At 39.7% G+C, this 131,191-nt stretch overlaps 5 protein-coding genes and 1 pseudogene across 18 annotated transcripts; 2 read left to right on the plus strand and 4 right to left on the minus strand.

The window, feature by feature from the left end:
- Positions 1-9,062: 9,062 nt before the first annotated feature.
- LOC129724554 (uncharacterized) lies at positions 9,063-12,409 on the minus strand. Its single transcript, XM_055679542.1, has 2 exons — positions 11,848-12,409; positions 9,063-9,859 (listed from the first exon to the last, which is right to left on the minus strand). The coding sequence occupies exon 2, from the start codon at positions 9,777-9,779 to the stop codon at positions 9,141-9,143; it is 639 nt and encodes a 212-aa protein (XP_055535517.1). The 5' UTR covers positions 9,780-9,859; positions 11,848-12,409; the 3' UTR covers positions 9,063-9,140.
- A 1,234-nt stretch (positions 12,410-13,643) lies between these two features.
- On the plus strand, positions 13,644-14,616 carry LOC129725110 (brachyurin-like). Its single transcript, XM_055680565.1, has one exon. It carries the CDS (start codon positions 13,671-13,673, stop codon positions 14,553-14,555), a length of 885 nt encoding a protein of 294 aa, XP_055536540.1. The 5' UTR covers positions 13,644-13,670; the 3' UTR covers positions 14,556-14,616.
- A 1,487-nt stretch (positions 14,617-16,103) lies between these two features.
- Positions 16,104-17,222, plus strand: LOC129725109 (brachyurin-like). Its single transcript, XM_055680564.1, has 2 exons — positions 16,104-16,874; positions 16,943-17,222. Exons 1-2 carry the CDS (start codon positions 16,134-16,136, stop codon positions 17,114-17,116), a joined length of 915 nt encoding a protein of 304 aa, XP_055536539.1. The 5' UTR covers positions 16,104-16,133; the 3' UTR covers positions 17,117-17,222.
- Positions 17,223-24,548: 7,326 nt separating this feature from the next.
- On the minus strand, positions 24,549-95,576 carry LOC129726208 (hippocampus abundant transcript 1 protein). Of its 13 annotated transcripts, none has more exons than XM_055682967.1 (13): positions 68,579-69,177; positions 48,741-49,301; positions 48,214-48,669; positions 47,332-48,152; positions 46,517-46,612; positions 29,606-29,796; positions 29,393-29,534; positions 29,136-29,327; positions 28,855-29,063; positions 28,703-28,789; positions 28,544-28,641; positions 28,096-28,476; positions 24,549-26,375 (listed from the first exon to the last, which is right to left on the minus strand). In XM_055682967.1, exons 3-13 carry the CDS (start codon positions 48,269-48,271, stop codon positions 26,281-26,283), a joined length of 2,370 nt encoding a protein of 789 aa, XP_055538942.1. In that variant the 5' UTR covers positions 48,272-48,669; positions 48,741-49,301; positions 68,579-69,177; the 3' UTR covers positions 24,549-26,280. The 13 variants fall into 13 exon arrangements, with proteins under 13 accessions (XP_055538942.1, XP_055538948.1, XP_055538947.1 ...); XM_055682973.1 differs by adding an exon at positions 27,804-27,865 and having other exon boundaries at positions 28,108-28,476; positions 48,214-49,301; XM_055682972.1 differs by adding an exon at positions 27,804-27,865 and having other exon boundaries at positions 48,214-49,301.
- LOC129726267 (U4 spliceosomal RNA) lies at positions 34,190-34,272 on the minus strand (annotated as a pseudogene).
- Positions 95,577-97,507: 1,931 nt separating the features above from the next.
- LOC129722683 (zinc finger protein ZFP2-like) lies at positions 97,508-99,745 on the minus strand. 2 transcript variants are annotated; one of them, XM_055676341.1, is made up of 2 exons: positions 99,461-99,745; positions 97,508-99,382 (listed from the first exon to the last, which is right to left on the minus strand). In XM_055676341.1, exons 1-2 carry the CDS (start codon positions 99,593-99,595, stop codon positions 97,817-97,819), a joined length of 1,701 nt encoding a protein of 566 aa, XP_055532316.1. In that variant the 5' UTR covers positions 99,596-99,745; the 3' UTR covers positions 97,508-97,816. The 2 variants fall into 2 exon arrangements, with proteins under 2 accessions (XP_055532316.1, XP_055532317.1); XM_055676342.1 differs by having other exon boundaries at positions 97,508-99,375; positions 99,461-99,600.
- Between the last annotated feature and the right edge of the window lie 31,446 nt (positions 99,746-131,191).

A 131,191-nucleotide genomic window follows, 5' to 3' on the forward strand; every position in this document is an offset into this window, starting at 1 on the left:
TTCTCGGTAAACCTTCCGGTAAAATAATAAAATCTTCGGGTTTCGACAGTGTATAACCTATGCGTTAAAAAATGGACTTTCTGGTCTGGCAGTGATATCATGAAAAAAAGATAGTTGCAGGTATTTTACATTTTTGCGACTAGCTTAGTTTCGGGATCCAAAACGTAGTACATTCCGGAGTCATTTTCCATTCGGCAAGCCCCGCCTCAAAATAATAATAGAGTTCTATGGATTCTATTATTATTTTCAGACTTTCAATCCATTTGATACATCTGTATCAAAAAAATTGACCCGTATTTAATGATTATATTATGTTTTATTTATTATACAGAGGATAGACGAAACGAGAAGAAAGCCATGTATAGATGAATAAATGAATAAATTTTAGTATATACATATGAACCAAAATATAACTTTTTTTCTAGCTGGAACGTGCTAGTCATAATTAGTTACGGTTATAATCAATAAAAATATCCAGAGACATTTACTCAAAAGCTAGGAAAATCGAAAAATATAATAGCACAAAAAAGCGTTTTGCAGTAAAACACCCAATAGTTGTGTAGCAAACATGAGCACCTCTACCACAACACAATCAAAGTAATCGTTTGTGCATCATTTTCGCTATCCGGTAACGAATTAAAAATTCTTATTAGAAATCCCGAAAAGAACTTGGTGTCGTGGTCGTTTTCGCAAACACATCGTACGACCAACCACTATACTGCCGGTACCCGCATAACTGTCCCATACTGATTTTGGTCACTTTTGAGTTTTCATCGGGAATCGACTTAACTGTTATCATATTTTCTGGTAAAAAACTAAAATTGATACTTTTGTATGGAAAAACATGGAAAAAATACCAAGTTGTTTTTGTCCCATATTGAAAGTACCCGCACTACAGTCCAACTGCATAGTGGTGCAAACTGCAAACATATAATTTTGCTCCAGATTAGTGTATATCGGATAATTTTAGGCATATAGAAGTATGTCATTTAATTAACTAGACTAGTGTTGTTTTTCTGTAGTACAATCTACGTTGCCAATGATACTGCCGGTTGCTGGTTGAATTTATATGTGATGGGACAAAATATGCGAGTACTTTCGAAATGTACCCGCATATTTTGTTCCATTTTGTATTTTTTTTTTTTTTTCAAGTTATAAAACGTAAAACCAGTTCCATCCATGGTTTTTTGTTCTCAACGATAAACTTGTGCTGCCATGAAACTGTTATGGTCGTTGGTTCTGGATGTAATTGCTGGAAATCCGAAAATTCACGGATAATGTTAAATCGCCGTTTTCTCAACATGTTGTTTTTCATTATGGGACAGTTATCCGGGTACCGGCAGTATACAATGCTAAAGAAAAGGCAGGAATACTTAGCAACTTTTGTCTCTCGCTCTCCCTGCTTCCACTCGTTCACCGTGTGGAACTAAAATCAAGCGTTCTTCACATGCATTATCAGCGAACTAACTCGTGCTATCCTGCTCACAGTTCAAGCATATCGCTATATGTCGTCATTTGTAATGTTCGTTTTTAATGATTTTTCACTACACGATGCACTTTAACTCAATAACTTTTATTACTTCCGTATACAACGCGCACAAGTTCGCCGTTTTTTAGAACTTGTATACTTTATAATAATGGAAAACACCAATAATTTGAAAATAAACTTGGAGCAAGCAGGACTGCGTGCTTATTGGCCCTCGTTAGCTCCTGCTTTTCAAACATGTGCCTAAAATAAACATGATTGATTGCAATCGGTTGATAACTTGGTCCGTTATTTAAAACAATGTGAAATCACGTTATAAAAGCAAAGCTTATTAAAATGGACTTTTTTTGAATGGTGATAAAAAAATAACTGACAGTTAATTGAGTTTGATAAATGTTAGTGTTTGGGAACAACTTCAAAGGTTCCCGGGGTTGGTTCTGTTTCCTTAGAGTGGACTGTATCCGAAAACCGTAAACGTGAACAATTTCTCCTGGCGGCAATTTCACTTTATTACTGCTAGAAGCACCGTTGCACAGTGGCGGGTCTCCGAACAAAAGTCGGACAAAACCCAAAATGTTCATTTAAAAAGCAGAAAAATCCATATTAGGTTGATTTTTTTATGAAAAATTCAATTTTGGTATCAAAAATTCAAAAAGTTGGAAAAATATCTCCCTAAAGGGCAATTAAAATTTTCTTATGGCTAAAATTACGTCGTAGTGTTTTAATGTATATCATTACTCATTTATATTCCCATCTTTTGTTATGTTTGAGGATTCATTTGTCATCAGCGAAACTGAGAATAGTATATATAATATAAAATATTTAATAATAATGAATTATTTCAAAATTATAATTTAAAATTTTATTTATAAATATAATTTAAATAAGTACGGTGTCAGTATAGTTAGTTTCTGGCGAGGCGAATATAGGAAACCAGTATAAACTGTCAAAATGTGAACTAGCCGATTGTGTGCCAAATTTCGCAGTTGGAAAACTGGGATCATGTAGTATTGAAATAGATATCATTTTTGGCTCAATTAATACATCGCATCAATTTAGAAAACAAAATGTTAAATACGTTAAACTAAAATAAGTGAGTAGAAAACAAAGAAATATTCATTCGTATAAAATCAATGTTGTGTGTAATTAGCTGTCTTAAAAAAATCCACTGCCATTAATTAACTGTTCTGTCTTTTTTTTCACGCTATACTATTTTAAGAGAAATGTGCATTCTAAACAAACTATACAGTATATTATATGTTGGTATATGCAAAATGGTCCCATTTTAATAGATTTAAAAAACTTGAGTCTAAAGCAGGTATTTGACGGAGCAAATATTTGCTATTTTTGGTACGAATTTTATTTGCGCAAAATAAAATCCGTACCAAAAATAGCAAATATTTGCTTCGTGTAATACCCGCTTAAGTAAAAATTTGTCGTTTAACATGGTCAAAAGGGGTTATGCCAGTTTTATGTGTTTTCATACTAGTAAAAATACAGTGTCTATATACGTTAGTGCATAATTCGTGACGTGTCACCATCGTATTATAGTAATCAGGGATACCAGATATGCAAATTTATCTGAAAATGAAGATTTTTATAGTCCGTGTGCAGACTTTTATTGATTTGTCGATATTTGCTGTTTTTTCAGAGAGCAGATTTCATATTGAATTTAAATTTAATATTGAACATTGAAATTAAATTTTATAATAAATTTTCGGAGAAGAATTAAATGGAAATATTACCTATTCTCAATATTTGAAAAGTAGGAGGGTGGTATTCAAGACACGACCGCATGACGTTGACTACCGTATTCTTATATAAAAAAAAAAAATATTCCATTGAAGCAAATAGTAGAGGGAATTGCAACGCTTCTTTAACAAAACTTCTGTAACAAATTTTCGAGGCACCAAAAGGTACCAGTTGCCGATTATTCTCGTTTACTGGTTAGTCCGTCCAGAATTCCAGCCATTTTAGAATTTTGCCGTAGCCATTTATTACTAACAGCCACCAGCATAACGGGTGAAACCGGCACGAGATGACCGGTACTATTTTGTCTTTCCTCCTTTCAGCTGCTATCACCTAGCGCTGTCCTGAAATTAACATCAACACAAACATGCATTTTTGCAAGGTTTTTTCCGCTAGCAGCAGCATTTTGTAAAACAGAAAATTCAACTAACCGCTTCTATTATAAAACTGCGAGGCACCAAAAGGTACCAGTTGCCGATTATTCTCGTTAACTGGTTTCCGTCCAGAATTCCAGCCATTTTAGTATTTTGCAGTAGCTATTTATTACTAACAGCCACCAGCATCACGGGTGAAACCGGCACGAGATGACCGGTACTATTTTGTTTTTCCTCCTTTTAGCTGCTAACACCGAGCGTCCGTATGTATCCGGTACGGTTCAATAATGAAACTGATGGGGTGAAATGTTCGAACGATACGTTTTATACCAAGGCTTCGTCAGATAATTAGAAAGAAGGTGGGGCTACATAGATGATGGAATGGTAGAGACAAATGTTTCTTGAAAGCTGCGCCGGCCGCTGTCGTAATATTAACACCAACACAAACATGCATTTTTGCAAGGTTTTTTCCGCTAGCAGCAGCATTTGGTAAAACAGAAAATTCAATGAGCCGCTTCTGTACCAAAATTTCGAGGCACCAAAAGGTGCCAGTTGCCGATTATAGTTTCCTGGTTAGTCCGTCCAGAATTCCAGCCATTTAAGTGTTTTGCAGTAGCCATTTACTACTAAAGCCACCAGCATAACGGGTGAAACCGGCACGAGATGACCGGTACTATTTTGTATTTCCTCCTTTCAGCTGCTATCACCTAGCGTCCGCATGTCACTGGTGCGGTTTTGGAATCAGAATTATGGGGCGCCGGCCGCTGTCGTAAAATTAACACCAACAAAAAAATGCATATTTGCAAGGTTTTTTCCGCTAGCAGCAGCATAAACATCGGAAACAGAAAGTGACAACAACAATAACAACAAAGTCAGATCGATTGTATCCGTTAGTGTCGACTGTGCTTGGGAAGAGAGGTAGTGATTGGCTGCGCGGTATGATTTAGACAATCGATATTAATTACCAATTTTCCAATAGTGTATCTCAAACAATAGTTTGTTTTTGTTACATAAATTTAACCGTAAAAGAATTTCTGATCGATTGATGCCAAAACCTCGAAAACCTGATTATAGATGACTGCAAAATAAGCGCTCAAAACCTGACCACTTTTCTCTGGTTTTCCCTGGTTGAATTACTAGATTTTCAAATTCAGGGGCCTAACTTCGATATAGACGTTAGTCAACGTCAAAACAGGTAACATCGATCAGCTCAACAGCATCAAACAGCGAATTCAAAGAGAATTTTTTGCCAAACTTGCTCTACATGTCGACGAACCGCACGCTGGCTTCGGAAATAGCAATAACAGTGTCACAGCAATACGTTTTTTTCAATGCAGAATTTTTTTTTGGAGATAACAGGAGTCGATTTAACCCTCTAGTGCCCAAACATTTATAAACATTTTTCAAGTTCTTATTGAATCTTTTTAGAAGTTCAACTGAAGACCGTCTAGAGGCGGCACTGGGCACTAGAGGGTTTAATTTAATCCAGCGATTTTAGACGCTGCTAGCAACGATTTCGAGTGGCGAAAGAATTGATGCATCAAAATTTAAGTCCAACGCTTCCGTTCATTATTACGTAAAATTGTATGGATGTTCAACAACTGTGCACAAATTACTAATTCAAGGAGGTGAAATAATCGTTTAATCTTCGAGCCCCATTGGCAAACTTTCGGAAGGAGCCTAAGAAAGCATGAATAAAGCAATCCGGAAAACACGAGAAAATAAATGCCCGGAAAGGATCTCGTGAGAGAACTATCGGTGACATGTTTCATGAGCTGCTAATTGCGTCAGATCCGGTAGTTCCGAGTTTTAGACTCAACAACAAATCGAAAAGCACTTTCACATAAGAGGTGGAAGGTTCATTAATTTTCAGTCATGATGATACTGACGATGATGAGTAAAATGTAGAAACCTCATGCATTGATTTGAAAAATGAATATTCATGTAAATTTAATATAATTATATGTGTTCTTTTACCTTGTTTTCACATCTGAACGTAAGGTGATGATGTTCTTCAAGAACAATTGAATGAAACTACTAACTACTTCTGTAAAACAACGTAACTTTCACAAATCACCATGCGCCTTCATTCAAACTATTTTATTCTCAATTAAAATTTTTGTTCAGCGGGGCAGAAAAGGGCAAAATGGGACCTTAATATTCGAAAGGTAGAGAAAATTTCCTATGAAATGCATACTATGCGACCTGTGGCAACCGATAGGTTAGATCGTACAGCATGCATTTGCGCAAAAAAAAAGTTTTTTTTCAGACCACTCAATAGGTATTTCAAACATTTTACAAAAGTTTTTTTTTTTTTTTTTTTATTCTCGCTTATTTTCCGTCGGTCTAGTTCCTCCACTGTTGTGGCCAATCACCGACGCCCAGGGAGGCGACTCCACACCCAGGACCCTAACTCACGACCCGTTTATTAACGGACCGGCGCCAACGGCTTTACTTCCTCATGCGATGGAAGGCGTGATCCCAGAGATTTTTCGCCTCAGAAAATCTCCCGGTGTCGGCTAGGATTGAATCTAGACCAGTTGGGTTGGTTGTGAGTGGATCACGCCACCTCACAACCATCGACACCTATGTCGGCGGTGGGATTCGAACCCAGGCGTCGAGCGTGGTTGGCGGAGACGTTACCAACCACACTAGGCCCCCGCTCATTTTACAAAAGTTATGATGAATTATATAACAACATTCAACACGAAATACAAATCAGATTATTTATCTTCAAAATGCAACCTATCGCATTGAATTCGAATAAGAATTAGGTGAGTATTTACTAGTTAAAGTAAACCCCAATATGTGCTTTCTGAGCGAAAAACCTAAATTAATCCACCTAGCGGTCAGACTCAGCCTTTCTCATTCAAACTTATTATTTGTAAAAATAGATTTACATGAATGTTTAAATCCAATAAATGTTTATCCACTCTTTGGGTTCTAAAATATTGATGTTGTAATTAAAGTATAAAATATGAAATTTGACGTAATGTTAATGTAAACTTAAGAAATAGCGAAATAAAAGCAATGACTCTTAGTTTCGAACAATTTAATCACGAGCGATGCCGGGAACGTTCAGATAGTACGATACCACATTTAAATCATGTTGAGGCCATATATATTGATCGAAGCAGGTAAAGTGTTGAATAGTCTTTGAATTTCTTTTCTTTCTAAAACTTTTAAACAGCATATCAAATTGTTATGAAGTTTGTTATTTGTAAGTTTGAGAGATGACTCATTTGTATGACACTAGTTATGTTCAAATAAGTCGTGTAATACTTGAGATAATAGACTTTCGTTGTTTTACAAATTAAAACATAACGCTTGCTTAAGTTTGATTACAGTCAAATGAAAAGGTAACGTATGGGGCAGCCAAACTTTGAAACCACGTGTTCAATCATAATTCATCAGTTAACCCTTAACTAGCCCGTTCATCTGATATCAATATTGTTCAAATCAGTTGTGTAGTTTCTAAGATAATGAAGTTTCGTGATTTTCACATTTCGATACATTACAGACGAAGTTACAGTCCGATTACTGCAAAATTCAATAGGGTGTTATGAGGTAGGTAGACCTTTTATTTGATACTAATTCTGTGGAAATCGGGTCAACCACCTCTGAGAAATATGAGTGAGTCCAAGTAAGTTGTCTTGAAATATGTTTCTTTTCATAGCTGGATTTCACATTTTTAAACATAACAGGCAAAGTAATAATCCGTTTGTAAAATAAAATCATTACGGTCTTATGGGACAACAAGACCTTTCATATGACACTAATTTTATAAAAATCGGGCCAGCCATCTCTGAGAAACATGAGTGAGATTAAATAGTCTCCAGGACACGTTTCTTTCCATAACTTCTGAACCACATGTCCAATATTCATAAAATTCAAAAGTTAAGGGTTTTTAAGGTAGCCCGTTCATTTGAAACAAATTAATCAAATCAGATGTGTGGTTTCTGAGATATTGATGTTTCGTGATTTTTACACTTTGATACATAACCTCTAAACTAGAAATCAGATTACAATAAAATTCAATAGGGTCTTATAAGGCAACTAGACCTTTCATTTGCAATCAATTTCATTGAAATCTGTTCGGTCAGACCATCTCTGAGAATAGTGAGTGCGAAAAAAGGTGCACATACACAACATATACACCTATACATGCTTAGATGCAGAAAATGCTCGATTCGTCTAACTGAGTCGCGTAGTATATGACATTCGGCCATTTGGATCACTTTTCTACCTTTTAATTAGCCAGTGATCGTTAGGAGGAAGTCAATATGTTTACTTTCATTATGTGATTTCACATTTTCATGAACAACGGACAAAGTTACAATCCGATTGCAATGAAATTCAATAGCAACCTATGGGGCAACTAGACCTTTCATTTGGTACTAATTTTGTGAAAATCGGTTCAGCCATCTCTGAGAAAAATGAGTGAGTTTAAACAACCTCAGGATAACTTTTCTTTACATAACTTTTGAACCATATGTTCAATCATTACGAAATTCAAAAGTTAAGGGTTCTGGAGACAGCCCGATCATTTGAAAAATTTTTTTTTAAATCGGTTGTGTGGTTTCTGAGATATTGATGTTTCGTGATTTTTACATTTTGATACATAACCTCTAAACTAAAAATCCGATTACAATGAAATTCAATAGCAACCTATGGCGCAACTAGACCTTTCATTTGAAATTAATTTTATGAAAATCGGACCAGCCATCTCTAAGAAAGTGAGTGAGAAAAAAAAGTTGCACATACATACACACACACACACACACACACACACACACACACACACACACACACACACACACACACACACACACATACACACATACATACATACATACATACAGAAAATGCTCAGTTCGTCGAAAGGGGTCGAGTGGTATATGACATTCGGCCATTAGGACCACTTTTATACCTTTGGTTTTTTCAGTGATTGCTATACCTTTCTAGGAGAAAGGCAAAAATCATTGAAATAACATGACTTAACAACGTTTAAAGTGCTCTCCAAAATTCAAATTTAATCCAATTGTCTTAATATTTGGAAAACACGTTTTTCAATACAGTAGAACTTTAAAAAAATATAAAATATCAATAATTAGAACTTGAGTTTTGTCCGGCTTCCGGCCACTGTGCGCTGCTTCTCTTGGGGTTTTCGTTACCAAATGAATACCACTTTACTGTTCGGAAACTACAACTTTATTTTTAACACAATCTTCTCATTAGCAAACAACTTTTATTCTTATTCCTTTAACTAAATTATATCTATTTCTATTAATTCAAACTTTGGATATTCAACATCCTAGCTGTTTCCTGGCGCAAGTATTAATTTGTAATGGCTCCTTTCTCCGTCGTCTCGTTGGTTTTGTTCTGCAGCAGACAACACCGGCTCCAAAGACTCCGCTCCTCCTCAGGTAAAACATCGCGAAACTCGGCCGCTGTTAGCTTTCGGATATTGACCTCGATGATGCACTGGTGATGATGACAACTCTGCCGTGTGTGTGTTGTTGATTGTCACCTCACGGCCCTCCCGTGCAGTAAATGTTGTTAAATACCGACAGGGGTGTGTGGAACATTTGCCACGGTAGACGAAAACATGCGTGTAGGCATGTTGTTTTTTTAATTCTTTCGTTAGTTTTCGCGACAATATTGTTGGAGTAGATCTTGCGCTTCAGGCTTGGCCAAAAATCCTCGATGGGACGCAACTTGGGGACGTTTGGTGGGTTCGCCAACTTCGGTACCACATCGGTATTCAGCTGCTCCACCCCCTCCAACGATCGCTTCGAGTAGTGGGCCGACGCCAAATCCGGCCAAAACACCGCGTCTTCGGTCTTCTGGTGTTTCTTGATGAACGACGCAACTTCCGGCAGGCACTTCGTACTATAAATTTCCCCGCTCACGCTAGTCCGGAGCGAAAGAAGAGCAAACTTTGACATCCCTTTCTCGCTGATTGTCAGCCACAGTAGCATTTTCTTGAGGAACTTGGTGTGTGGAATAAACTTCACCTCGGTGCCCACTTCCTTCGTGGGGGAGGTAAAATACGAAGTGCCTTGCCAGTGGTTACCATGCAAGGTGAGACAGGTCTCGGTGTTCATCATCACCACCACGTCGTGATTTGCCGGGCAAACCATCTTATTCAGGCGCTGCCGCTGCGTCATTGCCTGCAGCTCCGAGACTAGTAGACGAGGCTGCTGCTTCCTGACATGTATGTCCAGGGGCGGACGAAGGGTAATTTGAGCTGCTTGCGAAAAATTGATTGGGTGCCCCCGCACTGTGGTCCAGAAATGAAAAAAGGTGGTCAAAAGTCATTTTCTTGTAAACGTTACATTTCAGAGCAATACTGTCTTCAGGAGGTTTTTGAGTAAAAATAGATCATTCTTTGGACATTAACAGATCCGTGATTTATCCCCCTACAAGTGAGATAATAGGAGCATTTTCTCTAAAAATCTATATTTTCTATCGTCGTCTTTGGCAAAGTTTTTCAAAATAACACAACAGAAAACTTTGCTGAAGACACTAGGTAGCTATTTCTCAATCTTACTGAGCTATCTGATTATGTTCAATGATGTTTTAAAAAAAAAGTTTTTGCCGTTAAAATTCATATTTTAACCTACTATACCTCTGATATTCTCACTGAACTTTTAAAACAACATCAGACCTTTATTTTTTATATGTTACAGCAGACTTTAATTAATGATATTTAGGTTTCTATCAATATTTCCTGCCAAAAAATTTACTTTTGACAAGTAATTTTCGATTTTTTGCCGTTACCCAACACATCCCACGGCAAGATTACCACCAATTGAATTGTCCATGTGCTCTGCACACACGGCAGTTAAAATTTCTTGCAGAAATTTGCAGAAACTTATAAAATCATGGAACAAAACAACTTTCACGTAAGTTCATTTATGTCTTGTTGATCAATAGCGGATCTTTGTTGCGAAAAACATAGCAAGCTTTGCATTTTTACATTTTGATGCATCTTTTGAAGTATAATCAATGCATGTAAACAATAACTAATTATTATTGTTGCCTACTTAAGATGAATGATATGAACGGTGCACCTATTCGGAAGTATTTGAGCTGAAATTTAAATTTTCAAAAACCACGTGTTTACATGCATCGAGTATACTGCAAAAGATGCATCAAAAGGTAAAAATTCAAAGTTTTTGTTCCATGATTTTACAAGTTTCTGCAAATTTCTGCAAAAAATTTTAACTGCCGTGCGTGCAGAGCACATGGACAATTCAATTGGTGGTAATCTTGTCGTGGGATGTGTTGGGAAACGGCAGAAAATCGAAAATTACTTGTCAAAAGTAAATTTTTTGGCAGGAAATATTGATAGAAACCTAAATATCATAAATTAAAGTCTGCTGTAACATATAAAAAATAATGGTCTGATGTTGTTTCAAAAGTTCAGTGAGAATATCAGAGGTATAGTAGGTTAAAATATGAATGTTAACGGCAAAAACTTTATTTTTAAAACATCATTGAACATAATCAGATAGCTCAGTAAGATTGAGAAATAGCTACCTAGTGTCTTCAGCAAAATTTTTTGTAATATTATTTTGGAAAACTTTGCCAAAGACGACGATAAAAAATATTGATTTTTAGAGAAAATGCTCCTTTTATCTCGCTTGTAGGGGGATTAATCACGGATTTGTTAATGTCCAAAGAAGGATCTTTTTTTACTCGAAAACTTTCCCGAAGACAGTATTGCTCTAAAATGTAACGTTTACGAGAAAATGATTTTTGACCACCTTTTTTCATTTCTGGACCACAGTGCCCCGTGCTCATCATTGTTTAGTTTATGTTATGAGCATTTTAAAAGAAGTAGGCACTGACATGCAGTCCTTGAGTCGATAACCTGCCGAACAATCAAATTATCATTATCATTCGAGTTTTATTTTCCCAAATTTTTCGCTCATTGATTTGGCGTCCTTCGATGATTGACGAGCAGGCGACCGCCTGCTTCGCCTTCGCGTTAATCCGCCCATGTGTATGTCCATGTTCGCCAGGCACTTTTTCACTATTTGGTCGATTACACCGACCTCCCGGCCAAGCGCACGCAGTGATGTAACCTCTTTTTCCTCGGTCTTCTTCTTCAGCATCTTTTGGAGCTTCTTGTCGCTCAGGGTCGCCGGCCGTCCGGAACCGGCCTTTCTTTCAATGCTCTGAGTATTGTTCAATAGTGCTAAGATGTTGTAAATGCCGAAACGGGCGTACCTGGTGTCCATAAACTGCCGCACGATGTCCCTTTTCGACGCTACGGGGTACCGTTCTTTGAACGCGCACACTTCTGAAAAAAGTAGTTTCACTGTTTTCGCCATCACGGTTAGAGTTCGACTAAAAGAACTGTCAAATTTTTTCTGCTGACTCATGGGTTAATGTGATTGATGCTGCATGCGTAGTTTTGTCAGTGCGTGTAAAGGTAAAGGTAAAATCGTCAAATTTTGTCCATTTTTCCAACGCAAACCTTGACAACAAATGGCCTGGAAGGTAGTGGAAGACCAGTCGAAGTAATTGGAAAAATAGGGCTTTGTTCTTCTTGCCTAAATCATAGTTGAAGTCCTGTGGTTTGGCTTTTAATCGAGATGCACGCCAGAACAAATGTTTGAAGAAAATTTTTATTCCATTTCTTCACAAATACCATGCCACAGGTTTGTGTTTTGGACAATGAAACATCATTACATTAGCACAATAAACGCATACGTTGTTGAACAACCATCCGACCCCATTTGTACCCAATATACGCAACCCACACAGTAAGAAAGCTTTATATCGAATCCCTGGCTCCGTCGGTTATGATAGAAAATACCATAAGGCGACATCCATAAATTACGTAACACAAAAACCCTATTTTTGAACCCCTACCCCCCATATGTAACGAAACGTAACGCCAACACCTACCCTCCCATAAAAATTACGTAACGCTGTAGAAAGATTTTCTTGATAAAGATGCTCGTTTTTGGAAAATCCCTCCAGAGATTTTTTGTTTAATGCTAATGAAGGGATCTCCAATAAATCGGTTTATCTCTAAATACATATATATTTTTTGAACAGCAGTAAAAAAATCCAAAATTTCAGTTATCACATTCTAATTCCAGTAATTATAATTAGTTTTCAGTAATTATAATTAGTCAAAAATGTTATTTCATTGGGTATCACATGAACCTTCAAGAAGTACCTGATTGGAACATTATTTTCAAACAGTCAAAAACGATAACCGGCACAAAAAAGTATCACTTTTTTGAAACAATGAAAATCGTAACTGCATATTTAATTAAAATATGAGATAAATCATTTGAATCAAACAAACTCACTCTTTCAGAATCGTTCGCCTAATCGACTTGTACTCAAAGAATGAAATATACATATTGATCACATATCTTTATTTACTTATGATTGTTACTGGAGACTCACAAATAATTTTGAACGAGGTGTATTTTCCTAAATAAGCTTAACTTTTCAAATATAAATCCAAACTACCTTGAAAAAGGATGCATTTAGAGAGATAACCACTAACAGTTTTTTTAATTTGAAAAGACTATCTTAATCAGTTCACATCATGAGAATTCATTTTCAAGACGTTGAAATTGAAATTCGATTGCACTTTTTACTAGTTTTGTTATAACTTCAAGTTTCAATGAAATATCAAATGAAAATATTCAACTACTCTTTTTTAATTAAGATTTTGTGTTTATTTAGTTTTTTAACGTAAATCGGAGACAATTGAAATGGAATAAACAGTTCATTTGACATGGATTTGCTCACCAAGCTCAAAGGGGAAATTCCTAGCTCTGGTACATTCTGATACGTTGAAGGCAATAATGGCGAACTCAAGATTGTTGATTCATTTATACTGCAATCCAGATAATTTAACTGTTTAGATTAAAAGCTGTTTGATATACCGTTTTGAAGATTAGCGAATCTGATGCACACACAAAAAATTCACAGTAGTAAAGATAAATCACGTGGACTGGCATAACGAGGTAAAATAATGGTGAGTATAAAAGCACGGCAAAGGATAACCAGGTAATGCATTCAGGATGAAGAGTCTAGTGCTTCTGTTCGCTATTCTGGCCGCGGTCAGCGCTGAGTGGATCGACATTGATTGGTCCCAGGTGAAACCGATCGAGGAGTTCGATCACTACTGGGCTCGTCTACCCCGGGAGCTGCAATTCCTTCGCAAGTTGACGCCAACCCGTAGAGTCACCAATGGACAGCAGGCCACACCGGGTCAGTTCCCGTATCAAATCGCCCTGCTTAGTACTTTCTCCGGTGGTACCGGTTTGTGCGGAGGAACTGTTTTGACAACAACTTTCATCCTGACCGCTGCTCATTGTGTCCAGAATGCTCAAGGAGGAACCGCTATTATGGGTGCTCATAACCGAAATACTGTTGAAGCATCACAACAAAGAATCGCTTTCTCATCCGGAGGCATCAGGATCCATGCTGGATATACTCCAACCAACATTAGAAACGATATCGCCGTAGTACAGTTGAACAGTGCCATGACTTTCACTGATCGTGTCCAGCCGGCTCGTATTCCCGCTGCAGGTGACGGTCGTAGTTTCGCTGGTTTGACCGGAACGGTTTCCGGATTTGGACGTACCTCCGATGCCAGCCAGGCCACTTCCCCTGTGGTTATGTTCGCGAGCAACCCGATCATGACTCATGCGGATTGTTTGGCAAGTTGGGGCAACAACGCGAATCTGATTCAGGCGCAGAACATTTGCATGTCCGGTGCTGGTGGACGTTCGGCCTGCAACGGTGACTCTGGTGGTCCGCTGACCGTTCAAGATGGTGGCACCCTGCAAGTCGGTATCGTATCGTTCGGATCGGCCGCTGGCTGCTCCATCGGAATGCCATCGGTGTACGTTCGCGTGACCGAATTCCGCCAATGGATCGTGGACAATTCGAACTTTTCGTAAGGTAGCTCGCTATTAGTTGTAACATGTTGAAAATGCAATAAATTCGTTTCAATTTTGTTAACATTTCGTTTTTGATAGTCTTTTGTGAACTAGTTCCAAATGTATGTAAGAAAGTCACTCGACTGGATCGCAGTCAAGGTCTTGAAAAAACGAAATCCTTTGAACTGTTTATTATATTATTATAACAAAAATTATCTGTATGCTGATTGCTCGAAATAATGTTTTTTGGCCCTTGGTTCAGTATGAGTGCAATTTATAATGCAGTTGTACTATTCTGTGGTGTCGCAGAGACATTTTCTCTCGAAAGGGCAGTGAAAATTGCTGACATTTGAATTGAGTTTTGAGCTTTATTTGGTTTTATATTTGCGATGGCATAGAGTCATACATTTTATGCCGAATTATTTTTCACTAAAGCACGACTTTTACATTTTTGAAACAGTTTTCTCAAAGCATGTCTTCTAAGTAGCCAGATGAATTTCTTGATTGAAACAAATTAAGTAACGAAGAAGAACATGTTTTAACTAATGATATGTGAAAATTTTTTTGGTATTCAATTTTGTCAAAAGAGTGTATAACTAGCCTAATCTTTTCTCTTCGCAGAAATTTTTTAGTCCTATCGTTTTTTTCGTTCGAATCATCTTTTCTATGAGAGTCTCAAAAAAACGTAATTTCATTTAAAAAACGTAAAAAAAACAATTTTGAATAACATTTTCTTCTTAAACCCTTCCCACCCAACCCGTGGCTTGTCAGCCATCTGTTCCGGGTTTGAAGTCTAGTCTTTCTTGGGTAAGTATTCGAGGAAACTTATTCAGGAAAGATTGATCTTGTGACTGACAAACAATGGTTTTGTATGGCAAAATCGCACCCCGGCTTACGGTATATATTTTTTTTCACGCATTTTCGAAAATTCTCAAATGATATAAAAAATCAGCTGGATTAAACAAAATGTGTTAAGACATAACCTTAGTAAACTAGTATAATTCAAATTTCGACTGAACACGAATATGTTTTATATTGAAACTTTATACAGTAACGTTAACACAACTTTTAACGGTAACGTTTAATTTCGCACAATATTGATGTGGTTCCGCACCATCCAACATTTGCGTACAAAATTATCATCATGAGAGGCAATTAGTAGCTTTTCCTACTAATTTTAAACTTATCTTAGAAGTGCTTGTTGTAGAAATTTTCATATACGCAGAAATCGGACTGATTTGACGTAAGCAACACATTGCTATCAGTAGCGATAGAACGGTTTTCTGGAATTTCCGAATCACCCAAAATACATCAGCAAATTAACTGTACGCAAAACCAGCGTCATACTGCCTACCATCGGCAGCAATCAGCAATATTCCGGTTTAGCGAGAAACACCAAACGTAAGATTGCGAAGAAATACCCATAAATTGTCCACGTTCAATAGCAGCATCTAGATTGGGTGACTTATCTTTGCAAAAAAAACTTAATTCGTTTACTGTTATCGTTCACCTGAAAAGCCAGATAAGCTTCCTCATAAAACCAACCTAAAATCAACCCTCCAATCGTAGTTTGTCAGATTCAAACGATCGAGCCGGAGAATGAAGGTGACCGCTGTACTACTGCTCGCGCTGGTTGCCCTTGTGGCATCAGACGATATTGACTGGAGCAAAGTGCGACCGATCTCGCGCATGCCACGCTACTGGCGACGCATTCCGAAACAACTGATCCGTCAAATGGTCAGCGATTTGGAGGATTTCCCGAGACACAGACCGGACGGAAGAATAGTTGGTGGATACGAAGCCACTCCCGGCCAGTTTCCATACCAGGCTGTGTTGATTTCCCAGTTTCCCGAGGGTGGCGCACTGTGTGGAGGTTCTATCCTCAGTGCGAACTTCATTCTAACTGCTGCCCATTGTGTCGATCAAGCGAGCGGAGGTACTGCCATTCTGGGCGCCCAAGATCGTACGAATGCTGATGAAGTGGGACAGGTACGAATTCCGTTCGATCAATCAGGAATCTACTACCACGAGGACTGGACTCCGGAATTGATTCGTAACGATATTGCAACGGTTCGTCTGCAAAGTCCAGTTACGTTCACTGATCGCATTCAACCCGTTACGTTGCCAACCTGGAGTGATGTAGAGAACGATTTCGCCGGTATCACCGGAACAGTATCGGGATTCGGACGCTTCTCGGATGATATAGCCCAAGCTTCGGATATTCTGCGGTATGTCACCAATCCGATCCAAACCAATACGGCGTGCAACATTCGATTCCTGGGATTGATTCAGCCGGAGAACATTTGCCTGGCCGGCGATAATGGACGGGGTGCTTGCAGCGTAAGTTGTTACCGTCAATTCTTTTTCCGCAAATGATAGCGTGGTAATGTTTGTTGTTTTCTTTGTAGGGTGATTCCGGTGGTCCTCTAACGATTTCGCGTGGTGGCGATACCGTGCAAGTCGGTGTCGTTTCGTTCGGTCTGGCACTGGGATGCGAACGCAACTGGCCGTCCGCGTTTGCCCGTACCACCTCGTTCCTGCAGTGGATTCAGGCCCGCTCGGATGTGATCATTCAAGCTTAGATATGTTGAGCTGGCGGCTATAAGACAGTTTTTTAATGACGAATGATCAAAAGTTTTAGATTGTAAATTGACATTAATAAACCAGTACGATTTGTTATGAGTTAAATTTGATGTTATATGGAAGGTCGTTTTAGACCTGCAGAATTTCAAAAATTTTCAAACACTATCGCCTAAATATATGCACATTTTGCGATGAGACTAAAGTTACTGAAATGTCATTTCAAACTGCATCACTATTAAACTTGAAGACTAGAGACTTTATGAGAAAAACATAGTCAAAATTCATTGAAATTAATCCTTTTACTTAGGTACTAATTTTACTTTCCTGGTGACAAAATCAAATCGACCTGCTACCAAGGTCTATCAAGGGCTTCTGGCTCTTCATCGTCTGATTGCTCAGGATTGTTTTCTTCATTGTGTAATAGCATTCAACAGTATCGAGGGTTGTTGTTTTTCAGCCCAGGTAGTGGTGGAGTTTCTATTGGTAACAGAGGAATTTCTTGGACTTCTTCATGTTCAGCAGGTGGATCTCCAGAAACAAGAGCTTCAAGGATATTTGCATCAGCTACGTTAGGTTCACTCAGTAAAACAAACATTGTGCCATGTCAAAAAAATTCGTTAGGTTTACGTCCAAATTCGTCGTGGAAAACAGTAAGTGGTGCAAGGTTGCACCATTCGAACGGATTAGTTGTCAAGCTTTGTCTAGTAGTATATTGTAGTTGACCTTTCCTATGCGTTCGATTGGTGGTTTCAGAAGCGCCGATATAGTTCGCATTGGTCTTCTCTGACCATTTCGCGTGGTGACTGACCATCGAGATCTGGTGTTGCCAGGAATGTTTCCAGAGCTTATTCTTTCTTAAAGTTTCTCTTGGCAGTGTCCACAAAGCGTTCAGCCAAACCGTTGGACTGATATAACGGATCCCCAAAAACTTGCAGAACTTTTTAAAGCTGTAATTTATGAACTGCGATCGGTTTTTTTCCCTGGTAGAAGACTGAACCACTGCGACAATTTTTTGATCTATTGTGGTATGCTTCAACTTACTCTTAGTGCGTACGAGCGGGTACATCACTATCCGGCGAGTTGATGTTCTTACTACATCCCACATTATCCCAGTTGGGCAACGCACTTCGTATGAAGTTTATTACCTCACCGGAACTTTGCCTCCAAATATTCGGCATTCGCAGAGTAGATGTTCTGGAGTTTCGCTTTCGATGCCACACAGGTGACATTTATCATCATCAAGTTTGCCTATCTTCTTGAGATGATACTTACTCGGACAGTGCCCTGTAATAAGACCTGTGAATGTCCTCAGGTCTTTCTTATTTAACCTGAGCAGTACGATGCTCTTCTCGCGATTTGACTCTATGAATCTTTTCGATTGTCGTAATCCGCTTATGACCTTGTCTGGCTAGTAAGTCGGCCATTTCGTTTCCTTCGATTCCACAATGACCAGGAACCCAGTATAAGTTAACCTGGTTTTTCATAGCTAACTTTCGGAGCGCCAGAATGCATTCCCACACTAGTTTAGAGTAGCAGAAAGGAGAATTCAGGGCTTTAAGTGCTGCCTGACTGTCACAGAAAATGCAAATATTTGCGTGTCGATAATTTATTTTCAGACACGTATTCGTGCATTCTATTATCGCGTATATTTTCGCCTGGAATACTGTTGGCCAGTGTCCCATGGGAAAAAAATTATTAATTCATGGTCCTGTGAATCCCGCACCCGCGGAACCATTCATTTTACAACCGTCTGTGTAGAAACAAAGTGAACCGTCCCGAATTTTGGGTCCACCTTGTTGCCAACTTTCTCGTTCTATCACTAATATTTTGTAAGAAATTTCCCTTCTTTTTATTAGATTATTTATTTGGAAATCTTTCAGTATTCTCAGGTGTCCTGTTGGATCTCCTTCTTTTAGGTTGTACTGTCGATTTAGCCTTAGAGCACTTTTTTCGCTTCTAGTTGAACCACCTAATGTAGTGGAAGAAGGTGAAGTATTGCATCTAGGGCTTTTTATGGAGTGCTTCTCATAGCTCCACAAATCGATGCACAGGTCAATCTTTGGATTTTACTTAGCTTAGCTTGAGTGGATGTTTCAGTGGTTTTGGGCCACCAAACTAACGAGGTGTAGGTTATTCTGGGACATGGGGTAAAATGTATCATGCTGGGTTAGGGACCCCAGTTTTTTACAATGGCTCTGCTACATACCCATAGGGCGTTCGTGGCCTTGGTAATTGTTTGTTCGATTTGAGTGTTCCAGCTTAGTTTCTGGTCAAGTATGATTCCCAAATATTTGACTTCAGTGGAAAGCTTTTATCGGTGTCTTCCAAACGCAATTTAGGATTAATGTATTTCCTTTTTCGAGTGAAAGGAACAATAGTTGTTTTGGATGGATTTAAACTCATCCCCTCTCGTTTGCACCGTTGAGCTGCGAGATTAAGTGCAGTTTGCATTCTATGTATTAGAAATAACGCAGTCGTGCTTTCCCCTAACTGAAATCACTACGTCGTCTGCAAAACCTATCACTTCGAAACCGTTTTCCGAGAGGTTTCGAAGAAGATCGTCTTCGATTAATGATCATAACAGGGAAGATAATATCCACCCTTGAGGGCATCCTTTTATAGTTTTTCTTGTTAGGGACGTGCCACCGAGTTTAGCCGTTATTTCGCGACTTATTAGCATGGCATGAATCCACTTCATTGTGTTCCTGTCTATGCCATGCTTTTCCATGGCTATTTTCATTGAGTTCTGAAACGCATTATCAAATGCTCCCTTCATATCAAGAGAGGCTGATAGGGAAATTTCCTTGGCATGGATGAATTTTTCGATTTTTCCCACTAACATATGTAGCGCGTCAGTGGTTGATACGTTGTTCTTGTAAGCAAATTGAAATTTGCTTAATGGATTGGATTTTATATATGGGTCATTCCATGTCAAGTGTCCGAGAAAATGCGTCGACCATCTCCGATTTCGACCAAAATTTGTGAGTCGATGTATTTTGGGCCGGAACTTGTAAGTACAAAGTGTTGTACCGATCGGTGGACCCCTCGGCCAATAGGACTGCCTCCACTTTTTGCGAATTTAGCAAAACACCTTTTTTATTTTGTGAATATCTCGGGACCCTGAAGAGCTACAGGTGATATTGACATATCATTTTGAAGGGTTTTAGACGTAGAATCGAACTACGTCATCAACTTTTTTCTGCAGTGTTGCCAATATTGCATTTTTTTCGATTCAAACTTAATTTGCAATATCCTCAAAATACCCCTCTTCGATTTTGATTTTGACCACGCCAATGTGTTTAGCAGACGATTTTACATAGGAATCACTTATCATCAAAAAACAAAACTTAGCGTTCCAGAGATACGGGAGTTTATAGTACTTCAGCTTAACTTTAAGGAAAAGTATTGACATCATGATTCCATTTGCCCCTTTTTAACCTATACGTTCTTGAAATTATCGAAAAAATAAGCTAAAATATGATATAACTTTATAAGAAAAAGTCCTGGAGATATAAGGTATTGACAAAAATGTATGTTTTGTGTGCCCTAACAATTCCTCCGAACAACATTTTCGTGTAAAATGCAACTAACAAAAGTTAAATACATAAAACTTAATTTTAAGTAAGTCCCATGTAATACACTTTGGTGCTTATTACGGTGAAATATATTTCACTCTCACGCTCACTTCACTTTTTTAGACCTATTCCCGATTCCACCTCAAGTGAGGTGACAAAAATCACCTCCGTTGAGTGAGATTGACAGTGAAGTGAAATTGAGAATAGGACAAGTGAAATGAGATTAGTTCCCAACTCGAAAATCTCTAAGTCCCAGAAAGTCGTTTTTTTCGTTTTTTTTAGATAACACCAGATCTTGACGTGTTCTGCATTTCTAAGACATGCGGCATCAAAAAAAATGTTTTTTTCGGAATCGGAAATTTCCTGAACTAGTTTGCTTTTTTTTCATCGGGCAAAAAAATGGAAATTTGACCGCTTTAAGGCACGGATCAAATTCTGATTCGTTTCGTTACTGAGGAATAAGTCCAATATTTATCATTAGATCACAAATCAATCAATTTAAGACTTATGACATCTTCGTGGAATCATTTCACCGTTCAAAAAGGTCGTGAAATAATTCCACGCGAAACGTCGCTTTTAACGTTCTCACTTCACTGATATTACACTCATAATAACCCAGATACCGCGGCAGATGTCACTTTGCGACGTTTTTCTCACTTACGTGAGTCCCGTAATAGGATTTTGTTCATTTCACTCTGATTTCACCGTGAAGTGACTCCCGTAATAAGCACCTTTATAACTTTGTATCGAAAAAAGATAGGATTTTCATTTGTTCAACAAAGTTTCATATTTTTGAATTTTCTACAACTTTGCTAAATTCTTCTATCTCTTAACACAAAAAAGTAAATTTTTTTATTTTTAGTATAGTAACTTTTTCATACTTTTTGACAATTTGCGATTATGCGGGTCATTCATACAAACAATTGTTGCGAAGACACTTTTAAGCTAGGATGAAGGTAAAAGGCGCTATGGAATTAAGTTCCACTTTTTGCCTTATTGGACCACTGCACAGTGGGGCGACTTCATACAAAGGCTGGCCAAGCAAAAAAGTGACGATAAATGCGTCAAAAACTTGGTATTTACATAATTTTGGGGCGCTGAACACGAATTTGGCATCCATTTTTTGTTTGGGGCCGTCCATAAAGCACGAAATCCAACTTTTAATATTTTTTGGCACATTTTTCCTTTTTCATAGTTTTGTATGATCTTTGACCACAAGTAGTGTCACCGGGCGTCCTCCCCATTGAAAAAATTTTGCCTAAATATATATATATAAAAATATATATATATATATATATATATATATATATATATATATATATATATATATATATATATATATATATATATATATATATATATATATATATATATATATATATATATATATATATATATATATATTTTTTTTTTTTTTTTTTTTTTTTTTTTTTCAATAAACTAAAACAATATACGTAATTCAAACTAATTACAAATTGAAAAAATCATCATCTTTCGCTGTGATTGCTGAAATCTCCTGTTGAATTGTTTTCAGAAAATTTGAAATTCATTATACTTATCAGCGGGAAAAATATCTTTCGCTGCAATTTTCATTTCTTCTAGCGATTTTCGATGTTTCATTGTTTCATATATATGTTATCTTTCTAATCTGGGGTGGCATTGCGCAGCTCGATTCGAACGATTTTCGCTATTTTCGAGTAGGTCACATACTGCCAGTTATGCTTTAAGCTTAAAAGAACCCGCAAAGTCGAAAAAAATACAAAAAACCAAACATAGCGCCCCCAGCGATCATTTAGTTTTGTTCGAGTTGCTCGAAACGAAATGCGCAATGTCACCCCTGGTTTCTATGGTTGAAAAAGGACATTAAAATACATGTATAAAACCATGAAGTTGAAGGTTCCATAATAAAATTTAACGAATTTATGAATTTGAAAACCAGCCACTGGAATCACACAACGTCCTGAATGAATACGAAAAGATGCGGAGGGCGACGAATATTCTTTGTTTTTTTTTCTCAAACAGCAATATGTGTGCTTTACTTTTGTATGCAAACAAGTGCGAGACAAAAGCAATCTTCAAACGGGCTTTTGTTAGCCGTGGTATGATGGTATGAATTTGCTGCTAGTATTTGACACTTTAATCAGTTTAGCGAATTTCATGATCATAAATTGGAAAAGGCTGAATGTTTTCAATATTGTTTTAAATTTGCAGAAAGAGATAAAGTTTGACACAATTAAAATTTAATAAAGATTTGTTTACTGTTTTCTACTTTCTATTTTATAACTTTTAATTGATAAATTTTGTGATTTTTGCCCAAATTTATATTTTATCCTTACGGATTGAGTACGATATCATAAATTTTCATTAATGGGGTATCATGGTTCTGAATATAATTAATCCTGGATGAAGCTTCAACTTAAAAATAAAAAAATAAAAAATCTACTATCGCTTTTTTCGATAGAATGACAATTTGCGCAGTTTTGCGCTACAGCAGACAGTATGCATTTGAAAGCTTACGTTTTTACCAAAATTGAATGTAGTCACAACCGTGGCAAACTGCAGCAACTAAACTTTTAAGCTACTTTTCTACAAAAAATCACGTTTTTTTATTTTTTTTTTTATTGTCAGGCCTACTATGACCAAATTTTACAATATCTATTGAAAGGGGTTTGTTTTGCACAATATTTACAACAACTTTTCCTTTGATGTCAAAAAAATCCAAGCTATCATTAAAACTACAGAGCGTTTCAAAGTAATGTACTTTTTAAAAAAAAAAGACAAAAAACGTCAGTTTGCCAAGCTTTGAAAAGTCATAAAAAATTCGGATTTAATGATATTACGCCAAAATTTTGGATTTAGATACTTGAATATTATAGCAATAAAGGAAAAATATTATGAAACAGCTAACGAATTTTTTTTTTCGGCTGATGGCCAGCGATTCCCCACTGTGCACTGTGCGCTGCTTTGCTGCTCAATGGTCGTGGTGTCTTCCATTAGGTTTACAAAGCGTTGATACTGGTCAAATAGTGACTGGAGAGTGATCGTTCGGGTTTTCGTTCTTGAGCATGGAAAGTAGTCTTGGTCGGACATCCGCATATTTTGTGGCTTTCAATCCGCTAACGAAAATGAGGCATTTAAAAAGGTTGACGTTGTGCCGTACATACACATGAACCGCTTCCGGAACGTTGACGATTGATGCTCAAAGATTTTATTGAAAATTCTGACTTTGTCTTCAAACTTCATGTCCTCGGGAAGCTTTGGCAGAGTGTAGTTGATATAGCGGCTGGAGTAGACGTACATTCGCCAAATCATTCAGCTGGCCTGTTTCGTGTTCGAAGAGGTCCTGTTAACGATTAAACCAACGCAGCGTCCTAACGTAACTCAGTTATTTTCGCCGAAGAAAAACTTGGTGGTGTTCGATGAGAGGGACTCCAAAATCTGCTGAGGCTGCTGCTGCTGTGCCGCCATCTGCTGTAAGAGTTAAGTCATCTTGAAAATCAAGTCTTGAATTCTAGGCTGCGGCTGTTGATCAACTCTCTCTCTGGACTCTGGATTTCTACTAATAAACACCTATTTCTATTCGAGGCTGAAAAAAGAATAATCAAATTTTTCACTCTGCTGTCAAGGACAACTTTTCACCGATGGCCTTAATGGAACAGTTGGTCATGCTTATTTTAGTTTGATGAGAATGAAACTTAAACAGATTTTCATTGAACAGTCAGGTGTTGAGTTACAAACTCATGCTTCTCGTCCCGATTTCATTTTTTAGGTTCTATTGCGCGCAAATTACGTTTACATTTTCAAGACAAAGATCAAGAATCAAGTGATATTCCTCAAATTTTCACCAAAGAATGTGTTACAATTTAGCTCATTTCTTTATTTCCACCTCTCGCTCTCACACCGCAGTGTTGACTCACAATCTGTGCCGCTCTATTATAGTCATACTGTTTTTTGAAATGAACTCCAAACAAATTATTGATCGCGCTTTCGCGTTAACTGAATTGTATCAGCCATCAATTTATAAACGCATTACGCGCTGTAATTAGTTGTAACTGCTAACTTACCATATAACTTATACTGGGATTTCATTGTTTTATTCTCACTTTTTTACAGTGTATTCTTCTTTCTCTCCTCTAGTTTTTCATTAGGTAATTATTATCTTCAATACATCTCTATTTTTTGTTTTGTTTTGTTTCACCTGTGTTTTTGTTAGTTCCCCAGAAACACGCGTACCAATGCACCAGTGACCATGTTCTTCTCAACATACTCTTCAATTTTACCAATAGTGTAACACCTTTCTAAAATCTGTCTAACAGCTTTCCACTCCGACGTTATCATAAGGTTGCTCGTTTAAATGATAAAATAAATCCGGTTTGTAAAATAGTTGACCTATGCTGATGCTTGCATTATTTTGCTTAAAGTTAATAGGTTTGTATTGTTTTTTGTTCTGCTCTTTGCGGTCAGCTTTTATACCAATCATATCCTGTCTGGGTGTGGTGTAACAATTAAAACTATCGTTCAGGCAAAGTTGAACCGGCTTCCAAATCGATCCTCGATGTTCTCAAATAGGGCATCAGCTTTCAATTGTGATTATAAATTATTAGTTTTATTAGATCATTGTTTGCTACGTAACTATTTTTAAATCTTTGGACTATCTTTTCACCTGTCTTATCACTCATACCGCACGCAGACATCATCCACATTCGCATGACAATCACCTTCCGCATAATATTCGGTGAGGAGTAGGTAGCTAAGGGAACAAAACTAAAGAAAATTTAAACCCGGGGCAGTACTGAAGAAAAAGTCGGTAATTGGTTGTACTGATTTTTTCCGCGCATATCTTGAACAACTATCTCGTACTTGTTTTGGTCTTAGGTGCACATCTTAAAATCCTTACATTTCTACTATCACTCATTGATTATAGTAGTTATAGTAACGAGTCATCCTTTTGTAATTTTTCGTAACGTATTGCAGTAGGTGTCTAAAAAATCTTTAAACCTTAAATGTTCACCAAATACCAAAAACCGATAGCCGCATCAACACGAAAAAATCTCGCTGACTAGATTAATGGCATTGTTGGACTTTCTAAAATAAACCACGAAAAAAAACTAACAAACAATCTTCTATCGTTGCCAATTGGGTAATTATTATCGTTGCGTCTACGCGAACGCGATGAAAATGCTAATCACTTCAAGTATTTCAAGCCTTATTTAAAGCTAATTTTTGTCTCGTTATTTTTTAATATTGTTTTATTTTGTTTACCACGATTGCCGCTCAAAGTGAACAATTTTGATGCGGAACAAATGCCTCGAAAAGGAGTGCAAGGAAAAAGGGGTTTCCTTTAGAAAAACGGTTACCGGGGCTGCGGGAATTTCATTTAAAACTTTATAGCAGCATCTATTGGTTTAAAAAAAATAGAAGGTATGTATACTGTGTGTGTCACCTATGATTTAGTTTAGCTTTTTTTTTTTTTGTTCCACTCTCTTCCTCTTCTGTCTTTCTCTCTCTCATGCACAAGCTTTAACATAGGAAAGTGTTTCACAATGTGATCAATCGATGGGGATGCTATTCAACTGATACAGAGCAAACTATAGCTGAGCTGAGTCCTGGTGCATGAGCGGCGACAGCGGTCCCGCTACTTTGTGGCCCCTCTCGTACTCGTAATCCACATCAACGGATAGTCCTGTAAGCAGAAAATTCGAGATGGTTTTATACCACACTGTTTTTATTTTCGTTTTTAAAAATTTCTCTTTCTCAATGTCTTGTTACTGTTAATGTCTGTGTTACTTTCAAAGGATTTTATTTCAACGCACTCTGAGAACTACTACTGTAAGAAGATTATGTGGACAACTACCAGTTTATAACAAAAGAGCATGCTTATGAAAAACTAAAATCCCAATTCGAGTTAAAATTTATTTCTTCTATCATAATCATACTTCGGCAGACAGGAAATGTTATTTCGATGTTATAATGAAAATTCGATTTTTTCCTTATGATTTTTTTTGCGATTCACAAACGGCAAACAAATGTTCCGTTGTCTCTTTTTCATTTTGTCGTCTACGAGGGTTCTCCTTTAGTAAGAGCTTCTCTCCAAAGCCTGGTATAAAAGGTATCAAACAGACATTTTAGCTTCAAAAGAGAAGGGAAGTCTCGTCCATCGACCTCAAAATAACGGTTGGTTAGCTGACGACATGCCTGTATGACGGTGCTGCCAACACAGACGGGAGATCCAGAATCTAGCACTGTGAAAGATGATCTACAATCACCACGCGTTGGTCCGTCTGCTATGTAGGGCTGATTTCCAGTAAATTATCCTCTTGCAACAGTGATCGAATAGACAAAGGAGACTAAATTTCTGCATGTTAACTTTCATACATGACTACTGAGAGATATACTTGCGATATGTGTCTCGTTGTTATTCGATGTTTTGGTTTTTCAATTTGCACTCCTACGTTCTACGGCAACGTAACTCATCGTCAAAACCATTTAATGAGTTCTAGAAGACTGGTTATTATGCGGTCGCTCAAAAGGGAGATAAAATTCTTGTCCAACGTTCAACGTTTTTTGTCACCAGATTTTTCGTCAGGCCACGATACAGCACAATATCTCGTTTTGAATTTTCCTTTCAAAACCGCTCCTTTCTGAATGTACATTATCGAAAGTTCTGCCAATTTTGTATCGATTACAGCTTCAAGTTCTGTTTAAAAAGAAGCACCGTTATCAAGTTTATTTCCGGATCAGCTCTCTTTACTTGTCGATGACCAGATGTTTTCAAAATACACCTTGGATTTCATACAACTCACGACTCAGCCAATTTGCGGGCGGAGTTTATGTCCGTTTATGTGTCGTTGCAAGATGGATTCGATATAATCGATGGACGCCATGATATAAACCTGACAACTAATGTCTACGGTGATTCTCTACTTGTTCAATCTAAACTTAATTGAGTGAATGTTGATAATTTTTGCACATAAAATAAAAATAAATTTCTTGGGGAAAACTAATGCACTATTTAACATAGAAAATGAGAAACACTCAAGTTAGCAGCACACCTACGCAAGCGGGAGTCGTTAGTAGCGAAAGTAATAATATTTGTCGAATATATTCTTACAGTCAAGCACGATCAGTCGCCAATTAGCACATTAAACTTATCATTGCTCCTATAGTCTGACTCTGCAATTAAAAACGGGAGAGAAACAAACGAAAGATCAAAAAACGCTACGCTAATGCATGGCACAGAGCAAATCAAGTAGCAAAACTCCCTAAATACTATAAAACTGATGATCAAACAAAACACCACAATGAAATGAACGAACATACAATCGTAGTTTCCACTGATGCACACAAAAATAGACATCAAACAAAACATACAAAAATAAATGTAACAAAACTGGAATAACTACTTTTTTTCTCACCCGAAGGCCGGCGGATGCTGTCACTGGGCGCTTCCGGGATGAAGGCTGCAACAGCGATCGCACAAATCACCATCAGCGCCCCGAACACAAAGGGTGGGCCGGGCATCAGCTGCGAGTATTCGTCCTCGATGATATGATGACTGCCGCCAACACCGTGCAGTGTTTCATTTCGCACAAATTTGCCCCCATCTATCAAGCTGCCAATACCGCTGGTGCCCACACCGCCACCCGTATGACCGTTTAAACTGCCGATACCACTGTGGTCGTCATTCAAATCCACATGAAACACATAGAAAATGACACCGAACATGGCCGGCCCAAGGCCGTTGCACAGGCCACGCATTCCCGTTACCATACCCTGAACTACACCTGTAAACAATAGAATATCGAACAAGTTAAAGGCTGCGAACAGCAAATGGGCGTATAACATCCCTACCTTGTTGGTCTGGGTTGGAGTGTATCGATACGAATGCGCTAATAGCTGGATAAGTAATTGACGCAAGTGACGCTAGGATTCCGGCAGCCCACATCATCCTGAAACGTAAGCAATTGAAGAATTAATCTTCGACATCAAGCAAACCCAACGCATACTAACCACGTCTGGCTGCCAAATCCATACCACAGCAGTTGCAGCATTTCAAACAATAATCCTATTATTATAGTACGTTTAGCACCAAGTGCCCTAGAATAAAAAAAAGGAAAATAATGTAATCATACAAACACCATCAATAACAGCTGGAAACTCACTTCATTAGATCCCCTAAAATGACCTGCGCCAGTATGCTCAGTATACCGACCACAGCGATAAAGATAGAAACATCTATCGAGCTGAAGTGCATCTTTAGCTTCAGGTAGACGAAGATGCACGAATACTGTCCAGCTTCCGGCAAGTAGGATAGTAATACTGTCACGCACTGCATCAGGATAGTGTGGTCAAGGCCAACTTTCCGCAATGCCTGCAATTACATAAACAACCAATTCGTTATTAAAGTAGGACTAAGAATAACCCTTTCGAGTAGCTAACACACCGCAAACGGGTCCGCCTGTTCCCAGCTGATTGGTGCACCCCAGGAACTGGGTCGCACCTTCTCCGGTAAGCTTTCTGGTACTGCCACTAGTATAAAAAATACATCTAGAACTGCGATCGCAGTCGCTAAAGCTACGATAAGAGGTTCTGAATATTTATCATTCAGGTAGGCGCCGAGGGCAGGGGAAATGACCTGTGAAGAATTAAACAGAATTGTTAACTAAAATGTTTACTTTTTATTGAGGCGTATGGCATTACCAAACTAGCAGCAAAGGTAGCCGACACTAAGCCGTACGCACGTGAGCGATCCTCCAGGGTCGTCACATCGGCGACATACGCAAACACCACCGAGAAGGTGACAGCGAACACTCCGCTGATTGAGATCATGGCAAAAAACCACCTGTATGAGAAAAGTAAAACTCGCGGTTAACTTTGGACAGTGATCGAATCCAAATAGAAGGCGCAACTTACCAAGAGTTAATTGACATCAGCGGGATCGGTGCGCAGGTGAAGAACACTGTTATCAGCAGGAAAAACTTTCGGCCCCACACATCGGACAGTGCACCGATGAGCGGGGCGCTGAGAAATGAAAGAATACCCTTGATACCCATCACCAGGCCGTTCATCAGGAATGTGTGATCGGGGAAGGTCTGGTTCAGTACCTGTTGGAATATAGGAAGAAAGAATCCATAAAATGTTTGAAAAATATTTATTTATTTGGGCTGAACAACATTGTCCGCTGGTTTGACATATTTCCTCAGCTTTGCCTTGGTCAAAGCCCAAAAAGTTTCAATAGGGCGAATTTCAGGTCAGTTTGGAGGATTTATCTCCTTCGGGACACATGTGACATTATTTGTTTTATACCACCCTAGTGCATCCTTAGAGTAATGGCAGAAAGCAAGATCGGGCCAAAAGATTGGAGGATTGTTATGCTGCTTAACCATGGGTAACAACCTTTTCTGCAAAAAAAAATGCGGTCCTGGCAGAGTCTTATAGTCCAGTTTTATGTAGGTTTCGTCATCCATGATAACACACCACATTTTTTTGGTCAGAAGTTTGTCATAAAGCTTCCGAGCTCTCGGTTTCACAGATTCAGCTTGTTTTGGATTTCGTTTTGGCTACTTCTGGTTGGCAAATGGCTGGACACGTGTAACTTGAGACCCTAATGTGGCCATTCACCTCTGTCCAGCAACTCCTATCCCAACCTCCACGTGGTGCCGACCGGAATACGAGTAACCTTAGCGGAGATCGGGTAACCAACCCCGGTGGAAACTATGGTCGTATGCTGACTGGGAAGGAGGTCGTACGCGGCTTTATCCCCATAGGGGCGGCGTACAACAGCGTCTGACCCGGATCGGACGGCTGAATTATGGAATGCTGTATCCCGCCAGCTACACCTAAGATGGCAGCCCCATCAGCAGGATGTAGGTATCGCGACCCTGGTAAGGTAGCATACCGAAACCTTTCATCAACCACGAACAACGATTTTAGAAATACGGAACGGATCAATCGGCAAAGACCTAGGCTACGAACACGGAAAAAGATTAAGGTAAACGATTGGAAATTGGGTACTTGGAACGTCCGATCTCTCAATGAACCGGCGCGGGCTGGCTTGCTTGCTCGAGAACTACAGCGGCAGGGAGTCGAAATCGCAGCGATTCAGGAGGTTCGGTGGCCAAATTCCGGAAAAAGGGAATTCCGTGCAGTAGACCCTATTGCATGCACTTCTTTCAAGTACCACATCTACTACAGTGGCGACAAAGCAGCGGAACGGGGCGTCGGTGTCGTAGTGCTGGGAAATCAGAAAACAAGAGTCATCCGGTGGAGGCCCGTAGATGACCGTATATGCGTGTTGAGGATTAAGGGCAAATTCTTCAACTACAGTTTAATCAACACCTACTCACCGACAAACGACAAATCCGATGAAGTCAAAGATGAGTTCTATGACAAGCTTGAGCGGATCTATGACGAGTGCCCAAAACACGACGTAAAAGTCGTCATCGGAGACGCAAACGCACAGGTTGGGAGGGAGGAATTCTTCCGTCCGGTCATTGGAAGGCATAGCCTCCACTCGTCAACCAATGAAAACGGCCTGAGGCTGATAAACTTTGCCGCGGCCAGAGGAATGGCCATATGTAGCTCTTATTTTCCACGTTTGAATATTCGGAAACACACCTGGAGGCATCCAAATGGAGAAGCCTGCTCCCAGATCGATCACGTACTGATTGACGGTCGGCACTTTTCGGATGATACTGATGTTAGGTCTTTTCGGGGACCAAACATTGACTCTGACCATTATCTCGTCGTTTGTAAGATCCGCGCACGGTTGTCAAACGTGCTGAAATCTCGCACAGAGAGGACGACGCGTTTCAACATTCAGCGGTTGAAAGCTGATGGCGTGGCAGCAGAATACGCCAGAGAGCTGGATCAACGGATCGCAGAACAGCAGGAGGAAGGAGTGGAAGACATAAATGGACTGTGGAGCAGTATTCACGGCGCCATCGAAACGACTGCGAGAGAGGTGGTAGGTACGACGCGTGGAAGACAGCGTAGTACAGCGACAGCTGGTTCGATGCCGAGTGCCAGAGAGCGACAGATGAGAAGAACCGTGCCAGGAGCCGCATGCTCACTGCGGCTACGCGTCAGAACAGAGAGAGGTACAGGGTGGCAAGAGCTGCTGAAAATAGAACCCACCGTCGGAAGGAGCGCGAGTACGAGGAGCAGGTGCTCGCCAGCGCAGAGGACAGCTATGCTCAAAACGACGTGCGGAGATTCTATAGAACTGTCAACAGAGTCAGAAGCAGGAATATCCCGGTGCCGGTCATGTGTAATGACAAGGACGGCAACCTGCTAACTGATAAACCGACGGTTGCAGTCAGGTAGAATGAGCATTTTCAGGCGCTATTGAACGGTGAGGTGCCGGATGAGCAGAGCAGGAACAGGATGACGATTATGAGTGACGAACAAGCTGTGGAGCCACCAACACAGGAGGAGGTGAAAAAGGCGATTAGTGAGCTGAAAAACGGCAAGGCCGCTGGGAAGGACAGTATCCCGGCCGAACTTCTAAAAGCGGGAAGCGAGCGGCTGTACTATGCGGTCCACCAGATAATACTAAGAATCTGGGCGGACGAACAAATGCCGAACGACTGGTTGGAAGGCTTCATATGCCCTATCTATAAGAAGGGCCATCGATTGGATTGTGGCAACTATCGAGGGATAACGTTGCTCAACTCCGCATATAAAGTGCTCTCCCGTATCCTGTTCTTCAGATTGAGACCGCTAGCGGAATCTTTTGTTGGCTAATACCAGGCTGGTTTCCGACAAGGGCGTTCCACGACGGATCAAATTTTCACTCTGCGACAGATCCTCGATAAGTTCCGGGAGTACAACTTATCGACTCACCATCTTTTTGTGGACTTCAGGGCGGCATACGACTCAGTGAAAAGAAACGAGCTGTGGCAGATCATGCTGGAACACGGTTTCCCTGCGAAACTAATAAAGCTGAGTCGTATGACACTGGAGGGATCAAAATCGTGCGTGCGGATAGCTGGCGAGACATCAGCCGCGTTCGTAACGTTGGATGGACTGAAGCAGGGGGATGCGCTCTCCAACCTACTGTTTAACATCGCTCTTGAGGGTGCAGTACGAAGAGCAAACGTTGAAAGAAACGGTACGATCATCACAAAATCTCACATGCTTCTTGGCTTTGCGGACGACGTCGATATCATCGGTATCAACCGTAAGGCCGTGGAGGAGGCCTTCGTACCTTTTAAGAGAGAAGCAGCGAGATTGGGATTTGTCATTAACTCTGCCAAAACGAAGTACATGGTAGCTGGCAGAGAGCGTGGGAGTCCCCGTGGTGTTGGTGCTGAGGTGGAGATAGATGGGGAACGATTTGAAGTGGTTGACGAATTCGTTTATCTTGGTACGCTTGTGACATGTGACAACGATATGAGCCGTGAAGTGAAACAACGAGTTGCAGCTGCGAACAGGGCTTTCTACGGACTGCGTAACCAGCTAAGGTCCCGTAGTTTGCAAACTCGCACAAAACTAGCGCTGTATAGGACGCTGATACTCCCGGTAGCCCTTTACGGACATGAAGCATGGACGCTGAAGGAAGTTGATCGACGAGTGCTCGGAGTTTTTGAGCGTAAAATTCTGCGATCGATACTTGGCGGTAAACTGGAAGACGGAGTGTGGCGCAGACGCATAAATCACGAGTTGTACCAGGTATACAAACATGCTGATATAGTGAAGGTAATACAGCGGGGCTGTCTGCAGTGGGCTGGACATGTAGCCAGGATGCCTGACGAGAGAGCCGCCAAAACTATCTTCAGTAGAGAACCAGGAAGAGGCCGTCGACTCCGTGGTAGGCCTCGCACGCGGTGGATGTGCGCGGTGGAAGAAGATGCACGATCTGCTGGTGTACGGGGAGACTGGAGAACGGCTGCTCAAGACAGAAGAAGATGGACATCTCTAATTCGTTCGGCCCTGGACCGCTGAGCGGTCCGTTAGCCAAAAAAGTAAAGTAAAGTAAGTTTGGCTACTTCTGCTTCCGACGGGTCTGCAGACCCATTCTTCCCTTGGCACGCATAACGTTACTCGCCGAGGTTCCAAGCTTCCTCGCCACATCTCGTACTGATACTGAAGGATGCCGCTTGTAGTATTCCTTAACCTTTTTCTCCATTGTGGGATCAACAGGCCCGGGTTTTCTACCGCGTCTTGGGGCATCAGTAAATGTGCACTCTTCACAATACTTCCGCAATGCGGTTTGAACTGCTCCGACACTTATACCTTTTTCTCTGGCTAATTTTCTTATAGAAAGACCACTCACGGTGCCCCATTTGTGCACAATTCGCTTTCTTTGCTCGGGAGAAAGACCACGCATTTTCAAAATTTCGCACTAAATGTTAGAAAAAATGACAGCATCTGTTTCTTTTCGATGTAAACAACAGGACGCAGCAAACGTTTGGTTGAATACTGCACGTTATTTGAAATGATGGTTGATCGTAAGTGTATTTATAATTATTGGAACGGTCTATACATCGTATTTTATCATATTTCATTAGCTTTCAACTAGCAATAATCGCACCTCGGTTGTACCTCATTGGTTACAATATCGTCACTTGCGCAAAGCTCCTGAAACATTCAAGTACAGGTCGGACTCGATTATCCGGAGACTCGATTATCCAGAATTTTATTTTTTTTCCGTAATTTGCCTTCACCATCCCTTCTGGCATATGGGTCATTCCATGTCAATTGTCCGAGGAAATGCATCGACCATCTCCGATTTCGACCAAAATTTGTGAGTCAATGCATTCTGGGCAGAAACTTATAAATACAAAGTGTTGTACTGATTGGTGGACCCCTCGGCGACCGCTTTTTGCGATTTTAGCAAAACACCTTTTTTAATTTGTGAATATCTCTGGACCCTGAAGAGCTATAGGTGATATTGACATATCATTTTAAAGGGTTTTAGATGTAGAATCGAACTACGTAGTCAATTTCTTCTGCAGTGTTGCCAACATTGCATTTTTTTTCTATTTAAATCTTATTTTGCAATTTCCTCGAATTGCCTTCGATTTTGATTTTGACTACGCCAATGTGTTTAGCAGACGATTTTACATAAGAATCACTTATCAACAAAAAACAAAATGTAGCGTTCCAGAGATACAGCATTTTCAAAATTGCAAGATTTTGAAATTTCTCTACACACGAAAGCGCTTCTACATAAATTGCCGCTAACTTAATGGTATCCAAGCAGGCGTTTGTGTAATCGAAAAGATGCTCTGTTTCTAGAATCATCTTCGCGAAAGGTTACAGAGACGTGTTGGTTACACTTTTTGTATTAAAATTCAAACTGTTTTTTGTTAAATGTACCTACACCTTTGTCTATCATTCGAATTTTGAAACCAACTTGTGGCATTGTTAATAACATGAAAAAAATGCTGATTTCAAATTTCATTTCATAATTTTGCATGTTTACATTCAAGACCACATGTTGTTTTCAAACAAATCTCCGAACGCATCCAAAATATTTTATGATAACCGAATATCTTCATCGAAGTAGACGTGTGCGTTGCGAATAGACGTCATTTTTCGAGTCCGCGTTTTTTTTTAGAGGAATTTAACTCGGATAAAATATTACTTAACTGGCATCGTTTTCCCGATTCATCCTGCATTTGTCCTGAATCCTGATTTGTGTTATAACCCGCGCTCAGGGCCTTTGATTTCCTGTGCTGCTGTTCATCACTACTTGCTGCTGTTTGGCTGTGTTGCTGCGTGTGGCTGTGATCTGGTGATTGTGCTGTCGAAGACAACTCGAGCATAGTTGGGAAAACGCTAAGAAAGAGGTACGTGCTTTTTGTCGGACCTATTGCGCTTACCTAAGCGCAATGGATGTAGATCCCTTACCCCCCGATCCTCCGTCCCCAAACCCCATCGACCCTGTCCCTCCTGATCAATCCTCTTCTGACCCTGTTCCAGTCACCCCACGCCCCAGGCTTTATCCAGGCGGAGCGGCGGGCAGCCGGTTTTTTGTGTACTTTAGGCCAAAAGCAGGGCCGAAGTCGAAATCGTTGAATATTTTGCAGATTTCAAAAGACCTGACGTCACGTTTCAAGGCCGTGACTGAAATTTTAAAGGTCAGACCAAACAAGCTCCGTGTTGTGGTCAATGACCGGAAACAGGCCAACGATATAGCCTGCTCCGAGCTCTTTACTCGAGAGTACCGCGTATATGTACCCGCTCGCGACGTGGAGATCGACGGCGTCGTGACCGATTCGGGTCTGTCGGTTAAGTGTATACTGGAAAGCGGAATCGGTTGCTTTAGGAACGCCGCATGCCCCGATGTATAGATCATTGATTGTAAGCAACTGTGGTCAGTGTCGCTCGTCGACGGCAAAAAAGTGTACACCCCGTCAGACTCGTTTCGGGTTACGTTCGCCGGGTCTGCACTGCCCAGTCACGTGTCGATCCACCGGGTGCGTCTACCTGTGCGCCTGTATGTTCCCCGCGTAATGAATTGCACTAATTGTAAGCAGTTAGGCCACACTGCGGCCTACTGCTGCAATAAGGCACGGTGCGGCAAGTGAGGAGAGACCCATGCTGTGGCTACCTGCAGAGTAAATGCTGAAAAATGTATTCACTGCGGGGAAAATCAGCATGAGCTCTCCATATGCGCGGTGTACATGCAGCGCAGGGATAAAATCAAGCGGTCACTCAAGGAGCGTTCGAAGCGTTCTTACGCAGACATGCTTAAAAAGACCGCGACCACCTCTCCCTTTACTTCAAACCCCTTTGATCTCTTGTCCTCTGATGAAACCGATTCGGACGATTCACTAGCGGAAACATCCTATGTAAAACCTGGGGAGTCTAGAAAGAGGAAAAATCTTTCTTCTCCTAAGCTTCCCAGCAAAGGTCCTAGGATTTCTCAAAGTGAAATGAAAAATACAATCACTACAAAAAGTGTTAAGGAAAAACCGAAGCAAATTCCTCCTGGGCTCGGAAATTTAAAGTCTCAGAAGAAGTTCCCAGCACTTCCAGGAACATCTAAAACCCCAGTTGTTCCTTTTGCACATCCAGTTGATAAATCAAATAATGGATTGGTGAAATTTTCAGATATTGTGGACTGGATTTTTGAAAACTTCAATATACCTGATCCAATTAAAATTCTTTTAAAGCGTTCCTCCCAACAGTTAGATCATTTCTGAAGCAGTTGACTGCCCAATGGCCCCTCCTTGCAGCGATCGTATCCTTCGATGGCTAATTCATCTGCTAATTTGAAGGATTCTATCTCTGTTTTACAGTGGAATTGCAGAAGTATTTTACCAAAAATCGATTCATTCAAAGTTTTGATAAATAAAAACAAATGCGATGCATTTTCCCTTTGCGAAACTCGGCTTACTTCGAATACTGATCTTAACTTCCATGATTTTAATATAATTCGCCGAGACACCTCATATGGAGGAGTACTTCTAGGGATTAGGAAGTGCTATTCTTTCTATCGTACTAACCTCCCCTCGATTCCAGGTATCGAAGTCGTCGCATGTCAAATGACAATACAAGGTAAAGAGCTTTGTATTGCCTCAATATATATTCCCCTCAGAGCACAGGTTGGGCAACGGCTGCTCTTTGATTTAATAGAACTTCTCCCCTCGCCACGTTTGATTTTGGGAGATTTTTACTCTCATGGCGTGGCTTGAGGTTCCCCTTACAATGATAACCGCTCCTCTTTGATCTATAACCTTTGCGATGACTTCGACATGACAATTTTAAACAACGGTGAAATGACACGTGTCCCGAAACCTCCAGCGCGCCCAAGCGCTTTGGATCTATCTTTATGTTCGACGTCGCTACGGTTGGATTGCATATGGAAGGTAATCCTCGATCCCCACGGTAGCGACCATTTGCCAATTCTAATTTCAATTACTAACAGGTCAACTCGCACGCGACCAATTGATATTCAGTATGACCTCACACGGAATATCGATTGGAAGTTATACGAGGAAAAGGTTTCAGAAGCTGTCGAGTCGATTCAACATCATTCACCACTTGAAGAATACAACCTCCTCGCGGGCTTGATTCTCGACGCCGCGTTACAAGCCCAAACGAAAAAATATCCAGGCGTAACAATCGAAGAACGGCCTCCTACTCCGTGGTGGGACAAAGAGTGCTCCGATGTCTACACGCAAAGCTCCGACGCGTTTTTGGCCTTCCAGAAGGGAGGTATACCTGGCGACTATATACGGTATTTGGAGCTGGATACCAAGCTTAAAAGCTTGGCTAAAGCAAATAAACGCGGATATTGGCGTCGGTTCGTGAACGAGACGTCGAGGGAGACATCGATGAGCACTCTTTGGAACACAGCCCGAAGAATGCGAAATCGTATAACGGTCAACGAAAGCGAGGAGTCTTCAAGTCGGTGGATATTTGATTTTGCCAGGAAAGTATGTCCGGACTCTGTTCCTGAGCAAAATATTGTTCGCGATGCGTCTCCGGGCCACGACGCGATAGAATCACCTTTTACGATGGCAGAATTTTCAGTTGCCCTCCTGTCCTGTAACAATAACGCGCCTGGGTTAAATAGAATCAAATTCAACTTGTTGAAGAATCTACCCGGCAATGCCAAGAGGCGCTTGTTGAACTTGTTCAATAAGTTCCTGGAGCAAAACATTGTACCGCAGGATTGGAGGCAAGTGAAGGTGATCGCCATCCAAAAACCGGGAAAACCAGCTTCTGATCACAACTCTTATAGGCCGATTGCAATGCTATCCTGTATCCGGAAATTGATGGAAAAAATGATACTCCGTCGTTTAGACCACTGGGTCGAATCAAATGGTCTACTATCAGATACTCAATTTGGCTTCCGCCGTGCCAAAGGGACGAATGATTGTCTTGCGTTGCTTTCAACAGATATTCAGCTGGCGTATGCTCGCAAAGAACAAATGGCGTCTGCGTTCTTGGACATTAAGGGGGCTTTTGATTCCGTTTCAATTGACATTCTTTCGGGTAAACTTCACCGACAAGGTTTTCTCCAATTTTAAACAATTTTTTGCACAATTTGTTGTCCGAAAAGCACATGCATTTTACGCATGGCGATTTGGCAACTTTTCGAATTAGCTACATGGGTCTTCCCCAGGGCTCGTGTTTAAGCCCCCTTCTTTACAATTTTTATGTAAATGACATCGACGAATGCCTGGCAAATTCATGCACGATAAGACAACTTGCAGACGACAGCGTGGTTTTTGTTACAAGAGCCAAAGCTGCCGATTTGCAAGGATCATTGCAAGATACCTTGGACAATTTGTCTGCTTGGGCTTTACAGCTAGGTATCGAATTCTCTCCGGAGAAGACTGAGATAGTAGTTTTCTCTAGGAAGCATGAACCTGCTCAGCTTCAAACACAATTAATGGGTAAAACGATTTCTCAGGTTTTGGTACACAAATATCTTGGTGTCTGGTTCGACTCTAAAGGCACATGGGGTTGTCACATTAGGTATCTGATGAAAAAATGCCAACAAAGAGTTAATTTTCTTCGTACAATAACCGGATCATGGTGGGGAGCACACCCGGGAGACCTTATAAGGCTTTATCAAACAACGATATTGTCTGTAATTGAGTACGGGTGCTTCCGCTCCACAGCAAACACACATTTGATCAAACTGGAGCGAATACAATATCGTTGTTTGCGTATCGCCTTAGGTTGCATGCAATCGACCCATACGATGAGTTTGGAGGTCTTAGCTGGTGTTCTACCATTGAAAAACCGCTTCTGGAGTCTGTCTTCTCGTATTCTTATCAAATGTGAGGTCTTGAACCGTCCTGTGATTAAAAATTTTGAAAGGTTAATCGAACTTAATTCTCAAACCCGTTTTATGACATTGTATTTCAATCACATGTCACAAAATATTAACCCTTCTTCGAATATTCCAAATCGTGTCAACTTATCAAATACTTCTGATTCTACTGTGTTTTTCGATACATCCATGATAGAAGAAACTCGTGGAATCCCGGATCATTTACGCGTGCAGCAGATCCCTAAAATATTTTCCAATAAATATCGAAACATCAACTGCGACAATATGTTCTACACTGACGGATCACTTCTCGATGGGTCCACTGGCTTCGGTATCTTCAATAACAATTTAGCCGTCTCCCATAAATCGATAATCCTGCTTCTGTTTACGTCGCAGATTTAGCTGCAATTCAGTACACCCTAGGGATTATCGAAAAAATGCCCACGGACCATTATTTCATCTTTACGGACAATCTCAGTTCCATTGAGGCTCTCCGATCGATGAAAGATGTTAAGCACTCTCCGTATTTCCTGGGGAAAATACGGGACCATCTGAATGCTTTATCCGAAAATCGTTTCAGATTACCTTAGCGTGGGTCCCTTCTCACTGCTCGATACCGGGCAATGAGAAAGCGGACTCCTTGGCTAAGGTGGGCGCAGCAAACGGCGAAATTTATGAAAGACCAATTGTCAGAATACGATCATCAGTTGGCAAAATTCTTGGACCAAGGGGGAACTGGGAAGGTGGTTACATTCCATTATCCCCAAGGTATCGACGAACCCGTGGTTCAAGCGACTGGATGTAGGTCGAGACTTCATTTGCATGATGTCTCGGCTTACGTCCAATCACTATGGATTTGACGCGCATCTCCGTCGTATTCGGGGAAGGTGATATCTGTGCCGGTGGTGAAGGTTATCACGACATAGAGCATGTGGTTTGGTCTTGCCCTGAACACCGTGGCGCAAGGTCTAAATTAATAGCTTCCCTGCAGGCCGAGGGTAGACAGCCGGCTGTTCCTGTTCGTGATATCTTGGCGAGCCTTGACCTTCTCTACATGTCCTCCATATACATTTTCCTGAAATCCATCCATGCACCAGTCTAGCCCCACTCCTTTCCGCCTACATCCAACTTAACCGCAAGTACACGTTTGGACCCCCGATCCAGAACCAGCAACTAGACCCCGCACGATACTAGCAACTAGAGGCCCGAGGAAGTCCATTTTCCAGTACGTTTCTTGATTTAGCAGAAAATAACAAATAAGCTGCTCATTGTTTTTGGCTGTTTGAAGAACATCATGACGCCCCAACAACAAATCACCAATTTTAAAACGCGTTTTAGTTTTAAACTTAGATTTAATTTCAACTCGTAGTCGAGGATAAAAAATTTGTCTTTAGTTTTTAAGATGCCGTGCCGTTCAAATAAACGTTGATTGAAAAAAAAACCGAATATCTTAATTTGCTCATAACATAGCACATCATAAAGCAAGTAAGCCTATCATTACATTCGTCTGCCTATGTTCTTCTTCTTCTTCTTACGCAGAATTAGAGCGGAGGTGGTTTTTTTCTGTTTATTTGACACAGGCTTTACAGCCAACTGTTTAGTGTACAGGACAATTGTGAGGTTAGTGTTATGATCCTACTGATAATAACAGTCTTCTCCCGACCCGGAACTCGAACATGCAACGAATAGCAGTTTTGTGACGAAATTTGGAGAGAGGGAGCGTAACCTTTAACCTTTCGTAACGCGGAGTACACCACAATATATATAACTAATGGTAGCAGTGGTTATAAGGCTCCTACAGGAAAAAAAACCTTTCGCAAAGATGATTCTAGAAAAGGATTTTTTGAGTTACATCATTAACAGATGTTCCTCTAAGTAACATCTTTTCGATTACACAAACGCCTGCTTGGATACCATTAAGATTGCGGCAATTTATGTAGAAGCGCTTTCGTGTGTAGAGAAATTCCAAAATCTTGCAATTTTGAAAATGCTGTATCTCTGGAACGCTACATTTTGTTTTTTATTGATAAGTGATTCTTATGTAAAATCGTCTGCTAAACACATTGGCGTAGTCAAAATCAAAATCGAAGGCAATTCGAGGAAATTGCAAAATAAGTTTTAAATAGAAAAAATGCCATGTTGGCAACACTGCAGAAAAAAATTGACTACGTAGTTCGATTTTACATCTAAAACCCTTCAAAATGATATGTCAATATCACCTGTAGCTCTTCAGGGTCCCGAGATATTCGCAAATAAAAAAGGTGTTTTGCTAAAATCGCAAAAAGTGGAGGCAGTTGCACTATTATTGGCCGAGGGGTCCACCAATCAGTACAACACTTTGTATTTATAAGTTTCGGCCAAAATACATCAACTCACAAATTTTGGTCGAAATCGGAGATGGTCGATGCATTAGCAATTATTACTGAGGTAATGGCCGTTTCCCCGAAACGCTTTTTTTTTTGCAGAGGCTTGCCGCCATCCTGATAGAGACTCAGCGGGTCAACTGAATTAAAAAAACTCATATTATTTCATTAGTTTAGAAGTGTGCCGTGTCCTTGAACGATCGCTTTTATGAGTATTTTGTTTTCAGTGCAAACGGGAACGTTTTTCTCAAAAAATGCACGTTTTGAGCGCTAAAACTTGCATTAAAAATTTTTTGCGGCAAAATGTAACTGTATGTTTCAAAAAGCGATCGTTCAAGGACCGGCGAATTGATTAAGGAAAATTTTCAAAAAGAGATGAAGGAAATCGGTTCAGTAGTTTTCTCGCAATCAGGAGCACGGCAAAGTCATTTTTCGAAAAACACTATTCCGAGATAATCGCGTTTAAAATTTCAAGTTTAGCTTATGCGGCCGTAGCGAGGCGTGTTGCAAATCGCTCTTACTTTCTCCCTATTGCTCAGATCTTTATGAAAATTTGTAAAATTGTTTTAAGATGTTGTAGTTCAAGATAATGTAATAAATTTTTTTTCGATTTTTTGAAAATTAAAAAGGTATATAACCTCTCAAAGCTTGATCCATTTAATACTTGGTCGCACAAAAAGAGACATATCTTCGTCAAAAAAACACATAGAAAAAATCTTGAGATATCCTTTTGCAGGAAATTTATTTACCTTTAGAACTGTCAACTCGATCAGCCGTTTTTTACACCAACTATGTAAATCAGCTGGTTCTGCCACGTTTCATGAACTTGCTCTTGATTATCACCCAATATTTTTCAATTGGACGGTAATGTGATTGAATGAACGGCAAAATCCGCTTCTGGAGGCACTGTTCCTTGTACACCTGGCCAATCATGGTTGATTCGCTGATGAAAACCTTGATTTTTTTGCCACAGCTGCAGATCCCTTGCCACCATCACCTTCCGAGCGAACTTGTCAACAAACCCGATATTTTTTTTGTGTATTAGGCACCTGAACACGGATTCAAACCGCTTGGCGACATCACTTTTGGGCTTGGACTTATAAAATTTTTGTCCTGGGAGCTGCACGAAATACATTTTAGGTGGTAGAAGAAAATGTCGGATCCAGTTGATAGTTCCACTGTGCAGAAGATGATGGGCGGTATAAAATAAAAAATGCGTGAATTCATCCGAAACTCAGTCGAATAATTTTTTCTGTACTTTCCCTTTGAAGGTCAATAAATTGGTGCAAAATGATATCTCAAGAGTTTTTCTACATGCTTTTTTGACGAAGATATGTCTTATTTCGTGCGACCAAATATTAAATAAATCAAGCTTTATCCGGCTGACCGAGCGAGATTTCATTCAACGCCGCTCTTGCTGCGAGTCCAATGACGACTTCGGCTGAAATCAATAACCAGCTTTTCCACAACCAGTAGAACCAATTAGGTCATCATACAAAAAAAACCTGAATTAATCCACCTAGTGGTGTAGAAACCTTTGTTATACTAACTATTACTTTATAATAATGAATGAAATGAATTTTAAAGATAGTTTTCAGAGAGTTAACCAAAGAAGATCATTGAGTTAAAGCTTGACGTGGTTTTCGCAAATAATATGAATGTTATCACTGGAGTACATGAGTCTCATTTTTTCGATCACAAACCAATTTTTAAATGCCAGTAGAAGCAATTAATTTTTTTTTTAAATAATCGAACATGGGGAAGAAGTGATAGATTACAATGATGCTGATTTCACACTAGAACAGCAAACATGTATGTTAGTTTGATGCTGTTCTACTTATTCGCTTTATTTTCAGAAATCGTAGGACCTAGATTTATGAATCAGCATCAAGTTTTATTAAGAATTTAAGCAAACTTCTACAAACCTGCTCTCGGAATATAGATTAGAATTATACAGGAAAAAATATAGCTATTGATGACAGTTGTCAATTTAATTCTATCTCAAATGCATTATCTGAAAATGAAGGTTCTTCACAATCTTTGAGAATTTTGGAATACCAGAGTATAAGCGAGATCATTATTATTTTCGAAGGCCTAGGCTGTATGAAAAAATCCGAAATAAAGTCTTTTTAAATCTTGCTGCGATAACGAGAAGTGGAATAACCTGGATACTCTGTTTGCACTTAGTCTTAAATTAATGAATGATACAATATGCAATATTTATATCTTACATGAGCATATTGTATCATTCATAGAGATAAGTGACTTTTCACCTGCGCACACTAGCAAACGTGTATAGCCATGTAGAGTTGCTTCAACACTTTTTCCTTATTTGCCGATTACGTTCACCAGCTACTTCAGATTCCTGGTCACAAATTTAAAACATAAAATAACATAAGTGTTCACCTGGAAAATTTTCCAGCTGTTCAAAATTTAGCATTTTAAACAAAACAGCGATACATTTGTGTTTTTCTTAACGGGTGGCACTAACACATTCGTCCGTAAATAGGTCTATACATCTTTGGTAAAGCTTTTCAAAATATCTGCATCGCTAATTGTTTTACATTTGCACACTGTGGGGTCAAATTTTACTATAATGGCTTGGCTCCCGAAAGCTATAAATGTTTCTTACTCTTCGCAGATCTAGGTTCAAAGTTCAATTTAGTATATATTTCACAAGAAGTGAGGACGAAAGCGAGAAAAGGAGCTAAGTAAATAAGCATTACAGTTTCTTCTGAAATCTGGTTCAAATTTTCAAGAAAAAGCTAAAGTGTAATTTAAGACACACTACGAAAAGTGTAAAAATTATGAAAAGTTGTCGATGATTGTTGATTTCCTTTGAGAAATAAATAGCAATACGAAAAAAAGAAAGAGCAGTGAGAAAGAAAAATTCTCCAGAAAGTAAAATATCCCATGTCTAAAATATACTTTGGTCATAACTCTACAGTTCAAGCAATCAATAAAAGATCGCACTCAGCATGATTTTCAAAGAGCTCTGGGGCTTCCATTTGAGCATGCGAACATCAAAATCGGAATAAGCGTTCTGAAAAGAGTGTTTTTTTTTTGTTATTTTTCTTTTTTGGGTCGATTCTGATATACTACACATATAAACAACATATTTACACATACATACGTACAGGCACACATACACAAACATACAGATATTGTTCAATTCGTCGATCTGAGTGAATGTATACAATACATGGCTCTCCGTGCCATTAGTTTTGCCTCAAAAGTTAAATGTCTCATATAAAAAATACTCTTTGATCAATATTTTAAAATCTAAGCCACTAATCGAAAATCCACTTGGTAGCATTCTGGGGGACCACAGTAGCTTTCGTTTGCGTATAAGATCATCAAAATCGGATATTGCGTTCTATAAGAAAGGTGCGTTAGTATTTTGCGGCACATACATACAGACAACATACATACACACACACACACACACATATACACACACACATACACACGAACAGACATTGCTCAGTTCGTCGAGCTGAGTCAGATGGTATATACGATTCGGCCCTCCGGATCATGGATCTATTTTGCGTTTTCGACCGATTTTATAACCTTTGTTTAGTATAACAAAGGTAAAAATGACAAAGTTTCTTCACGTTGATTTCCTCGGTTGATGACATAAAGAAGCACGATTTTTCTGTAGTAAAGCCTAATTTCTGTTTTTTCCCCAGTGCTGGTATGGAATTCCCGTCTTTTTCTCGCTTTTTCCGTTTTTCCGGTAGAGTGGCCACTCTGTAGAAACATTATTCTTATTCTTTTTTAATTGTTTAATTGCGAAGAGTGAATGTTTTTGAGTTATCCTCCAAATTCGATTATTCTTTGGCTGCATTTCGATTCTGAGAAATTGTTATAAATAAATAGTTTTCGGAGTTCGTCTGACATTTTTGCATATTGCTCGTAAGCAAATTTTATTTTGTAATATTCTTATCCGATTGTAACTGCCTGTCTAGTCGTAAAGGTCTCGAGGAGTTTCAATGGTATTTTTAGTATTACGAGCAAGATTTTCCGGTTTTACCATACGTTAAAGAGTGCTATTAATTGCATAACATAGGCCTTTTCCTTTTCCGCGCATTGAATTGAAGTTGCAAACAAGGTTGCATATTCAATTTTGGAGTGACAATTCAATTCAAATGGCCGCGTGCCGATAACTCGTTCCACAAGTACAATTTTGAAATATGATGTACGACAAACTTGCAGTCCATGAGTAACGCTACAAGTTTGTCGAAGGAAGCAGTGCTCTAACTCTTGCGCCTTAAGTGTGAGAGCCAATATTCAGTGGGATATTCAGCCAATATTAGCATATAAAAATATTCACCGCGAATATTGGCTGGATATTGCACTGAATATGGGCTCTCACACTTCAGGTATAAGAGTTACAGCATTGCACTATTCGACAAACTTGTAGTACTACTTAGGGACTACAAGTTTGTCATACATTATTTCTCAAAATTGTACTTGTGGAGCGAGCTATAGGCACGCGGCGAAAAAGCACCTTAAAATTGAATATGCAACCTTGGTTGCAAATAGAACTTTAACGTATTGCGTATTCCCCGAGTTAATTTATTGCTTGGAAATCTAATAACTACAAATTTGCATTTCTCTTAAACGAGTAATTTCGCTGGATGACATGGTATTGTTCAACAGACCCAACATTAAAAAGTTAATTAAAATATACAACATCTCAAAATATATAACTATACTTACATTTATCACGGGCATCGTCAGCAGACCCCACGCGAAAAACTCCAAAAATATCACAACTAAGGCATGGTACACACTGGGCTCTCCAATTCCAGAACTCTGAGAAAAAATAAAGACAAATCAATATAGTTACGATTATAACTGTTATCGAACGCATTATTCAGGGAAAAAAAGAAACAAGCATCGCCAGTTTTCAGAATTCACCCAGTAATCCCATAATAATTATAATAATTTCCCATGCCAATGGTCGAGGCACGCTTCAACAAGCTCGTGCGCACGGGAAATTCACACGTCCCGAAATGCAAACCAAATTCGCCTCGGCTCGGTTACAGAGCTTACAACTGAAAATTAGCATTCTTCCGCCATGTGCGTCATTCAGAACCAACATGAAAATTTAAAGTACGAAAATTAACTGCATGCCAACCGCCAAAGTTTAAAACCACCGGAAATTGGTCACATTTTCGCCACCACACAAAGCGAGTGGTTTTCATAATTAGCCTAATTGGATTGTAGCGCGTGATCGAATCAGTTGTAACCCGGTCCAGTTCTAGATACAAATCTAAAGCGAGGACCTTGCGAGAAAGTTTCGCTCTCTGATTACAGTTGACCCAACCCAGCACCCAGCTCGTGTTAGATTAATTAGCCATTGTTGCTGCGGTAGAGAAGACATGAAAGCTAGCGTGTGTATGACCTTCGTGATGCAGATGAAACTAAAAGGACAAAGTTGGCTTCAACCTTCGAACTTTGCAAGTATAAGGTGTAATTAGAGTGAAAATGTTCATGGTGTGATAAGGTTTAAAATACACATTATTATTAACCTTGCAGTGATTGAAGATCACCCTGAGAAAGTAGACCAGATTCTGATTCTGCTTCAGTTGTACCACCGTCACACTCGGTAGTCCACTGCAATTGCTTATGTTTGAAGGCGTTGTAGTCACTTTACTATGCTGCTGTGTCTGTGCGGTCCCACTGACATCTAGAACATTATTAGTACTGTTTTCGTTGCTATCACTAACAGGATTATCAACAATATTAACACTAGCATCATGATTGCTGCTTGTTATGTCCAGAACGTTCAACTGAGATTTGTTAGATGTTACGGTTGCTGTAGTGGCAGCCGAGTTGATCGATGTCAGCATCGATTCATCATCTTCCTCTTCCTCCTCAGCGCCAGTATCGATTTCGATATCGCAACAATCGGATGATTCTTCTCGCCGTCTTGCAGCTTGCCGCTGCATTCGGTAAACTTTTCGATGTGTGCCAAGCTCCAGATCATCTTCGCTACCTCTACTGCCAGCACCAATCATCGGCGAGGTTTCCGCGGGAATATCACAACAACTACTGCTACGACTATTATTAATGCTTAGATAATTGCTAATCTCGTCCGGGTCGGCACCACGTGCGAGTCGTGGCACGGAGCTACAGCTTCCGGCTTCACTGTCAATCGAACATCCGGCCGTCACATTGCTGTCGCTGCTGCACCCCAATGCGACGCTCGAGGCTTGATTGTACGATAAGGAACATTTACTACGACTACTACTACAGTCACTATCGATTGCTAGGCATTCATTTCTGGTAACCACGTTGCTTCTATCACAGATCTCGTCATCACATGCACTGCTGCCCCGATCCACAGCTCCTGTGTAAAAAGACACAGTTGGAATGAAAAAAAAAATTTCAAAAAATCCAATCAAACGTACCTTTCGGGCGCTGGATTCTCTCATCCCCGGACGGTTGACGTTGCAGATTGTGCTCCATTTCGATACCGTTCAGGGTTCACCTATTTCTGCACACCTACTTCTTGGGCCATGAATGCCTAGCTCTAAAAGCATCAGCTTCTAGCGGCGTCTTTGCATTTCGCAACCTCAATAATGACAGCTGTCTAACGGAACTCATTGAAGCGAATAGCTGGAAACGTGGCCGATCTGTACGGAATATTATCGCCCTACACTCTTGTATGCCAACCAGTTGCACAGGCTGGCGATATATGCTCTATTAAATTGTGGCAGAATATCTAAATATAGAAAATATCTCCGCGTAATTTTCCAATAAAGAGTGCTTCGCTTGTTGGTTTTAATGTATTCCACTTTCACTCCATTCCGTCGCGAATATCAGTCAGGACGGCCCTTCAATTCGACTACTGCACTCGGTTGATACTGTGCGGCATGCGTATACAGACAATTTATATGCAAATATTGCACTGTCGCCTAATGCATTATGAACTTACAACAAAAAAGCATCCTGGGTCCTCAACGTCAGCAAACATGTGATTTACTGTGTTTTGCATTACGACTGTTCCATTGTCGTTATCATTATTTATGTAGCTCGGTTGGCGTGCTGCAAGACTACTCCAACGGGGAACATGCAGATTGCGCACGTTTTGATTGTCCGTCCAGACCTTGGCCAAGAATTATGCTGCCATACTGTCGTCTAGAAGCTTTCAATTTATTCAACCTTTTTGCTTTTAAGATTGAAACGGCTCAGAATGTAGAAAAAGAATCTATCCAATATTTGTTCTGTTGTTTATTCGGCTGCAAAAATAGTTGTCTGTGATTGCTACATTTGTGATTGGATGGCTTTCTGGTTTGTTTGTTTTTAGTAAAAAATTGTCGATCCGCTGGCTTCTAGAGGTATTAACCAACGGCAAATAATATTTCTTCTTGTGTTTTCTGTACGTTTCACTCAGGCACTAAACATTGATTATAAAGGTTTCGTTGAACAGTCTTTATGCATTGCTTCTTTAAATTAGCTAGATTAAGGAACGAAACACTCACTCACTATTTGGTCTCTAAAATAATATTTGTACTTTAATGTGTAACATCAATAATGCCAGAAATGGAAGTGAAGCAATGGGTATCGTAGTGCTGATGAAACCACGAAAAGTCGTAACTCGTAACCGTCTTGAATACTGCGTTTTATTTTACAACAAAATAAGTTCACACCCCAGGCCATAAAGAACGAATCCCCGCTGAGTCTGAAATCAGAACAATCGCGCTTATCAGTTTCGTTTTGCGTCAACAGCCTTGACCTACATTTTTCTTTACCCCTCTTGGGCTGAGGCTAGTTTTAGTAAAACACGATGTGCAATGGTCCTTCGACTCTGCGATTGCTTTCTTGAATGGACACACAAAGAGTGCTATTTCTAGGCAACCTTCCCCAGCTTGGATGATGCTGCCACTCTGGTTAGGATCGATAGCCTTCCTCCTCCTTTTCATTGTCAATGTTTTTCACCACTGCTGAGTGGGAAATCCCTTATACTGACGATGAGGCCAATAATAAATATTACGTTGTTTGGTGTTGAACACATCCGCAAGTTAAGTCAAAAACATTAAATTGAATATCATTTCGTTGGAAAACTTTTAACATCAAAGTTCTCTATCATTGCATCATTAGCAATAGCGAGCAATTTCGCTACTCAAACATGCGTTCTACAGGTTGAAAATCAAGGAATCGCTAATCTTCCAGTAATGTTGCAGGCTGTTTTTCTGATGAATTTCGTTCTTTCAGTTAGTTGTTGTCACTTGAATACAGGCAACATGCATGAAAACAAAATCATGATTGAAGATTTTTTGGAATCCATGGTATCGCTGTTGAAAGTCTAGTATAAACAAAATTGTGAGGGGGAGATTTGGCGGTGAAAACCACATCCGAAAAAAATAAAATGAAAAACTTTCAATATTGCTCTTATTGTGCATAGTCATATCATAATTTAACTATATTTTTTTGTTGTAAATACATCAATTTTACATCGAACTACTATTGTTCAGAACAGTAAAAAACACTGTTTTCCATTTTTACCAAAAAAAAAGGAAGTGTAAACAGCATTTTTTCGAGCCTTTTTTCCATGAATTTAGAAGTCACTGATAATGTTTTTCATGGTAGAATTATTTTCGATGGGGATTCTACAACAAAAACCGTTGTTCAAACATGGTAATGACAAAAACCGTTTGCAAGCTTACAGTAAAAATACCATGTTTTTTTTATGGTTACAATGAAAACCATTCCCTGCCGGTTCACCGTTCTCACCATAAAGTACATAGTTCTTTTTTCGGGAAGATGAATAATTGAGCAGTTTGCACGTTTAGGAAATTTTTAAACTTAAACTAGCTATTTAGCTTGCGCTCCATATAAAGTATTGTAACTCAGAAACTTCTGGTTGTATTGAACTTCAGGAACTCCTAGTCGACATCATAATATAATTTCCTGATTTTTCAGGTTGTTCCAGAAGGTCAAGGTTTTTAGTACGTCATTTTCTCACTCAGAATCCTCAATGCATTAGTTTTTTAAAATTATTTTGTGATATATTTTCACAATATTTCAGTTGTATTAGGAATGAAAAATGTTACAAAATTCCATTCCAAATAAAACAACATGAGAAATTTGGAAAAGCAATCGCAAAGATTAATGATTTAGGTACCTAATTAAAATGCTTTTTGCCTTGTTTTCACAGGATTTTTGTTATCATTTTACAGGGACGACGCGTCCATAAGTGCAACCTGTGCGTTGCACATGGGGGCGACAGACTAATTGAAAGCTGGATGTTTCAATAGCAACAAGGAGAATAAATTGGGGTTTTCGCGGACATTATTGTCATTACTTTCTCAAACAATGATTTTCTAAATTTGTAATTAAACAGGTTGGTTTCAAAGCCACGAGTGGCCCCTGTCATTTAAAGAGGTTTGTCGTAAAATGACTATTTAGAATCAAGATTGTGAATTGATTATCCATCCATGAATATGAGAAATTCTGTCTAGGTATCAGAGTATTAAAAACTTTTTTCACAAGAAAATCTCATATAACCCAATAAATTTAAATACTTTTTTATTGCTGAAAATAGTAACATATTTCATGGCCTTTCTGTTAGTCTCAAGGTACGAAGAATGAATATGAGATAATACGAACACTAACCGTGGGCTAAGAGAGCTGTGGAGAATAATGTAGCCCTTTTTATTTTCTCCATGTTTTTTTTAAGAGATGGTAAAAACTTTTGATAAAAATCAATACAAATCTTCACGCATGGAGTCTTTTAGATTAAATTTACACTTTTGAATCACTTCATCAATTTTCGTTTCAAGATTAGCTTCAAGTCTCTTCGCTAAGTAGAAAAAAAATTATGATGCTTTAGTCGGAATGTGGAAAGTAGTAAAAAAGACCTTAGTGTATTTACGATGAGATGCAGCCTGACCCTCCCAGTTGGTCTCGAGGTACCATGCTGGCCTAGCAAGCCAGTCGTCGTAGGTTCGAGTCTCGGCTCGGGAGACTGTTAGTGTCAGTAGGATCATAGCGCTAGCCCCGCAATGGTCCTGTACACTTTAACAGTTGGCTGCGAAGTCTGTGTATAATGTGCGCTGCAAACCTTTACTGTCATGAAAGGATTTCAGTTAAAATTTGAACCTTTGTATTCCAACTTTCAACGAACGAGCTGAGAATGAAAGAGACTTTCAGCTCCAATCAGTTGACAGTGATAGCAGCATTTCTGTGATTTCGCACAAGCTGTGCTGCTTGAGCGATGTTTATGCGGTTTAGAATGTAGATGCTGATAAAGTTCATCGACTTCATGTAATGAATTGGCTCAAATCAAACAATTTCGATATCAAATCAGACATTTCATTTCATTCAATGACCGGACTTTCATGGAAAATTGACACCGCTGACGCTGAAGGTCGTTTCAACTTGAGACAGTGAAAATGTGGTTTTTGTCATTTTGGTTTGCAGTGTCGAAAATTTGCAGTACTGGTAAGGAGTCTCAGAATAAATCCACTTTACATCACATCGGTACATGATATTTGTAGGAAATTTTCCTGGGAAAAACTCTTCTGTAGACCGCTAAGCGCTACGATGCTTGTAGAAAAAGTTATTCACCCAAAACTAATTGAACGGCTCACTATTGAATTTTTCCAGCAATACTGCTAAAGCATACTGCTATTGCAAACTTACCTAAGGATGAGAAATAATTTCGCGTGGAATTAAGCTCGAAAGTGTAATTTCTGCTCATGGTATTCTCGGAGAAGCCTCCAAGATAAAGTTTCACGATATCATTTCTCATCACATGGTTGAATTTGCAACAGCAGCATGATGCAGCAGTATTGCTAGAAAAATTCAATGGTGAGCCGTTCGTCAGATATTCAATCAGTTTGAGGGAAATAACTTCTTCTACAAACATCGTAGCGCCTTACGGTCTTCCGAAGAGTTTTTTCCGGGTAAATTTCCTACAAATATCATGTATTGATATATTTTTAGGAGGCAACTGGACATCTCTAGAGAATAAGTTTTGAAAAGGGATTTTTTTATATAAAATCGTATGGAAACTTTAACAATCTGGCGCAAAAATATACTTCCACCGATCGATCTGAAAAGTTCCACAGTTGTTATAGGACCCATAAGAAAAATGAAAAATGCATGGGAGCGAAAAAATAACACCATCGCTTTTTTCCCATAACACTAATTAACACAGTTTCGTGAATTTTGTGCATCTTATTGTAAATAGCACTCAAAAGTAATTGTTTCCGTTTGTTTTTATGAGTAATAAACATAGCCATATGACGATCTACTTATTATTGAGTTAGCGATTAGCGAAAGTTTTACTAATATGAATTTAGCGTTTAGCGATTATCGATCACTGTAGCGGAGCTTCCCTAGTGACGTAGTTCTAGGTCAAAATGTGCATTCATGAAGATTGGTAATCTTAATAAATTAAAAACCCGAAGCCGCCCTGTTTTCATAAAATATCCATTTGTAGGATTTTTATTTGAAAGCAATCTTACATTTTTAAGCCTTTCTAAAAGATTATTAAAAAAATAAATGTGAACTAGGTAAATTTTGTAATAGGGTATTTCAGGGGCATGTATATTGTTCTTTCTTTTAATAAGAAATGTCAAAAAATACATATTCCACTGACTTTTTAGACAAACCCTGCCATTAAGAAATCATGACACAGGGGACAAACCCTCCCATTAAGAAATCATGACACAGGGGTGTCAGGTCATTTTCCAAATGTCTTCACACTTCATAAAAATGTCTTTAGACATAAGAAATCTGTAAACATGGTCCCCATTGAAAGTTAGCAAAAATCCTAGTGGAAATATTAATAAATCGGATGCGGGTAATCAACCGACTAATAGGCTTCCACTTCTTTACACGAGCTCTAATGTCATTTTGTGCCCTACCAGGGTTATATTTTCCAGCAGCAGAAGTGTCACTCTGTGCACTACTTGCCAGTTAGTAAAAATTTTAAAAAACTATTTTTTCAATTTAAAAATCAAAGAAAAATCGTAGAGATTCGAGAAAAAATACGTAGTGCCTTCTGAAAGGGGGGTCATCGATTAGTATAAAAAAAGCAGGTATTTTTTCAAATTAAACCCCCTATGCTCTATGCTCAATCCGGAACGAAATGAAGGAAAAGAGGAATAAATTGGTCACGGCAAACCTAGCTGTGCATTCGTTGTTTTGCTTTCGTCTCGATTAGACGCAAATTGTTCAGCTCTGCTTGATTCGCAAAATAACAATACACGAGTTATCGTACGGGTGTTTTTTTTTGTCGATTAGTTCTTGTGCTGTGCGATAACAATAGCCTGAGTATATCGGCAGAAACATCTTCTGCACACTGGTAGGGGCAGGCTACCCCGCCAGTGATCTGATACGCAGCTGATCAGCAAGAATAATTCTCCTGATCAGCAAGAATAATTCTCCCGCACCGCTGTTACCCCGCTAGCAGCACGGACCACCATACGATCGAGCAAGTGGAAGTCAACTACAAGTGGCATCTACAAGGCCACTGTGTCACAACGCGAAGCTGGATCGTCATTGTTTGTTCTGCGGAGACACTCGATTGCTCCTACTATCAGCCGTGAGGTCGTGACTTAAGCAGGTATTACACGAAGCAAATATTTGCTATTTTTGGTACGGATTATAATTTGTGCAAATAAAAATCGTATCAAAAATAGCAAATATTCGCTTCGTCTAATACCTGCTTTAGACGTTCGGTGAAGTATTAACTTTAGAATTTTTATCATTATTGATATTATTACTATCAATATTATTATTATTATAATTATTATTATTATTATTGTTATTATTATTATTATTATCATTATTATTAGTATTATTTCTATTGTTATTATTATTAGTATTACTGTCTTTTTTTATTTGATATTGAAGTTGTTGCCATTCAAACGAATATGAATGGAAAAGACCTTTGCCTTGTTTCGTTATATATTCCCCCATCCGCGCGGATTGAACAGAAGCAACTCCTTCATATAGCAGAATTGCTTCCCGCACCTTTTTTGATTTTGGGAGATTTTAACTCTCACTGTTCGCTATGGGGGTCGCTGTACGACAACAACCGATCTTCTTTAATCTGTAACTTGATCGACGACTTCAATATGACACTTTTGAATACTGGGGAAGCGACACGTGTACCTAATCCCCCAGCACGTGAAAGCGTGCTTGACCTATCCCTCTGCTCAACATCACTAGCGTTAGATTGCCAGTGGAAAGTAAACAACGATCCCCACGGTAGTGATCATCTTCCAATCGTTATATCAATTGGTAATGGTTCAACTCCCCCGAACCCAATCAATATTTCCTACGACCTTACACGTAATATTGATTGGAAGCGTTATGAGTCTTTTATAGCGGAATCTATCAATACTCACGAGACACTTCCTCCGGAGGAAGAATACGCGTTCTTAGCTGGCTTGATAATCGACGCCGCGACTCAAGCTCAGACGAAACCGATACCCGGGGTAACGATTAGACAGCGCCCTCCCAACAAATGGTGGGACAAAGAGTGCTCTGAGCTGTACGCGCGAAGGTCCTCGGCGTATAAGGACTACCGGAAGTACGGCACTGTCAACTTACTTCGAAAGTACGAGGCACTGGGTAGGCAGATGAAGAGCTTAGTAAAGGCGAAAAAACGCGGGTACTGGCGGCGGTTCGTAAACGCGTTGACGAGGGAAACAGCGATGAGCACTCTTTGGGATACCGCCAGGCGCATGCGGAACCGTGACGTTTCGAAAGAGAGTGAGGAGTATTCAGATCGCTGGATACTCGATTTTGCCAAAAAGGTCTGTCCGGACTCTGTACCGGAACAGAAAACCTTTCGCGACGCGTTTAAAGTAACTACGGAAGAGCCTCCATTTTCGATGTTGGAATTTTCAATGGCTCTCCTGTCGTGCAACAATAAGGCTCCAGGGTTAGATAGAATAAAATTCAACCTGTTGAAGAATCTACCCGACTCTGCAAAAAGACGCTTGTTGAATTTGTTCAACAAGTTTCTTGAGCTAAATATTGTTCCGCATGACTGGAGGGAGGTAAAAGTCATTGCTATTCGGAAACCCGGGAAACCTGCCTCTGATCACAATTCATATAGGCCGATTGCGATGCTCTCTTGCCTCCGGAAATTAATGGAGAAAATGATCCTCTTACGGTTAGACAAATGGGTCGAAACAAACGGTTTACTTTCAGATACTCAATTTGGCTTTCGCCGGGGCAAAGGGACGAACGATTGCCTAGCGTTGCTTTCTACTGAAATTCAACTCGCATTTGCTCGAAAAGAGCAAATGGTTTCTGCGTTCTTGGATATTAAGGGGGCTTTTGATTCTGTCTCTGTAGAAGTTTTAAGCGCGAAACTTCATTCGCAGAGACATTCACCAAATTTGAATAACTTTTTGCTCAATTTGTTGTCAGAAAAGCATATGTATTTCTCACATGGCGATTCGACAACTTCCCGAGTTAGTTACATGGGCCTTCCCCAGGGCTCATGTTTAAGTCCTCTCTTATATAATTCTTACGTCAATGACATCGATGAATGTCTTGCAAATTCATGCACGCTAAGGCAACTTGCAGACGATAGCGTTGTATCCATTTCTGGTAGCGAGGCTAGCGATCTGCAAGGACCATTGCAAGGTACCTTAGACAATTTGTCTGAATGGGCTCTTAAGCTGGGTATCGAATTCTCTCCGGAGAAAACTGAGTTGGTCGTTTTTTTCTAGGAAGCATAACCCAGCTCAGCTGCAGCTCCTACTAACGGGTAAAACGATCACTCAGGTTTAGTCGCTAAATATCTCGGGGTCTGGTTCGACTCTAAATGCACCTGGGCTTGTCATATTAGGTATCTGACACGAAAATGCCAACAGAGGATTGATTTTCTTCGTACGATTACCGGAACCTGGTGGGGTGCTCACCCAGGAGACCTTCTAAGGTTATACCAAACAACAATACTGTCAGTTCTTGAATACGGTTGTTTCTGCTTTCGCTCCGCTGCGAACACGCATATTTTGAAACTAGAAAGAATACAATATCGTTGTTTGCGTATTGCCTTGGGTTGCATGCAGTCGACCCATACGATGAGTCTTGAAGTGCTAGCAGGTATTCTTCCGTTGAAACATCGTTTTTGGAATCTCTCCTACCGGTTACTGATTCGATGTACGGTCATGAACACATTAGTAATTGAAAATTTCGAGAGGTTGGTCGACCTTCAATCCCAAACCAGATTTATGACTTTATATTTTGACTACATGGCTCAAGATATTAACCCTTCTTCATACGTTCCCTTCAATTTCGCACCTTTAGATACTTCTAACAATGCTATATTCTTCGACACCATCATGAAAGAAGCCATTACTGGTATCCCGGATCAATTGCGCCCACAAGAGATTTTCCACGAAAATTTTACCGCCTCCTACAAACTCGATGCTCCTGCTTCCGTGTACGTCGCAGAACTTGCTGCTATTCAGTACTCTCTTGGGATCATCGAAACCCTGCCCATAGACCACTACTTCATCTTCACAGACAGTCTCAGTGCCATTGAGGCTCTGCGATCGATGAAGACTGTGAAGCACACCCCGTATTTCCTGGGGAAAATACGGCGGTTTTTAAGTGCTTTAACAGATAAAAATTACCGGGTTACCTTAGCGTGGGTCCCTTCTCATTGTTCCATTCCGGGCAATGAAAAAGCTGACGCTTTAGCTAAGGTGGGTGCTATTGATGGCGATATTTATGTAAGACCAATTGCTTATGATGAATTTTATAGCATTTTGCGTCAGAGAACACTCAACAGTTGGCAATCATCTTGGAACTCTAATGAACTGGGACGGTGGCTACATTCCATTTTTCCTAAGGTATCGACGAAAGCATGGTTCAAGGGGTTGGATGTAGGTCGGGACTTCATTCGCGTGATGTCCAGACTTATGTCCAATCACTATACGTTAAACACGCATCTCTTTCGTATAGGGCTTGTAGACAGTAATCACTGCGTTTGTGGCGATGGCTACCATGACATCGAACATGTTGTTTGGTCGTGTGCCGAATTCTATGATGTTAGGTCCGAGCTTATAGATTCCCTTCGGGCCCGAGGAAAACAACCGAACGTTCCCGTTAAAGACATTCTGGGAAGCGGTGATCTGCAGTACATGACACAGCTATACTGCTTTCTGAAAAATGCTGACATTAAAATTTAAAATTTTCATTGTCTATTTGTCAGATTAAGGATACAAATATACTATGCTGAAGACACGGAAACGAAGAGCCCGCATCTATGCTGACACAAATATTTTGAACCCACAACAAACAAGAATACAATTGCTCTACCAGTTGAAAAACAAAATTCCAAAATAGTTTTAAGTCAAAATTGTATCTCCCTTCCTCTCACCTTAAATCCCCACTAGCTCGTAGTCGGCCGCGAGAATAAAAAAAAGGCCTCCCTCTTTTCCTTGCTAACGTAGAATTAATACGAATTGTACTTGGCTCAGTAAAACAGAAAATGTATCGTGCCGTGTCAAATAAACTAATTTAAACTAAAAAAAACTAAAAAAAGCCTAGCTGTGCACTTTAACAAACCAATATGATGCTTGGGGGGCATTTTAATTGTATTCTAAAGGAGTGTGATTCAAAAGGACTACTTTTTAATCTAATAAACCTAAAAATTTAGTTGAAATGTTTTCTTTTAAAGATGTAATAAAAATAATGAAAACATACTTTTACAGAAATCAGTCGACTTCACGATTAGATAGGTTCTATATATCCAAAACTATTGTGAAAGACGTATCTAGCTGCAAAACTTTGGCAATGAGCTTGTCAGGCCACCAGTGTGTGTTATCAACTTTTCAAATAAGGTAGGAGCCAAATCGGTCCACATTACTTGTTGTAATTTTAAGATACTCGTCCGAAACATTAAAAATGTCGAAAATTATAAAAACATCGAACATATCAAAAATGTTGTTAACTTTTTATGAGGATATCAATTTACAATTTCTCATCAATAAAGCGTGAGAATTGGTACTAATGAGTCGGTTAATTTGAAGCTTGAGAATCAGTATTTATAGAGGAGAATCACCTCATAATACCAAGCTTTAAGAAGAAATATCTTCAAAACTTTATTTGCAGAACATGCAATCCGTTGTGAGCGTCCAAAAATTTGCAAGTCGACCGTATTTTCTGAACATGGTATTTTAGAATTTTTTCAGAAAAGCTACAAAATTTCAAGTTACATATTGTGTAACTTCAGCACATCCAATGTTTCACTTAAGGCTACGACTCTACTTTTAGAAAATATTGTTGAGCAACACAAGCATAAACAATGAATGAATGTATTTTTTGAATAATATTTTAGTATTTTTGTATCAATCAAAGATATTTCTAGTTTCTGGAGTAAACCCAAAATGACAAATACTATTCAATAGAGATATTTTTCGAACCGGGATGATACCTAGTGGATTTCTAGTTTCTGGAAAACCGGCTCAAATGAATAAATTTGAGTAGTCCGAGAATTCTAATTCGGATGCCTGGACGTCATAAATCAACTTCAAAAGCCATTGAAAATCCACGATGGTAACATCAGATTTTTACAAAAGAGCTGAAAAGGGCCATTACAATTCAGTAGCGATATTTGCGGAATATTCGAAAGATTAACAAAGAAATAGCCATACTTTATTTACAGTTAAATATTTTTCATTGAAACTAATTATTCCGTACCTTTTGAAATTTGCTACAAATTCTAAATGAACATAAAGGATGGAAACCATTCATTTCACTGGTAATCCTCAAAATATCGATCTCACAGCCGCGATTATTACATAGTGCCAACAGACTCACCAGATGTAAGTTTCACAGTGAGCTTCAGTGTTTTTCCGCTGCATTCCAACGCCCGTACGTGCCTCGATAGCTAGCCATTCAATCCGACTAGTTATATACATAGTTGCGACATTCTAGCACAACAACACTACTGTATCAGTTCAGCACGGAAATCAACGACAAAAGGAATCGGTACACGTGCACCCCGTCGGGTGCAAGTGCACCGAAAGTGAGAGTGTTTGGTGTTTTTACTCTGGCTCTCTGAATTTGTTCTAGGAAATCCATACCGACTGAAGGCATGCGCAGATTTCCCTGTTTTCGCGCCTAACCTCTGTCGGTTAACATCGGTTCCATACAGAACTTTACCCATTAAACAAACCATTAGTTTTAATGGTATCGATTTCATTAAATTCGGATTTTTTTACCTGTATTTAACGCGTGAATGTATTTTGTTTTAAACAATTTTTCAATAAAACTAACATGTTTACTCAACAAAAAGAAAAATATCCGGAAGCTAACCAGCCCACAGACTTGCCCACTAATGACAGGAGTAAATTGCCTTTGGCATGCAAACAAGCCGGCTTTCGTGACCGGGCGAACCGACACGACGACGTCCGCATTGCTGGATAGAACAGCACTAGACGGCTATCAACCGAAAATCAGGTGCCAGGTGAAAATCACAGCTGCTGGCTTTACCACGCCATAAAGCAGACCTGGTTTGGCTAGTGTAGCTGCAAATCCTGCATGTTTTAGTGACTTGATGGGAAAAAATCACCATACTATAATATTCTGCTGCCGCAGTATGACGACATGTTCTGTGCAGCCCAGCTGCTGCCACTCGGGTGGTTAACCGGGTGAAACAATCGATCCTCATTACCGAGGAAAAACCAGGTCTTACCCTTTATTGGTCCGCCAGTGAAAATGAAAATTGCGCTTGTGTGTGGAAAAAGCTTCGATTTCAGACAAGTTGCGTGATTCACGACAGCAGGTTTTAACCGCTTTACAGAATTTTTTTTTAAATAACTGCATTTCGTTATGCTCGAATTGCGAATGCTTGATGTCACCTCGATTCACCTCGAAGCAGCAACGTTTCAAAACAGTGATATATTACATGCTTGAATGCGGAAATGATTTATTCATCAGCCATTTTCTCTAGTGTATTCAGCCTTTCTGCATGTTGCAGCATGATGGCATCGTACCGACCGCCGCGAAACGCATCTCTCGGTGAACTGTTGACGACCGAGAGGGGTGGTAACATAAACAGAAAGTTTATGTGGGCGACCTGCTTTGGGTGTGCCGAGTTTGCCACTCCTACCGGCTAGGGACATGGCTTGGGGTTGGATGGAGTTTTTGTTCATCAAGATTTTAATCAGCAATGCTACATGTTTGCTAGCTTTTTTAATGTGTGCCAAGCAAAGTTTTTTTCTTGATTTGACCGTCTAGTCTTCGCAGAAAGTGTTAATGAATTTGAGCATTAAATTTCCTCGGCTACTTTTCATAGTTTTTCGATGACTTTTGGGTTTTTATTTTAAAATGTTGCTTTTTACTGATATCTTTCTGCAAAGGAAAACAATACAATATGTTAAGGAAAATGCACACAATCACAAATGGTTGTGGAAGCATTCTAATAACTTTTTAGAAGAAAAAAAGTCACTACTACACATGAATGGTGGGCTCAAACCACAGTTTCAATTTACGTAGCCCTACGTGAGTGATGCGTGTCTCAAGTATAATCTCTCTTTTTCATAATTATCATCTGATAATTGGCAATCCTTTCTATCATTTAACGAATTCTATGAATCATTACGAACTCTATGAATTTTTGCACCATTGCGGCTTGCACACCATAAATCAAATTAGAAGTGATCTTCTGTGGAAAAGCTGCTAACTACTTAACTAGGGTGGGACAAAAAATAAATGTTAGCTCCCATGCACTTTTCGTGATCCTTATGGGTCCCATAAAAACTGTGTAACTTTTCAGTTCGATCGGTAGAACGCCCGATTTTTAAAGTTTCCATACAATTTTATATGGAAAAATCCACTTTTTCAAAACTTATTCTCTATAAATGTCCAGTTGCCTCCTAAAAATATATTGATACATGATATTTGTAGGAAATTTTCCTGGAAAAAAATTCTTCTGAAGACCGTAAGGCGCTACAATGCTTGTAGAAACAGCTATTCACCCCAAACTGATTGAATGTCTGGCGAACGGCTCACCATTGAATTTTTCCCGCAACACTGCTGCAGCATGCTGCTATTGCAAACTTGCTTAAGTATGAGAAATAATTTCGCGTGGAAATAATTTTCAAAGTGTGATTTTTGCTAATAGTATCTTCGGGGAAGCCTCCAAGATAAATTTAAGCGATATCATTTCTCATCACATGGTTGAATTTGCAACAGCAGCATGCTGTAGCAGTATTGCTAGTAAAATTCAATGGTGAGCCGTTCGTCAGATATTCAATCAGTCAGTGGTTAATATCTTTTTTCACAAGCAAAATAGCGCCTTGCGGTCTTCAGAAGGGTTTTTCCCAGGAAAATTTGCTATAAATATCATGTATTGATATATTTTTAGGAGCAAACTGGACATTTCTATAGAAAAAGTTTTGAAAAGGTGGTTTTTCCCATATAAAATCGTATGGAAGCTTTAAAAATCGGGCGCAAGTCGGGCGTTTCACCGATCGATCTGAAAAGTTACACAGTTGTTATAGGACCCATAAGGAACACGAAAAGTGCATGGGAGCGAAAAAATAACACTATCGCTTTTTGCTATATAACCGTGTCCCAGTCTACTACTTCACCCCTCTTTTTTAGTGCAAATATATCAACCCATCCTTGAGAAAATGAAACCCATAATTTAGTAGCTTTAATTTAAACGGATAAGCTGGTGGAAGAATGCGGGCATAGTTTGGAATGACGCCAAGAGCCGAAAATGCAAATCCAACTACTGCGCGACTGCTGTTGCTGTCATTCTGATTTTCTCAGTAAAAAGTTTTTCCGGCAGTATGTAACCTCTCGTGGATTAGCCAGGGACCAGATGCCCGCAAACACACAGATTTCCGATTATAAAATTAATTAGATATAAGTTGAACAAAAAAACCGATTTTTCTGGCAGCAATCCGGAGTAAAAATCATTGGGGAAATTTTTAAATGCCAGCCTACAGGAAATGCTTAAAATAGGTAAAATAACTGCATCAATCAACTAGAATCGATACGTAAATTGATGACATCATAGGCCGAAAAAATGTCACCTCAAGAAACGAAATTATGCCCAAGTAGTCAACACGGCAGTTGTTAGGTCTGAAGAAGTACTGCAATGCACAACATTCATTGTGCGGTAAATATATTACCAATAAGCCACAATAGCGACATTCTGGCATATTATTCAAATGTACGACTGCGAAAAGAACATTAGCGACAGCACGCGACCCCTGCGCTCTGGTGCCATCACGAAATAAGAAATAAGTTTGTTATTGAAGTTTGGAGGCAAGGTTAGTCCCGCCGATCTGACAAGGCACAGGCCAACCATCCTGTGTAGGACACCACCACACAAATTCAGCTGGTTCTGCAATAAAAACAAAACATAACATTTTTAGGGTCATTTGTGTTTTGCCTCCACGTGCTGAACCAACTCAATCGATTCCATTCTTTATACACTGCGGATTTGAATGACGCTATGTATACTAATCGGTGCAAAAGAAAATACGGCATTCGTTAGCAGTCAGTTTCTTTCTGACAAAGCATTGTCCACCTGAACCCGTGTTCCATTCTTGAATGAGGCGCCTTGGGTTCGCGACGCAATTCACAATCAATTTATCTGACGATATTGCATATCGCTTATACAGCGATTTTACAGTTAAGGGATTCTTTCTGTCAGTTTACCATATAAAGAATTTTGTCTTGGATTTTAAAAATAGAAATGAATTACGATCGGCATGTGGCTAAAAATATACATCATCGATTAAGTTGAATACCAAAAAACAAAAGGATATATATGAAGCCCTAAATACCGGAAATGACACCTTTTTAAGATTAACTTTGTCTATGAGATAAATTTTAAATTCATTTTCCACTACGAATCAAATGTGCTAATAGTATATATTTTACTTACAACCTCATATACGAAATGCAAATGGATTTGAGTATAGGCTCTTGACAGTGGAAACAAAGCATCTTGCTACCGTATGGATTAATATTTTATAATGATCTGCGTAAAATTTAATTTAAAATTTCAAATAATTCCAAAATATATCATTTTAAACTTGCTGTACCTTGATTTTTACTTTTATTTGTAAAACAGCAATTTTGAACACTTTTACAAAACATGATTTTCACTTCTAGAATATCAAGATCGTTATTTGTCTTAACCCTAGAAAGATATTCTGCGTAAATTTGACTCCTCCTTTTCCTTTTAGAGAAATTGTCCTCTTCTTTTTGCAAATAGTGCGAATCTGTTCTCGTTTTTCAAAAAAACTGAATTCTGATATTGGTTATGTATCGTATGTGGCGAAAAAGTTTTCAAAACCAAATTCCCTGATTTTCCCTGAAATAGGTATAACATTGGTTTCCCTGATATTTTTCAGCATTCGGCAAAAGTGCAACGTAGATTATTAACGCGACTTTAAAATCCCAGTGAAAAACGTATTCAATCGAATATGAAATTGAAGCGTACAGGTCCCGAATAAGCCTTTTGTGCAAAAAAAAAAATCCGTTTTGCGCTAGATAGTCGTTTGAAAAATAATCGCGTCTCAGTTAAAAATTTTTCCCTGAATATTTTTCAGTTTTCTCTGATATTTCCTGATTCCCCTGATCGAAAAATCAATTCCCTGACACTCCCTGATTTTCCAAGTTTTCGACACCCTGCTTGAAGTACACCCGATGTTGCTTTATGTTTTATGCAGCAAAACATATTTCTTTTTTTTAATTCGAATAGTCTTGGAATGATCGCAATTATAGCAATTCTCCCGCAGTTCGTATTTTTGACGGTATATACGAGAACGCACAGTGGTACGTTAGCTCTAAATCGTGAACTTTTTTCATTCACTCTCCAAAACCTGGTTTTACTTACATACTATTTTCAGAAGAAAAAAAGCCTCAGAGAATGGCGATAAGTTTCAGTTCAAAATTCCAAATTTAAAGTTGTAGATAATGTTGTCACAAAAAGTTAAAAAGACTACTCCTAAAAATATTTTTTTTTAAACATCTTAAAAGCTATAGCATTTAGGCAACAATGTTCAACATGTATTTTCTCATACTCGAAGCACACAACTTCATAGAAGACACAATAAAGATATCTTCTATAAAGAACGAGTTACTGACAAAACATATAGAAAACTGGCAACCGAATTATTATCATAATCACTCTACGAAATTGATTGAAACATTTGTCCCTTCCAGTATCTTCATTGCCGGTGACACCCCAACAGCCCTAAATACGTTAGCCATATGGACGGTTGCCATACGTACGATAGCCATAAGCGACGTTAGCCATAATCTTATTTTCGTATGTGGATGTTAGCCATAATATACGATAGCCATAACATACGATAGCCATAATTTATGAATACCATAAATTTTTCATAATAAAAAAAATCCTACATTATTTCACCGTTCAATATACGATTGTCAAAAGTATTCATAGTCTTAAGACAAGTGAATAAGTTTTTTGTATGTATTAAGCATGTGTTATTGTTTTTTTTTTTAAATGTTTCACTTAGTATTCCTCTACGATAATCACGATATAACAATATGAAAATAACTACAATTGGTAAACAAATGCAATGTTTAACAATTCAAAATGATATGAGAGGATATGACAAGAAATATAGTATATAAGTTCTTTAAGAAATGAATATTACCAGCACAAAATACATTTAATACTGAAAACCCAGTTTATTTACAGTAAACGAATATTTTTTCTTTGGACATGAATCAATTAATCTAGCTGTGTTTTGTTCAATTGGTAATTCGGTTCAATGAAGGCAATTTTGGTCACGAATTGCTTTCAAACACGATTATTTCTTGATAATGTTTTTGTCCAGATGACGAAGAAATATATCTTCAAAACGTTGGCCCAGAAAAAAATAAGCGTGTTTGAAAGCAATCCGTGACCAAAATTGCCATCATTGAACCGAATTAATTGACTATTCCATTTAACCTAATTGTAGTTTTGCAAATTTTCGACAAACCCAGAGCTTGTTTTTTTGTAAGTCGTGTACACCGATCCATTTTTGATGAACTTATCAATCAAGTTATACTGCTGGATGAATTAATATAGGTTTTTAGTCAGGTGGAAGAAACATCCAGAGTCCTGTGAACTAAATGTTCAATAAATAAATAAATGTGCAATAGCTTTAATGGCTTTAATGAGAGCTTTGAGAGCCTTAGGCCACATCTTCGATATTTAACCTGTACTAAACTGCTGATTTTGATGTCATCCCAAGTTTCAAAGCGACCACTCACTTGAAACTAAGAACCTTTCATTAGTAGTAGATCGTACTCGTTTGACAATCCAATTTTTAAACCAATTTTTAAAACTACTGGTACAATGTTGTTTAAACTGACGTCTTTGAGGAAAACATGCTAGCCCAACAAACAACACCGCTATAAGCTATGTGGAGCAGAGCACTGGTCATTCGTCGTTTATCAGCTCAGCGAAACATTTTCTATGGGTGTGCAACTTGAGAAAAACTGCAATGCTGTCGTCGATGGTCATTAACTGTTTATCTCGGGTTCGCCACAGAAGGCAGAATCACGAAAGGCAGAAGCACGAAAGGCAGAATCATGAAAGGCAGAACTCTATGACCGTACACACAAGGCAGAATATTTCAAAAGGCAGAATTTCGAAGGGCACGAACGGCAGAATCACTGATAGCAGAACCTGACTCACGATAGCCAAGTGCGTGATGGCAAATTGGTGCGAATCTTGGTCACGGTACCAAAGCTGCTACTCTACATTTATTATTTGATATTATTTGGTAACCAGACATAATAACTGGTCACACAGCAATGATCAGTTTTGATGGGAGGTGCAATTCAAGCCTTATTATTAAATCCGAAACGCGCAAACTGGTTTGGCTCAGGTCCTCAAGACTCTCATGGCATCGCGGAGAGTAATCTTTCGATGTTAGGCAAGTTTAGTATAAGTAATAATATATATAAGTTTAGTATAAGTTAATCCAAAGTAAAAATCAATCGTTTGGTTCAGGACAATAAGATATTCTGTTCTATTAATAATGCATATTTTTAATATATTTACTGTTATTATCAAAAAATAGGCAATTTTCGTGAATTCGGAAAGAAGGAACAAAATTACATTAATAATTGTAGAACGATACGAGTCAGGGTCGTTACGTTTCACTTAAACATGTAGCAAAATTATTATAAAAAAATTATTGTCATGCTCTTTAATGAATTTTCATTTTAGAAGCACTAAAAACTCATTTTGTGTGTTTCGTTACCATTTTATATCATCTTTCAAGTTTATATTTACTTACGTGCCATTATTTATAATCGGGTCTTATACAACAAATCTCGTTCATCATACCAATTTTTTTACGGTGTCTTTTTTCGGAAGGACAAAATTATTAGCTGCATTTCGCCAATAGCTTTAAATAAATATTAGTTGGCGATTTTGTTTGGCCGTTTGAATTTTCGAAATTTGCATATTTTTTTCAACATAGTTTATTTCTGATTCTAAATAGTTCTATCACTGCTTATTTCGACTGATTTTCTGAACTAAAGATTCTAGTTTAATGATTGAAACATCGAAGGACACGTTACGTCTTTTGGCATCCGTCTCCCGTAACAGTGATGGCTAGGTTATGAGTTTTATAATAACAAAACAAATGAATGTGAATTCTTCTTTATTTCAACAATAAGTCGACTAACATAACTCTCATTGTATTCCACCCCGAAAAACTTCTCACATTCAGAATATATATTCTACGAAAACTATCAAAAGGAATATGTGGTTCATACTACGTAACTGTTCCAAACTTCTACGACCTTGCGCCCAATTTTTGTGACCCAGCATAAAACCATAACGTGCGACAAGTTCAGGCACAGTCACCTATCCGATTACGACCTCTCCAGGTGCAGATTGCTAAATTATTCCAGCAGGTATAATAAACCTTGCCAGAGTGGATAGGCCGGCAATGATTTTCTCCTATTGTATAGTACCAAACACCTTGTTGGCAAGCTATCAACATGCACCAAGAGTTGTTATATTTTGATAAAGAAAAAAACTGTCCCTGTTGGGTCCTGCTGCAGCCCGTGTGCTAGCCCTAGTAACTAGTATCGCATCTCATGAGAATAACGTCGACGACAACGTGACAGATAGAAGAGCATCTCGCACAGAAACACTCCTGGCAGCATCCCTTTAGTAGTGAGTGGCGTCGTGTCGATGTTCGATTACGTAACTTGCGTCGCATGTGTCGCTCGCGAATCGCCAGCGGGCAAACACCAACAGAACTCATTCATTCACAAATCTGTCGAATGAAACGAAACGATGATGATGTGGTGATGGGAAAAGCAGACCGCAGAGCTCACACATCATTCTGGCATTAAAAGTAAGTTTTCCCAGCGGGAACACATACTGGTGTGTTACATAATTAAACAGTTGGTTTAGATTTCCTTAGCGATGAAAACGGCCTCCGCTCTTCTGGGAGATTGCCATCATCGTGTTCTCGGGAAATGCGTTCGCCTCCACGTTTTGATTTTTTTTATTCCTGTCGAACGCGTACGGAGGAGAATTTTTGTCTACTCTCGCAAGTTGAAGGTTTTACTTCGTTCCATGTGACGATAATGATATATGTATGTACTGCGAATTTGCTGTTGTTGTACGATTTAGCCTCTACATTTGCTCGTTTCACTACAATGCACAAAAGCTTATCCCGCTGTACAAATCACTTTCAGCAGAAGCTCTTTGCTCTGAACTTTACTTCTCGATGTCCACAATCCGAAAACATTGATTATGAGTTATATAAAGATGATTACCAATCATTCGTTTCGTTTGAACTGAACCTCACCACGGAATGTGTTTTTACCGAAAAATCAATTTTCGTTTTATATAAGTTATTATAAATTTGTGTTTATAGGGTTACAAACTCTAGACTAGCTATAACTCGGCACCTTAGACCGTTAGTAACGATTTTATAAATATCTTCTTTTTTTTGTTTCTTAGTAAACTATTCACAATAAAAGTCACTTCGAAAAAGCACTATTAGAAGCAATCGAGAGAGAAAAAATAACTCAAAACGGTCACTTATTGTCGGACGCGAACAAGATCGATATTTGCGTTTCAGCTTCAGCACTTTTCATCCATGGAAAACTTCGGCTGAGACTGTGCTGCTCCAGATGGTGTTTCCGCGGTATAGAAAATGGCTAACAAATTCCCTAACACGTATCTGCAAAAGGTGATTATTTGCTTGAACTTGAACTACTTTTTAAAGCAACAATTTTTAAACTATTTTTCTCCTGCCCACTTTGAAACTGTTTTTTTTTATGTGGCAGGACCAGAAGCACTACACATCTACTGTACAACACATTTATCCACGACGGAAAGCGACAACGGACTGCGACGATCCTGGCTCCTAGTTATCGCGACCACGGCCAACATCCCCGAAATTACATCCGCGCGCGCGAGAGAGTGGGTGAGAGTGAGAACAGCAGCAGCTGAGTTCACTCTCCCGCTCTCGGTGAAAGTCCTTGCCGGATAGCGTAACCGAGCGTGTACCTGTAAAATTTCCCGGCAGCTGTTTGGAAAATCTACGTCCCACTGTAGCACCACAGCGGCAACGACTGACGACTGTTTGGCGAGACAAAAACCGAAAACTTAGTAACGTTAGGTCGGAAGAAAACAACATGCACACAACATTCGCTCTCGCGGCGAGCTGTTTCCACGAGTACCCGCTGCTGCACTGAAATGTCCGGCATCGACCGTGATCCGCGTGTGATGATTTTCAGTTATATTCTAACGCTCCCCCCGGGTGACCCACCGCCACAGGCGGAAGTGATGTCAGATTGCTTGAGGAATTTACACTACACGTGTATGTAAATCGTTTAAGTCGATGATTTTTTTTTACAGATTTGACTGCTGCCAAAAACAAAATGATTATCGGAAATAAAAATCGTTAAGAAAACTACGCCCTGTGTGGCCGCAGCAATCCTACTTAGACAAGCCTCACATAGATTTTCTGTTCGGAATGTGCAACCACCACGATGTTGCATCTAAGAAATAAATCGTCCAATGATAATTAGCGAAAATTAACGTTCCGTCGCTAGACTTCTCATCTAACGCAAGTGAAACAGTGATTAACATCATATTATGAAAATAAGATCAAGTAGAGGGATTGAAAATTTGCACAATAAAAAAAACTTACAAAAAAACGCTTTCATAGAAAGCGGGAATCGGTCCACGTTAGACTACCTGCGCACAGAACGGTGACTCCGCGCAAATACTGACCAATAGACTGGGACACGGTTATATGGGCTCCCATGCAGTTTTCGTGTTCCTTATGAGTCCTATAAAAACTGTGTAAATTTTCAGATTGATCGGTGGAACTTGATTTTTGCGCCCGATTTTTAAAGTTTCCATAGGATTCTATACGGGAAAATCCACTTTTTCGAAATTTATTCTCCAGAGATGTCCCGTTGGCTTCTAAAAATATATCGATACATGATATTTGTAGGAAATTTTCCTGAAAAAAACTCTTCTGAAGACCGTAAGGCGGTACGGTGCTTGTAGAAAAAGTAATTTCTCTCCAACTGATTGAATATCTGACGAACGACGCACCATTGAATTTTTCTAGCAATACTGCTGCAGCATGTTGATGTTGCAAATTCAACCTTGTGATAAGTAATGATATCGCGTAGAATTTATCTTGGAGGCTTCCCCGAAGATATTATGAGCAAAAATCACACTTTCAAGCTCAATTCCACGCGAAATTCTTTCTCATCATTTAACAAGTATACAATAGCAGCATGCTGTAGCAGTGTTGCTGGAAAAATTCAATGGTGAGCCGTTTGTCGGACATTCAATCAGTTTGGGGTGAATAACTTTTTATACATGCATCGTAGCGCCTTACGGTCTTCAGAAGAGTTTTTCCCGAGAAAATTTCCTACAAATATCATGTATCGATATATCTTTAGCAGTTAACTGGACTTCTCTAGAGAATAAGTTTTGGAAAAGTGGATTTTCTCGTATAAAATTGTATGGAAACTTTAAAAATCGGGCGCAAAAATATAGTTTCACCGATCGATCTGAAAAGATACACATGTTATAGGATCCATAAGCAACACGAAAAGTGCATGGGAGCCAACATTTATTTTTTGTCCCACCCTACTGACCAATCTGTTTTTTTTTTAAATTCCCGTTAAACCCAACTTTCATTTATTTATTTCGTCCAGCTAAGATGCTTTCAAAGCTGAGTTGTAATAGTAATGCAGCTGAGTCTATACAATTTAAAAGAATCTCATTGACGAAGAATAGCATCGCAAATTCGTGGTGCTGTTTAAGTGTTTACAGATAAATGAGCATGCAACGTGCTTCATACGATGGCAGAAGAAAAGGCAGTCCAACTCAAGTTGCGAAGTGCGCAGAAAAAGAATTGTTTTTCGACAAAGTCAACGCGTTCGTCGTGTGCATGAAATTTCCTAATTCCACATGTAATATGTAATATTTTGATACTGTACAAGTCTTGAAAATTGTGCTGAACCACTTAATGAAGCCCAGTATATTATTTGCTTCACTCTATGATGAAGTTATAATGTTCTTAAAAACAACTTGGTGTCTAGGATCACTCCCTAACAATAAAATTTTTGTAGTTTCTAGAGATGCTACAATATGTGGTGTTTTATTTTTTTGGCTAAATGCTACGGCGTAGGCTTTTATTGCCCTGAATGTAGAATAAATTGACTTCTTTCCGGAATTCTTCTGTGTCGTTAGAATTGCTTGTTTTTCGTCAGCTCCATGGTTATGAGGTCGACCATCTAAGCGAACCTGACGGAGCGTAGCAACTGATACTTAATAGGTGACGTAGCTTATTCATCATTTCAGCGAACTTCTTCAGGGGCATTCTAGTTTACGCTTATAGAAGTCAAATTAGCAGAGACTACGCGTGCGCTGTCATGGTTGTACCCAGTATTACTATTTAAGTTTAACATTTAGCCTCACTATGTGAGATGTTCGCGTCCGGTTTACGATTCTTGTATAACGTTTAGCTTGCGTTTTTCTGGATTTATATGGGTAAGAGTTGTCACTAGGTTTGGACATTAGTTGATTTCAGAAAAAAATATATTTTTGAATTTTGAGTTTTTTATTGGAAACATTCATCTCTAGTTCACAGACAACCAGAGGCGTCGCGTGGCTGATTTCGTCACAAAAAACTATTCAAGTTCTTTTTCCTCAAATAAAATAAGAGAATCAAACCAAAGTGTTTGATGCTTAAATTGAAGATTTATTAACTGCCTGCTGGTAACAGAGGATGTTACAAAATCCTACGGATATAATTTATTGAATAGAAATAGTTGGGGAATTGTTTAAGTATCTTACTTTTAGTAATTTCGCTATTCTTCAACAGATTTGTTTGCTTACGATCTGCTTTCAATCTTCTCGATTAAGACTCTAGGGTTAGATAGATTTTAATTTTGTAGTAGAAATTTAATTAGAAACTTTTCACATTCCTTACCCTTTGGTAAGTATTTGCCAATAATTTTAAGCCTCAACTAGTCGTAGATGTAGCTATAACAGTACTCATTATTGCACGTGTTTGTAGAATTAACTAATTAGGATTGGACTCACCGTATGCTGATTTTAGCGTTGATGCAAATCAACTTACTTACTTACTTCAGCAGCCTAGAGCCGGAGTGGCTCGTGCCGTATCAAGAATTTTCCTCCATTCTACTCGGTCCTGGGCTACTCGTCGCCAATTTCCTAGACGTCTCGATACTCGCAGATCCGCTTCAACCTGGTCAAGCCATCTAGCACGTTGGGCCCCTCTATTCCTGGTGCCGGTGGGGTCCTTGAAGAGAACCGATTTTACCGCGCAGTTATCCGGCATCCTCACGACATGCCCGGCCCATCGTAGCCTCCCGACCTTCGTCAGGTGTGCAATGGGAATCTCTCCAAGTAGTGTCTGTAGCTCGTGGTTCATACGCCTACGCCACTCTCCGCTTTCGGTTTGTACTCCACCAAATATTGTCCGCAACACTTTCCGTTCGAATACGGCCAGTGCGCGTATGTCCTCTGTGAGCAGCGTCACGGTTTCGAGTCCATAGAGAACTACGGGTCTAATTAGGGTTTTGTACATCGTCAGTTTCGTGCGGCGGCGTATGCTCCTGGATCGAAGCGTCCTGCGAAGGGCAAAGAAGGCTCGATTTCCAGCTTGAACACGTCGTTGGACCTCCTTACTTGTGTTATTGTCGACGGTTACCAGAGATCCCAAGTATACGAACTCCTCTACCACTTCGAGTTCGTCGCCGTCCATGACCACCGTCCGTGGGAGGCGAATGTTAGTTTCTTTCGAGCCTCTTCCTATCATATACTTGGTTTTCGACGCATTTATTTCTAGTCCAACTCTTCTAGCTTCCACTTTTAATTTGGCGTTGATTGCCTCCGCCGTCGCTGAGTTTCTTGTAATAATGTCCAGGTCGTCTGCGAAGCCTATGAGTTGACTACTTTTGCTGAAAATCGTGCCTCTCGTTTCGATGCCCGCCCGTCGGATTACACCCTCAAGGGCGATGTTGAACAGTGTGCAGGATAATCCATCTCCTTGTCTCAACCCTCTGCGTGCTTCGAAGGGGTTCGAGAGTGTCCCCGACACGCACACGTAACACATCACTTGGTCTAAGGTAGCTTTGATAAGTCGTGTAAGTTTATCCGGAAAACCGTAGTCGTGCATTATTTGCCATAGCTGGTCTCGATCGACTGTATCATACGCTGCCTTGAAGTCCACGAAAACATGATGTGTGGGCACGTTGTACTCCCGGCATTTCTGAAGGATCTGCCGGAGAGTGAAAATTTGATCCGTAGAGCGCGAGCTTGTGTAAAGCCCGCTTGATACTGCCCTTCGAATTCTTTCGCTAAAGGAGATAGACGGCGGAGTAGGATCTGGGAGAGGACTTTGTAGGCAGCGTTGATCAGCGTAATGCCGCGGTAGTTGCTGCATTGTAGCCGATCGCCTTTTTTATAGATGGGGCATACAACTCCTTCCATCCATTCCTCCGGTAGTCTCTCTTCCTCCCAAATCCTAGAGATTACCCAGTGGAGTGCCGTTACTAGAGCCTATTTTCAATGTTTATAGAGCTCTGCCGGGAGCCTGTCCTTGCCGGCGGCTCTGTTGTTCTTAAATGACCCAATTTCCCGTTCGATCTCCAGGATATCAGGAACTGGGACACTACTGTCGTATGTAGGCACTCCAAGGATAACTTCCCTTTCGCCTCCTTCCGTTGCTCCGCTATTGAGGTGCTCATCGAAGAACTGCTGCCACCTATCAACCACCTCGCGCTCGCTTGTGATCAGGTTCCCCTCCACGTCCCTACACATATCTGGCCTCGGTGTGTAGCCTTTACGGGATTGGTTCACTTTTTCAAGAAACTTGCGTGTATCGTTAGCCCGAAACAGTTGCTCCAGCTCTTCACGATCTCTGTCCTCCTGCTGGCGCTTCTTCCTCCGCAGAATCGTGGTCAACTCATTTCGTGCTCGTCGGTATTTGGCCGCGTTCTCTCTTGTGGCGATGCTTAGATAATTTTTCCAAGCTCTTTTCTTCCTCTCCATCGCTTGCTGGCATTCCCCGTCAAACCAGTCATTTTGTCGGCTCGACGATACCACACCTAGTGCCGCGGATGCGGCCTATCCAATGGCCGAGCGTAGCTTCCCCCATCAGCTCTTCCGTGGAAGGTAGTGCCTCCTCAAGTAAGCGCGCGTAATTCTCTGCAGCCTGCGGGTTGGTCAACTGCCGGATGTTTGGCCGGGGAGGACGGTTCTGACGTGTGTGAAATACCGTGGATAGTTTTGAGCGTACATGTACTACTACTAGGTGGTGGTCTGAGTCGAAATCCGCACCCCGGAGGGAGCGTATGTTTGTAATGTTTGAGAAAAATCGGCCATCAATGAGAACGTGGTCAATTTGATTTGTTTTGTTTGATTTGTTTTGTTTGATTTGTTTTGTTTGATTTGTCAGGTGATCTCAAGGTGGCTTTGTGGATATCTTTGCGTGGAAAGAAGGTGCTTCTAATCACTAGGCCTCGGGAAGCTGCGAAGTTGATGCATCGTTGGCCGTTGTCGTTCGTGTCGCTGTGTAGGCTGTGAGGCCCTATCACCGGTCTATACATCGCTTCCCTACCAACCTGGGCGTTCATATCCCCGATGACGATTTTGATGTCCCGTGACGAGCAGCCTTCGTATGTTGCCTCCAACTGCCCGTAGAACGATTCCTTCTCGTCGTCAGGTCTACCTTCGTGCGGGCAGTGCACGTTGATGATGCTGTAGTTGAAGAAACGACCTTTAATCCTCAACAGACACATCCTCTCGTTGATCGCCTTCCAATTGATCACGCGATCCTGCATTCTGCCTATTACACAAAAACCCGTTCCCAGCTCGTTGGTTGTTCCACCGCTCTGGTAGAACTGGGCCTTGCCTCCACGGACTTTCCACTCTTTCTCACCTTTGCGACAGATCTCCTGCAGAGCCACGATGCCGAATTTGCGGGGTTATAGCTGCTCGAGCAGCACCCTGTCTCCGCCCACAAAATTTAGCGACTTGCAGTTCCAGGTACCGAGTTAACACTCGTGGTCCGTTTTTCGTTGCCTAGGTCCATACCGAATTTAGAAAATCTATAACGAGCGTCTTAGCAGAGTGATTGAGATCAATCGAAGAAATAGTTATCGGTTTCCGTTATACTCTACTAAATTTTTTGCACCACTAAATGCACCAGTCCACATAAGCACTGAGGAAGACTGTATGTCACAGTCGAAACATATATTTGCGGACTGAATTTCAATATTTATTTCCAAAAAAATTTAGTAGAGTATAACGGAAACCGATAACTATTTCTTTGATTGATACCATACCGAAAGTTCCGAGTTGTATTTTCTTGAATATTCGTAGTGTAATTGTTTAGGTAGGTTGCCTTACTAGGGCTACGCTACCGAGTCTCGTGATGGGGCTGCCATCTTAGGTGTAGCGTTCGAGACAACACGTTTCTTAATTCAGCCGCCCGCTCCGGGTCAGACGCTGTTATGAGCCGCCCCTAACCTGGGGAACAGACGCTCAGAAAGGCTGAGCTTTCCTCCGAGGATGTCAGCCCACCTCCCCCTTTCCTGTCAGCATACGACCAAGGTCTCACCACGGGTTGGTTACCACGATCTTCGCTTGGTTACTCGTATCCCGGCTGGTACCACGGGGAGGTAGGGATAGGACTTGCTGGGCAGGATGCTATGGATCACAATGGGGTCTATTTTATGCCAACTAGTACGGTTTGTACTGCAGGTACGCTCTGCCCAGCCGTTCACCAGCCAGATCAACTAGGTGGGTTAAATATTATCAATTAGCTAGGTTAAGTATTAGATTTAAACAATCGATAATTTTAAGTAATAAATTTAAGTTATGCACTAATTTAATGATAAGTATAGAGTGAGTAGACTGCATGTTAGACTTCTCCTTTTCCTTTAATTTTCGCAAGTCAGAAGCGATGACAGATTCCGGTGGTAATGCAGGCTGTTTGGCATGTATGACAGACGTCATGAGTATCGATAAAGATGTTCGATGATTTGGGGTTTGCCGAAGTCGACGGGCGTGCTTACACTCCCCCCCGAATACGCAAAGGTCCACTCTGAAGCGCATTAGTCCTTGACGCCCACGTCGAGTACGGCGAGCTTCACCGCTGGTCTCTCGTATATGCCCTGGTTGGTTTGCACTGTGCCGCTTCTTACTTGCCCATCTGCTCCTGATTTCACTCCGATTATTCGTCCCAATGGCCAGCTATTGCGGGGACCCTTTGGGTCCGCGATGACTACAACGTCGCCTATCCCGATTGGTTTTGTCTTGGTAAACCACTTGGTGCGTCGAGTGATAACGGGTAAGTAATCTCTCAGCCACCATCGCCAGAATTAGTTGGCGATCAGTTGTGATTGTTTCCAGCTATTTCGAAGTACCACAGGATTGTCGTCATACGGTACCCATGCCTTATGTCCGTTTGATGATCCCAGCAAGAAATGGTTAGGTGTTAAAACCGGTGATTCGTCGTCTTCCAAAGGGATGTTTGTCAGTGGCCGTGAGTTGATCACGTTTTCTATCTCCAGGAGCGTGCTATTAAGTACTTCGTCAGTCGGAAGCCTTCTTCATTGCAATTTACAGAGGTTAGACTTAACGCTTCGGATTAAGCGCTCCCATGCGCCCCCCATGTGTGGTGAAGCCGGTGGGATGAAGGTCCATTCTGTGTCTGGTGTCGTGAACTATTTTACAAGTTGCTCTTGGTTCACGGTTCTCAAAGCTTCTCGTAATTCTTTGCTACTTCCCTGAAAGTTCGTGCCTCTGTCGCTGAAGATAGTGGATGGCACGCATCTTTTAGCCATAATATTGCGTATCGCTAGGATGCACGAATCGGTCGTCAGTGTGTGAGCTATTTCTAGGTGGATAACGCGAGTTTCAAGGCAAGTGGCAAGGACCCCCCACCGTTTCTCGGTTCGCCTTCCGATGCTTACAGTCATGGGACCGAAATAGTCCAACCCCATGTATGTAAACGGTCTAGTGAATGCAGCGAGTCGTTGTGGAGATAAGTCGCTCATTTCTGGCGGTTGAGGTAATGCACGAGTGTTTTAACATTCTTGACATTCTTTGCGGATATTGTTGTATGTGGCTTTAAGTCTGAAAATACGAAAGCGCTGCCGTATCTCATTTATTGTTGTTTCATGATTTTGATGGTTGAACCGCTTGTGGTAGTCGAAAATGATGAGTTGGGTGACTGGATGGTTTCGCGGAAGGATTATCGGTTGAGCGGCGTCGCTGGCGATAAAAGGACAGGCTTGTGTTCTACCACGAACTCTTAGCACACTGTTAGTGTCTAGGAATGCGCACTGTTGGTAAAGCTGGCTGCCTCTAGGTATTGACTTGTTAGGAGTGCTCTCATTTGAGTTTCTGGAGAGAATGGCGATTTCGTCGATGTAGGTTGATACCTGCTCTACGCGAAACAGATAACATTCAGCTTCGATTAGTTCTTCTTGTTTAAGTGGTCCATCTCTTCGTTCCTTCTTGTTACGCCTCATGTTATGCACCCAGCGAAAAACACGAGCGGTACAACGTAGTAACTTCTGCCAATCTGAGAAGCGATTAAAATTAATAACTGATTCTTCGATCCTGGTGTGATACAGTAAGTGAGGACGAAGTTCTTCGGTTGTACTGCCAATATGATCATCTGAAATGGGCCAGTCTCCAGGTGATTTCCGTAGGAACGCTGGTCCCTGGAACCAGCGACTAGAGGCGGACAAATCCGGACGGCCTTTCCACTTTGTTCCCTCGTCCGCGACATTCTGTTTGGTCGATATCCAGTTCCATTCGCGTATATCAGATGCCTCCAGTATCTCACTAACTCTAAACGCGACGTACTGGTTATAGCGCCGATGGTCGGATTTCAGCCAGCATAGTACGTCCTTCGAGTACGTGCAAAAGAAGCGTTCCTTCGCTCTAATGGACAATGATTTAGAAACGGTTTCCGCAAGTCTAACGCCGATAACCGCAGCTTGCAGCTCAGAGCGCGGGATTGACCGATATTTCAGAGGCGAAACTTTTGTTTTAGAGCTAACTAGGGAGCATTCGACGACGGTTCCTTCCTGATATCTCAAGTAAGCGATAGAGGCGTAGCCAGTCTCACTCGCTTCTACGAATATATGTAGCTGGATCGTTGTACTGTCGGCTGTAGACGTCACCATTCGGTAGCAACGAGGAATTTTCACGGTTGTTATTTCTGGTAGTGCTGAACACCACGTTGTCCACTTGCTAAGGTGTGAGTCATCGATTAAGTCGTCCCAGCCGATCGAAGCGCGCCAGATTTCCTGAAGAAGTGTTTTTAAAACCATTAGAAAGTGCCCTATGAGCCCTAGCGGGTCGAACACCATCATGAGAGTTCGAAGGACCTCCCGTTTAGTTGGTCGACGTCGTCCAGATAGTAGAAGCTTGTCTATGCGAGGTGAAATTTTAAACGTAAAACAATCTGATGAGGTGTCCCACCATAGCCCGAGAATCTTTTCGAATAAATTTTCACCGCTTAGGTTTTTCTCCTCTATTGTTGGCTCGTGCATCGCTTTCAGAACTGCTGGTGAGTTCGTTGTCCAATTGCGGATTTCAAATCCGGCCGACGCGTGTATCTTTTTAACCTCTTTCGACAGTTGTATCGCTTGTGATTTTAATTCTACACTTAGAAGCATGTCGTCGACATAATGTCTCTTTACGATTGCTTGGACGGCAGCAGGATATTTTTGTTCATATTTTGCCGCATGAGTATTTTTTACGTACTGAGCGGTACTAGGTGAGCAGCAGGCTCCAAATGTCATTACCTGTACGACGTATTTACTCGGGTTCGTGCTAGTCTCATTTTTCCAAAAAAATCTCTGGCAGTGCTGATCCTCTTCGCGAATGTGGACTTGGTGATACATCTCGCGGATGTCCCCACAAATTGCGATCCGATACTCGCGAAACTGGATCAATACCGATAGCAAGGAGGTTAGTAAATCTGGGCCTTTAAGCAATACGGAGTTCAGCGAAACCCCGTGGACGGTTGCGGCTGCATCCCATACGAGTCTTGTTTTTCCTGGTTTGTTTGGGTTTAAAACCGGAAACATAGGCAAGTACCAGACCCGAGAGCGTTTCACTTGCAGTTCCTGTTCCGAAAGTTTACGGATATATCCCTTCTGTACATTATCATAGATCTTTGCATTTACTGCCTCTGCTAACACTGAATCTCGCATCATTCGCCTTTCTAGACATTGTCACCTTTTAAGAGCCATCTCTTTGCTATCTGGGAGCCGAACGTTTTCGTACTTCCAGAGAAGTGCTGACTCATACCATCCACTCCCAGGTTTCGTTAATGTTTCGAGAAGCATCTGCGCTCGTACATCCTCTTTTGACTGTAGGAGCTCCACAGGTTTGCTGATACCAATACTGTCCAGTGTAAAGAAACTTTTAACCATTTGGTGCAGATCTTCATCGAGATCTTTATTGCACTGGCATACTTTGACGGAATGATAGTTAACAGAGTGTTCAATTTTATCTTCGGTTGCGCATTTTCCATAGATTGTCCATCCGATTCTCATTTTTATGGCTATCGGTTCCTGAATACGTCCCTCACGGCTCTTTTGTACGTATCCGACACTGAGGTTGTCCACGCCTATCAAAATCCGAGGATAGGCTTTCTCGTACGATGTAATGGGTAGACCAGCAAGGTATGGATACTTTGCTTGAATATCGGCGTACCGAAGTGTTTGCAGCCGAATTTTAAGGCTTTCTACGGTGTGTACTAAGGACAACTTATACTTCTTTCGTTGTTCGCCGCAACTGGAGATATGTAGGTTTACGCACTCTGAGGAGGTTTCCATTCGGTGTGCTCCTCCTGTCCAGCCGAGACATAGCGATTTCATTGGCCCTATGACACCTAGCTCTTGTGCTAGGTCTTGTTCCATTAACGAAATGTCAGATCCGTCGTCAATAAACGCGTAAGATTCAATAGTTTTCAAAGGTCCATAAAGGATGACCGGAAGTATCCGAAACAGGAATTGCGATTCACCCTGGTGAATGTTACAACTTAACTGCGGGTTTGTCGGTGGTGTAGAACTTGTGGACGTCACTGTCGGGGAACTATTAGTTTGTTGTTTTTCGGAGTGAAGAAGAGGATGATGAAGGAAGGTGCACCCGTTTGTACCGCACGGCTTTTGTTGTCTGCAGGACCCGTTGTGTCTCCGTAGGCATTTTCGGCACAGCTTGCATTCTCGCACGGCAGCCCACATCGATTCGGTACTCAGCTCTGCAAAGCGTTTACATTTCGGGACGCTGGCACAAGCTTGCTTACATATGGGACAGTGCTTTTCGCACTCGTTGTAAGCGGTTTGCTTTGTCTGCATTGGCGCCGTATAGGGTTTGCTACTGCTCGACTCGATTTCAGAGTGCATGTTCAAAATTCCATCCTTTTTGAAGGAACGTTGTCTTGACTCACCGCTTCCCGACGGCATTACTGCGCTCGCATCTTCTGCTGTTGAGTACAGCCATGAGCTAAACTGCCGTTCCAAGCATAGTTGTCCCAGCGTACATAAGGTTTGTGTAGAACATGGGACAACTATGCTTGGAACGACAGTAAAGTCTAGCAAGTTTGGGTTGGGTTTATCTCTGGAATGCTAAGCCCAATCTAGCTTTAATGCTGAGGGTAGCCGGTCGACTAGTTCGTATCGTAGCGAAGCATTGTAAACGAAATCATGCTCCTCACACACTTGAATTGTTGCGACGAGGTTCTCCACAGTGAGGGCAAAGTTGACTACCGTCTCTAACCTGTCAAGGTTCGGCGACGGTAAGGCGCGAACTTTTTCACGATTGCTTGAACGATTGCCTCCGGTCTACCATACAACATTTTTAACGAAGACATAACGCCCGCGACGTTCGACGGATGTAGCAGGCGGCATTTAACCGCTTCCAACGCTCTTCCCTTAAGACATTTCCGAAGCCGCAGCATGTTTTCTTCATTCGAAAATCCGCACATTTGAGTAGAGTTATTAAACACCGAAAAAAAGAGTGGCCAGTCCTCTGGATTTCCACTGAAGTCCGGAAGGTCCCTGGAAACCGCTTGTCGTGCGGCGAGCTGACTTCTGTTCAGTATGCAAATAGTTTCATCTCCGATATGCGGAGCAGAAGGAATCACTGGAGCGTGATGATTTGTACGAATCGGTGTTGATCGTTGCCCTGGAGCGAACATGTGCGGATCATTAAGCGATGGATGATTATTAGCGACCGGATGTTTTACAGGATGAGACCCATTAGTTTCGGGGCCGGGATTTGGAGCGGGGTGCTCTGCAAGTCGCGGTAAGTTACTTGGTACTGGTCGTTCCGGCTCTTCAGGCTCTAAACCGGAATTTACCTCTTCTCCACAACGCTCTGTGTCAGCTATCCATTGCTCAATTTTTGATACTTTACTAGCATCGGAATCGCTTATCACGGTTGAAGTATCATTTTCATACTCGAGAAGAGCTTTGAATTTTCTCTCTAAAAACTTCTGTTCGAGCTTTTTTTGCTCCTCGATCATCATCAGTTGCAACTTTAGTCTTCTCCTAGCTTCACTTTGCCCTGTTCTACCGCTACTTCCAGTACGCTGAGACGGGGCTGAACGTGAGGGTTGCAGATCTTCACATTCTGCGCCGAGAGTCGTTCGCTGTTTTTTTTCAGCAGTCACACACTTGGAGCAACTCCAATCTGCATTCTGAATTTCATCAGTCACGTTTACGCACTCGAAGTGGTACCACAAGTCGCAATTATCACACTGAAACATATTTTCGTTATCCAGCTCAGCACACAACTGACAGTTCGATTCCCGATTCGTGCGACCGTTCCGCGGCGGATTCCGTCTTCCGCTTGTGCCACTGTTAGGCTCACCGAGTTTTTTATTTTCGACAGGCATGTTATTTGTATCTATTTGGGCATTAGGAGGGGAATCAGCGGCGATGTTTGACGAACAGCTAGTGCTTGTACTCGTCTTCTTACCAGTTTTGGAATCCTTTGGCATCTCTCAATCCGGATAAAAGATTTTGTAAAATGTTAAAAAAATAGTCGCGGGTGTCGCCAGAAATTAACCAGATTTATTAACTGCCTGCTGGTAACAGGGGATGTTTCAAAATCCTACGGATATCATTTATTGAATAGAAATAGTTGGGGAATTGTTTAAGTATCTTACTTTTAGTAATTTCGCTATTCTTCAACAGATTTGTTTGCTTACGATCTGCTTTCAACCCTCTCGATTAAGACTCTAGGGTTAGATAGATTTTAATTTTGTAGTAGAAATTCAATTAGAAACTTTTCATATTCCTTACCCTTTGGTAAGTATTTGCCAATAATTTTAAGCCTCAACTAGTCGTAGATGTAGCTACTCATTATTGCACGTGTTTGTAGAATTAATTAATTAGGATTGGACTCACCGTATGCTGATTTTAGCGTTGATGCAGATCAAATAGGTGGGTTAAATATTATCAATTAGCTAGGTTAAGATTTAAACAATCGATAATTTTAAGTAATAAATTTAAGTTATGCACTAATTTAATGATAAGTATTGAGTGGGTAGACTGCATGTTAGACTTCTCCTTTTCCTTTAATTTTCGCAAGTCAGAAGCGATGACAGATTCCGATGGTAATGCAGGCTGTTTGGCATGTATGACAGACGTCATGCGTATCGATAAAGATGTTCGATGATTTGGGGTTTGCCGAAGTCGACGGGCGTGCTTACAGAAGGGTTTCGCAAGTATGTTTACTTGTTTTTATAGGGTATAATATTTCAATAATTGCATATGCTCGAATTTTAGGGAATATGCTACCTAGGCAGTGCACATGTTGCACAGGTGGACCCGACGCCAATGCAGACAACTTCTTCTTAGATGCCATCGAGATTCGAGTTGAACTCTCAAACTAGGGATGGGCGATACTGTCTGAAGTATCGATACCTGAGTACTCGAATACTTTTGCACAAAACGATACCAAGTATCATGGTATCGGCATAGAAAGTATCGATGCCAAAATACTCGATGCTTTTGGCCGAAGTATCGATACCGTCGGTATCGATACTGGTATCGCCTATCCCCAATAAAAGGCATTGGTGGTATCGGTATCGTTTCAAAGTATCGTTGGCAAAGTATCGATACCGCTACTCATCGCTAGCAACGAGTATCGATGCCGAAATACTCGATGCTTCGCCTCCATGTATCGATACCGCTAGTATCGATACAAGTACCGCCCATCCCTATCTCAAACACTCGGAGTTCCATCGAATTTACTGCCGCACATAGCAAGTCCGCCTTATTTGAAAAACTACTAGGAACTTCAAGATGAAATGATAGCTAACAACAGATGAAATCGAGAATTTTGTTTTGAAGAACTTAAAAAACGACACTTCGATAAAATAAAATTATGAAACTAATAATTTATTGGGAAATTTGAATTCAAGATTTCGACGTTCAGCGATTCCCCACTGTGCAGCGGTTTCTCGTGAGGCACCACATAACACAAAAAAAAAACACTAAAACAGGAGATAAATGCATACGAAACAATCAACGGTGACGTGCTTTCTGGTTATTAGCATTCCATCACTACCGGAGCAGCAGTGTTGGCTTGTTCCGCTGAGATTTGTTCGGTTTGAACCGCCTAGCCGTAGTGAAAGACCTTGAAATGTGTTGTGTATCATCAAATATGTCTTTTTTTTTGGTTTATAACTGCATAGAAACGGTTCGGTCATTTAGTATTCAAAATTTAACGATGCGGCGGTTTTTTAATCACCAACAAATTGACGGAAACCATTTGTATTTCTAATAAACATAAACCTAGTAATTAGTACACTAAAAACTGACTTTTGAAAATTTCAAAACTAAATTCTATTTTGAGTTTTAATAGCATTAAATCCATTACATTTTGAGTTTTAATGTACCAACACTGCTTCCTTGTTTAAAGAACCTTAAATCTAAGGGCATTTCTTGCCATAATACATTTCAAACATGATTTACAGAATCTTACTGTAAACTAGAAGAAAGTCATTCTAAGGTTGCTCACATTCCTGAACAGTTCACGACACTTCGCTAAATTTCATTGCCGGTTGATAGCGGATCAGTGCCTTCTAAATTGACTCTACAAAAAAAAAATGTTATCAAGCTGTACAAAACAAACTGCCCAATGATCGTGCAATTGACCTGACCTACTTAAACAAGCAGCTCGCAGGGGTATGGAAATTCAAACAGAATAATTGCGCGTGTGGGAAGTGGCAAATAATTGAGCCAGCAAACAGCTGGAATTTCCTTAATAAATGACACCAACCGTAGGAAGGCGAGACTAATCGGAACATCGATTTGTACCATTCTGAGTATCAAACAATCGCAACTCAGACGATTTTTATTACTTTCTTTGAAACTGTGCCGCTAGAATATTGAACAGCTAAGAAAGCTTATTGAAATTCTGCTCGTGTAAGTACATCTTCCGCAACATCTTCCGTATGCTAAAAAACAAGCAATGAAAAACGTGTGACACGTGATTTTCTGGTCCTGATTTGCATTTTTACACTTCATGCAAGAAGTTGAGTTTGATTTAATGCTGAAATATTTGAAAACAATTCACGCCACAAAAGTGAGTAAGCCTGGGATAATAAACACCGATAAGTGTTAGTCGATGTTTCAATTAGCAAAATTTTCGCAGCTGTTTGACACGGTAGAGATAATAAAATTTATATAATGGCAAGCACGAAGTGTTTCAATTAATTAACATATACTGACGAAGCCGGTAGTCGGAAATTTATTAACACCGATGCTACAAACTGACGGTAATCATTCACTAAGACATGCTGAATAACATATACAATTAGTGCAAACGAAATTGCATGTACCGGAGGCACATATTTTTGGCATCCGTCAAGATTGATGCATGATTAGCTAAACCTCGGATGAGCTCCGGTCAGGCGAACCATGCATTACCGACTACAAAGATAGACTAGTAAGACCCATTCCACGCTACTTCGCAAATCGATTTGAATCAATTTGATTGCCGATTTCCAGTAGATGTACCATGGAACGGGGTGATATTGATCAATTTTTATAATATTTTCCAATCAATTAGCGCCATGTACATTTTTCTCGAAATAGTATATATTTAAACCAAGTACTGGTATGTGTTCTAGGAAACTTCTATGGCTATTGGTTAAATTTCCGTCGTCTACTTCATGAAATAAATTCGAGAATTCTATAGGGTACTATAAGATAAATCGGGGTGAATTTGATCACCCTTGAAATGCATACATTCTATTGGATATGAGCCTTTTTTAGATATGTCCATGATAAATGATGATTTCTGAATTGGAAAATATCAATCACAGCTAATTTGGAAACGAAAATAACGGTATTTCGGTTTAAAATTTATTCATTTTGGTTCGCGAACTGCAGTTTGCTAAATTTGCTCTTATTTGATCATCGTTAGATTGATTTTTCTTTGGTTTGTTGCAAAAGCTCAAAAACTAGCTCGGAAATTAAAATCTTTGTGGTTTCCTGCGAATTCATTAGTATTACTTTGATGGTATGGAAATGTTGAAAATTATATTTTTTAAGCTTTTATGAAACTTTACTCACTTCTCCAAATTTAACGCAATTAACCCTTTACTAATTAATTACTTCAAGTAAATTCCATACTTTTTTGTTATTTGGAATCTTGTTTGATCAAATTTGATTGAGTTTTGACTGAGTTAGAAGAATTTTTCGAAAATATGTAAAATTGCACCGGGCATGCAAGGGTTAACTTTGACAGGTATGTGAATCTTGCAAAAGTTGCATTTTAGGACACGTAAACATTACCTAGTGTTGTAAAATCAGTATCTTTTGATTAGTATGTTTTATTGTGAATATTGTCGTTTGGTGTCCCGTTTTCTTCTGCTATTTTTTGCACATTAACATTATTTCACGATTCGTTCAACATTCTGAGACAGGGTGTAGAACAAAAATCGAAACATCGAGAGCGTCACGAAAATTGTCTAATTTTAACTGCTTATGACGCAGACAGTTTCAACCTATTTCCTGCATTAGAGAATTAACTACAGTTAGAAAAGTTAGAAAATAAGCTGCCTGTCCACCGAAATGCAAAAAATTGTAAATTTATGATGCTCACTATTGTACTATTGAAGAATGTATAGCCTTATTTTGAACACAGAACTTGACTTATTAGAGCTAAAAACCATCTAATAAGGGTATTAAGCGAATTAAGATAATGCGCGAAGTCCAGAATTCAACTTTAGACACCGTTTTGAAATTCAAGATGACTTTCGCACTTCGGAAAATAACCAAAAATGGCCAAATACACCACAAAAGAAACCGGAAATCAACTCCAGACGCAATTTATGAATTCAACTTCCGGTGTATAAAATGATCGAGCACCGCCCAATATGACTAATTCCGGAATCGGGATGATATCAAGAGGCCCCAGACGTCATCATCTTAACATATAAAAATGCAGCTCTGTCTGTCTGATCCATATAGGCTTGGAAACTGCTGAACCGATCGGCGTAAAATTTTGTGTATAGGGGTTTTAGGGGCCGAGAAAGGCGACTACGATAGTTCGAGACCCCTCCCTGTTCTGGAAGAGAGGCGTCCCACACAAATGAAACACAAATTTCTGCACATCTCGAGAACTAACCAACTGAATGCAACCAAATTTGGCAAGTGAATGTTTTTAGATTTTTAGAGATAAAAAATATGCCCATAATGTTTCGACACCCCTTCTTCCTCTGGAAGGGAGATGTTTCATACAAATAAAACACAAATTTCTACATATCTCGAGAACGAACCATGTAAATTGAACCAAATTAGGCTGGTGAATGTTTTCAGGAGTAACAAATATGTTGATAATAGTTTGACATCCCTCCCTCTTCTGGAAGGGAGGGGTTTCCTACAAAAGAAGAACAAATTCCTGCACATCTCACGAAATAATCAAGTAAATGGAACCAAATTTGGTATATTGCCTATTGAGATTTTTGAGAGCAAGAAATTTTATGGCGATTCGTCACCCCTCTCCCTTCTGGACGAGAGGGCTCATATAAATGAAACTCAAATTTCTCTACAACTCAAGAACTAATAAAGTAAATGGAACCAAGTTTGGCATGTGGAGGTTTTTGGGAACAAAAAATATCTTCATGGTGGTTCAACATCCCTCCCTCTTCTGGATGGGAGGGCTCGTATACAAATCACACAAAATCACACAAATCACACAAATTTGGTGGTTTGGCACTCCTCCGTACTCTGGAAGGGGAAGAAGGGCTCCCATACAAATTGAACAGATATTTCAACTAGGTTTTCCAGAAAACAGCCTGAAATGGTCGATGCACAGGATTCAAAACTCGACTCCAGTTTTTAATTTAATAGAAAAACTTTCGGTTTCTAATATGGCTGTTTCCGGAACCAGAATGACGCCCAGAGGCCAGAAAATATCTCCAAATGACATTTTGAAATCAAAGATGGCGACTTCCGGTTTCTGAAAAACAGCAGAAAGTGATTCAACTCCACCCAATATGGGTGTTTCCAGAACCAGAATGATGCACTGAAGCCATAAATGGACCTCAGACACCATTTTGAACTGTAAGATAGCAACTTCCGGTTTCTAGAAAACAGCCGAAAATGGCCGATTTACACCCAATATGATTATATCCGGACCTAGAATGATACACAGGAGCTACAATCGACCGCAGACACCACTTCGAATTCAAAGATGGCGACTTTCGCTTACTGGAAAACAGCCGAAAATGACCAAATACTACCCAATATGTGTGTTTCTTTAACCAGAATGACGCTCAGACGCCAGAAATTGTCGCCAAATGCCATTTTGAAATCTACGATGGCGACTTCCGGTTTCTGAAAAACAGTGGAAAGTAACCAATCACCACCAATCATCCATTCGGAATCGTAATGATGCACTGAAGCCACAAATCGACCTCAGACAACACTTGAATTGTAAGCTGGCAACTTCCGGTTTCTGGAAAACAGCCAAAAATGGTCGTTTTCCATCCAATATCAGTATCTCCGGAACCAGAATGATGCACAGAAGCTAAAAATCGGTCACAGACACCATTTTGAATTCAGAAATGGCGACTTCCGGTGTTTGACAAACAGCCGAAAATAAGAAAATACCATTCAATATGAATGTTTACGGAACCAGAATGACGCCCAGAGGTCAAAAATAGATTTCACATGCCATTTTGAAGTCCAAGATGGCAACTTTCGGTTTCTGGAAAACAACCAAAAATGGCCGATTTCCATCAAATATGAGTATCTATAGAACCAGAACGATACACAGGAGCTAAAATCTACCACAGACACCATTTTGAATTTTAAAATGGCGGCTATTTTGAAAAATGTTCGAATTAGAATTTTTCTAAAAAAATTAATCTACCATAAAAAAATTATTTTTCATTTCTCCATCCTGGACTTTTTTCTAAAGTTGCGTATTAAAGCCGAGTTTCTTTAAAAAAAATTCAACTCTTTTTTTTTAATTGAAATTTAATGTTTATTTTTAATTTTTTTTTTGATCAAAAAAAATTTTTTTGTACAGCGTATATTTTTTATGATGCCTTTTTAATTCCCTACAACTCATTCTCAGACAGTTTTTCTATACAACCAACGGTTTCTGGGCTACAATGTTTCGAATAAAACCTATGCCAAAAGACATACGCCCTTTTAGAATATAACTCATGGGAGTAAAAAAATCTCTTCATCTGTGAAAAATGCTCAGTTTGCTAAGTCAAATACCTGTGCAAAGTTTCACCAAAAATGGTCGATTAAATTTTCGCGTATTTCCAGATCATTGGCGCGATTTTGCTCTAGTGTTCTCTCGGAATTAAACTAAATCCGTTGTTTGAGAAATAGTTTATGGTGCTTATTACGGGAGTCACTTCACGGTGAAATCAGAGTGAAGTCAATATAACTCTATCACGGGACTCACGTAAGTCTGATAAAGGTCACAAAGTGGCATCTGCCGTGAAATCTGGGTTATTATGAGTGTCATATCACTGAAGTGAAATCGAAAAAAGCGCGTTTCGCATGGAATTATTCCACGACCATTTTGAACGGTGGAATGATTTCAAGAAGATGGAGAAGGTTTTAAAAACAATTGATTTGTGATCTAGTAGGGTAGGGCGCGGTAGGGCACAAAAGTTTCGTCTTTTCAAAAATTTCATCAAACACAATTTCAGCTCAATCGACTTTCTATGACTTAAAAATTTTCACTTGTCCTATTCTCATTTTCACGTCAGAGTGAGCGTGAGAGTGAAATTTATTTCACCACGAAGTGACTCCCGTAGTAAGTACTTATGTGTGTCATAGCATATTTTTTTGGCGCTTTTTCGAACTTGTGGCATTAATATAAGGTAATTAATTTTAAGAAAAAATATCAAACTGCACATTGAAAAACAATAATCATGCTGAAGTTATGATACAAACCGTTTTGGGTTGATGTTTGGAGACCATATTTGATATTATTTTCATTCCTCAGGAAATTTAACATAGAGTGTCAAATTATCCCGAAAACATATTTTTTTTATTCTGGAGATAGAACTTTTTATTCTCTGTTTCTACCATAAAAAATCATGCGTCTCTATTGAAAAAATCTACTGCAATGCACTATCGGGTGCCAATCCATTGTGTGGAAAAAAGTGACCAGAAAATTAGAAAAAAAACTTCACAAAGGTTTACCTGCTCGAAAAAACACCCAGCGCAAAATTTCTGCTCAGTCGGACTTCAAATCGAGCGGCACAAAGCGATTGAAGTGGCCTTTTTACATCCGAAAAAAAAACAAAACAAAAATTCAAAATCGATGAAACGGCTCAGAAGTTACAAACAAACTGAAAATTTTTAACAGTCGATTTCTAGGGCAACCCCATGCTAAAATGTATCACCCTAAGGGCCAAAAAAATGGATAAAATTCTTTCAATAAAGCACAACTCAAGCGTTTTTGAGCAAAATATCGAATAGGTCGTTTTTGTTTGGAATTGCTGTATAGAAATGTACACAATTCACTTTTGACAGCAAAAAGATTATGTAAATGATTCATCACGTTCGCGGAGATAACCTTTGAATTTTTGACGCAATTTCTTTGCTTACAAAGAGAAAATTGTGCAATATTATTCATAAATTTCTATGAATCTATAATGGTTGCTAAGTATCACGAATCACTTACAAAAAAGCGTAGTAGATTACTAAAAGCTTTATGATTTTTAATTCAATTTATTCATTAATTTTATTCAAATTCAAAAAATTTATTCAAATCGGTGACACCGGTTATAAAACGATAGATCATTTGGCTTGAGAACCATCATCACCAAATTTTGACGGAAGATATTAAAAATTGTTACAATGAATAAAAGTACATTTTTTATAATTAATTTGAATTATTTTTTCTATTAAAGCAAACAATTTGATGACAGTATTGGTTTTTTTTCTGTAGAACTACTATTTTAATATCTACAACTTTGTCACGACACCATTTTTTCCAACATTTTATATTTCGTTTATTAGTTTCAGTGTACAGGTTACAGTCCCTGTTGAAGGAACAAACAACTGTGCAAAGTTTAATCAGAATCGGAAATGACAAGAAATTACCTTCATATCGCATGGAATTGCTCAACTTCTAGTGTCGAAACTGACTGCTGTCTCTAGCAATGCACCGTTATTACATGACCCTTGCAATGGTATTTTTTAGGCTGCAGAGTAATATTTTGTGGTGAATTTATTTTACACTAGCAAGCCAACAAATTCGACTTCCGAATACCGGCCGGTCACACAACAGCAGTGATGCTTTGCGTCAGAGCGCAGGTACGGTAGATCGAACCTTTCCGTGTTACACAACAACCGAAATGTTTATGACAAGCCTTTCAATCTAGTTTATTTTTAATCCATTCGTTCCGAATTAGGTCAAATCGAATGTTTAGAATAAATGGCAAACATTGAAACTGATGTCGTAATTTACACCCATACCCCGAACCAAAACAATGAACTAATGCAACATTGTCACCAACGGTGTCCATACCCAGTAGATTGGACTGAAACACTATTTCTGGAATTGTAACGAAAAACACTCCAATCGAAAGCAATTGATTGCTCAATCAAGTTAGGAACGGCAAAATAGCAGCAATTACTGGATTGATAACGAGCATGTGACCGGTACACAGCGGAATCGGGCACTCTGGTAGGGTCATCAGGTGCCTCAATTCCCACATTAGATGTGTGTGCTAATGAGGAACGACGTGTAAACAGTGCCTCACATGTAGGCAATCTCGAGCAGCCCCACTCCAACTAGTCACAATCCAACACTCCGTGACAGAACGACAAATCGACTGTGGTTACCCGGCATACCGTGAATCATAATTATCGCCCGGTGAAACATTGGCGTTGACGGTGTTGCTGATATTTGTTTGGTTTCTGCGTGCGAAAAAAAAGAAGGAAATATTTTTGCTTTTGTCATCACGCACATTTTGACAATTACATACGAGAGTTCACGTAGGTGCGAACAGCCTTCGAAATCTCTTTCAACGCGAATAAACCGAATTGATAACAACTAGAGCGCTGCCGTATTTGGGCTACATGAATGAGTAATAAATTTTGTCAAGCAAGTCATGCAAGTCGTAGATTAATCTATCGCTCGCTAAGGTAACTTCAAGAAAGACTTTTCAAACATTCAAATTAAATGGAGCGGAATGGAACTCCAACGACAAACGAGGTTCACGATGGAAGATAACAATTCAACCACGGCTGATGAACTACGGCCACCGGCACGCACACGGTAACACAATGATAGATATTATAAATGTTTGTGTACATCATGCAAAGCCATTCAATTTCACTGGTCGTACATCGTACTAAATAAATCCACCGCATTGTGCGATGCATGCTTTGCAGTAGAGACGACGATGACGACGTCGACGACGACGTTTGACAGACAGAATTGATTATAGTTAATCACGTGACGGCAATTGCTGGTTTAGCCCAGCTGTTCACAAATGTTGTTCAGGGCCATATGTGGCACTTGGAGGGTTTCCGTACACTTCATATGGATGGAGCAATCTTTCAGGCCATTTTTTGAAGACTTAATTTAGTAGATTGGCATGCTGTGCAAAATGTAACATGAGGGTACCATTTTCAAAAGCATATAACCTTCCTGGCACGAAAAGGATTTCGAACATCAATGTCCTGATCGATAAATAAAATTTTTCACAAACTTGTTCCATTACATTTGGCAAAAAAAATCATAGCTAGGAATAGTTGCGTTCGAATTCAACGAGTTTCACTTTCTCTAACTTACTTTCTACTTAGGGTAGAGCGGGGCTAGTTGGTTACGGGGCAAGTTGGTCAATGAGAATATCTTCGAATCTACGTATCTAAAAAATCGTATTATATGGGTGATACGTAGTAGATAACCAGAGAAACTAAATGACAAAATGAAGTACAGTTTTAATTAGAACGTATAATAAATACAGGTTGCTGCCAAATTGGCCATCAATTGTACTCGGTTTTCATGTTGAAATTTTTTGTCTAAACAAAGCTAGCCAAATTGAAATGAACATGGCTCAACGTATTATGAAAGTCATTTTCGTTAGTTTTAACTTGTGTAAAGCAAACTTTCGCCAAAATTTTATTTTCATATATTTCGAGTAATTTACATATTTAATACATGAGGGGCTAGTTGGTCACATACTAGCGGGGCTGGTTGGTCACATGCACATCATAAATGAATGCAAGTAACCAAGTGAATGCAATTTCAGGAACAGTGCATTTCGTGACGCAAACTTAATCCAAGCGAAAACAGCGTTTGATTTGTTTAGCAAAACCAATTATTTGAAGCGATAAACTGTTTGGTAAAAGTTATCTCCATTTCATCGTCATTTTGATGAATATTTTTTTGTGCAATATAAATGCTTAGTCATTGATCTAAAATAACTATAACGTACACTAATGCATCGACAAATGCTTTCTATCTGATGAAAATTTCGGCGTAAGCAAGCTTTCAACGAAAAAAAATTTAATGTAGCTATAGTTTTGTGCTTGTGATTGCAGATGCGAATCTAGAATTTGGCCCCTGTTCTCAATTTAACCCCTATTGTTTTTGATTTAGTTCCCAACCAAACTATTAGGGAAATTTCAACATATACTTCTTGTCAGGTATGAAAGAGTAACACGATTTTTTTCATGTAATTTTGAGTTACTTCTCTCATGGTTTGGGATTTCGGAAAGCGAACGTATAAACAAAAAACCGGATGCGGTTTGACCTCCGCTGAGATGCTACAGGCTGCCGCTAATGCAGTGAGGAATAAAAACTGAATTGTCCTTCCGAAATATGAACGGTCAATTTACCCCACACCCTGACCAACTTACCCCAGCTGAGGGGCTAGTTGGCCAATTTGACATCCACTCCCATCATCACTGCGACATATGTTTGTCCCATCATCACTGCGGAATCAATTAATTTGCTATCTCAAAAAATTGGAGTGATCTCAGTCAGGTGCTTTGAAAGGCAAAACAACTCACTGTGCGTTATAAAAGCTGCATTCACCCCTCTAGTGAGCGCAAAAAAAAAACTAGTTTCCTTAGTATGAAAAAGCTCAATGTTACCTTGAACTTCATAGCGCCTTTAACACATGCAAAGCTGTCCACGGAGGTACTTTGCGAACTCGAGACGCATAATCAACTTTTGTGTTGTGTTAACTGTTAATCGTCTTGTCGGGTAGTTCATAGAAAGTTCAGAGAAGGTTCGTCTGTCTTGTGAGGGCAATATGCCGAGCAAAAATGATATATTTTCAGATCTGTAAAACTTCACAATTTTGTGTCAACTCTAGTAACAGCTAGATCAATAAGTTCTACTAGTTCCTAGTAGTACTTTTTGCATTAGTTAATTGATACAGTTCGAGCAGCTTTGCAGCACAGAAACAGATGTCATTGTCGTCAAAACACACAATACAAAATTCCGCCCGATAAGAAAGCCCCTTTTTGATGATACCCAATTGGAGCTCAAGTGTCTCGCGTATGTATTTCACGGCATGACTGTGGGCTGAGTGATAGATTTAGTAATGGTTGGTGACATATGTTTATATTGTAGGTTGCGTTTAATTTTAGCGTCAATTAAAAAAAGGTCAAGTGTTGAGAGAAAAAACAAATGAGTTTTTTTTGCGTGAACAAAAAAAAAAGTTTTTTTGCTAGACAAGCATAAAAGAATTTTTATCGATTTGTTTACATATCCTCTTTCACGGGTACAGTGAACCTATGCTAATTTTTAGTAGTTAATTTTAGCTGCATATGCCTCTTATGTTAGCCCACTGCTACCGATGTGTCAAGGTATTTGGTAGCCGCTTTGTTTCATGCATAGGCGCCTCACTTTATGACGCATTCTGCTCCGCTTGCACAAAATATGGCTGTAGGCATATCCACAGTCATGCGGAGGCCTACCGAAAACCACCGTAAACAATGTGGCACCTGCTACTGCGAAGTAAGAACTGACGATGCTGTTTCCGTTCCAAACAAACAAACACGGGGAAAACTTACCGTAATTACGCCATCCTTGATGATCGTTGGCTTTTTACTCCGCACCACCATAATTGGTTTTTTTAGTGGCGATCTCTTGGACATCCCTGGAAACCCGTCGGCAGAGGATTACTTCCCGGAGTGAAAGTAATATAGCCAATTCTACTATTATAATGATTGCAACACAGAATTGAAAAAAAAGCTCTCCTCTGCTTCCGGATTTTCACACCTGGTGTTGACACTCAGCAGAAGCAACTTAATAGCAACTTTTTGTCTATTCTTTTCTCCAGCAAAAATCAATCATTCGTCATTCACATTATTATGCTTTTGATATCACTTTTTGCAGCACCCAGTGACACATACTCTGCGGGGCTCATCTTGCCGATCACAGCCGTCGAGGGTAGCAACACTCCTTCTTAGCTAGATCAGCTCTATTCTTCAGACAGATTCCGCAGAAAAACTTTTTCCCACGATTTCTTCCTCCATTCCGTCGTTCCGATTAAACACTACACGCGCTACCCATCATATCCGGTTCTTAAATGGACAACCTGCAACTTTCGACACTCCAGTCGTACGATAGCTAACCTTTGTCACACATTAATTGTAAAAAGCAATCTAAAATCACTACCAATGACTCGAGATTTCCTTCTAATTTACACGAAGCACGAGCAAAAAAATGCTTCCTCGGCTCGGTCCGCTTTGCTCTTGGAGGAAAAACCACTGGCAGTACATCAGCAGCTGACACCCACACAACAACACAGCGGACTCGTTTGTTGAATGAAATTTTGACAGCTGCGTTGCCTTGTAGTGGTGCAAACGTTGCCTCCGCTGCATGAGAAGGCTGAATACCGCTGCAATAATGTTTATTTTCGACCAAGTTTAGCTATTTTTCATTATTTCAGCTGCGTAGACGACGCCACCAATGTGCCAAACGCTACACTATAAAAAATGTCACGATTATTCCAAGTGTTTTTGCACTTGACTCAATTTGTCACATAACACTGCAAGTTGAAGTGATTTAGTGTTGATTTCTCGAAAGTTTTTCATTCAACTCTGAAATGTTAGGCAAGTAGTGCGAATTCAACAGCAAATCACCACATACGTAAGACATACGTAACACTCAAGAAGAAATCTTACAAAAAAGTTGGTACAAAATAAAGTACTCGAATGGTACCATACTCTGAATAAAATCACTGAATGGGATTTTCTTTGGGGCTCGATAAAGCCGAGAAAAGGAAAATTACAGCTAGCTGGCATCTCTATGTTATTTGCTTTGCTTCACCGGAGCTAACATCGCAGCGGATCCGCGCTTTGCGGGCCTCAATCACAGATGCTATGTTATGCGAATGAGAAGTGGCGGTGATATGCTATCTCGTTTACACACACGCTGAAATGTTAGCCCTCGAAACATAGCGGGATGCCAGCTAGCTGGAAAATTCATTTCGTTCATTTTTTGTCGAGCAGTTGGACAGGATGGGGTACGAAGTCATAGTACAACCTGTACCAGAAAAAACGCCAGTGTTACGTATTTCTTATGTATGTGAAAACACTTTATTTTGACGTGTTTTTATTAACAGTGTATGAGTTGAGTATTATACAGAGTAGAGATACTCTGAGAGAGAGAGAGAGATAAGCGATAAAAACGCCAATTTGGCAACTAGGTTTCACATGTCAGAGCTGCCAGATTTCTTCTCCAAGGCGCAATGTTGACTAACTTTTTCATTCGACTCGTATAACTAATTGATGGTGACGGTGGAAGCCCTGAGGAACAAAAAAACGCATCACAAATACCGTGAAAGTGTTAAATTTAATGTTTGTTTATTTTATACACTTTCACCAAAATTGATCATTATTTTGTTCACCAAACAAAAGGTTTGTGAACCACCAGTTAAAAATCACTGTGATAAAGCAATTTTGGAGCCTTCTCAATTCATTGTTCAGCAAAAAACATGAAAACGTGTGAAAATAAAAATATCCTTTATTGTATCTTATTGCAACACCTTTCAATGTGTTACCTTTCTTGTTCGTTTGGCTCGGATTTTGACATGTTAGTTTGACTCACAACATTCTCTCCGCATATCTCTCCCTCTGAGTATTGCTAATACAGAGTATATTCACAGAGTGGCGCTAGGGGTAAAATATAGATAATATGTAAACCTAAACTAAATAATATGTAAAATTAGTTCTCCGCGTTGCAAAAATGTACAGTTTCGCATACACTTCAAGAATCCTGAACATTTCCGGAGTAGGTTGGCCACGTCAAGTTCACAAATTATACTGAGAAACTAGGATTGTTTTCAAGTAAAATAAAACGTGTTTCATCAAAAATGATTCATTTTTCAAGTTCTGGGCATTTAAAAATTGACAAAATTTTGTCTGTCTCAATCAAATCGTCTACCCCTGTATGTCAAGTATTTTAATAAACATTTTGTTCATAATTCAGCTTCACAACTCTTTTTATTCATCACAGGTGTCTAAATTAGTAACAAGTCGTATAGATTATATATTTTATCCTAGTTTAGTGACAAATCGATAACTAGTCAATAGTTAATAGCATATTTCGCATGCCATAGAATTAATACAGCGATAAGGGGCCGTTCCTAAACCACGTGGCCATTTTTTGATCACTTTTTATACCCCCTGCACCCCCCCCCCCGGGTTTATTGGCAAGCCCCTCAACCTCCCTTGCGACTTGAACCACGTGGTCTTTTTATTTGTCAAGTGCCAAAAATTCACCATAATTTTTACATTTTTATTATTAAACTTTTAGTACATTCTATATTTCTAAAATGCAAAAGCTTCATTCATGACTCGGTGACAACAATAAATTATAAGTCAGGAAAAAGGACCACGTGGTCATTTCGTTAACCCCCCCGTCCCCCTCTTTATGACCACGTGGTTTAGGAACGGCCCCTAAGCCATGCCTGACACAAGCATGCTTAACTGCCCCTTCTTCAAGACAAGCAGATCTTACGTTGAAACGCCATGGCTTCGCATATGTTGGCTCATTAGGGTTTCCCTGATAAACCCCTTCCCGCAAATAGGACACTGGCTGGGCCATTCTCCGGAATGGCTGTACTGATGGTTCTTGAGTTGACTAAGAGTGATATAGCCTTTGCCACAAACTCCACAGTGATGTGGTCTTTCGCCGGTGTGAACCCGTCTATGTCTAACAACGGCGCAGCTGGTGGTGAAAGCTTTACCGCAAAAGTCGCACTTGTGGGGTCGCTCGCCAGTGTGCGTCCGGACGTGTCTCGTCAGTACGTTCATCAGAGAAAATGTTCGGCCGCAGGTTTCACACTTGAACGGTTGATCGGTATCGTGTATTCGCATATGACGCTTGTATAAGTAGGAGGTTCTCAGCTCTTTATCGCATACACTGCATCTGAAAGGACCTTCTTGGGTGTCAACAAAGGAATGTGTGGTCTCGTGTCGTTTTAGTGCATAAGCGAAGCGGAATGTTTTATCACAAAAACTGCATTTTTTCGGTTGAACCATTTTCTTGTGCTTGACGCGATCAAATTTGCGCGTGCGCTTCGTACGTTTGATTTGTAACGTGCGTTTTCCAATTTTTGACTTAGTTTCCTTTTCTTCTTCATGTCGAATTAAGTGTCGGCGAAGGGCACTGGATATAATGAACTTTTTGTCGCATATTTTGCAACTGAAAGGTAAGTTACCGGTGTGCTTAATCTTGTGATTCTTCAACTCGTTACCACTGATGAAAGATTTTTCACAAACGTCGCACACATACGGCCTTTCTCCAGTGTGTGTGCGCCTATGTTTCACAAGAACACTCGTGGTTCTGAATGTGCGCCCACAAATGTCACAATTATATGGCTTTTCACCGCTGTGTGTTCGCTGGTGTATTTGGAGGGTTCGCTTTAAATTAAATCGTTTCTCGCATACATTACATTTATGAGGCCGCTCACTGTAGGTTACGTTATGAGTAATCATATGTCTCTCCAGATGGTAACGGCCGCTGAAAATCTTATCACAAGTAGGACATTTATTCAGCCGCTTTTTGTGTTTATCATCCTGAAAATGTAATCGAATGTGACGATGAAGAGTTTCACTATCATCAAACTCTTCTTTGCAAACGCTACATTGAAGTGGGCTTTCAACAGCCGAAACTTTGTCGTTCTGCATTTCGCTGTGACCATTAAGGGCGGCTGTATCTAGAAAGTATTGGGAACGAATTGTGTATTCGATTCCCAAATCTTCTGGATCATCTTCTATTTTAGCAACAGATGAAGTGAACAACAAATCGACAGCAGGAGATTCTTGTTTGATTTTAAACTCACTTTTCTCATCGAATTCGGAGCGATGGCTGGCATTTATTTTTAATTCTGTTGGTATCAAACTTTCTGACACCGGCGTATCAAATGTGGTTTTTTGTTGCAAATCTTCGACAACGCATTGCTCATGCATCAAAATTTCTACCGATTTTAGGCACCGCAATCGAAATCGTTCCGCATTGGACAAATCGCTTAGACACACTATGCAAATTTCCTTGGAGTAGTAATCATTTTCTGAAATCTTGAGGTAAATACATTACTAGTAGTAGTCGAAAATGGTTTTAATGCAATGCCAGCGTTTATTTGAATATGTACTCACTTCTATTCCTGTGCATTCCAGTAGCAAATCGCATATTTTATTTTGAAACTCTACTAGCCTAGTGAAAACGTTAATCAGGTTTGTGTGCTGGCCTAGACAGCATCGGCAGAACTTAGGCGCGGTGGAATCGGTCATTTTCACTTCTGAACATCAGAATTAAATAAATAATAAGTTTTATCGTATTATTTATTAATTCAAGGCGTGAACAATCTATCTCGACGAGCCGCGATATTGGCATAATGCAATGTTTTTGTTTATTCTAGAGTGCCTGTAAATATATAGAGTGGCGACACTGTCAAAATTGGAATAAAAAATATCTGTCAGTGTCATCCCAATTGAGCAAACAACCTATTAAACACGTGTGGGGAAAAGAGAAAGAATGTTCAGTGTTACCAGCGTTACTTTGGATGACACGGCACCACTCTAGTTATATATAGGCACTCTAGTTTATTCCTCTATTATCTGCAGAGATGCCAGATGTTTTTGAAAAATGTCTGCAGCTGTTCGAAAAACCGGAAAAAAGTACTCGAAATTTAAAAAAATCTATCCGTGATTCGAAAAAATTTCACTCGCGTAGGCAAAAGTCTGTGAAAATCTGTACACATTTTGAGAAAATCTGCGCAAATATAAGCAGACTATACGACAAAAATCTGCAGAAACTGTGGAAAAACTGCAAATATCTGCAAATCAATAAAAATCTGCACACGGACTCTAAAAATCGACGTTTTGCAGACAAATCTGCACATTTGCAATCCCTGATTCGCGACTACGAAGTTGAAAGAGATTTTAAAGGCTGTTCGCACCTAGGCGAACTCTCATATGCATTTTTCAAAATGTGTGTGATGACAAAAGCAAAAATATTTCCCTCCTTCTTTTTCACATGCAAAAACCAAACAAATTTCAGCACCTTCGTAGTCGCGAAATGTTGTCATTTATTAAAAATCGCTCATATACACTGTAAAAAATCGACACGTTACTGCCAAGTGGATTCTGTAAGAAAGACATGTTACTCTGATGTGCGTCACTTCAGTACTGTTTATTGATCAGTTTCTTTTTGGTTACATTACCAACAATAGGTACGTGTGTATGGGTGATATGCAAGAGTAATATACAACGGGGGGCTACATTCAAGTGAACTACTAATGTTACATCTTCCCTTTTAAGTTTCTAATAGTACTAAAAGTTATCGTCTCTTCTTGAACAAATCAATCTGCCACTTCTTGTACGTGTTTCGATTTGATGTTCGTTTTGTTGCTCTGCTGGATCAGTTGAAACTTGGTCTCCAATCGTCTCTTCTGACGGGCGCCGTGTGGGAACAGTTTTCCGTTGGATGATGAAGTTATCATATGCTATTGAATGCTGGTCCATGGACGGTAACGGTAACGAATGTGATTCTTTGATGTCCCGCGCATTTCTACGTATAGTTTGACCATCTGCAAGTTTAACTAGATAAGATCTTGGTTGCACTAGTTTCTTTTCAATATCGCCTGCCTCCCATATTCGTGACTTACTGTTCTGCACCATTACCTGCTGCGCCTCAGTAAACTCTGGAGCTTCCCTACCTCCTCTGTCTGCATAAAACTTTTGCTGTAATCGTTTTGCTTTAAGATTTTCCGAGACCCTGTCGACAATAGTGGGCTCTAAACTTTTATGCGTGCTTGGTAAAGGTGTTCTTAACCGACGTCCCATTAAACGTTGACTTGACGATACTAGTTCTTTATCCCTTGGCGTATTTCGAAATAATAGCAAAGCTAAGTCCACATCTGTGTTGTTCTCGAAACTCTTTTTGAGCAAAGTTTTTGCAGTTTGAACGAATCTTTCCGACAAACCGTTGCTTCTTGGGAAGTAAGGACTAGATGTGATGTGATCGAAGGACCATTGCTCACTGAAGTCGGCGAAATCTTTTGAAGAATATTGCGGGCCGTTATCTGTATATAGTGTTCGACGAACTCCATGAGAAGCAAACCATCGTTTTAAAACTTTGATAACAGACCTGCTCGAGGTTTCTCTGAGTTGTTCAAAATCAAAATAACCTGAATAACTGTCTGCAATCAAAACGTACTCCTCTCCCCGAAAGTGAAAAAGGTCAGAGCCGACAATTTCGAAGGGTAAAGTTGGTATTTCATTGTTGATTATGACATGTTTTTGGTTTGAGTGTTGATGCTTTGCACATACAGAACAAGTCACGACCATATGCTTTATATCCGCGTTTATTCCTGCCCAGAAAAGCTGCTGCTTCGCTCTGTTCATACAGCCTTGTATACCAGTATGTCCTGAATGTATAATCTCCAGCATCTTTCGTTTTAGGCTCTGTGGGATGACAATTTGGTGTGATTTGAAGACCAAGCCTTCATAGCATGACAATTCGTCGCGATAGTTCCAGTATGGGCGTACTTCAGTGGGCAATTTTCGTCTATCGTCAGGCCAACCAGACATAATTATTTTTGTGAGTTGCTGAATTTTAGGATCCTTTGCACTTTCTTTCTCTAACTCTATTTTAGCGGACTTGGACATTTGAAGCACGACATGCACTTCCAATTCATCTGTTTTGTCTGGAATATAACTGTCATCAACATCTCTGCTAAGAATGTCTGCCAATAGAATTTCTTTTCCTTTTTTGTATTGAATCTTAGGGCCGTATTGAATGACGTCGAGTAAAATTCTTTTGAGACGAGGAGGAGCTCTATCCAATGATTTTCTGGAGATTGACTCAAGTGGTTTGTGATCGGTCTCGATTACTAGTTCTTTGCCATAGACATATTGGTGAAATTTATTGCTTGCAAAGCGAATCGCAGCCGCTTCCTTTTCGATTTGAGGATAATTCTCTTGAGCTGCAGACAAGAATTTTGATGCGTACGCAACGGGTTTCCCTTTTTGTAGCAGTACCGCACCAAACGCTTTAGAACTGGCATCTACCGAAAGCGTTACCGCTTCGTTAACATCATAAAAACTCAATACGGGAAGTGATGTCATAAGCTGCTTTATTTTCAAGAAGGCATCCTCCTTTTCTCGATCCCAAAACCACTCAACATCCTTGATCAACAATTTCCGCAGAGGCTCAGTTACAGCTGAGAGATTCTCAATGAACTTACCCACGTAATTTACTGTCCCTAGTACGCGTTGTACTTCTAATCTGTTAGTCGGTCGTTTCAGATGCTGAATTGCTAGCAATTTTTCTGGATCAGCCTGAAGTCCTTGCTGCGTCACGATGTGTCCTAAAAATTTTAACACTGTTTTATCAAAAATACACTTTTCCTTATTTAATTTAAGTCCGGCCGAATCGATTCTCTTCAGAACAATGCTTGTCAATTCTTTTATTTTTTTCTCCGTTTCAGCATGAATCAGTATGTCATTCATAGAGCTCTCTACGCCATCTAGTCCCGCCAATAATGTGTTCATTAACTTTTGGAAAACTTCTGGAGCTTAAGCTAATCCAAATGGAAGTCTTTTGCAAGTGTACCAGCCCCAGGGAGTGGAGAACGCTAGATATTGCATGGATCGTTTAGATACTGGTATTTGTCAAAAGCCCTTCTTCGTATCCAATATCGTAAAGAATTTGGAATTACATATCCGCGCAGAAATTTCTTCTATTGTCGACATATATACGTAGCTTACCTTTTTGTCTGACTATAACCAGCGCGTTTGTAACTGGCGTTGGCTCACTGATGGGCTGAATCACACCCATTTTTTCCATCGAATCAAGTTCTTCCTTGACTGCCTGTCGAAGCGAGTGAGGAATTCTTCGTGGTGGATTAGTAACGAAAATCGGATTTTCCACTAGATCAATGTCGTAAACGAATCCTTTAACACAGCCAAGCCCCTGGAACAACAACTGGTCCAGCCTAGCGATTAGATTAAGACGAACACTTGTTTTCCTTCAAAGAATAGGAGCAACTTCACCATTCACCACCTTGAAAACTGCTTCATCCGTTTTACCTCTCACTATAATCGGCAAGTGTGCTTCACCAGCCACATTCACTTTGTGGTTACTGCAGGAGACTAGCCGTTTGGTCTTGGATGAAAATAGCTTTTCCCCTAGATCACGAAAAATATTGATTGGTATAACATTGCAGGCTGCACCACTGTCGAGTTTGAATAGCACTTTTTTGTTTTTCAACTTCACTTCCTCGTACCATGCCTCTTCGACACTCTCGTCCTCGTCTTCAATATTTCCAATAAACAGTTCTTGCACTGCCTGTTCTTCTTCTTCTAGTTCACAACTTATCGTTTTCACGGCTTTATTCCGCGTTCCACTATTAAGTGCTGTTCCAAAGCACTGACTGGCGAAATGCCCCATCTGATTACACTTGAAGCAAGTTTTCCCAAATGCCGGGCACGCACCTTTTCTATGTTCTCTGCCACACCGATTGCATTGATTAATTTCACTTTTCACTACATTGCGCCATTTTGTACCGCTTTGTTTTGAAATTACACTGATATCCACGTCTGGCTGTAATCTCATTTCCTGAGATTGCCTCAGCGAAAGCTCATGATTTCGTATAATATCGATAGTTTTTTGTAAGTTTAATGCGTCGTTCAATAACTGTGGAACCAGTTTCTCGTGTATCATACCCGCAATCAAACAATCTTTCACTAGTGAGTCGTGAAGAATGCTGAATCCGCATTTCTTTGCTTGCTCACGCACACGCGTTAAAAAGCATCGAACTGTTCTTCTCCATGCTGTGTTATTTTTCCGTATACGTATCGTTCATATGTGAGACATGATTTTGGAACGAAATAAGCATCAAACTTGGACTTCAATACATCGATATCATTTTCTTGAGCCTCTGTGAGCCCGAACGTATCACACAATCTTCACCAATACAACTCAAAAAGGTAGCAGCTTGTGTTTGGGTTGGTTTCTGCGAAAGATCCGTTGCCACCGAATACCAATGGAATTGCCGCCACCAAAGCTTCCATTTTGTCGCCATGATTTCTTGAATCACCAATTGCTTCGGCGGCTTAATTAATGCTCCCTGCACTAACATAGCCTTTTGACAAAGATAACTAGAACAAGATACCTAACTTCCAGATTTTACATACATTTTGAACACGACCACTTTCCGATGATTAGTGCTGCCATCTGATGACTTGAATTCTCATAAAATTGACACTATGAGCAAAACCGATTTACCGTGCATAGTCCGTCACCGATCGTTGAGCTTTTCAAGATTCGATATGAAAAAGGTGTAGCAGTTTGGTCAGCTCGTCAGAGTGGTGTTTATATTGAGGGGTTATATTTATTTTCAGGTCTCGTTCTACCAAAACTTTAAGTTTGATATGTCGCAAGCTAGGTAACATGGGAGTCGCGTTTATAATTCTCGAGTGTCTCCATAAATCACAGAAAATGCCCCTGGGAAATTGTAATTTAAAGTAGTGTAGATGATACTTCCGAAAGTAGCGAGGACATAAATTATGCACAACACTATCGTCAACACTATTTTGTCATATATAGACATATCATTTTCTCACATTTACGGTTGTTGTTAAAAAGAACAGATGTACAAACCCGGTACATATTCATATAAATATGAAGCAAATGTTATGGCTTGTGTAAAGTAGCACAATTAACTTTAGCTAATCTGGTTGCTGTCAAGCAATGATAAGTTAAATTGAATTTATTGTTTCTAGTAGCAGAGCGCCATGACTTGATGTCGCTCTTAAAGAAGTAATGCCATCTGCCAATAGAATATGAGACGATTTCCAAGTGCTTCTAGAGCGGTTTTATTGTTATTATTATGATTGCCATACCAACCTAGGAATTTCGCGTTTGGTTTTTGGTGGATATATTTTTAGAAGCTTTATCGTTAATTATTAACTTTATTAACCTCGGCAAGAGTGGAAAACTTGGCTGTAGAGTTTGCTGAGAGCGGTTATCAGGAATTTCTGATAGTACGCTTAATTTTGAATGATGCGCCGATACTTGATTCTTCTGGAAAGTTTCATGTTTGAGAACTAAACATTCGTACACATTATTATCATTTTGAAGATGGCAGCACCGTATAGTCGCCCACATGGATACCAAAAAAATATTTCACCTTTCAGCAGTCATGTCTTGGCCTTGTCGTCAGTTGATTCTGACGTCAAGTCTACATCAAATTAACAGTGTATAAATTAGTTTGACTTTTGCTCACGCGCAGCGACAATCTTGTGCGATGAATTCTGCAAGAGTCAGGTATCTTGTTCTAGTCATCTTTGCTTTTGATCAGTCATTTCGACTGCCAGATCACTCAATCCACTTTCAAATATTTAAAATCAGTTCACTCATGCGACAGACAACAATTTGTAAGTTGTTTCTCCAATTCTGACACCATGTAAGAAAGACATGTTACTCTGATGTGCGTCACGTCAGTACTGTTTATTGATCAGTTTCTTTTTGGTTACATTACCAACAATAGGTACGTGTGTATGGGTGATATGCAAGAGTAATATACAACGGGGGGCTACATTCAAGTGAACTACTAATGTTACACTTACTTCTGTGCTAATAGATGAAACATTTCATATCTAAGTGAAATACACTGGCGTTTCAGTTCACAGCACAAAATCAAGTGTCTTACACTTCGGTTTGCCATGTCATGCACATGCCTGTTTCAATGCCTGAACGTCAAATGCCAAAACACGTTGAAATAGCGTGGATTGGAATAAAAATGGATATGTGTCGACATAATAATATGATTAGGTTCGTTTATTGACATTCATATGTAACGAGCATTAGTGATTAGCGTGCGATTTATTTTCAGTGTATTTCAGTGTATTTAGTCATTTCGACTGCCAAATCCCTCAATCCACTTTCAAATATTTGAAATCAGTTCACTCATGCGACAGACAACAATTTGTGAGTTGTTTCTCCAATTCTGACACCATGTAAGAAAGACATGTTACTCTGATGTGCGTCACTTCAGTTCTGTTTATTGATCAGTTTCTTTTTGGTAACATTACCAACAATAGGTACGTGTGTATGGGTGATATGCAAGAGTAATATACAACGGGGGGCTACATTCAAGTGAACTACTAATGTTACACTTACTTCTGTGCTAATAGATGAAACATTTCATATCTAAGTGAAATACACTTGCGTTTCAGTTCACAGCACAAAATCAAGTGTCTTACACTTCGGTTTGCCATGTCATGCATACCAAAATCAATCATTTTACACTCAGGTTTCAATGCCTGAACGTCAAATGCCAAAACACGTTGAAATAGCGTGGATTGGAATAAAAATGGATATGTGTCGACATAATAATATGATTAGGTTCGTTTATTGACATTCATATGTAACGAGCATTAGGGATTAGCGTGCGATTTATTTTCAGTGTATTTCAGTGTATTTAGTCATTTCGACTGCCAAATCACTCAATCCACTTTCAAATATTTAAAATCAGTTCACTCATGCGACAGACAACAATTTGTGAGTTGTTTCTCCAATTCTGACACCATGTAAGAAAGACATGTTACTCTGATGTGCGTCACTTCAGTACTGTTTATTGATCAGTTTCTTATTGGTAACATTACCAACAATAGGTACGTGTGTATGGGTGATATACAAGAGTAATATACAACGGGGGGCTACATTCAAGTGAACTACTAATGTTACACTTACTTCTGTGCTAATAGATGAAACATTTCATATCTAAGTGAAATACACTTGCGTTTCAGTTCACAGCACAAAATCAAGTGTCTTACACTTCGGTTTGCCATGTCATGCATACCAAAATCAATCATTTTACACTCAGGTTTCAATGCCTGAACGTCAAATGCCAAAACACGTTGAAATAGCGTGGATTGGAATAAAAATGGATAAGTTGTCGACATAATAATATGACTAGGTTCGTTTATTGACATACATATGTAACGATTATTAGGGATTAGCGTGCGATTTATTTTCAGTGTAGACCATTTTACGAGACGTTTCTGAACTCAATTCATGAATGAATTTTTGACAGAAAGCTCGGAACCGCTGACATAACGCACGTAAAAGCAACATCAATACCAGCAAGATCCGTGACACCTGTCAGTCCGTAAAATGGTCTACACGCTCCCTAAAATGAATTCAAAAATGATTAGAAAACAATTCATTTTCATAAAAAGTGGAACAACACGAAAATTGAGTAGCTCTGTTGTTATTCAAAATTGTGTAACCATAGTATGGGCAAATACTGTGTATTTATTATTCAGAATGATGTTTACAATTGAACTCATTTTTCGTGTTTAATAAAACTCATTTAGTTCTTAAAAAATATCAGTTTATGTGTACAAAATTATCCATTTATTGAATTCAAAACTACTCAGTTTTAAAATAAAAACCTACACAGATTTAGATTTTGAAACTATCAAATTTTTGAATAGAAAAATATTCATTTTTGAATTTAAAACTAACCATTTTCAGAATTTAAAAGTACTCAGTTTAAGAATTGAAAACCACTCAGTTTGAAATGCGATGTTAGCGTAGAGAGGGAGGTTTGTGCCGGTAACAGTCAGAACAAAACAAACAAAATCTGAACGGTGTCTAATTATATTTATTTTTTAAGTATATTTTGCTCTTTTTTTGTGATGCATAATCACTTGATATTTTACTCCCCCACAATTTTCCTGATGACACGAACAACCTGAAAACTTTTGGTTCTTTAGAATGAATAATGAAAAAAGTTTATATGTGTACCTTAAAGCTTTTTAAAATGTCCGTGACCACCTTCCCAGCGATTTTCTCATTTTTTGGAATCACTCAAACAGCCACAAGAATAGATAACACGGCCGCAAAGGCTAAATAATGGCGTACAAATGTTGAATCATGGTGCCGCCTTTTCACTTGTGTCAAATAATGGTGTCGTTTTTTCATGCTTGCTACTCAAAATTGAGTTATAGTGGTAAATTCAAAAATGAGTTATTCTTGATTAATCTAAAATCAGTGTAAAAATTACACAGAATCACCAAATGCGGTATTAATTTTTTGACGTTTCCATGCAACTTATGAAATTGAATTAAAACTAATTCATTCGCCGTGTTACTTTTCACGAGCGTGTATAGAGATAAGTGACTTTTCACCTACGCACACTACACACTAAATTTTTATTGCTGGAAACCAGCAAAGTTTTGCTGATATTCTACATACTGGAAAATCAGCTATGATATCAGCAAACCTTCTCGCTGAAACGATCAGCAAATCGAAACGTCAAATTTTTGACACCATTTTGCTGAAAATCAGTTGTTTGAATGAATTGCTGCCTGTTCAGCATTTGAGCATTTGACATGAATTTGCTGATGTATCTCAGCAAAAGTTAGACAACACACAGAATGTTCTTTTGTTTTTTGTTATTTTATTAAAACAAATGCTTTACATTGCGAGTATTTATTTTAAAGTTATCTGACTTTAAATCTGAATTATCAGTATGAACTTTTAAATGTCTTTGTAGCCCATCGACATAATCATAATATATATTGCTTATATTCCCAAATTCCTGGAAAAGACTGAAAATTAACTTATCACACATTTTCTTTATATCACAATTATTTTACTTAAGCGCATGCAATGCTTTTTTAAATTCCGCATCCATGGTACATACAAGCTCATTTTTATTTCTCTATAGTTTTGTTAACTTTTTACGCACAAAATGGCGATTATTCTGACAGTTTGAGGGATGGAGTTGCCAGAAATTTAGCAATTACCAGCAATTTGCTGATTTCCGGCAAACAGAATTCTGAATGCAATCAGGGCCCTGTAGCATAATTTTTACGTTACTAATACTATTAGTCTAGTACCTTGTAACTTGTTTGTTTTTGTAGCATAATAAACTTACAAGTACAAATCTACAAGACCGAATTACAAGTATATTTAACTTATATTATTTGTGAAACTTACAAGCTTTTGTTGCAAAAACAAAGTACAAGAATAAACTATTAGCATTGATTCGTATTTTTTTTTTACAAATCTATTTCGTGTCGTAGTTAGAATTACAAGTCCTGTACTCCGAGTAATCGGTCCTGATATAGAGCTATCTAATCGTGGAGGAGCACTAAAGCCTCACCAACAATTGTGCGTCACATTACACTGGCTCGGACAAGGTAGCCAATACTACGGTATCGGGCTAGGTCATGGAATTCACAAATCAACTGTAGGAAGGACAGTGCATCGAGTTGTGGCCGCAATCAACAGACGAATTTTTCAGTGCACAGTTTGTTGGCCATCCGATATCCCACGTGTGATTCGGCAATTTTACAGAATGGCAAGCTTCCCTAGCGTGATAGGTATTATAGATGGATCTCTGATTCCCATTGATGCACCCATAATAAATGAAGAAGCCTTCGTTGATCGGAAAGGGCTTCATTCCATCAACTGTATGTTCGTTTGTGGTTCAAACCTTGAGTTTTTTTATGTAAGCGATAAATGGCCTGGAAGTGTACATGATGCAAGAGTGCTACGTAGAAGTACCTTGTTCCAGCGCATGGAAGAAGGGAATATTTTCCCCAATGGAGTCATATTGGGAGACTCGGCTTATCCCTTGAAAACATGGTTAATGAAACCATTGTATAGTGATCCAACAAGCGAAGGTGAGCGCAGGTATAACAATAGATGAAAGTCCACAAGGCAAACTATTGAGCGGGCACTTGGAGTTCTTAAAGAGAAATTTACTTGTTTGAATCACTTGAGAATAAACCCACACTTTGCTGGACAAATTGTAAAATGCTGTGCAACACTATGTAATATTTCCCGGGAAAATGACGAAGACGACCCACAATTCGAGAATCAACCCTTCCAAGAAGTAGATGAGAATAATGATTTCAACGATGATACCACAGAAGCTGATGCTCATAGACGACAAATGCAAATCATCCACTCGATGTATTAAGGCAATTGTTCAATAAATAAGACTCGTTTTATATAGACTTTTTTTTATTTGCGACAATCACCATTTAATCTGCTAGGACTATTTTGCTCCGATTGAACCCGTTAGGAACAATTAACAATATTTGATGCCTTCCTCTCGACCAACCTTCGTGTGCAATCCAAAGTCCTTACCAAACAAACTTCTTTAAAGTGCTCGGTGAAATTATCTCACTTCCCTGTTCGAGTTCGATTGAATTCAATTGAGTCCCTTTTTTATGTACTTGACCAAACGTTCTTTATCGGAATCGGTATCATTAGAACTACATGTTCTCCATTATGAAGGTGGAACCTCTTTCATTAAACTTTTCGTAAATATCTTTTCCATAATAACTGAAATCTCTTACATTACAACCTTCACTAGTATTCCAGAATTTTGGAATTTTCAAATCGATATCGTCTCATTGAAAAAAGTGTCTCGGATGGTCCTGTGGTAAGGTGCTAGGTGCTAGCCAGGCATCGTATGTTCGAGACCAGACCAGGAAAGTGCTCAGTGTCGATAGGATGGTGGCGTTGACCTCAAAAATGTTTTGTACACTGAACCTCGGCTGCGAAAACTGTCTATATTACTTTTTATCGTCAAAAATATTTTCAGGCTCAGAAAACTCTATTTATGCCTCTAGTTGAATCAAAATTATAAAATGGGGGTCGAGTGGGTTCATTAACTCCTACATGCAAACTAACTTTATTACCTATCTGTAAGTGCATATTTTTCTCACACAGTCTACTATAATTTATGTACGTATCATTCTGTGTTTACTACAACAAATAATATGAGAAAAATTCATTCGCGTTCTTAAGTGTTCAAATGAAAGTTCAAATACCTTTTAAATGCAACGAAGAGCGATCAAATCGGCTGACGCACATCTGAGAAACCTGTTACAGAGGCGTGCCAGCCATAAAAACGCACGCACACACACACATATATATATATATATATATATATATATATATATATATATATATATATATATATATATATATATATATATATATATATATATATATATATGTATATATATATATATATATATAAATATATATATATATATATATATATATATATATATATATATATATATATAAATACACACACACACATACATATATACACACACTCACGATTATTCAGTTTTCGAAACGTATAGGGTATTGGTATTCGTAAAATATATGTTCTGCGAGCGCTATTGTGATCCCAAATTGAAAAACTCACAATTTTTATTTAGAGCCCTAAATTGAGTACTCATAGTTTAATCAATTAAAATCTGATGGGGCACACATAAGACGACCACGATTATTCGGAAATTCGACCTCGTCACCCCAATTATCCGCAATTTTATGATCTAGTTCACACACAGTATCCATGTTTCTTAATCCATCCTATACCCATATATGACGCACTTCCGTTGTAAACGACGCTTAAGTAAAACTTACAGGCACTGAATTTGAAATTCTTCATACTCCAAAAAAAGTCCAACATCATTTTTACAAACCGATGCACATTTTATTGTATAGCTCGAACGTTACCGCATTACATTACCTTTACATCGTTAAAACATGATCATACATATCTGCATCACTTTGATCGTCGGGTTCAGTATCCGGTGTAATACTTTGCACGAGATATTTTTCTTGAATCGGTTCATCTAAGCTTTCACGGGGAATTCGAAGATCAGTGTTTTCCAGACTTTGTGTGAAATTTGAAGCTGGAAAACCGTAACTACGCTCATATCCGAAAATTTTCAAGCTCATTAAATGACTCTTTGATCATTTTTTCGATTTCCAAAGATTTCAACTCACGTTCTCTTTCTAGAACATCTATGGTCAATTGCAGTTTGCGACGAGCAAGGTCTGCATTTTCTGCTGCTCCATTCGAATGATCTGAAATTATAAGTAGAAGAAGAAACAGTGACAGTTACATTCCATCATATTCCGTAGAGAACATATTTCACACTCTTCTCATGCACTAAAGAAAAATATCAAAGAACACTTACCAATTTTTCTTTTCTTCGGAAGGGGTTTTCTAATTGATTGTGTAGCGGAGACTTTGGATGTGTTTCGATTTTCTTTTTCGAAAAATTCTTCCTCCGCCAATTCCTCCATACTTTCTGGAATAACTAGCCCTTCGAGAACTGGCGATTCTTTGCCAAGAATATCGTACACGAGTATGTCAATGTCGTTAGTTTTATACTCCGATCCTCCACCAGTACCCGTTTTCCTGTAATTGTCTCGTTTTTCCTAAAATTTTGGTTGCTTTAAATACCACTGTCATATAAGGTGCTACCTACCATCGAAAGTTTCCGAACATTTGGCCACCAAACATCTCGAATGTACAAAGGTTCTTTTCCGCCTGGAAGAGCACCGATTGATTTAGCATATTCTCCAATGCTTGTCCATGCTTTATTACGTATTTCTTTCGTGAGTGTTGCAGAGAAGGGTCCAAACAGCACTTTTTTTTGTTCTAGAATGGTGTCGAGAATGCAAAGCTTCAACTTTCTCTGCTCCTCACGTTTGTTCACTTTTTTACAGACATTTGCGAAAATATACTCAAAATGAAAGCTCGTTTGTTTATAGATATTAAATTAGCTGAATCAGAGCCTTAATCTCTCGAATCGATGAGAATAATGTGTCAATCCCGCGGTGAATCCGCTAGCGTGAGTTTGATAGGTAACCTATAAAAAACTGCCAAAACTGATGTTGAAAAAATATTATGCAACGCTAAACATTAGTACTTGTGATTTCTAAACTTGTCACTTGTAGCTAATATTATTAGGTCAATTATGCAATAGGGCTGATTTTTACAGATTTTTTTTTCAGTATTATTTTTTTGCTGAAAATTCTTTTCAGATTTTGGTGTGTAGTAAACGTATAAACCCGTGTAAAGTTGCTTTTGTTTCTTCCAACCTGTAAATAATCGCATCTCGTTGCTTCGACTTTTATCACTTTTTCACCATTTTTGGTCAATTATATTTAGCGCCTTCTTCCGAATTCTGATCAAGAATGAGAAAATTTATTCAGAAACAAGTTTAAAACATATACACCCAACGCAAACGGGGAATATTTCATTACTTTTGGGCAATTTTTTATTACTTTTTGTGTCTTATGACTGCGCATTATACACAAAAAGTAACAAACGAAAAGTAATAAAAATTATAACGGCCACACGCTTGTATGTATTTCTGCAGGAGAACATACAGCCAAGCACCGCAATGCATGTGTTGGCAAGACTTCACTCGCTGCATTTGTATTGATGCAACGATCTCAACCTCAAATGTCCAATTAGAAACACTTTCGTTTCGTCCCCCAGTGTTTACTTGAAATGGAAATATGTAATACTGTCTGACCAGAGTTGCCGAAGTTGCGAATATTGTTCTGGATGGGCACGAGTTTTGTATATTCAAACAGGTCCAAATGAGTTTCCATGAACCAATGATTATGTGCTGTAAATAGCTTGCAAGAAAGCGAATGTTTTTATTTTTCTCTAACGCAGTTTACAGATCGTGATGTCATTTTAAGGCGCATTTCAAGTCTTTGAAATCTTCAACGTATTACAAACTTCTTCTAGTATGCAAATACTCTATGACGGGGAAAATGTTGCTTGGCAGCTCTTGTCATATTTTTTCGCTACTCCGTATGCATACAACGAGCGAACTAATACACGCCCACCGGATGAATTGGAGATTGAAAAAACTTGTAACATGTGCAGCTTATGCGACGGTGTGTGATTTTTTTTGACTTGAGGTGGAAAGGGAGCATTTTTCGACAGAAAAAACGTTGCATGTGGTTGAAACGACCATTATTAGATAGTCGTACTCTCATAACACGTGCTAAATATATGACAGTATGTGTTGTTACTTAACTGGGGAAGAATTTTATTGCTTTTTAAGTAATGGATTTGTTGCCTAAAAGGTAATTTTGCGCTATTGCTTTTATAGTAATAAGGAAAAGTTTTGCGTGTAATAAGTGTTCAACTGAGTTTTTGTTCAGCTGCTTAAAACATAGCATTGCAAACAAAACAGCTTTATAAATATTTTCCCCAACTAGTGGCACTAACACATTCGTACGTAAAAAGCTCTATGCACTCTCATATAAAAGCACTTATTAGGAGAATAAAAACATTTAAGGCTGTAGTACACTCTTTGGCCAATGGTCAAATCCGGACTACTTCGTGATTAGGGCGAATCTTACAATGACTACAAAACTCAAAAAAGACAAACAAAGTTTTCAATCATAAATTCAAATCCTAAATAACGGTGGAACAATATATTTGTCATCCAAATACTCTAATAAAATCAAAATTGTTCTAACTTTGTACATGGTAAACCTAAAACTTGAATTTCAGTCGCTTTACATTGTATATCCGAGAATTTATAGTTTCGCTCTTTACTATAGAGATAAGTGACTTTTCACCTACGCACACTAGTAAGTGTGGAAACCAGTGTAAAGTTGCTTTTGTTTCCTCCAAACTGTAAATCATCGCATCTCGTTGCTTCGACTTTTATCACTCTTTACCATTTTTGGTCGACTATGTTCAGCAGCTTCTCCAGATTTCTGATCACGAATGAAAACATTTATTCAGAAACAAGTTCAACTGAATATTTGTCCAGCTGCTTAAACCATAGCATTGCAAACAAAACAGCTATTTGTAAATATTTTTCTCAACTAATGGCACTAACACATTCGTGCGTAAAAAGGGCTATGCAACTTTTTCGATCTGCTCAAAAGTATCGCCCTTTACTTTGCGCCTTATTTTCATTTGCTCGACAGTATCGCCCTTTACTATACGCCGTGTTTACGTTATTGTGGTAAAATACGCCCTTTGCTTTTAATGTTTATTTTGTTGACAATTTTGATTCCGCCCATTCATCAAGACGAAGTCAAGTTTCGCCTTTTACTAACGTAAACAACAAAAAGGGCGTATTACTCATTCTATTTCTTTTTGATATAAAGCATGGTTGACAGTTCTAAGCGAAGTGAAAAATTTGACAAGTAAAAACAACATAAATTTTCGCTAGCGAAAACTGTCGTGAAAACCCGTTTGTGGAACTCATAGGTATTTCATCAGCCTGCAGTTTTTAGTTTAAGTGAGCGAAATTCACGAGCTCACACTCCGAGCAAAGTGAAAATTGGCTGCAACTGACAGAACATAAACGCACACAAGTTTTCGCTTGCTGCTGCTTTTTTTAACTAGCGTTTGCATGCGTGAAAAAAGTAAACCCAAGAGAAAAAGATGAGATCCACAACCTCCGATTTCGCTGGATCGAATTTGTTTACAGATCCAAGTGAAGTGAAATTTTTGCAGGTTGCATTTTTGACGAGCGTGAAAAAATGAACATTATGTATGAGATTTTCACTTCGCTTGGAACTCTAAAAAGGGCTTAAAGTAGATTTCACCTTTAACAAACATCGTACTTTTTAATAGTTAGAAAAGAGATACCATGGAACGGGGTGAAATTGATCAATTTTTATTATAATTTCCAATTAACTAGCTTCATGTATACTTTTCCGCAATAGTATAATTTCAAAACAAGTACTGGTATGTGCTCAAGAAAACCTCTAAACCTCTAGTTCACGAGCTACTTTTTGCTAAATTTGTTCTCATTTGATCGTCGTTAGACCGATTTCAATTCGGTTTGTTGCAAAAGCTCAAAAACTAGCGAATTCATCAGTATTACTTTAATGGTATGGAATAATTATTGTTGAAAATTGCATTTTTTGAGCTTTTATCAAACTTTACTCACATCTCCAAATTTAACGTAATTAACCCTCAATTAAGATTACTTTGAGTAAATTCAACATTTTTTTGTTCTTTTGAAACTTGTTTGATCAAATTTGATTGAGTTTTTACTGAGTTAGAAGAATTTTTCGAAAATATGAACAATTGCACCGGGCATTCAATGATTAACTTTGACAGGTATGTGAATTAAGCAAAAGTTGCATTTAAGGGCACGTAAACATTGCCTAGTGTTGTAAGATCAGTATCTTTTGATTAGTATTTTTTATCACGAATTTTCAGGTGATCAACTTCACCCCACTGATCAATTTTTCCTCATTTCAAGGTAAATTATTTTTTCGAAGTTTGAAGGTAGATAGTAGCTTACTTCATACGTTTTCGGTAAAATCTATTTGTTTACAGTTTGTTAGATTCGCCCTTATTATGAAGTACTCCGGAAATATTTGCCGTTTTTTCGAAAAAAAAAAATTAACCATCAGTGTAAAGGCCTTAACACAATGGATACGTTGAGGCTGCGTTTGCGGCAATTTGACAGTTAGCCCATACATTTTCTGTCAAATTAACGTCAACGCAACGCAAACGGCCTTTATGCCCGAAAAAAAATTTACGACGTATTTTGCGGTGAGAACAGTAAATGGACAATGTTTTTCATTGTAACCACAAAAGAAATGTATTTTTACTGTAAGCCTGCAAACAATTCCGGAGTGATTTGCGATAAGGGCGCAACTGGCAAAATATAAACATTGGGGAATATCAGTTTGAAAATTTGCAAGTACATTTTCAAATCGTAATTTCAAAGGAAGTGACTAACATTAACATCAATACCAAAAATCGACGTAAAATAAACCTGGCTTATAGTTTCCTAACAATACTACATTAAATTTGTGCATTTATGGCTTAAATCTGCGCTTTTCTTCTAACCTTTTTCTAATGAGCCTTACACGCTCACTCTGGATAACCCAAAACTGAGTCAAAACCTAATCAGTTTCGCTAAAACCGTATGTACTCAAAATTGAGTAAAAGTTGTTTTTCTCATTTTTGAGTACCACCGAATGTTATAAAAATCGAGTGAATATTACCCATATTATACCTGATCCGCGATGCGTAAAAGTTACTCATTTTCGATTAAAAAATGAGTACTTTAAGCTTCAATGAGGGAATTTCGGAAAAATTATTATTATTGACTTGATATCATTATATTTTGCCTTTTTAATGAATTTTATTTCAAAAAAGGCTTATTTCAAGAAATTTACCTTTGTTCGCCGGGACACGGGAGATCTTTGAATTTATTCGCCGTATATCCAACCAACGAGTCCTGGTGAAAAATAAAAATCGGCATTATTTGCAGTCAATTATTTCAAATTATGAATTACCTACCGATAAAAACTAATTTCAAACATTTCTATTTCTTCCTTTTTTCAGACGGTTTGCTCGGTTTGCTGTTTGCTTTTAATTGCAGAAAAATAACAAAAATAACACGCAAGCACCAGTTACCCAATTTTGTGTAAAGCATTCTGACAATGAGATTCGCCCACCTCTATTTCGCCTTAAAGCATTCTGACAACGAGATACGCCCATCTTTCTTTCGCCTTGTTTTTATTTTTTCTTCAGTTGCGCCATAAGATTATTTAGTGCCTAGATAAGTAATGTCGCTGGCATCGCTGTTTTTTTACAGGTTATGTATAGAGTTGATTTGCTGGGTGAGTAATGTCAAATTTGTTTACATACTGTGTAGCAACAATCGAAGACAGCACAAGTTTACCTACGAACTGAAAGTTCATCTTGTTGTAAATTACATCTAACTGGCCCAACAACATCGATTTGCTCGAATCATTTTCAGAACAATGATTTCATTACCACTGCCGGTGGCAAACATTTGCGAAGCACCGCAGTTCCCCACTTTTTCGCAGCAAGGTAAAAGTTATGAATGTCCTTCTAGTAAAACGGTACTTAAAATTTTTTTTCAGGCAAGGAAAAAATCAAGTCACCGCTAGTACTGTGAACCGAAAGGCACCACTTGTAGATATCAGAAACCTTATGAAACCACAGTACCGAAAAAGCGTTGAGGATTCTGTAGAAACCCTGAGCGTTGGCGTTGCTTGTTCTACGCATAATCAAACTGAAGATAAAGAAAATTTCTCTGAACTGTCGCAGCTCCGAAACAATATGTTTTCTGAGCCTGTTAATTTACGTAAACCGTTCGATTATAGACCATTAGACATGGATACAATTGTTGAAGGAAACAGCAACCAAAGGGATAACTATTCTGATAAATGTAGAGAAACATTCAAGTGGTAAAGTACCGTATTATTAAACAAAAAAATATAATTTTTTTTCTATAATCAGTTCACAAACTTCATTCGTTACCATCTGTGAACAATGCGAATACATGAAACATAATGTTTTGAGCTCGTTACCCATACAGTATCCGGGTGATATCAATGTGGAAGATTTGCGTTATCTAGATGTAGCTCAAACCGCATATTGTCTCACTTACTCGAAGCTAATTGAAGCAAGAACAGCAAAAGAAGCATTAAAAAAAACAAAACATCCGATATAAAAGCAAAATTAACCGCTTAGAAGCAGATTTGAAGGACATGCGGAAGAAACTCTCAGAAACTACAGTTGGTTCTCAGTCTATAGAGGTATATGTAGTCCTAGGATGATGCAATTGTAGTTAAAAAATGTTATGTCTAAATTTATTTTTCATCTACGCTCTCCTTTATGTCCCCATTTTTTATATGAACTTCGATTATTTGGTTTGGGTCGTCACTGTTTCTTTACCTTTTACGCCCAGCCCGCCTCAACAGCGTAATATATTATGTGTAAAACACCTTCATTGCAATTGAATAATGAACTCAAGCGTACTACCTTGACTTATGGTGGTAACTGACGAAACATCACTATCTTCGCAGTGACGACTTAGTAAAATATGTATTATCTTAAAGATAATCGAAGTATGCAAATATGAATTTTATTTTTGAAATGGCCTCCTTTTTATTTCTAGGTGGTAAAACATAACAAGCCGAAACTGATTTACAGATTGAGTACAAACACTAAAGATGGACCCTCTTATTGTGAAGATGTTCGAGCATTTGCAATGGGTTTGAATTTTCACTCTGCTGCTGCTTACGATTACACCAGAAAAATTCTTGGTGGCGGTATTGATCTACCTCACAAATCAACAATCTCCAAATGGTATAACATAGTAGATGTAGGGCCAGGTATTTCGGCTGCAGCACTGCATATAATAAAATCGAAGGTATCAGACCAACGGAATTAAAATATTCTCTAACTTGGTCATGGACGAAATGTCTATCAGAAAACAGCTCACCACTCAAAAGGACGGGCAAATAAGTGGATATGTCGACGTAGGCTTTGAAATGGGCGGGCAACGCGAAATAGCTTCTGAGGCATTGATGTTCTTGGTGACCGGTATCAACCAACACTTCAAGCTTCCAGTATCCCATCATTTTTCAGCTGGTCTGTCAGCTAATAATAAGAAGGCAATAATAACTCAGTTATTAATGGCACTATATGAAACTGAGCTAACTGTTCCTTCAATCACATTTGACGGTACAAGAGTGAACTTGTGTATGGCTCTATTTGGAGCAGTATTGAAAGAGCATAATATGCGCACTACGTTTCAACATCTTTCTAATGTTGGTGTAGTATGTATTATCATGGACGCGGTACATATGCTGGAACTGGTGCGAAATACATTTGCAGCAAAAGGAGAGCTTATAGATGATAAAGGACGGGTAATAAAATTTGAATATTTAAAACAGTTAGAACAATTTCAACGAACAAAAGGATTGCGGTTGGCTAACAAGCTAAGTAATTTACATATTAATTTTGGTAAGAACAAAATGAAATCCAAACTGGTCATTCAAATGTTCAGCAATAGTGTTGCGGATGCTATCGAGTTATTGATGGAGCAAAAAATAGAAAAATTTCAAGGAGCAGAAGCGACGATTGATTTTTTACGCAGTTTCAACAATCTGTTTGATATAATGAACTCTAATTCAAAATTCGGGAAGGAATTTAACCGGCCGAATTGCAACGAAACGCACCCCGAATTCAGCCAATATCTGCGATATTGTACAAAATATATATCTCAGCTATCATTCAATGACGATGGAACAAACAAATACTTACTGGATTCACTCAATCACACCGGATTTTTGGGTTACCTGGTGAATATAGAATCAATTCAGGTTTTATATTTTGAGTACATCTACCCACCACGAAGTCCACTTGAGTACCTGTTAACATACAAGCTCTCACAAGACCTCATTGAACAAACATTTTCGATAATTCGCGCCAAAGGTGGTTTTAACGACAATCCAACCACACTTCAATTCTCGTATGCCTTTCGTGCTATAATTATAAACAGACAAACTAAAATATCTAACGGAATGAATAATGAGCTGCAAGACAATACAGAATTTGCTGTTTTTACGGTTTCTAGTGCCGCTCAAACTCGAAAAGAAAAGGAAATTTTCGCCGAAGATTGGTTGTTCGATTATTTTGTACTTAACGATTTAGATAACATGGATATTGATATTGTCGGTTACATTGCTGGATTTTTTTTTTTTTTTTTTACATCTGTATGCCTGAAGGGCACTGGGTACTGAAATGCCACTGCGACATTCTTGCTGATTGTCTTTTGTGGCGGGCCCCGATTGCTGTGCACAGGTTACGGATTGTTCGTACTCATTGATGGAGTAGAACTGTTTTGTTGTAAACCTGTACCCCAATTAGGTACAACATAGTTGATGAAACTAATGACCTGCTTGGGATTGGAGCTCCATGCTTGGTATGGAGTTAAAAGGTAACTTCCTAAGAAGTTGTACCTAGAGGAAGCAAGAGCTTCGCAAGAGCAAAGCAAATGCTCTGAACTCTCTGGTTCAGATTTGCAGAATCGGCAGGTGTCGTTCAACACTACGCCGATTTTCTTTAAATGATAAAAAGCGGGACAGTGTCCGGTGAGGAGTCCCGTGATTATCCGTAGGTCACTACGATTTAGACTAAGTAGCTTTCTGGCGGTTCCAGGGTTCGGATAGATAAACTGTTTGCCTTGTCTACAACCCTGTGCCTGTTGCCATTGGGATACTATTTCTAGCCGTTCCCAAGTTAATAGTTCGCTTTTGATAGCGGAAATGGACGTACCCAGAAACGGCTCGGGACCAATAAACCGCTGAGCTGATCCCTGTCTTGCTAGGTAGTCAGCGTGTTCATTACCCTCGACTCCGCAGTGTCCGGGCACCCAAAACAGAAAAACTGAATTCTGTCGGGAAAGTTCCCGTAGAGTTTCAATGCATTCCCAAACAAGTTTGTCCGAGAATATACCGATTTTCGCATGTCTGTAGTTGCGTTGCAGACATATTTTTGCGCAGATATATATGGCATATACCTCTGCTTGAAAAACGGTGGGCCATTTTCCCAGGGAAAACGTTTCCCTGATACCGGGTCCGTATATACCAGATCCCGTTAGGGATCCCATTTTCGAGCCGTCCGTATAAAAATTGACGATGCCAGGTGGAAGATTAGGCCCTCCATTGTTCCACATAGAGCGGTTTGTTTCAATCACTCTATATGGAATTTCCATGTTGGACCTAACGTCCATCCAGTCGGAGACTGTGGTTAATAGCGGAGTTAGTTTGAACTCCCTAAGTATGCGAAGGTGGCCGATTTGGTCCCCTTCAAGTATGGTTTTCCTCCTTTGCAACCTTAGAGCGCCAAGCTCTGCTTCCTTTTTCACATGAAGATGTAGAGGTAGTAGGCAAAGCATAGCTTCCATGGCTGCAGTTGGAGTTGTTTGCATAGCGCTGGTAACCGAAAGACATGCAAGTCTTTGAACTTTTTTGAGTTTGGCTTGCGCAGTCACTTCGTTCACCTTAGGCCACCACACTAGAGCAGCATAGGTGATTCTTGGTCGGGCAATGGTGTTGTAAGACCAGAGTGCCAAGTCTGGTTTCAGTCCCCAGGTCTTACCGAAGAGAGTTCTGCAGGCCCAGATCGCTGAGATCGCTTTCTTAGCGGCATGATCCAGTTGTGCAGACCAGTTCAGTTTCTTGTCCAGAATAATTCCGAGATATTTGACTTCATTGCTGAAGCCCAGTCTAACTCCACTCAGTATTGGAGGAGTGATGGAGATCGTCCTTCGTCTGCCGAATGGAATTAGGACTGTTTTTAAGGGGTTTATGTTTAGACCCTCCTGTAAACACCATGACATGGTGGTATTCAGAGCCGTTTGCATTCGGCTCGACAGAGTTGCGTCATCTTTACCTCTGACGATGAGGACGATGTCATCGGCGTATCCAATGACCTCGTAACCAAGCTGTGAAAGCTTGTTGGGAAGTGCGTCGACAACTAGTGACCATAACAAGGGCGAGAGAACTCCTCCTTGCGGACACCCCTTGATCACTGACATTGTTACAGACGAATCTCCCAAGGTTGCTGTGATCACTCTGCTAGAGAGCATTGCGTGTATCCAGTTCCTTGAAGTTTGGTCGATTCCCTTATGAAAAAGAGCCGTATCGATTGATGCAAAGGACGTGTTATCGAAGGCCCCTTCAATATCAAGAAAGGCACATAGCGCCGTCTCCTGATAACTTAGGGACTTTTCAATCAACGTCACTAAGCTGTGAAGAGCAGTTTCTGTTGACTTGCCGCTTTGATAGGCATGTTGGTTCCTGTTCAGCGGGGAGTCTTTAAGAAACTCATCACGGATATATTTATCCATTATTTTCTCCATCAACTTGAGAAGCGATGAAGTCAGACTTATGGGTCTGAAAGTTTTAGGTAGGGTTTTGTCCTTTCTTCCAACTTTGGGGATAAACACTACCTTCACCTTCAGCCAGTTATCCGGAATATGGCCCAGGATAAAGCTGGCTCTGAAGAGGTTGATGAGTTCGGACATGATAACTGCGGCCGATTTTTGTAGAAAGATGGGTAGTATGCCATCTGGACTAGGAGACTTCATAGGGTCGAATGAGCTTAGAGCCCAACCTATTGAAGCTTCCGTGAACAGTCGACGGGCCAGCAGGATGGACTCCCGAGACGCCATATGTCTCGAATTGTCCTGCCGCGACCCATAACTATTCAGTTCTTCGGTCTCTGTCGATCCAGGAAAGTGGGTGTTTATAAGAACCTCCAGCGTTTCCTTGGTAGTGACAGTGAGGCATCCATCCTCTTTCCTCACCTGTCCTAAACCGTTAGTATGGTCTTTGGACATCGCCTTTTGGAGCCGCGTAGCTTCCGGCAGAGTTTGGATTCTTTCACAGAAACTAACTCTGGATTTCCGTTTAGCCTTGCGTAGCTCGGCGTTGTATTTAGTGAGGGACGCCCTGTAGTCGTCCCAGTTAGACGTGACTTTTGCCCTGTTGAACTACCGCCTAGTTTCCCGACGAAGGTCACTAAGTTGATCATTCCACCAGGGTACGTCACGGCATACTGACCGCTGTGTTAGTGGACAGTTAGCGTCGAAAGCATCCATGATTCTGTTTTGTAGATCATTTGCTGCCGAATTCAGGTCAACAGAATTTCGAATGTTGCTGTAACTGAAAGTTCGTGAATCGATCAGGCGTTCCTTAAAGGATTCCCAATCTGTATTCTTAGGATTTCTGAACAGCTCTCTTTTCAGAGGGTTAGCCTCTATATTAAAAACGATGTGTCTGTGGTCCGACAAACTAGTTTCATCGAAGACATGCCAATTTCTAATCCTTTCAGAAATAGAGGCGCTACACAGAGTGAGATCAAGGACCTCCTGTCTAATAGCGTTGATAAACGTGGGGTTATTCCCTACATTACATACATTGACATCGTTAGAAGTAAGGTATTCAAGTAGGTACTCACCCCTGGTGTTGGTGTCCGAGCTGCCCCAGATCGTGTGGTGAGCGTTGGCATCGCAGCCGATCAGAAACGGCTTGTTGATGGCCTTGCAGTACCGCACGAGCGCAGCAACTTCGGGTGGCGGTATATCACCTTGGTCGCCCGGGAAGTAGGCCGACGCGACAACCATTTCCTGCTTTCCTCTGGTTGTCGGTACTTCAACCGTGACGGCAACGACGTCGCGTTGGATAAATTCTGTAATAGGTAAAAATTTTAGTTCTCTATTTAGCAGAATTGCAGTCCTTGGTTTGGACTGCGTGTCACAGTAGATTAACCTACCGTTAGGAGCGTTAAGTCCGAGAACTTTGGATTCGTTGATCCACGGCTCCTGGATGAAAGCAGCCGCTAGCTGCTCTTTGGCGAATCTCCTGCAAAGAACACCCGAGGCGCCTTTTGCGTGATGGAGATTCGCTTGCACGCAGCGAAGGCTGCTCACTTTGCAGTGAAGTTGCCGTCTTTGTCCGGATCGGAAGATGATCCTGGTATTGGCTGACGGCTGCCAACAGCGGTTTGGCTGGTTTATGGAAGTTGCTCTTCCTCACTGTTCGGCTTCGGTTGCAGCAGTCGATTGGCAACAGAAGGTCGTCGCGCACACTGTGGCGGTTTTTGACTCCGGGGGGTGCGACTTTTCGGTGGTTGATGCTTCACACTCTTGCGAGTCTTCGGCGGAACCGTCCGAGCAGCCGCGGGGTTGCGTTTTTTGGGTGGTGACAGGGCACTCACGGGGGAGCATCCTGCGCGTACCTTCCCAATCGCAGGGTTGCGTTTGGGTGGTTGTGGGGCACTCCCGGAGGAGTTTCCCATGCGAACCTTTAGCCCATTCGCAGGATCGTTTTGCCTGGGTGGTGGCAGAGTACTCCCGGAGGAGTTACCCGCACGTACCTTCCCTGACATTGCGACGGAGTCTTTCCCGCCTGTGACGTTCGGCCTTCCGCTTACCTTTCGGATGCGTGCTTTGCCGAAACCGTAGTGCAGTTCATAATTTCTACTCTCAACGAGTTTGGCCGATTCTTCGTCAATATCCAGAACTAGTTCGACCAAGGTCTTTACCAATTTGCGGTTACAGACTCGCCACATTTTGGTAGAGAGATGGTCGTTCTGATTCTGGAGTGAACGAAGAATCTTCTCGTCCGGAGAGTTCGCACTGTTCGCGAAGTAACCGACATACCGTCTGGCCTTCGGCAGATCCTTCATGTGGTATACACGAAGTTGTGCTCCCTCCCATGGTACGAGAGAAGGTACCTCCCTTTCCAACCACTGCACTGTGTCGTTGTCGGCACAGGCAATTTGCAGGAAGCCATTTTTTAGATGGCAACCGTTAAACTTGGGCTTGGTGGTTGGATTTTCCTGGTCCGCAATGTGATCGAGGATGGAGGTCCGGACAGCCTGAAGCTGGTCCGTTGTGAGTAGGGAGCTGGGGTGGGTAGCAGAAGTAACCGCAAGGCTTATAGCTCCCACCATGTCCCTATATGTGGCCTTCGGGAGCGGCTTCGAACCCGATGACCCCAAACCAGTGCCGTTCCGCAGTTTTTTAGGCTGTGGACACTTAGTACTGGTGTTTGGTGACACCAAGTCGTCCGACCGCTGTCGCTTGACGGCAACTTGGTTCGATTGAGCAGGCTGCTCTGTTGGAAGGAGGGCCAGCTTCCTGGCTTCTTCGTACGAGAGACCGGAGCGAAGATTTTTGCTCAGTCGCCGCCTTTGCGCATTTGAAAGTCGCTTGACAAGGGGTGCCGATGATTCGGGTTTCCCTTCGTCATCGGGCCTTGTCTGTGGACCGGGAACTAAGTCCATTTGACTTTCGTCATTCCCTTGTGGAGAAAGTAGGATTAAGGATGAAGCCGAGGGTCCTCCGTCCAGCGATTCGCTGTCGAGGTTGAAATCATCCTCATGCTCCATCTCCGTTCTGCCCGGTGCGTTTGTTTTTATTGGACTACGCTCCGATGAGTCCATGGGTTCCGGCAAAGAAAGGCTGCCGGTGGCCGAATTTTGTGAAGTTTTGTCGTTCATAAAATTCCCCCGAGTCGCTGGGTAAAAAGAGTCCGCTGCATCAGTGACCCGCGTGATGCAGTAAGGGCTAATTACTGTGAAGGGTGCCCTGGTACTCCACAGGCTCCGTTAGAGGCTGGGTATTTCTTAAACCCCCCCCCCACCACGTCATCCATCGGCACGGGTCGCATAACACCTTAGCTTAGGGGTTTTAACCATTGGATTTTACGCAACAGCCATGGTTAAGAGCTGTTGCAACCATCCTCCTTCACAGGGGCTTTGGACCCTCTGCTACAGTTCTCAATAATTCAAGTCTATTCGTAAAGGCTAAACTGAACCAAGAGAATCGTAACAGGCGGAGTTAATTACATTGCTGGATACGTCGAATCAAAACTGTATAAAACACTGACATGCGAAGCCTGTTTGAATGGTTTAAGCACGGGTGATATCGAGGTTTCTAAGTTGATAGAAATCAAACGTCGTAGTCATGGCGGTTTGAATTCTCCTCAGAGAGATGTGGCATTTGTTTGCAAAATTTCAGAGCAAATGATTCGCGCAGATAAAAATGCCATTGAAAACGGCAAATTTAAGCCTGTAACATTACAAAATCAAGTCATATCGTTAGTTTTTGATCTGAGACCTAATATTTTTGCCAGCTTAAACGAACATGTTACTATGTGGCCGCTTTTCGAAAACCATAAATTTCTATCAGTCAAATTGATTATTCGAATATGTTTCACAATTCGCAGTCACCATATCTGCCGAGAATTCACTGAGAGCTTAAGAAGGGAGAAAATTCGCACATTTCGAAAAAAATGGTTATATTTGCAGGACAATAATTTTAGAGAGGAATCTTGTACAATGCATTGTATTTCAATAAATTTCTGAGTCGCAGACTCACTGAAAACGTTTGATGTACTTTTATTCTATCTTACCGTACAGCTTATCTTACCTAAAACATGAGTTATAAATAAAGCTCCATACACAATTGATCCGGATTTTAATACGTTGCAATAATTCGACAGTTTTTCCATGGATTAATTTTTAAATTGTCGCTACGTATTAAAATCCGGATCCATTGTGTTTGGGGCTTCACTCCTCCTGCGGCACACTCTTTGAACATATCTAATCACAGTTAAGTATTGATCGTTACTCTTTACAAGTCCTCACCATACTTGAAGTGTTACGTAATCCATGTATTGGCCTATGAATCTTGATTTATAGAACGTTGCGAAAGCAAGCAATCCTTTTCACATTCATATAACAAGTTACAAAAAAATAACCTATGGTGACTACGGTAAACAATTTAACATTCTTCAAACTGAATCCCAACGTCATGATTCACATTTGTTTCATAAGTTGACTCCTTATAACAGCTATGTGCCGTGATCGTTGAATGATGTTGATTCGCTTTTAATATTGAATTCTTCGCTCCTGCTGCGTTCTCCCCCGACAGTTATATTGTGGTTTTATTCATCGCCATCATACTTGTATGCATTAGTTCTCCTTGTCGGTGATCAACCGAAATTATCCTGATTACTGATTTCGTTGAATTCATCGACAACTCGCGTCTCGTTAACTATTTTGTTTGTCTGCTAAGACGGCAGTTCGTCAATGATGCAATCTAGTAAATAAACCATCGTAAATTTCAGAAATTGACTAAAGAAGTGCAGCCGACAGAAACCTTACCCAAGATGAATTTCATTCGTGCACAATCAGAAAAAAACATTTTTTTTATGTTGAACATACACTATTTCACAAATGATTTTACCACTAAAACCACATAAATAAGTTCAGCACATTTTTATGTATGTGCCGAAACTCTGCTTCTGAGACAGCTCGACAAATCAGTTGTTTTCATTTTTCTTCAGTCTGGTTTTTCTTTTGACAGCTTTTACCCATAACAAAGCTTGAAATAGAGGTAGGTCTACTAGATCATGATTCTCAAAGCAGTTTTCAAGTCGAATCGCGTCAAATCGACTCTAGTGCTTGGGATCTTTTGTGCAACATGATTTGCCTCGAATACAATGGGCACACTAGCGACATTACTTATCTAGGGACTAAATAATCTTATGTTGCGCCCCTTTAAATGCGCCTTTATTTTGAAAAAAAAAAGTTGATCCGCCCTTTACTGTCGCCTGTTTACGAAATATTTCGCAAATAAGCCCGTTGCTTCCAGTGGTGGGCACCGCTAACCGAAAATTTAGCGACGCTAATCGCTAAGCCGCTAACCGGAAAATTTAGCTCGATAATCGCTAAACGCTAAACCCAAATTAGCGGAACTTTCGCTAATCGCTAACTTATAAATACATATGTAAATAGTCATATCGCTATATTTATTGCTCATGTTTTGTCAGATCTGGATCACTTTGATCTTTTGTGGTAAAACAAACGAGAGCAATTACCTACTTTTCAGAGCTATTTACAATAATAGGTTCACAAAACGGTGGTCATACTTGATTTTGTAAAAACAAGGAGTAACAAAAGTTATTCAGCTTGCATTAAAAATAGATGCTTTTAGGAATGTTTTCATAAAAGTTTACTTATTATCTGAATCGGAAAAGTAGAACCAAAGTTGTCATAATTTCAAGCGCATTGCAATTTACAAAAGTTCTTGGTGTGTCGAAAATTTAATCTAGACCTTGAGCTTGTTCTTCGAAATGCTCCTGTGGCTTGTACGATAACTGGAACTCCATTCTAGGGTAAAAAGACTGACTTGCACCTGTGTCGTAAAGAGAGAAACTCTAAACAATTAAGACTATTGAATGTTGTTCAAATGAAACAAACGTTCCAAAAGTAACTTTCGCAGTAAAGTATGTTCATTCTTCGAGGCAATTTACATACGCCATCAGCAATTCACAGTTTCTTGAATAGTTTTTTTGTCGTTTCTCTACAAAATTTAACGAATTAGCGATTAGCGTTTCGAAGGCCAAAATTTTAGCGACGCTAACAGTTTCGCTAACCAGCTCAAAAATTAGCGAAATCGCTAAACTGCTAACTGAATATTAGCGTCGCTAATTAGCGATTATCGCCCTTCACTAAAAGCTTCATTTAAATAATTTTATCGATTTTTACAAAAGAAAGGATTCTTGCCATGAATTTCGTAAGTCTTTTCGAAACCAATAGTGTAATAAAACCATTTGTTTACATTTCGTTAGTTGCGCCGTAATCGCGAATCACTCCGGAATTTTTGTCATTACCATATTTTAACAACGTTTTATGTTGTTGAATTTTTCACCGATAATTATTTTACGATGAAAAACATTGTCAGTGACTTCTAAATGTATGGGGAAAATTCCTGAAAAAATGCTGTTAAGATTATGTATCTCAACCCCCCTGTAACGGACGCGTTATTTGCGCATATTTAGATAAAAATGTTTGATCAAATTGTGTGTTTGTTACGACCCCTCGGTCGGCGCATCTCACCTTGCATCTTAGTTGCTTTGGATTCAGCAGCGGTGGGGAGAACTGTCATCGCGCCTTGCTCTCGGCGGTTTACGTTTTGTCATCTTTCGTTTTGGCAGTGTCATGCAGATTGGAACATTCTAGAATTGTACGGTGGCTAATAAACAAATTGCTCGGAATATTAAATATATTATATATTGAATCATTAGTCTTAAAGAAATTTTTTGCTTAAATTATTAGTGCTAAACTTAGATTAACGCTAAAGCTAAAGTGTTAAACGATACGTGGTAACGAGTGTTGCTTAAACCCTAGGAAATCAACTTATATGAATTTATTAAAGGTAACCTAAAAGCTAGAGAATAAAGGAGAGAAAATCAGGGACCTCGTGCTAGGACAGGAAGAATTAAGGAGGATATTTCAAAAGATAGAGGAAAAAGGAATACTAAACGTAAGTTACGAGCCTGTAGTGTATAAATTAAGCACACTTTAACTCTAAATTATACCTTTGTAGGAATTATTTAACTTCTGTTAAAAATACAGTTTTGGGTAATCGGAAACCGTTGCTTTTTCTTCGCCTGCTTGTTGGCCTATCGCCAACAATTTAAATAATTCGTTTATCCACGTACGGATAACGATGCCACTGGTGGCAAGAAGCAACGAAAGTTCTGCCGAAGAATCTCCCGCTAATTGCAAAGCATGCCGTGGGCATGATGACTCCCAGATGGTCCAGTGCGACGCGTGTGACGATTGGTACCATTTTGAATGCGTGGGAGTAAGCCAGGACGTCGAAAACCATGATTGGCTCTGCCCACCCTGCCGAGCCAAGAACAAGCAATCGACAAAAGTAAATTACACAACCGTACCGCCCGTAAGTACAGGTGTCACCCCAACCAACACTCAGGGGCGCACTACAACCGCGTTACCGGTGAGTAGTTCTTCCGAGCTAGTAACGAGTTCTTTCGTCATGACAACAACGATGTTACCGCAAAATACAACCTGCCCTACACTTGGGCAAAATATGCCAATGCCTTCTCACTCTCAAATGCCATTCCACTCCTCCATGCCACCCTATCAACCACTGCATGTTAATTGCGTAATGCCGCCGTTACAGTCGAATTGCCTGTCAAATCCGCTAGTTTTATTATCGGGGATAAACAAGTATGGTATGTGCTATACAGTGCCGTCAAGTGCCGCAAAGCAGATTCCATTTGTACCCAGTACTGTTCCATTCGTTCCGCCGAAGTCCGTATCATTTGTATCAACCACTGCCTACAGCGGAGGACCGCAAACACAGCTGCCAGAGTCGCTGCATCTAAACCATCTTCCAAGTAACCAGCAACGAGTTTTGGAGGATAACTTGAGCCAGCATTCCGGAGCTAGTTCCAGGAGGTCCGCTAAGCAGAGACAGTTGAAGTTGGAGCTGCAGATCTCGGACGAAGAGCGGAAACTTAAGAAAGCGGAAAAAGCAACTCAACGGGAATACTTACGAAAACGACACGAGCTGATGAAGGAAATAGTTAATGATTTTTCGGAGATAGACGGGGAGGAGGATCGCTCGGATTAAACGGAGCTGCCATCACAGATTCGCGAGGCGCACCTGTACACAGTACACCTGATGTTCAGCGGGAACCAAACTCGTCTAGAAATCATATTCGGGATCCTCAAGCAGCAACTCACCAACCAGTTCCTCTTTCACACATGGTGTCAGAAAGCAGGCAACCGCATTTAAGCCAGCAACGAGGCAACTTAGGGCCTGGACTCCATCCGACACACACACACAAATTTCAGAGGTAAATGAAGATGTGAACAACTTGACGCGAAATCA

The sequence above is a fragment of the Wyeomyia smithii genome, chromosome 2, assembly GCF_029784165.1.
Source record: "Wyeomyia smithii strain HCP4-BCI-WySm-NY-G18 chromosome 2, ASM2978416v1, whole genome shotgun sequence".
In the NCBI taxonomy this organism is placed as follows: Eukaryota; Metazoa; Arthropoda; class Insecta; order Diptera; family Culicidae; genus Wyeomyia; species Wyeomyia smithii.

Excerpts from the sequence above, each read along its gene's own strand:
- LOC129724554 (XM_055679542.1), bottom strand. The coding sequence starts at position 9,779 with ATGACGCAGCGGCAGCGCCTGAATAAGATGGTTTGCCCGGCAAATCAC.
- LOC129725110 (XM_055680565.1), top strand. The coding sequence starts at position 13,671 with ATGAAGAGTCTAGTGCTTCTGTTCGCTATTCTGGCCGCGGTCAGCGCT.
- LOC129725109 (XM_055680564.1), top strand. The coding sequence starts at position 16,134 with ATGAAGGTGACCGCTGTACTACTGCTCGCGCTGGTTGCCCTTGTGGCA. Across the intron at positions 16,875-16,942 it reads ATGGACGGGGTGCTTGCAGC|GGTGATTCCGGTGGTCCTCT; the intron begins GTAAGTTGTTAC and ends TTTTCTTTGTAG.
- LOC129726208 (XM_055682970.1), bottom strand. The coding sequence starts at position 48,271 with ATGGAGCACAATCTGCAACGTCAACCGTCCGGGGATGAGAGAATCCAG. Across the intron at positions 29,064-29,135 it reads AACAGGCGGACCCGTTTGCG|GCATTGCGGAAAGTTGGCCT; the intron begins GTGTGTTAGCTA and ends ATGTAATTGCAG. Across the intron at positions 28,790-28,854 it reads ATTTTAGGGGATCTAATGAA|GGCACTTGGTGCTAAACGTA; the intron begins GTGAGTTTCCAG and ends TTTTTATTCTAG.
- LOC129722683 (XM_055676341.1), bottom strand. The coding sequence starts at position 99,595 with ATGACCGATTCCACCGCGCCTAAGTTCTGCCGATGCTGTCTAGGCCAG. Across the intron at positions 99,383-99,460 it reads TGGAATGCACAGGAATAGAA|ATTTCAGAAAATGATTACTA; the intron begins GTGAGTACATAT and ends ATTTACCTCAAG.